Source organism: Phyllobates terribilis, unplaced genomic scaffold, assembly GCF_046119375.1.
Source record: "Phyllobates terribilis strain yellow unplaced genomic scaffold, ASM4611937v1 Scaffold_11__3_contigs__length_659146591, whole genome shotgun sequence".
In the NCBI taxonomy this organism is placed as follows: Eukaryota; Metazoa; Chordata; class Amphibia; order Anura; family Dendrobatidae; genus Phyllobates; species Phyllobates terribilis.
In genome coordinates this window covers 541,977,291-542,121,469 of record NW_027362771.1, presented here as the reverse complement: position 1 = coordinate 542,121,469, position 144,179 = coordinate 541,977,291, and the positions used below count along the sequence as shown (strand labels likewise).

The 144,179-nt window shown below is 46.7% G+C and overlaps 1 protein-coding gene across 3 annotated transcripts; it reads left to right on the top strand.

Moving 5' to 3' along the window:
• The first annotated feature begins 42,770 nt into the window (after nt 1-42,770).
• On the top strand, nt 42,771-115,217 carry BRD4 (bromodomain containing 4). Of its 3 annotated transcripts, none has more exons than XM_073653910.1 (21): nt 42,771-42,989; nt 67,463-67,781; nt 85,400-85,537; nt 90,748-90,883; nt 91,066-91,146; nt 91,625-91,857; nt 92,013-92,411; nt 93,169-93,297; nt 93,473-93,685; nt 93,934-94,127; nt 96,637-96,959; nt 97,073-97,183; nt 97,266-97,318; nt 101,898-102,192; nt 102,289-102,954; nt 104,215-104,324; nt 104,410-104,569; nt 105,387-105,514; nt 107,412-107,611; nt 108,769-108,979; nt 111,704-115,217. In XM_073653910.1, exons 2-21 carry the CDS (start codon nt 67,497-67,499, stop codon nt 111,773-111,775), a joined length of 4,137 nt encoding a protein of 1,378 aa, XP_073510011.1. In that variant the 5' UTR covers nt 42,771-42,989; nt 67,463-67,496; the 3' UTR covers nt 111,776-115,217. The 3 variants fall into 3 exon arrangements, with proteins under 3 accessions (XP_073510011.1, XP_073510010.1, XP_073510009.1); XM_073653909.1 differs by lacking the exon at nt 42,771-42,989 and adding an exon at nt 55,142-55,391 and having other exon boundaries at nt 91,625-91,845; XM_073653908.1 differs by lacking the exon at nt 42,771-42,989 and adding an exon at nt 55,142-55,391.
• The last annotated feature ends 28,962 nt before the right edge of the window (nt 115,218-144,179 follow it).

The window sequence follows — 144,179 nt, the reverse complement described above, 5'->3', positions numbered from 1 at the left end:
TCTTCTGAGGCCATTGAAGCTTTTGTGTATCTCAAGGAGAGCTTCACCTCTGCTCCCATCCTTATGCAGCCTGATGTGACTAAGCCGTTTTTGGTTGAGGTTGATGCTTCCTCTGTGGGGGTTGGCGCAGTAATGTCTCAGGATAACGGGGATGGATTACATCCCTGTGCCTTTTTTTCAAAAAATTTTTCGGAGACTGAACTGAATTACGATATTGGTAATCGGGAATTATTGGCTATTAAACTCGCATTTGAACACTGGCGCCACTTCTTGGAAGGTGCGGAATTTCCCGTTCAGGTTCTTACGGATCATAAAAATCTGATATATCTTGATGCTGCCAAGCGCCTGAATGCCCGTCAGGCTAGGTGGGCACTGTTTTTCTCGCGGTTTAATTTCTCCGTTACTTACATCCCTGGTACTAAGAATGTTAAGGCGGATGCCTTGTCTCGCAGTTTTTCTCCCATAGTCGGTGCTGAGAAAGAGGAGAACATTTTACAAGAAGGTGTTGTGATAGCTGCTTTGGACTCCGTTTTGGAAGATGAGATTCTTAAAGCACAGGAGAATGCCCCATCTAACACTCCTCATGGGAGGTTGTTTGTGCCTGGGACCTTTAGGAGAGATTTGTTTGTTGAGTGTCACGAGTCTCGGTTGGCAGGTCATCCCGGAATCTCTGAGACCAAGAGACTGGTGGGTCGCAGTTTTTGGTGGCCTGGATGGCAGAAGGAGGTCATTAAGTGGGTGCGTCAATGTACTATATGTGCTAGATCTAAGTCCTCACATACTCCTGCTGCGGGGTTGCTTTGTCCTTTGGAGGTTCCCAGTGCTCCTTGGACACATTTGGCTATGGACTTTATAACTGACCTTCCCCCCTCTGAGGGTTTTACTGTTATCTGGGTGGTCGTGGACCGTTTTAGCAAGATGTGTCACTTGGTTCCCTTTGTCAAACTGCCCTGCGCTAAAACTCTCGCTAAGGCCTTTGTCAAGGAAATTGTCAGACTTCATGGCGTTCCTACTGACATTGTTTCTGATGGGGTCCTCAGTTCGTGGCTCGTTTTTGGCGTGCCTTTTGTGACAGGTTGGGAGTTCATTTGTCGTTCTCGTCCGGATATCATCCTGAATCTAATGGCCAGACAGAAAGGAAAAACCAGGATGTTGAGCAGTTCTTGCGTTGTTTTGTGGCAGACAATCAAGAGGGGTGGTCTGAGTTTCTGCCACTTGCTGAATTTGCTCTGAACAATCATACATCTTCTTCTGCTGGTTGTTCGCCTTTTTTTTGTTGTTCTGGGAGACATCCGTCGTTTGGGTCGTTCTCCAAGTTGGGATCTGCCGTGCCTGAGGAGGAGAATTTTTCCGGTGATTTGGAGAGAGTTTGGACGGATGTGCGTGGTAATCTTCAGGAGGCCAACAGAAAATCTAAAGACTACTTTGATAGGAAACGACAGGAGGTTTTGTTCGCTGTTGGTGACATGGTTTGGTTGTCCTCTAGGAATCTGCGGTTGAGGATTCCTTCTAAGAAATTGGGTCCCAAGTTTGTAGGGCCCTTTAAGGTGCTTCAGGTTGTCAACCAATCTGCTGTTAGGTTGGAGGTTCCTACCTCCTGGAGAATTAATCCGGTATTTCATGTCTCTCTGTTAAAAAAAGCTGTTGTGTCGGATGGTGACGCCTCTGCCTCTGTTCCTCCGGTGGTGGAGGACGGGGAATATGAAATTTCTCGCATCCTTAACTCTAGACGGTATAGAGGTAGTTTGCAGTATCTTGTGGCCTGGAAAGGTTTCGGACCCGAGGATAACTCTTGGGTGAGGTCAGATGATGTTTCCGCGTCCAGACTTATCAGAGCGTTTCACAGGAGATTTCCTGATAAGCCTGGTCCTAGGGGATCCGGAGGATCCTCTTAAAAGGGGGGGGGTACTGTTAGAACCTTGCTCTTAGGTTTTTTCCTTTGCTGGTCACATGACCTTGTTGGCCTATTTAATCCTGCTCCGCCCTTCTGGCTTTGCGGGACTTCATTGTATAACTACTTTCTAGCTAGCCTGTGCTCTGTATCTAACTCTGTTAGTTTGCTTGGTCTACGGACCTCTATGTTCTATATATTTTGTTTGTTCGACTGTCTGCTACTATTTCTGTTAGGAGGTGTCCCATTTTCCTCCCAGTCCTTAGTACTTGTAGGGATTCCTTCCCCACATCTATAGGTCTCCGTACAGACTAGCTTAGGACTTTAGCAGGTCTGATCGCAGGATCAGGTTCCCTGTTACATCGTAGGGATTCAGCTGAGTTCTATCGTAGGGACAGATCTCCTCTCTTTCCTTAGCTCTGGTAGCAGAACATAACAGGTGCCTTCTCCAAACTGCCATTTTGAGATCTCTCCACAGGTGTTCTATGAGATTCAGGTCTGGACTCATTGCTGGCCACCTTAGAAGTCTCCAGTGCTTTCTCTCAAACCATTTTATAGTGCTTTGAATCCCTCTTTTTTTTTCCCCTGTACACTCAATGTTGATGCTTTTTCTCAAAAAGCTCTACTTTTGTCTCATCTGACCAGAGAACATTCTTCCAAAACATTTTAGGCTTTCTCAGGTAAGTTTTGGCAAACTCCAGCCTGGCTTTTTTATGTCTCGGGGTAAGAAGTGGGGTCTTCCTGGGTATCCTACCATACAGTCCCTTTTCATTCAGACGCCGACGGATAGTACGGGTTGACACTGTTGTACCTTCGGACTGCTGGGCAGCTTGAACTTGTTTGGATGTTAGTCGAGGTTCTTTATCCACCATCCGCACAATCTAGCGTTGAAATCTCTCGTCAATTTTTCTTTTCCGTCCACATCTAGGGAGGTTAGCCACAGTGCCATGGGCTTTAAACTTCTTGATGACACTGCGCACGGAAGACACAGGAACATTCAGGTCTTTGGAGATGGACTTGTAGCCTTGAGATTGCTCATGCTTCCTCACAATTTGTTTTCTCAAGTCCTCAGACAGTTCTTTGGTCTTCTTTCTTTTCTCCATGCTCAATGTGGTACACACAAGGACACAGGACAGAGGTTGAGTCAACTTTAATCCATGTTAACTGGCTGCAAGTGTGATTTAGTTATTGCCAACACCTGTTAGGTGTCACAGGTAAGTTACAGGTGCTGTTAATTACACGAATTAGAGAAGCATCACATGATTTTTCAAACAGTGACAATACTTTTGTCCACTCCCTTTTTTAGGGTTGGTGTGGAATTATATCCAATTTGGCTTTTGGACAATTCTTTTTGTGTTTTTTAATTGAAGACAAATTAAAAGAAGATAATAATACCAAAGAATTTGTGATTGCAATCATTTTCAGGAAGAAACTGAGTATTATCTGACAGAATTGCAGGGGTGCCAATACTTTTGGCCACCACTGTATGCATGTTGCCATAAATGTTGTATCGTCTGCGTAGTTAAGATTGTTGATGGTTCGTCCAACGATTTTGATTCCTTCTTACTTTTCGGCAAGTCCAGCTTTCCTTAAAATAGCTTCTGCATATAAATTGAAGAGAAATGGTGACAGTATGCAGCCTTGTCTGACACCTCACTCTACTTTAAACCATGCCATGTTACCATATTCCATTTGGACTGTTGTTTATTGGTCGATGTAAGGGTTCCTTATAAGGCTGATCAGATGGTTAGGCACACCCATATCCTTCATGGTATTCCAAAGTTTCTGGTGTTCAACACAATTGAAGGCTTTGCTGTAGTCGATGAAGCAAAAATAGATCTCCTCTCTTCTTGGCTTTTCCATTATCCATCTAATGTTAGCAATCACATCTCTTGTTCCTCCACCTTTTCTGAATCCTGCTTGTTTCTCTGGCAGTCATTTGTCAAAGTAAGGCTGTAACCATCTTTGTAGGATATTCAGTAGTATTTTGTTTGCATGAGGTATGAGCACAATAGTCCGATAGTTTCCACAGTCGGTAGCATCTTCCTTCTTCAGAATAAGAATAAACACCGATCTTGTCTAGTCCTTGGGCCATTTACCAGTTGTCCATATCTGTTGATACAGGCATGTGATGACATCAACTGCTGCTTCAGAAGACTTTATTAGCTCTGTTGGAATATTGTCACATCCAGGCGCTTTGTTGTTTGAGAGAAGCTTTATCGCAGCAACGATTCGTCTTTCAGAATGCTTGGCTCTCTATCATTTCCAGTCTCAGTTTCTTCCTGTAATTACTGAGTCGTTCTTGTAAAGGTGCTCCATATACTCTTTCCATCTTTCCTTGAACTGTCCTGGCTCAGTTAGTTTGTTCCTTTTGGCGTCTTTCAACATCCCCACTCTTGGTTGAAACATTCGTCATATCTCTTTGATCTTTATTTATGTCTATCTGGTCTTGCCCCTCAGATGTTCGCTTTCTACCTCTGTACATATCTTTTGGTAACAAAGTTCTTTGTCTGCTCGAATTGCTCTCTTTAGTCTTTTACTGATGTTGTCTGCATCTTGATTGTTACATTTTGCCATTCGTCTTTCTTCGATGATCTTTAGGGTTTCTTCTGTTAACCATGGCTGCAGGGGTCTCTTCTGCCTCTTATTTATTGTCTTACTGGCTTCTTCAGTTATTGTAGTCTTTATATGTGTCCATAATTCCGCAGGCTTTCTTTCATCCATGTCCAGTGATGTAAATCGGTCGTGCAGAGCGTTCCAAAAAACGTCAAGTATGTTGGTCAAATCAATGTTGGAAATGGCCTGTTGTCTTTTGCTCAGCTTGACTCTAATCTTTGCTGTTAAAAGTTAATGATGAGTTCCACAGTCAGCTCCTGTCCTTGTTTTCACGTTAATAATTAACGACTTCTATCTTTGGCAAACACATATGTAGTCTGCCTGATTCTTATTGGCCCCATTCGGTGATGTCCATGTGTATAGTCTCCTTTTTGTAATTTTGAAAGAAGGTGTTCATGATGGACAGTTGATTTGTCGTAAAAAGTCAATGAATCTTCATTCAGGCGCGTTTTGCTCACCAAGTCCAAAGTTTCCAACAAAGGTTCCATGTTGGCCCGTGGCCCACTTTGTCATTCAAGTCTCCCATGATAATGAGTAAGTCTTATTTTGGTTTCTTGTTGATTTCATCTTGAACTTGATAGTAGAATAGTTCAATGTCCTCCTTCTTAGCATCTGTTGTTGGTGAGTAGACTTGTATAACTGTGACATGGATTGGCGCTCCATGTAATCATATCGAGATGATTCTATCATTAACTGCATTGTACTTCAGGACCATGCCGGCCAAGCTTCGATTGAAAATAAAAGCGACACCATTTCTTCTTGAAGTATCGTTGCCAGAATAGTAGACTCAATGTTCGGTTGACTGGAAATGTCCAGATTGATGCAATCTTAATTCACTAATTCCGAATAAGTCGAGGCCTGTTCTGTCCATTTTGGCTTTGACAATGATGAGCTTGCCTTGCTTCATGGCTTGTACATTCCAAGTTCTGAACTTTATAATATCTCTGGAGCTTTTGATCTTTCCTTTCGAACAAACTATATCAGCACCAAGACATCCTTGCAGCTTTGATTCTGGCTCGTCATGAGCATTGATCATACTCAGGTCGACCATTGGCTCCTCCCAGTAGCCTGTTGAGTGCCTTCCGACCTAGAGGTGCATCTTTAGCACTAAATCGAATTCCATTAGTTGTACTCTCCATCAAGTTTTCTTGGCATAATACAGAAGTAGATTGCCAGGCCTTTCTTCTGCACAATAAGGCACCCGTGAAGGAGCAATACTGAATTAAGCGTTGTATGTTATCAATATAATCCGCCTCATCGCGCAAAGTCCTGCTGCCGACGCTAGGCAGTATGCTTAGTCTTACACCTCAGTTGAAATCTGTCCACTTGGGATGTCCGTGATAACAAAATACATTGCTCATGGCACATCACTGATGCACACAAATACTCAGTACATAGAACAAATACAATACAAAAGACATTAAATGCACAATGCACCCAGCAAATGTACAATACAGACATCAAAAACACAATGACACATCCAATGTACGGTGCAGCAAAAAACAAAACACTACACAGAGCTAAAATAATTCTAACATACAGAGCCATATAGTGCTCAAATAATGCAAAACAAATAATACCAATATACAGTGAAACAATTACCAACACAGTGCCCAAATATGTACCCAAAAAATCTCATCCAATTAATACCAATATACAGTGCTCAAAAAATACCAATATGCAGTGCCAAAATGATACAGACCAAAACTACAATACAAGGCTAATATTCCGTATTTTTCGGACTATAAGATGCACCAGACCATAAGACGCACCTAGGTTTTAGAGGAGAAAAATGAAAAAAAAATTTAAGCAAAAGATGTGGTCGTGATGCACTGTTAAGGGGCATGGGGTCTGCTGCTGACACTGTTATAGGGGTAATGTCCCCCAATTCTGTTAATATCCCCCATCCTGGTATATATGACCCCCATCCCCATCCTGATATTCATGGTACCTCTCATCCCAATCCTGATATTCATGGCACCCCTCATCCCCATCCTGGTATGCATGGAACTCCTCATCCTAGTATGCATGGCACTCCTCATCCAAGTATGCATGCCCCCCCTCATCCTGGTATGCATGGCACTCCGCATCCTGGTATGCATTGCCCCCCTCATCTTGGTATGCATGGCACCCCTCATCCTTCTTCCTGGTATGCATGGTACCCCTCATCCCTCTTCTTGGTATGCATGGCACCCCTCATCCCTCTTCCTGGTATGCATGGCACCCCTGATCCCCATCCTGGTATGCATGGCATCCCCTGATCCCCATCCTGGTATGCATGGCACACCCTGATCCCCATCCTGGTATGCTTGGCACCCCCTGATCCCCATTACGTTGCACACACAAAAATAAACAATTATACTCACCCCCTCTCTCTTCCATCCCGCTCTGCTGCCGACACTCTCAATGTGTGAGCTATGCATGGCGTTACTGTGAGATGATGTGCCGGAATAGTCACTGCTCCCCGCGCCAGAACTGTGTGCGTGGGGAGCAGTGACCATTGACTCACCTTAATAGCGCGCACACTGTAACCGCAGCGCGGCTCCTGATGCGGCCGGCGATCTGTGTGCCCACTATTAAAAACCATGAATATTCACTACAAACCATGGGAGTGGATTGTAGTGAATATTCATGGTCTTTAATAGTGGGCACACGGGTACAGTGTGCACGTAAGGAAAATTAATATTCATTGCTCTCCACGCCCATGGGCGTGGGGAGCAGTGAATATTCATTTTCTTTAGCAGCAGGCACAGAATAGGCTGCAGCAGGCGGCTTCTGCCTCCTGTGCCCTGCTCCTCTGCCGCTACCGCTCCCCCCACACCCACCACCCACAGCCATAGGTATATAGTACGGGGCACAGTTCGGACTATAAGATGCACCCCCCACTTTCCTCCAAAATTTTTGGGGAAAAAAGTGCGTCTTATAGTCCGAAAAATACGGTAATATTAAAATACAGGGCACACGTAATAGCAACATATAGTGCTCAAATAATATGTACCAAAAAAAATCCCAGCCAACTAATGCCAACATACAGTGCCCAAATAATATGGGTATTCAGTGCCCAAAAATCACCAACCAAATAATATCAATAAACAGTGGCCAAATAATACCAAATACCAAAACACAAAGCCTAAAAAATACCAAATACAAATATACAGTGCCCAAATAATGCCAACCAAATAAAACTGACATAGTGTTCATATAATACAAATAAAATACTGAAATACAGTGCTCAAATGCCAACTACATACCAACATACACTACCCAAATAATACCAAATACCAATGTACAGTACCTAAATATTACAAAGCAAATAATACTAATGTACAGTGTCCATATAATACCAACAAAACAAATACTAACATAGAGTACACAAATAATACCAATTTACAGTGCGAGAATATTACCAACAAAATATTACCAACATACAATGGCCAAATAATATCAAATACCAACACACAGAGCCTAAATAATACCAAATACCATTACCTATACAGTGATCAAATAATACCAAAATATACCAATATACAGTGCCTAAATAATACCAATGAACAATGGCCAAATATTACAAACCAAATAATACTGATGTACAGTTCCATATAATACCAACAAAACAAATAGACTTCGGCATTCTTTACATTTTAAGTTTAGCACAGCTTTTCTTCCTGCTGCTGTTGGCACGCACAATGTGGGAAAGACTAAGTTCAACACGAAGGGATGAGGGGAGGGTAACCCAAACGCTAGGGAAAGGGGGAGTGGAAACACTTAGGCAGATCTAATATCACCCTACCTGTCCTAAAGTCCCTATATAGGTTCTGCACCTATCGCCGAACAGCAAACCTATTCCCTGTATATCACTAGAGCTAGGCCCTAGATAGGGAAGAGTGGGGTGAGCACTGGTCAGTCTCCACTATAAACTAAAGATAACAAGGGAGACAAACAAAGGGAGGAAAACTTAGCTTGAGCAGACAGCAGAGAGATAACACCAAACATCCTCTAAGGGCACCAGAGATGAAGATAGCTGACTGCTATTGCTCTAAGCCTTCACAAGGGAAAATGTGAATATCACTGGCGACCCCCTGAAGCAGACTGAGAGTTTTTAAACACCCTGACCAGAGTGTGTCAATCAGAGCAGGAGGGAGGTTGCCGCTGGGTCAAAAAGTTAGAAGGATTAAGAAGGCGTCTGCAATGACAAATGCAGTGACCTTCTGCAGCCAGATCCAGAGCGACTGTCTGTTACATCTGACACACCCGTGACAGTACCCCCCTTGTATGAGTGGCCTCTGGACACCCAGGACCAGGTTTCTCAAGATAATCGGCGTGGAATGAACAAACTAACCTGGGGGCATTCATCTCTAATGCTGAAACCTACATCCTTTCCTTTGGACCATAACCCTTCCAGTGCACCAAGTATTGTAGGGAAAAAGTTAGAGACGACAATCTACAATCCTCGAAATCTGGAACTCCAAATTACCATCAACCATTATTGGGGGCGGCAGTAGGGGTGAGGACTCAAGAGGTTCCACATATTTCTTGAGCACAGATCTGTGAAAGACATTGTGGATCTTAAGGGCCTGAGGTAGCTCAAGACGAAACGCTGCTGGGTTTATGACAGCGGTTATTTTATAGGAACCAATAAACCTAGGTCCCAGCTTCCAAGAAGGAACTTTCAACTTGATATTCCTGGTAGACAACCACACAAAGTCATTCACATTCAGGTCCAGACCTGGCAAGCGTTTCCTGTCAGCCATACGTTTGTACCTGTCTCCCATGATCTTCAAATTACTCAGAGCCCCCCACCACACCGAGGAGAGCGATGAAGCAAAACTTTCCTCATCAGGAACTCCCGAAGTCCCTCCCCCACTAAAAGTATCAAACTGTGGATGGTAACCGTATGCACCAAAGAACGGTGACCTGTAGATTCTTGATGATGATTATTAATAGCAAATTCTGCCAGCGGTAAGTAGGATGCCCAATCCTCCTTGTTTTCGGAGACAAAACACCTGAGGTAAGTCTCCAAATTCTGATTAATGCTCTGTCTGTCCATTCGACTGAGGATGGAAGGTAGAGGAAAAGGACAGCTGCACCCCCAGTCGAGAACAGAATGCTTTCCAGAACTTGGAAACAAACTGGGTCCCTCGATCTGACACCACATCGGAGGGAACCCCGTGAAGCTTCACAATCTCATTTATAAACACCTGAGCAAGAGTCTTGGAATTGCCGGTAATGCAACAAAGTGAACCATTTTACTGAACCTATCTACAACCACCAACACCACAGTTTTGCCTGCAGATACCAGTAGGTCAGTAATAAAATCTATGGGCAGGTGTGTCCATGGCCTGCTAGGAATAGGTAGCGGAAGAAGAGTACCAGTTGGAAGGGTATGCGATACTTTAGAACGCGTGCAAATACTACAAGCAGATACGTGTTCAACCACAATCCAATGCAACCCCGACCACCAAAACGACGAGAAAGGAGGTCTGCAGTTGCCTTACCACCTGGATGACCAGCAAGGACAGAGTTGGAATGCGCCTTAATTACTTTGTGGCACAGATTAGATGGTATAAATAACCTTCCTGAAGGGCAGGAGGCAGGGGCGTCCCCCTGAGTCTCCAACACCTCACCCTCCAATTCAGGGTACAATGCCGAAATGACTATGCCCTTCTGCAAAATCGGGGCAGGATTCTCATGGTCACCTTCACCAGAGAAGCTCCAGGACAAAGCATCAGCCTTGACATTTTTGACCCCTGGAGGAAAAGTGACAACAAAATTGAAAATAGTAAAAAACAGGGACCATCTAGCTTGCCTAAGGTTGAGACGTTTAGCCGATTGAAAATATGACAGGTTCCTATGATCAGTGATAACAGTAATAGGATGGACAGCCCCCTCCAACCAATGTCGCCATTCTTCGAACGCCAAATTTAATTGCCAAAAGCTCCCTATTACCCACGTCATAATTTCTCTCAGCTGAAGATAATTTTTTAGAAAATAAAGCGCATAGACGCCATTCACCAGGGGACGGACCCTGAGACAACACAGCCCCAACCCCCACCTCCGACGCATCAACTTTCACAATGAAGGATTGGGAAACATCGAGTTGACTGAGTATGGTAGGTGCAATGGCAAAACGGCTCTTTAAGGAGGAAAAAGCCTGCAGGGTGACATACGATCATTTGGAAAAATCAGATCCCTTCCTTGTCATGTCAGTAAGGGGTTTCACAATTACTGAATAATTTTGGATGAATTTCCGGTAAAAATTAGTAAAGCCCAGAAAACATTGCAGAGCCTTCAGGTTCTCAGGACGGTCCCAATCAAGGACAACACGGATCTTCTCCGGATCCATCCGAAAACCCAAAGATGACAACAGGTACCCCAAAAACTGCACCTTCTGGATGGCGATAACACACTTCTCTAGTTTAGCATATAGTTTGTTATCCTTTAATATCTGAAGCACTTGTTTAACATGCCCCCGATGTGTCTCAAAATCAGGTGAGTAAACCAAAATATCATCCAGATAGACCAAACTTTCCGCAATGAAATCCTTCATGGCTTGTCTCTCAGGGCCAGAAAGATTATACAGTCTGGACTTTGGTAGTTTAGCTGCGGGGGTCAGGTTAATAGGACAGTCATATGCACGATAGGGAGGCAAATCCTGACACCCCCTCTCAGAAAAAAACATCCTCAAAACCAGACAAAAATGCAGGTAAGGTCTCTGCAGAGACTGTAGAAAGGGAAATATTTAAACAGTTCTCATGGCAGTAATCTCCCCACTCATTGATCTCCCAGGATTGCCAATGCACCAACAGATTATGTTTCACCAACCAGGATAGACCCAAAATAATTGGGGTGGGAAGACCGTCCAGGACATAGCAAGGAAGAATCTCACAATGAATTGACCCCACCCTCAGTTTTACACCATGTACAATCTGAGTCAGAACTTTCTGTGCAAGTGGTGCTGAGTCCATGGCGAAGATGGGAATGGGCTTAGCTAAAGAACAGCAAGCAAGACCATGAGTTCTCACAAACTCAGCATCAACCATACTGACTCCAGCTCCACTGTCAACAAACATAGAAATTTTCTCGGTTTTGCTCTCTAGCACCACCTCTGCTGCCAGGACAAACTGGGAACTGCAGGTTGACGATAAATGCACCCCTTGCTTATCCAACTACAGACTACCAAGGGTTAATTGAGTTTCCTTTTGCTTAGGAATCAAAGGACAGGCCCCAATAAAATGTCAGTTTTTTACGCAAAAAAACACACCCCCTTCTTTTTGCAGATCCCCGGGGAAATGTATGATGCAGAAGCACCCCCTAACTGCATGAGTTCTTCCACCTCCCCCCGTACTGGTTCACCGCCAGACCACCCCCCCCAGCAAAGGAGCATTACCCCCAAAAGAAGGCTCCGGAGAAGGTGTCTATCAACACGTATAGCCAATGACATGGCAGACTCCAAGGACTCTGGGGTTTCATACACTGCCAAAGCAACTTTCAACTTTTCACTAAGGCCTTGACAAAATTGGCTTCTAAGAGCTGGGTCATTCCATTTTGTATCAGTTGCCCATCTGCGAAATTCTGAGCTGTACGTCTCCACTGACTGATTTCCCTGATGAAGGTGACGCAACCTGGACTCAACCAAGGAGATTTGGTCAGGGTCATCATAAATGAGGGCTAGAGCCCCAAAAAGCCCCTCCACATGGGAGACAATCCAAACCCTGCAACAAGGAGAAAGCCCAGGATTGAGGATCTCCTTGCAACAGTGAAATTACAATTCCCACTCGTTGCTCCTCATCTCCGGAGGAGTAAGGACGAAGTTTAAAATACAGTTTGCAAGCTTCCTTGAAGACAAAAAACTTGTCCCTTCCTCCTGAAAACCTGTCCAGGAGGGCAACCTTGGGTTCAAGCTGGACTGGCCTACCTACAGAGACCCCATCATTAGAGACCTGCAGCCGCTGTTGCTGCTGCTGAACCTCATAGCAGAGGTCAGTCACCTCCAGAGAGAGCTCCACTGACAGCTCAGCAATGGAATCCATGAACCAAGAGAAAAAAAAACCATGGCCGAAAAAAACACAAAAACAAACAAACCATATGTCAGTTTTTTTTCTATATGCAGGTCCAGTGATAATATCACGCACAATGTGGGAAAGATTAAGTGCAAGACAAAGGGATGAGGGGAGGGTATCCCAAACACTGGGGAAAGGGGGAGTGGAGACCCCTAGGCAGATCTAATATCACCCTACCTGTCCTACTGTCCCTATATAGGTCCCGCACCTATTGCCAAACAGGAAACCTAATCCCTGTATATCACTAGATCTAGGCCCTAGATAGGGAGGGGGGGTGAGCACTGGTCTTTCCCCACTATAAACTAAAGACAACAAGGGAGACAAACAAATGGGGGAAAACGTAGATTGAGCAGACACCAGAGAGACATCTTCCAAGTGCACCAGAGAGGAAGATAGCTGACTGCTATTGCTCCAAGCCTTCGCAAGGGAAAATGTGAATATCACTGGCGACTCCCTGAAGCAGACTGAGAGTTTATAAACACCATGACCAGGGTGTGTCAATCAGAGCAGGAGGGAGGTTGCCGCTGGGTCCAAAATTCAGAAGGATTAAGAAGGCGTCTGCAATACCAAACGCAGTGACCTTTTGCAGCCAGATCCAGAGCGACTGTCCGTTACATCTGACACACCAGTGACAGCTGCTTTTAGTTTAAAAAGGGTTGACTTGCAAAAAATGCCAGCTCCTCCAGCGGAAGACTCTTCCGATAATTCTCTTTCTATGGTGCTTTGTAAACCTCAGGGTTTCTCTTGAATTTTTTTTTGTCTGATTCCTGTTTTAGTGATGTTTTTGCCCTCCGGTAGCTTTTCTTGAGCGTTTTTCAACTTGTTTTGGGGCATATTTCATACTGCCGTTTTCCAGATGTGTTTTTTAACTCCATTCAACAATGAGGAAAACATTAGAGGTTTTTGAAGCAAGAACGCTGGCAAAATGCTTAAAAACACACCCGGACGTCATACAGGTTTTTATTTTTATGGCCTAATGTTATACAATTCTGTGAAGTACCTTGGGTTCAAGATACTCACTGCATCCCTAGATGAATTCGTTGAGGGGTACAGTTTCCAAACTGGCTTCTCTTGTGGAAGGTTTCTACTGTTTTGGCACCTGGCAAATGCAACATGGCGTTCCGTGATCTATTACAACCAAATTTGCGCTTCAAAAATCAAATAGCGCTCCTTCCCTTCTGAGCACTGCCATGCACCCAAACAGTAGTCTCCGACCAAGTATGGAGTACTATCGTACTCAGGAGAAATTTCAGCAAAAAATTGTGAGTTCTATTTTCTCCTTTTACCTTATAAAATTAAACAATTGTGGCTAAAACAACATTTTTAGTAGAAAAAAAAGAGTATTTTTTTATTTTTTCTATCCACTTTATGATAATTACAGATACAATAAAGCAAATGAAGAGTTAACAAACTCCCTGACAGCAGTTTATAGGGGTGCGTTTTTTTAACTGGTATCATTTTGGGAAAGAGGGGGGGGGGTTTCAGCATATAGCCCCCTCAAAGTTGATTCAAAACTGAATAGGTCTTGTAGGGATTGTACTCACTCAGGTGCGGTGTGAGGCAAACAGGAGGCATGCTCCTTTAAATGTTCATAGCGGTTTATTAGCTTCATAAACCGGTCAGAAAGTAAAATGCAAACAAACAGCCTTTAGGGCAAGCAAAAACAAAGAAAACAGTCCTTTAAGCAAAGTCTTTGATAAACCGAACCTGTGGTCACACAGGTAGGTGAGTATCCAGCACACAGCTCAGTCTGGAGACAACACACACAGGAGGCCTTCTCCCTCCAAACACAGACCATGTGCCAAACAACAGCCTCCATTACATAGGCCGTTAACCACACCCAGAGGTGAGGTATGTGGGTAGCTGGACCCTCCCTTTCTCTCCTAGTTACATGTAACCCGGCTCCCAGGTGCACCAAACAATCCTGTTAGTGCTTATGTGGACTAGAGAAACACTGCGGGCTACATCACAGAGACCAGCCATCTCTGTGACACATACCTCCCATCGACTATGCGACCATTAGCCACCTTACATACCTCCCCCCTCTGCCTAAAGCCATGGGGCTTGGCACCTTCTACCAGTAGACAGGAGATTCTCGAGAGGGCAGCAGCATTACCATGTAGCTTCCCTGCTCTATGTTCTACATGGAAGTTGAAATCCCGTAAGCCTTTTTCCTCTTTGTTTCCCTCATCTATCGGAGTGGGGCATGGTCGGATACCAATTTAAATTTTCGACCTAATAAATAGTACTGTAACGTGTCCACCGCCCACTTTATGGCCAAGCACTCCTTCTCTATGACGGAATAATTCTTCTCGCATGAGGGCAGCTTCCTACTCAGGTAGAGGATGGGGTGCTCCTCCCCGTGTATCTCCTGGGAAAGGACTACTCCTAAACCGACATCTGGGGCATCTGTCTGGAGTACAAATTCTTTCTTGAAGTTGGGGGAAACCAGAACCGATTGCCTACACAGAGTCACTTACATCTCCTGAAAAGTCGTCTCCGCCTCTGCAGTCCACTTGGCGATGGCTGATTTTGTCCCCTTAAGAAGGTCAGTCAGGGGTAAGGCCACCATGGCGAAGTTTGGGATGAACCTCCTGTAGTATCCCACGATTCACAGGAAGGCTCTAACTTGCTTTTGGATTGCTTCCACTTTACTGATTTGGGGTTTGATCTCGCCTCTCCCTACTACATATCCCAGGTACTTGACTTCTTCTTTTCCCATGGCACATTTCTTCAGGGTTTATTAAAAACCCCGCCTTCCTCAAAGCATTAAACACTGCCTGGACCTTTCCAGGTGACACTCGCAGTCTGGGCTGAAGATAACACTATCGTCCAGGTATGATGCAGTGTATTTCTTATGGGATGCAAGAATGCGGTCCATGGCTCTCTGGAAGGTTTCAGGGGCCCCCCGTAGTCCAAACGGCATCCGGACATACTAGAAGCATCCGTCCGTTGTAGAAAACACAGTCTTCTCCTTGGCTTCCTGTGCCATGGGGATCTGCCAATATCCCTTTGTCAAATCCAAGGTGGTTATGTACCTTGCTGGCCCAAGTCTCTCGATCAGCTCATCAACAGGCGGCATTGGATACGCGTCGGATTTGAAGACTTCATTCAATTTCCGATAGTCATTGCAGAATCTCCTTTCGCCATTGGGTTTTGGGACCAAGACAATCGGGCTTAACCAACCGCTCTTGAACTCTTCAATGACACCGAGTTTCAGCATACGAGCCACCTCTTTGGAGATCAACTCTCATCAGGCCTCAGGTATCTGATAGGGCTTCAAGTTCACCCGGACATGTGACTCCTTCAGAACCTCGTGTTCTATGACGCTTGTGAAGCCCGGCAATTCTGAGAACAGGCCCCTGTTCTTCTGCAACAGGTCCCGACACTACTGTTTTTGCTCCTTCATTAGCGTCTCCACTATTGCGACCGCTTCAACCTCACCTTCTGGTTTGACCAGCAAGCATGGTGCTTCCACCGCATCTCTGTCTTGCCACGGCTTGATGAGGTTGACGTTATATATCTGGTATGGCTTACGTCGTCCCGGTTGGTGAACCTTATAATTCACTTCGCCAACCTTTTCCACCACCTCATACGATCCTTGCCACTTGGCCAAGAACTTGCTTTCCACGGTAGGTATCAGAATGAGGACTCTGTCACCAGGATTGAATCGCTGCACTCTGTCTGGCTGAGCGGTTGTAGACTCTGGTCTGCACCTTTTGTGCCTGAAGGAGATGTTCTTTGACAATGGGCATCACCTTCGCAATCCTTTCCTCGATGGGCATCACCTTTGCAATTCGTTCCTACATCAGAGCGATGTGCTTGATGACGCTCCTATGGGACGTGACTTTGGCTTCCCAGGTTTCCTTTGCTACATCCAGAAGACCCTGCAAATGTCGGCCATACAGGAGTTTGAATGGCGATAACCCTGTAGAGGCCTGTGGAACCTCTCGGATAGAGAACAACAGATATGGCAGGAGACAGTCCCAGAGTTTTGTTGAACCTCTCTACAAGGCCACCTGTCTGAGGATGGTACAGTTATGTTTGTCAGTTGGGAGATTTGCAGGACCTTGCACAATTCCCTCATTCCCTTACTCATAAAGGGTGTTCCCTCGTTGGTCAGGATCTCCCTTGGCAACCCTGTCCGGGAGACAACATGGACTAACTAATGAGCTATACTCTTGGCGGGGGAGTTTCTCAGTGGGATCGCTTCAGGATGGCATTGTCCAAGACGAGCAAAATATATTGATGCCCACGAGAAGATTTAACCAGGGAACCGACCAAGTCCATGGCAATTCTCTCAAAAGGCACTTCAATAATGGGCAATGGCACGAGGGGACTTCGAAAGTGAGAGGTGGGGGCGGTTAACTGACACGTAGGGCAGGACCTGCAATGCTTTAATATTTACTGGTGACACCCGGGCCAAAAGAACCTCTGCATGATCCGTTCCATTTTTTTTTCCGCCCCTAGATGTCCCCCCAAGAAATATGAATGGTCCATGTCCAATACCTTCCATCTATAGGGCCCCGGCACCAATAACTGTTCCACCAGCTCCTCCCTCACTTTCGTTACACGGTACAACAACTCCCCACTCAACATAAAATAGAGAAACCGTGTGTCAGCCCCAGGCTCCTGTGCAACCCCATTTATGACCGTGAGACTATTGAAGGCTTCCTTCAGAGTTAGGTCCCTATGCTGAGCAGACTCAGGAATGTCAGACTCAAGGGACACTACCTCCTCATCCCCCACAAGAACACAAAAGGGAAACCCGTCTGACTCTGGGTTATACCTTTTCAGGGTTACCTGGTTTCTTAACAGCGCCAGGGAACTCGGAACCCTTCCACCACAGATCCCAACATAAACAAAAGTCCCTGCCTATAATGATGGGGTGCAACAAGTCCTGAAAGACGCAGACCTCGTGGGACTCAGTACCGTGGGCCATTTCAATGTCCACTCTGACTCTGGGATAGTCCTTAGCATCACCATGAACGCACCTTATGCCGACTGTTACGCTCACGCTTGGACTAACTGGCGTGAGCGTGGTTAGTGATCCCACTGGACCATGAACCAAGGAGTGCATGGAGGGGAGTGACTAAGTATCAACTCTGTCCGACCAAGGTCGCACGGCGGCTCAGTCGACTCCATGAACCAGGGAAGAACCGAGCAGAGGGACCAGGTGCTACTCCAGGTCAGACCCCGGTCACAGCTGTGCACCGGGGAATGCAGGAATGCAGGAATGGGCAGGCACAGATGCTATGCAGACAGGTGGGTACTGTCAGGCACGGCTGGTATGCAGACAGGCGAGTGCTGGCAGGCATGGCTGGTATGCAGACTGACAGATACTGGCAGGTATGAACGCAGGCTGGATAGGGACTAGTAGAGACTGGGATACAGGAACAGAGCCGCGGGTGCGGTGGACTAGCAGAGCAGAACTGCAGATGCGGTGAACAAGCAGAGCAGAGCAAAACTGCAGGTGCGATGGACAAGCAGAGCGGAGCGAAACTGCAGGTGCGGTGAACAAGCAGAGCAGAGCGAAATTGCAGGTGCGGTGAACAAGCAGAGCAGAGCGAAACCGCAGGTGTGGTGGACAAGCAGAGCAGAGCAAAACCGCAGATGCGGTGGACTAGCAGAGCAGAGTGAAACCGCAGATGCGGTGAACAAGCAGAGCAGAGTGAAACCGCAGGTGCGGTGAACAAGCAGAGCAGAGCGAAACCACAGATGCGGTGAACAAGCAGAGCAGAGCGAAACCGCAGGTGCGGTGAACAAGCAGAGCAGAGCGAAACCGCAGGTGCGGTGAACAAGCAAAGCAGAACAGAGCAGAAGGTGCAGGCAGACAGGACAGGGCTCTGTTCACATGGAACAGACTGGAAAATACAGGAAGATAGTTAGAACACAGGAAGTAGATACGGAGGCAGGGATATGGGACAAGCAGAACCAGATACACACAAGGTACTTACAATGAAGTAGCGAGTGGACACAAAACTCACAAACAGAAGTACAGAGACAACGAGTTGGAGTTAGGTGCAGGTTCAGACACTGCAGGAAAAGGGAAGGTTCGGACATAGAGACAAACAGGTAACAGGCTAGGACACAGTTCAGACAGGAACTGAACCAGGAACAAGATACAGGAACGAGCCTGGGAACTCAGCCCCCAGGGTGGCAGAACAGACTAGAAGTCACAGATACAGGCAACAGGCCTGGGTATACAGCCCCCAGGGTGGCGGAAACAGATAAGATACAGGACAAGACCTGGCAACTCAAGTTGCAAGGAACACACTGAAAGAAAGTGTTGCTTGGCATCCCCTACTGGTTGGAGGGGGTTTAAGAATCCAGTGACTCTCAACAATAGGCTGGGGAGGCATTAGGAGTGCACACACAGTAACTATAAGAATCATGCAGTATCCCCGCCGCCGCCCTAAGCAATCAGACAAGAGAAACAGCAAGTACTGGAGCAAAGTGTTCAGCCTGGACTGATAGGTAAGATGGTGGTCTTGCATGGTGGGAGGTGGTAAGCCATGCCAGCACGCCGCCAGGGATGTTACAGTACCCCCCCCCTTTACGCCCCCTCTTCTTCAAGCCCGCAAGGATTTTCTGCAGAGAATTTAGATGCCGATCCTTCTCTTCAAGAAGATTACCTCTTCTGTCCACTAGAGGGAACGAAACTGGTCTCACCATCTTGGTGACTAGGATGCTTCCTCCCATCGAGCCATCCTCAGCAACAGATGAAGTGAGTGAAGTACCAGAAACAGGACACAGGAAAGTCTCTCTCCATTTGTTAATATCGGGTAGCACCCCAAAGGATTCACGGGACAACTGGAGATCCTTCACCGGGTTGGAGAGGTGCAGAGACTCGGGGGTAACCACTGACTTGACGTACACTTTGCCAAGCTTACTGGATGAAGTAGGCGAAGTACCAGGTACAGGGTGCAGAAAAGTCTCTCTCCATTTGTTATCAGGTAGCATCCCGGAGGATTCAGGAGACAACTGGAAGTCCTCCGCCTGGTTGGAGGGGTGCAGAGACTTGGAGGTAGCCACAGCCTTGATGGACTTATTGCCAGATTTATTAGAGATGGAGGATCCTTGCTTAGGCACCAACTTCAGTCTGGTTTCTGAGATGACATGTCTGCGAGGCGGGGTGGTACCTGAAGCCAGATCATTGGTACAATCGTCGAGACTGAGTAGGGACAATGCCTCCGCTTCCCTTCCTTCGGTGACTTCAGTGCACAGCGAGTCAGCGACTAGCAGATCTGGTGAAGAAGAAGAAGAAGACACTGCTGACTGTCCTGAAGATATGGGGACTGGACACCCCTTGTACCTCAGCAGTCCCCCAGGAAACACCATGCAGAATCTCCAGACCTGAGCGGGCACTAGATCTCTAAGCTCTGGACGACCTGTGGGTAAACCAGACAGCACCTGGAATGTGAACTTCTTCATGTGTAATGCTCCAATCTGGAGCTTAATTTATACAGACATATTTTGACTGTTTCTGAGTAGGGCTCGTCCTTCCTCTGACAATGCCCAAACTGGATTCTGGAGTTGTAGGACGGGAATCAGACACCAACTCTTCAAGGCTTTATGCCCGAAACTTCCGGTTAATCCGAGGCCTTCACTTGCCACGGAGACAGTCACGGTCATCTGTGGAGAGGAAACACCAACGCCAAGGGCAGCCTCTCCTACAGGCCTAATGTCTTGGGATTCTCCAACCTTCGCTAGACAAAGACCGTCAGGGTGTCCCAAACAACCGCAGCGGAACCGCAATCCGATTTTGTGACTGAGTTCCGGCCTCTCCTTTGCCTGACGAACATGTTCATCCTTCGTGGATTCTGTGCGGATAGCTGCCTCTACAGGCTGGGGAACAGGAGGTCTTTGGGAGGACAGAACCTGGCGTGACGGTTTACCTCTACGCGTTGCACGTCTGGACTGCCTCTTGAGGTTGGGAAGAGAAGTAGTCTGTGGAGCATTGTCATCCTGTGTGGATTTTGTGTGGGCAGCAGCCTCTTCTGGCTGGGGAACTGGTGGGCTACCTACACGCATCACCCATCGGGACTGCTCCAGGATATTGGGAAGGGAAGCTTTAGCAGAAGCTTCAGGGTTAGGGTCATCGAAGACCATTAGAAAGGCCACCAGGAAGGCCGGCAGGTCAGAGACGATAGGATCCCATGCTTCCCATAGGGGGGTATTCCAATTCCAGGCATCACCCGCTAGGTAGGACATCAGAAATGCTACTTTAACCCGATCAGTGGGAAAATAGTGAGCATAGAATTTGTAATGCAGCATGCATTGCTCCACAAATGCACGGCTTTGTTTTGGTTCCCCATAGTACCGTGGTGGATCCGCAGGAACGAGTGCGGATAGTTCCATTTGGGCCGGTGCCTAAATCGCCTGGACTTCAGCTTGAGAAAATTTTTTTCCTTGGTGCATGTATTTGCCAGACAAGGATTGAAATGTCTCCGACAGTGAAGGGCCGTGTGGCTCAACGGGGACCATGGCCTGAGCAAACTGTTATGCTCACGCCCGGACTAACTGGCGTGAGTGTGGTTAGTGATCCCACTGGACCATGAACCGAGGAGTGCCTGGAGGGGCGTGACTAAGTATCAACTTGGTCCGACCAAGGTCGCATGGCGGCTCAGTCGACTCAATGAACCAGGGAGGAACCGAGCAGAGGGACCAGGTGCTACTCCAGGTCAGACCCCAGTCACAGTTGTTGACCCACACCGGGGAATGCAGGAATGGGCAGGCACAGCTGGTATGCAGACAGGTGGGTACTGGCAGGCACAGCTGGTATGCAGACAGATGGGTACTGGCAGGCACGGCTGGTATGCAGACAGGCGGGTACTGGCAGGCACGGCTGGTATGCAGACTGGCAGATACTCGCAGGTATGTAGTCAGGCGGGATAGGGACCAGCACAGACTGGGATACAGGAACAGAGCAGCGGGTGCGGTGGACTAGCAGAGCAGAACCGCAGATGCGGTGAACAAGCAGAGCAGAGCGAAACAGCAAGTGCGATGAACAAGCAGAGTGGAGCGAAACCGCAGGTGCGGTGAACAAGCAGAGCAGAGCGAAACCGCAGGTGCGGTGGACAAGCAGAGCAGAGCGAAACCGCAGATGCGGTGGACTAGCAGAGCAGAGCGAAACCGCAGATGCAGTGAACAAGCAGAGCACAGCGAAACCGCAGGTGCGGTGAACAAGCAGAGCAGAGCGAAACCGCAGGTGTGGTGGACAAACAGAGCAGAGCGAAACAGCAGGTGCGGTGGACAAGCAGAGCAGAGCAAAATCGCAGGTGCCGTGGACAAGCAGAGCACAGCGAAACCGCAGGTGCGGTGAACAAGCAGAGCGGAGCGAAACCGCAGGTGTGGTGAACAAGCAGAGCAGAGCGAAACCGCAGGTGCGGTGAACAAGCAGAGCGAAACCGCAGGTGCGGTGGACAAGCAGAGCAGAGCGAAACTGCAGGTGCGGTGGATTAGCAGAGCTGAGCGAAACCGCAGGTGCGGTGAACAAGCAGAGCAGAACAGAACAGAAGGTGCAGGCAGACAGGACAGGGCTCTGTTCACATGGAATAGACTGGAAAATACAGGAAGATAGTTAGAACACAGGAGGTAGATAAGGAGGCAAGGAAACGGGACAAGAAGAACCAGATACACACAAGGTACTTACAATGAAGTAGCGAGTGGACACAAAACTCACAAACAGAAGTGCAGAGACAACGAGTTGGAGTTAGGTGCAGGTTCAGACACTGCAGGAAAAGGGAAGGTTCGGACATAGAGACAAACAGGTAACAGGCTAGGACACAGTTCAGACAGGAACTGAACGAGGAACAAGATACAGGAACGAGCCTGGGAACTCAGCCCCCAGGGTGGCGGAAACAGACTAGAAGTCACAGATACAGGCAACAGGCCTGGGTATACAGTCCCCAGGGTGGCGGAACAGACTAGAAGTCACAGATACAGGCAACAGGCCTGGGTATACAGCCACCAGGGTGGCGGAAACAGACAAGATACAGGACATGACCTGGCAACTCAGTTGCAAGGAACACACTGAAAGTGTTGCTCAGGCATCCCCTACTGGTTGGAGGGGGTTTAAGTATCTAATGACTCACAGCAATAGGCTGGGGAGGCATTAGGAGTGCGCACACAGTAACTATAAGAATCAGGCAGTAACCACGCCGCAGTCCTAAGCAATCAGACAAGAGACACAGCAGGTACTGGAGCAAAGTGTGCTGCCTGGACTGATAGGTAAGATGGTGGTCTTGCATGGTGGGAGGTGGTAAGCCATGCCAGCATGCCGTCAGGGATGTTACACTGACTTTTTTTTCCCTGGGATCAGTTGGAAAGGAAGTTTGGCCCTCACCAGGGTAAGCAGACTCCCGGAGCCTAATAGTGCTGTTACTTGCCAACCATTCACTTTTACTGGACAGGCTTGTGGCCCCTCACTGGGCGGACAGTTCACACTGCAGGCCGGATATGTATAATACGAACAGCAGAGTCCTATGCTGCAGTCCATCTGCTCGGGGGTCAGGGGACAACGGGCGGCAATATGGCCTGGGTCGTGGCACCTCCAGCAAATAACATCACCCATTGGGACCTGTGGCACCACCTCCCCCGACCCTTTGGAACTTGGACTCCCCACCCCCTTTTGGGCCTCCGCAAGGTGATTTGTCCCTCCGCAAGGTGATTTGTCCCGGTAATACGCCCAGCAGTGGACCTGCTGTGCCCTGAGACTCGTCACTCCCAAGCGCGCCAGAATTTTGTTTTTTAATTTACTATACTCCTTGGCATTCTGCAGAGTCAAGTCATCATAAGCCTTCTGGGGCTCCCCCGTTAAGTATGGCACCACCACCTCGGCTCACTGCTCTGGCGGAAGTTTCTCCCTCTCGGCAACCCTTTCAAATACAGCCAGGAAGGCCTCTACGTCATCCCCCTGGGTCATTTTCTGTAATGCTCGTCTTACCGTCTTTCTGACGTGTGAATCATCACCTGGACTTGGGGGTGGGGCGGTTGCCCTGCCATAGATCACCTCGGCCAGGAGCTCCATCTGCTGTTTGTGCTGCATCTGCTGCTGCTGTTGCCACTGCTGCTACTGTTGCCACTGCTGCTGCTGTTGGAGATTAGCCTGCACTAGTTGCTTTATTAGCTCCTCCATGCTGCCGGGCGTCCCGTGCTGGCTGGCAGCCTTCACCCAGGACATACAGTACTGCTTATAGCAATCACACGTATCTGCTGGGAATGCTGCCTGCACGTCTAACACCATTTGTAGGGATTGTACTAAGTCAGGTGCGGTGTGAGGCAAACAGGAGGCTTATTCCTTTAAATGTCCAGAACGGTTTATTGGCTTCATAAACCAGTCAGAAAGTAAAATGCAAACAAACAGCCTTCAGTGCAGGCAAAAACAAAGAAAACAGTCCTTTAAGCAAAGTCACTGGTAAACCGGACCTGTGGTCACACAGGATGGTGCGTATCCAGCACACAGCTCAGTCTGGAGACAACACACACAGGAGACCTTCTCCCTCCAAACACAGACCATGTGGCAAACAACAGCCTCCATTATATAGGCTGTTAACCACACCCAGAGGTGAGGCATGTGGGTAGCTGAACCCGCCCATTCTCTCCTACCTACCCGTAACCCGGCTCCCAGGTGCACCAAACGATCCTCTTAGTGCTTATGGGCACTAGAGAAACACTCCGGGTTACATCACGGAGGACAGCCATTTCTGTGACACATACCTCCCATCGACTACGGGACCATTAGCTACCTCACAGTCTGTATAAAATTGTTTTTTTGAAATTTCCTTGAAAAAATTAAAAATTATTGCTAAACTTTTAAACCTTCTAACATCCTAACAAAAATATCCACAAAGAAATATATCCCGGGCACCAGAGCAATCCAGTCATAAATCCTAGGGCTAAAAAAAAATAAAAATGGGTCGTTACTGCCACAATATACAAATAAGTGATATACAGGGCTATTTACATAGGGGAACCACCAGACCGCTCCTTCTTCCTCCTACTGCTGGTCCCTCCTCTACAGTCATTAAATCATTAGATAAAATAATATATAATGAAACCACACAAATTAAAACCACATGTTCAGATGATCAATTCATATACAGAGAGGCAGTAAGATAATACAGTGTGAAACGTACAAAATACTGTATATAGGCATCCAAATACACATGTTTAAAGGGGTGGTCCAAAATGTAACACTGATTTAATCCTAAATCTCTATTTAATGTAACAATTTAATCTTTTTGTTATAATATACTATAATTAAAAGGTCCCTACTTGTCCTCTTACTTCACTAACTGCTTTAGTTTTATTCTTTTACCATCTTCCTGTTTGATGACGCTTTGTTTGAGAATCCCCAGTGCATGTTGGGATACTCAAACAAGAAGTCAGGGGCCAGAGGCTGCGGTCACTGCTACAGCTTCTGTCCCAATCCTGAAACTAAGCGTTATCAGTGACATCCGTTTCAGGGGTTGGGCTAGTCCCAGATCTACTGAGCGTCAGTTGTCAATTCTGATGTATGTTCAGTAGGATTTTGTCACTGTGAACTATCTTCTAGGTGCACAGTGACAGTGCGCTCAACAGCTCTGATCAGAAGTGGCGAGTCAGCAAGAGAGCATACTAAGGAGATTAGGCAGAGACCAGTCAGGCCCCCAAAACCGACATCACTTGCAGGGGGTGGGGCTGGTCTCTGCATTTCCGACTTGCCATGTAATCTCCTTACAATGCAAACTGACTGTGCTTTCTTGCAAACTCATCACTTCTGATCATAGCCGATGAGGGAGCGCACTGTCACTATGCATTAAAAAGAATATTGCACAGTGACAAGATTCTATTGAGCATACGTCAGAATTGACAACCAACACATGCTCAATAGAGCAGAGACTAGCCTAGCCCCTGAAATGGACATCACTGATGACGCTTTCTTTCAGGGTGGGGAAAGAGGCTGCGGTAGTGAATGCATGTAGTTTGCCCATCGTAACAATAAAATTGTCAAAGCCAAATACCAGGAAGTATCAAAAGCAAAGCAGCTTTGTTTAAAACATAACATACCAATAAGAGAGAAATCTGCAGTGTCAAAAATGCGCTAAAAACACATGTTAAAGACGCACACTAAAACGCAATGAAAAAACACAAGTAACATAATTGACATATTAGGTGCAGAAATTTTGTAACATGAAAAACTCACCAAAAGCTCATTGTGGGAACATAGCCTTTGAAATATTTTTCTTCTACATTTATGCTATGTCAATAAATGAATGTGACGCGCCCCCTGGGCCGTGGGGGAATACCCGGAGCCGGGCCTTGTAGATGCTGGGGGCTGTAGTCACCGTGGCGGCGACCCGGTCCGTGACCCAGCGCGGTCAAACCAAGGGGGTAGTCTATGTGTGAAGATGTCAATGTCCGACTATGCCACCTGTGGATTGCGGTTATTGGTAACCGCCGCTGCGGGGCAGCCCGCTGAAGCTGGTGGTATGTGCAGCTAGGTGATGTGACTCCCCACAGGTGGAGTGTAGCTTCAGGGCAGCGTGAGTGGATGATGGTGGTGATAGTGCAGGGAATCAGTAGTGACAATGCGGAGTCTTTACAATGCAGTCTCGGGGTCTTTACTCACAGTTCTTTCACTCCAAGTTATTACTGCAGGTTTATAACTTCCTGCGTCGTCCTGTGTTCACCGAGTGAGGGGCTCAGTCAACTCCCAGGTAGCTCTGGAGCATTTAGCAGGACCCCCTTCTGTGTGTCCTCTCTGGCCTCTCTCCTTGTATCTCACACCTAGCGGCACCTTTGTCCAGTGTCCTCGGGTCTTGGCGGGCGACGTGGGTTCCGTCCCCTGGCCATATGTGGCTACCTTCCTAGTGGCTGGTGTGGACGGCCTGCTGTACTTGAAGTGCTGCAGTCTCCGGTTCCCAGTTGAGCCCTGTAGTCTCTGCTGGTTGGGGGACCCGGTTCCCCTTCTCTGGCCTGACCCTCCTACCACCTGACAGCGGCGGGCGTACGGGTGGCTTGCTGCACAGCCCGTACCCCTAGGGTCCCTTCGGTTCCTGGAGCCTTCCTGCTCCCTCTCCTCTCTTCTCCTTCCAGGCTCAGGCCTCCTGTCTAGGCCCGCCTGTGGAGCAGAGCTCATGCAGAGCCTCTGCTCCCTGACTCCTCCTTAGTCTGTCTGACTGGAACTGAACTGCTGAACCAAGATGGTTGCTACCTTTTATACCTCTTACCACTGTGCTCCCAAGATCTACGTCATCCACCCATCCACTACATAGTTCCCCCTCTCTAAGTGGTTCCTCCCCACTCCAGCCAGGGATCAGGGACACTTGTGCTCTACTGTAGGAGCATTATAGCCCTGTCCCCCGGAAATGTGGTGCAGTGCATGTAGTGTTAGGGTCCTGAGCCATACCCCTTCCTTACCTGAGAGTGAAATACCACACCTCTGGGTGAGATGCAACACCTCTGTGGCGACCGAACCCTCAGGGGCGCCACACACCCCCCTGGTAAAACACAGCACGTCTGTGGGCTTCAACAGAGTAAAAGACTATTTTAAAAGACATACAAAATTTTTAGGACATGTCCGCATATAATATTGTAAACAACTCCTCTTCCCTTTATGGGAGGCATACTTCTTTTAACGTTACTGGTTACGTTTCATTTACCAAAACATTATAAACACTTTCTTCACATGTTATAAAACATTTCTTCACATACTGTATATAAGACATATAAACATTTCCTTTGCTTATAAAACATTTCCGTCACAAACATTCTTCATAATTTGGCATTTGTCATATCAAAAACAATTTTCACATAAACTTTTCAAGTAAACTTTTGGTTAACTGGCCACCAGGTGTCCATTTTTCAATAAAGTGCAAACTTGCAAACACGAACATGAGGGACCCGTCCCAAACCCTCAACGGAGGCCCTGGGGTGGCTGCAGGGCTTAGATGATCCAGATGCTGGACCTCGTCTTCGGCCACCTCCAACGGGTTTTTGTTCTGAGGTACTCGTTGTAGTTCTTATAAAACCAATAAGGGGCACCTTAAGAGGTGCAACTATTTACAAGAATGGCTGCTCCCAGTCCTCAGCCGGTTAGTCTTTGGACCCGTTCCGGGTAACTTAAGTGCACACAAGGGAAACTTGTTTTCAACTTTTGATTGTACCCTTCCGGGCAACTGGGTAAACATGAACTCGCAGTGTCTCTGCATACCCTAACGGGTAACTTATTTACATTTTTTAAAGTTTTGCTCCACCTACTGTACTCAGTAAGGGAGCTCCCTGCGGGGAGGCTCTGGTCTATCACAGGCTGACCCAGCCGGGTCTTCAGCATGGTGGGACTCTGTCTCCACCCGGTGGACGTGTAGGGCATACCAGCCCCTGACTCCTCGGTGCCTGGTGTAGGACACGGTGTCCCCGGGATACAGGTCCCGATCTGGATGTCCCTCTGGCAGGCGAGATTCCACGTCTCTCCTATTTACAAAGAGATCCGTGTCTGTCAGCGGGTCCCAGATGAACCCCCATCCCACGTCCAGGTTGAATTTCACCACGGTCCCGGTAATTCTGGGACCACGAGCAGCTCGCTTGTCATAGCAGGTCCGGGCCTTCTCCTCCCTATTCCTGGCCTCGAGTTGCTCCCACCACACACGCCGTAAGCTGCGCTCCCTCTCATACTGGATCAGCTGCTGGTGGCAGAACTTTTTGCGGCGTGCTGCGGCTGCCCTGGTTTCCTGGGAGAACCCCGTCAGATCCTCCCCCGAGTGCTCCCACTCGAATTGGGCCTCATCCTCCGGGACCTGGGAGACAGCGGCGGCAGGCTGTGGTGCGGGCAGGAGTGAAGGCCGCTGGTCTTCCACCTCCGCGGACCAGTCCCAGGGGAAGCGCCCATACACCCATTCGGGTGTCGGAGGGGGCGGCTCCTGCAGAGGGCCTAGGAGCGGGCCGGCGTCACTGATGACTGGAGCTGGTTCCGGGGTCTGGAGGGCACTTGGAACTTGCGCGCCCTGGTGCATGCATGGTGGGCACGCGGCGGTCTCACCCTGGATTAAAGGGCCTGGCTCTGGCGACGAGAATGGGTCAGCTTCGGTGATGCCTGGGATCTGCGGCTCCACCAGGGGGCCCAGGGGCAGGTCAACGCTTACAGCGTCCAGCACAGAACTTCTCCTACCTGCTCCTGCGGCCGCTCCTGCGTCAGACGCGGTCTCCTGACCTCGATCCTGGTCCTCGGAGGCTGGGGCGCTGCCGGTGCTGGGCAGCATCGCTGGCTGCCGGGCCGCCATCTTCTGTTCCATCTCCCTCTTCCAGTCCGCGATGGCGTCTCGCTGTGCCCTGGCCATCCTCCGGCCCAGATCTTCCATGCCGGCGCGGAGGAACTCGCTATCCTCCCGGGGGAGCTTGGCCACCAGCTCCTCCAGGGTATAAGGTGCTTCGGTTGGCAGCATGGCGCTGGCAGGGTCTCCGGACCTGCCACGATCCATTTCCTTTCCCAGGTGTGGCCTGCCTCGACTGGTCCAGACCACACCCTGTCTCTCAGTTTTCTTGCCTCCCCTCCCCTTTCGGGGGCGGTTCCAGGGCAGTCTGCTGTCAGTCACCTCCAAGGGCAGCCCCCCCACGTCGATGGACACATCCACATACATGATCACTGCTGGTTGGGGCGGGCCCCGCTTTTGGCGCCATTCTGGGACCTGGCCCACGATGGGAGGTGACCTTTGGTTGTTGTTTGGCTGGCACATAATGGCGCCCGTTCTTCAGGGGTGGACGCCACATTCAGTAGAAAACACAGTTTTTTTAGGCACACAATACCCGATGGTAATGGGTGGGTTACGGATCCTGCCGACTACGCCAAAGTTCACGCGCCCCCTGGGCCGTGGGGGTACCCAGAGCCGGGCCTTGTAGATGCTGGGGGTTGTAGTGACTGTGGCGGCGACCCGGTCCGTGACCCAGGGCAGTCAAACCAGAGTAGTCTATGTGTGTCCGTTATATAGTCCTACTACGCCACCTGAGGAATGCGGTTATTGAGAACCGCCGCTGCGGAGCAGTCCGCTGAAGCTGGTGATATGCGCAGCAAGGTAGTGTAACTCCCCACAGGAAGAGTGTAGCTTCAGGGCAGCATGTAGGGATGATGGGGGTGATGGTGCAAGGTGTCGCGGTGCAAGAAGAATCACAGGGTCCAGATGATGCAGTCCCAGAGTCTTTACTCACAGTTCTTTCACTCCAAGTTATTACTGCAGGTTTATAACTTCCCGCGTCGTCCTGTGTTCACCGAGTGAGGGGCTCAGTCGACTCCCAGGTAGCTCTGGAGCACTTAGCAGGACCCCCTTCTGTGTGTCCTCTCTGGCCTCTCTCCTTGTATCTCACACCTAGCGGCACCTCTGTCCAGTGTCCTCGGGCCTTGGCGGGCGACGTGGGTTCCGTCCCCTGGCCCTATGTGGTTACCTTCCTAATGGCTGGTGTGGACGGCCTGCTGTACTTGAAGTGCTGCAGCCTCCGGTTCCCAGTTGAGCCCTGTAGTCTCTGCTGGTTGGGGGACCCGGTTCCCCTTCTCTGGCCTGACCTCCCTACCTCCTGGCAGCGGCGGGCGTACGGGTGGCTTGCTGCACGGCCCATACCCCTAGGGTCCCTTCGGTTCCTGGAGCCTTCCTGCTCCCTCTCCTCTCTTCTCCTTCCAGGCTCAGGCCTCCTGTCTAGGCCCGCCTGTGGAGCAGAGTTCATGCAGAGCCTCTGCTCCCTGACTTCTTCTTAGTCTGTCTGACTGGAACTGAACTGCTGAACCAAGATGGTTCCTACCTTTTACACCTCTTACCACTGTGCTCCCAGGATCTACGTCCTCCACCCATCCACTACATAGTTCCCCCTCTCTAAGTGGTTCCTCCCCACTCCAGCCAGGGATCAGGGACACTTGTGCTCTACTGTAGGAGCATTATCGCCCTGTCCCCCGGAAATGTGGTGTAGTGGATGTAGTGTTAGAGTCCTGAGCCATACTCCTTCCTTACTGAGAGTGAGATACCACACCTCTGGGTGAGATGCAATACCTCTGTGGCGACCGAACCCTCAGGGGCGCCACAAATGTCAAGTTATATTCAATTTTCAAAAATATAATTTCCCTCTTAAGGGGTTATCTGGGTGAAGAACTTACCAGCAGGAAGTTGTTAACTACGGCCCGGTGCTGCCTTGGGATGACCTCTCCAGGCTCAGTGATCACTGACGGCTCCTGACGGCCATGCTCCTGTGATGTCACGTTGACAGAGCAGCTTCTTCTCGTCCTCTCTGCTCTGTTCACACCCTGTCAACAGAGCAGAGCGGAAGAGAAGAAGCGGCTCTGTCAACGTGAAGTCACAGGAGATCCGCTGGCAGGAGCCATCAGTGATCACTCAGAGTCGGGAGAGATCATCACAGAGACCATCGCAGTCCAGCACAGAGAGGTAGTTAACAACCCTTTTAAGAGGGAAATTATATTTATGAAAATTGAATATGGCCTGCACACTTTTTACATTAGTACACACCCGACAGTACACAGTTAGGGGTATAGTTATATAATTTTCCATTTAGGCCTTTAGATTTTTATTTTGCTGAAATTTTACAGAAAATATTAAAGAACTATATATACAGTACATCACAAGTGAGTACACCCCTCACATTTTTGAAAATATTTTCTTATATCTTTTCATGGGACAACCATGAAGATATGACACTTTGATACAATGTAAAGTAGTCAGTGTACAGCTTGTATAACAGTGTACATTTGTTGTGCCTTCTAAATAACTCAACACACAGCCAATAATGTCTAAACCGCTGGCAACAAAAGTGAGTACACCCCTAAGGGATAGTGATGCAAAGCTTAGAGAGGGAAATTGGGTACAGGAGATGTAACTCCTCAATGTGATGTTGTCTCCACCCTGCATAAACCAAGGAGGAGAGGGCTGAGAAGGCACTTGAGGAGGAGAAAGGGTAATTTCGTAGTAACCATTAACAGTGGTGTGCCGTATAGATGGGAAAGAAAAAAAAAAGACTATCTGTGTGTCCCACATCCGGGAGCCTGGTCATAGAATGGAAAACTGCAATAGTGACCAGGTGAGGTACCATGAAATACCTGTGACTCCTGGGTGGCTTGACGGGCCAGATATCATCCCATAGCAAGTGCTTCATATACACACAAAAGGGCATTTTGCACAGTGTGTAAAATCAGGAACAAAAATCATAATGATGTCACCATGCTAGTATAATGAAGACATGATGTTGTATTTACCCCCATCTTCTTGATTATCCCTGACTGCTTCCTCATTTGTGTAGGCATTTAAAGGGAACTGTACAGGTGAATCATGCTGTCAGGACAAGGGGCGGCATGATTCAGAGACAGGGTCGGGCTGGGTATCGTGATGCAAGTATGATTTGTGTGAAACCAGTCTTAAAGTAACTCCTTCACATATCCTGATAGTACCGATACTGGAAAAAACAGTACCGGTGCTATCCGTGTCCTTGAGCAACATACGTGTGGCATCCGTGTGCTGCATCAGTTTTACATGTACTGGCGCCTGGGAAAAAGCAGTACAGTCAGTGCTGTTCCCAGGTGCTGAATCCTACGGTCATCATTGTCGCCTGGTTTCCCTGCGATCAGCCAGACCAGGCGAGTCTGATAAACGTTATAGTGATCAGCTGCTGCCTGTGTATAGCGCTAAATACAACTGTCATCATTGTTGCCTGGTCTCCCTGCGATCAGCGAGACCAGGCGAGTCTGATGAATGTTATAGTCATCAGCCGCCGTCTGTGTATAGCGCTAACTACAATTGTCATCATTGTCGCCTGGTCTCCCTGTGATTAGCGAGGCCAGGCGAGTCTGATGATAGTTGCAGTCAGCGACCGTCTTTGTGTAGCGCGTATTCAATAAATTTAAAAAAAATGGCTTGCGGTCCCCGTTCATTTTCCGAACCAGCTGAGGGAAAGCCAACAGCGACAGCTGATGTTAATATTCTGGGAAAGGGGCCAATAGCCATAAAGATTCCCAGGCTATTAATAACAGCTCACAGATATTTGCTTAGCCTTTACTAGTTAATAAAAGGTGGACCCAAAAAGAAAACATGACGTGGGGTCCCTAATATTACTAACCAGCAAATGCTAAACAGACAGCTGTGGGCTGATAGTAATAGCCTGGGAAGGGGCCATGGCTATTGGCCCCCTCCCAGACTAAGAACATCAGCTCTCAGTCGCCCCCAGAAATGGCGCATCCATAAGATGCGCCAAATCTGGCGCTTAGCCTCGCTGTTCCCGCTTGCCCTGGTGCGGTGGCAAGTGGGGTAATACTTATGGGGTTGATGTTAGCTTTGTAATGTCAGCTAACATCAAGCCCAGGGGTAATGGAGAGGCATCTATAAGACGCCCCTATTACTAGCCCTCTAAGTTTAAGATAAAAACACACACAGAGTAAAGTCCTTTATTTGAAAGAAAAACTCCCCAACCCTCTGTAACGGGTCTGGGAGGCGGAACCTCTGAGCTACTATACAAGGGGGCGGTCCTTGTAAGGGAGCAGGTGGCGACCAGGGAAGACGGGCAGGAAGTCACAGCAGGTGACCGGGACAGTCTCTGAGTGAACGGGCTGGAGGTCACGGCAAGTGACCGGGGCAGTCTCTGGATGAACGGGCAGATGGTCACGGCAAGTGACCGGGGCAGTCTCTGAATGAACGGGCAGATGGTCACGGCAAGTGACCGGGGCAGTCTCTGGATGAACGGGCAGATGGTCACGGCAAGTGACCGGGGCAGTCTCTGGATGAACGGGCAGATGGTCACGGCAAGTGACCGGGGCAGTCTCTGGGTAAAGGGTTGGTACGACCTGTGGCGGCTGATGATAGACGTGAGCTCCCAGGTGAGCAGGCGAGAGTCTTTGGATGAATGGGTGGTCACAGCATGTGACGGCGGAGCCTCCAGGAAGACCAACAGACAGGCGGCAGATGAGCGCTCCCAGGTGAGCGGGCAGAAGTCTCTGGACAGGCGGGTGGTCACAGCACGTGACGGCAGAGCCTCCAGGTAGGCTAGCAGACAGGCAGCAGATGAGCGCTCCCAGGTGAGCGGGCAGGAGTCACTGGACAGGCAGGTGGTCACAGCACGTGACGGCGGAGCCTCCAGGTAGGCTAGCAGGCAGGTAGCAGATGTGTGCTCCCAGGTGAGCAGGCAAGCTGGTCCATAGACAGACTGACAGGAGTTGGAAGGCAGACCGTCGGACCTCAGGCAAGCAGGCAGGTGGCTGAAGTGCGCTCCCAGGTGAGCGGACAGGCTGGTCCTTAGACAGACTGACAGGAGTAGTAAGGCAGACCGTCGGACCTCAGACTAGCAGGCAGGTAGCAGATAATCAGGCAGGAATAAGACAGCAAGCTGGCAGGAATCTGACAGGTATCTGGCAGGTAACTGGCAACGGGACCTGAGGGCTGAAGCAGAGTAGTGAACAGTGCAACAACATTGCTCGGGCACCTCCATTTTGGAGGAGGTGCCTTATATATGGTGAAGTCCTCCGGCCATTGGCCGGGGACTCATTAGGACGGCGCGCGCGGCCCCTTTAAGAGGGAGGGAGAGCGCGCGCGCGCGCCCTAAGCACAGTGGCCGGGAAGGAGCGCGCGCTGCCAGCAGAGCGGGAGGAGGACGCCGGGCACGGAGCAGAGAGGTGAGGGGAACAGCGTCCCTGCCTAGCAGAGGGCAGGGACGCCGGCGCTACAGTACCCCCCCCTTTAGGCCCCCCCTTTTTTAGGCCAGACAGAAATTTGGCTAGGATAAGAGGGGCATGGATGTTCTCCCGGGGCTCCCACGTTCTCTCCTCAGGACCAAACCCCTTCCAATCTACTAGAAAAAAGGTCTTTCCTCTTACCCTTTTGGTGGCAAGAATGTTCTCTACCTCAAACTCGTCCTCAGCAGAAACCGGAGCAGGAGGCGTACCTGTAGACTTGGAAAAAGAGTTAAGTACCACAGGTTTGAGGAGAGATACATGGAAGGAGTTAAGGATCCGTAAGTTGGCTGGGAGTTTCAATTTATAGGCCACCGGGTTGATCTGACTGATGACCTCCAGAGGACCGATGAACCGAGGCCCTAACTTGTAAGAAGGTATCTTGAGTCGGACATATTTAGATGAGAGCCAGACTTTATCTCCAGGACGAAATTGTGGAGGATCCAGGCGTTTTTTGTCAGCGTGTCTTTTCATCCGTTCGGACGACTGAAGGAGTGCGGATCGGGTACTCTCCCAAATGGAGGAAAATTTGCTAACGAGAGATTCCGCAGCCGGGTTGTCCACAGAGGTGGAGACAGGAAAAGGAATCCGAGGATGCTGACCGAAGACTACAAAAAACGGGGATTTGGAGGAGGATTCGCTCTCGTGATTGTTATAAGAGAACTCGGCCCATGGTAGGAGATCCACCCAGTCTGAATGATGGGCATTAACGAAGTGCCGGAGGTAACTGGTCAGGTTCTGATTGATCCGCTCCACTTGACCATTGGACTGTGGGTGGTAAGCGGAAGAGAAGTCCAGGGTGACGTCTAGCAGTTTACAAGTGGCTCTCCAGAAACGTGAGGTGAACTGTACCCCACGATCCGACACGATGTGGAGGGGCAGGCCATGAAGACGGAAGATGTGGCGGATAAAGTCTTTAGCCAGCTCGGGTGCAGACGGGAGGGCTGGCAGGGGAATAAAGTGAGCCATCTTGGAAAAGCGATCAGCGACCACCCAAATGACCGTACAACCGGCGGAGACGGGGAGATCAGTTATGAAGTCCATAGCAATATGCTGCCAGGGGGCAGCAGGCACAGGAAGCGGAAGGAGGCGACCGGCTGGCAGGTGTCTCGGGACTTTGTTGCGGGCGCAGGACACACAGGCAGAAACAAAGTCTATTACGTCCTTGTGCAGGGTAGGCCACCAGTAGTGCCGGGCAATAAGCTGGAGGGTCTTTTTCTGACCGGCGTGGCCAGCTAGTTTAGACGAATGGCCCCAGTGTAGGATCTTCTTCCGATCAGGTACTGAAACAAACGTCTTACCGGGAGGGATACGATTTAGACTCACGGGAGCCACCTGCATTACTCTGGCGGGATCGATGATATGTTTAGGTTCTTCCTCGAGATCGGACACCAGAAAGGATCGGGACAAGGCGTCTGCTTTGACGTTTTTGTCAGCCGGGCGAAAATGAAGAACAAAATCAAAGCGAGCAAAAAACAAGGACCACCGGGCTTGGCGCGGGTTAAGTCTCTGGGCATGCTGGAGGTAAGCCAAGTTCTTGTGGTCAGTGTAAATTATTACCGGGTGAAGAGCCCCCTCGAGTAGGTAACGCCACTCCTCCAACGCCAGCTTGATGGCCAATAACTCTCGGTCTCCTATGGAATAGTTGCGCTCAGAAGAGGAGAAGAGTTTGGAGAAGAAGCCACAAGTTACCATTCTCCCGGAAGATGATTTTTGAGTAAGTACCGCTCCGGCTCCAGAGGAGGAGGCGTCAACTTCCAGGAAGAACTGCTTGTTGCCGTCCGGGCGATGCAGCACCGGGGCGGAAGAGAAGGCCTGTTTTAGGGAAAGAAAGGCCTCCTCTGCTTCGGGCGGCCACTCTTTGGGATTAGTACCCTTACGGGTGAGCGCGGAAATTGGGGCAGTCCGGGAAGAGAAGTGTGGTATGAAGAGGCGGTAGTAGTTAGCGAAGCCCAGGAATCGCTGAATGGCCTTCAACCCCTCCGGTCGAGGCCATTTCTCGATGGCAGACAGTTTCTCTGGATCCATTCGTAGGCCGGTCTGAGAAATAATGTAGCCCAAAAACGGAAGCGAGATCTGCTCAAAGAGGCACTTCTCGTATTTAGCGAAGAGGTGATTCTGCCTGAGCCTGAGCAGGACCTGACGAACGTCCCTCCAGTGAGTCTGGAGATCTGGAGAGAAGACCAAGATGTCGTCCAGGTACACCACTACGCAGGAGTAGAGAAGGTCCCGGAAGATGTCATTGACCAATTCTTGAAAGACGGCAGGAGCGTTACAGAGACCAAAGGGCATTACCAGATATTCATAGTGGCCGTCCCGGGTGTTGAATGCCGTCTTCCATTCATCCCCCTGACGGATACGAACCAGGTTGTACGCCCCACGGAGGTCCAGTTTGGTGAAGATTCTAGCCCCCCTCAGACGATCAAATAACTCCGGAATGAGCGGAAGGGGGTACTTATTCTTCACCGTGATCTGGTTAAGGCCTCTATAGTCTATACAGGGACGGAGAGAGCCGTCCTTCTTTTTGACGAAAAAGAAGCCTGCTCCCGCCGGGGAGGTAGATTTCCGGATGAATCCCCTGGCCAGATTCTCCTCAATATATTCGGACATCGACCGGGTCTCAGCAGCGGATAATGGATAAATACGCCCACGGGGAGGAGTAGTACCAGGTAACAGGTCGATAGGGCAGTCGTATGGTCTATGAGGGGGTAGTGTCTCTGCTTCCTTTTTATTAAAGACATCAGCATAAGACCAATAAGGAATCGGAAGTCCAGGTAGATTAGCTGGGGTAGGAGAAGGACGGACGGGATGGACGGGAACCAGACAAGTCTTATGGCAGTCCTGTCCCCAGCGAAGGACTTCTCCGGTCTGCCAGTCAAGCACGGGTGCATGTCTCTGGAGCCAAGGTAGGCCTAGCAAGAGGGCGTGGGAGAGTCATTAGGTCATCGAGAGTGGTAGGGATGTCCCGACCGGCAAGTTCATCTTTAATACGGCCGGACAGACCCTCCCAGAAGACGGATACCAGAGCGTCGTTATCCCAGGCCAGCTCCGAGGCAAGGGTACGGAACCGTATGGCATATTGGCCCACGGTGAGACTTCCCTGACGGAGGCGTAGCAGTGATGATGCGGATGAGGTCTTCCGTCCGGGTTCATCGAAGACTTTCCGGAAAGCCGTGAGAAAAGCAGGCAAGTTGGACACCAGGGGGTCTCCTCTCTCCCATAGAGGATTTAGCCAGGCCAGGGCCTCCCCGGTGAGATGGGACATGATGAATGCAATTTTGGCTCGGTCGGAGTTAAACTGGTGGGACAATAGTTCAAAGTGCAGGGTGCACTGATTTATGAAGCCCCGAGCCTGGGCGGAGTCGCCTCCGAAGCGAGGAGGTGCAGAAAGCCGGGGTCCGGGGTAGGATACCATGGCATTAGTGGGCAGCGGAGCTGCCGGATTGCGAGACATGGCACTGGCGGAGGTTGCTGGTGGAGCAGTCAGAGTGTCCAGGCGAGTATTGACATTCCGCAGGTGACCCAGGATGGACTCCTGTTGGGACCTTTGACGGGACAGTTCATGACACAGGTCCGAGAGCGAGGGAGCTTGGGTGCCACCGGGTTCCAAGGCCCGAGCAAACTGTAACGGGTCTGGGAGGCGGAACCTCTGAGCTACTATACAAGGGGGCGGTCCTTGTAAGGGAGCGGGTGGCGACCAGGGAAGACGGGCAGGAAGTCACAGCAGGTGACCGGGACAGTCTCTGAGTGAACGGGCTGGAGGTCACGGCAAGTGACCGGGGCAGTCTCTGGATGAACGGGCAGATGGTCACGGCAAGTGACCGGGGCAGTCTCTGAATGAACGGGCAGATGGTCACGGCAAGTGACCGGGGCAGTCTCTGGATGAATGGGCAGATGGTCACGGCAAGTGACCGGGGCAGTCTCTGGATGAACGGGCAGATGGTCACGGCAAGTGACCGGGGCAGTCTCTGGGTAAAGGGTTGGTACGACCTGTGGCGGCTGATGATAGACGTGAGCTCCCAGGTGAGCAGGCGAGAGTCTTTGGATGAACGGGTGGTCACAGCATGTGACGGCGGAGCCTCCAGGAAGACCAACAGACAGGCGGCAGATGAGCGCTCCCAGGTGAGCGGGCAGAAGTCTCTGGACAGGCGGGTGGTCACAGCACGTGACGGCAGAGCCTCCAGGTAGGCTAGCAGACAGGCAGCAGATGAGCGCTCCCAGGTGAGCGGGCAGGAGTCACTGGACAGGCAGGTGGTCACAGCACGTGACGGCGGAGCCTCCAGGTAGGCTAGCAGGCAGGTAGCAGATGTGTGCTCCCAGGTGAGCAGGCAAGCTGGTCCATAGACAGACTGACAGGAGTTGGAAGGCAGACCGTCGGACCTCAGGCAAGCAGGCAGGTGGCTGAAGTGCGCTCCCAGGTGAGCGGACAGGCTGGTCCTTAGACAGACTGACAGGAGTAGTAAGGCAGACCGTCGGACCTCAGACTAGGCAGGTAGCAGATAATCAGGCAGGAATAAGACAGCAAGCTGGCAGGAATCTGGCAGGTAACTGGCAACGGGACCTGAGGGCTGAAGCAGAGTAGTGAACAGTGCAACAACATTGCTCGGGCACCTCCATTTTGGAGGAGGTGCCTTATATATGGTGAAACAAAGAAAATGACGGCACTTCCACTATAAAAACTAGGTGTGAACAGGTGCTTACTAAGAGCAGCTACCTCCATATATAATGAACAAATAAAGTAGCACACTGTAACACTGAGTATATAGATATGAAATATGAAATATGAATAGCTTAACTGCTGTAGAAAATAGAAATAAATGAAAAAAATTTTTTTTTTTTTTTTTTGAAAAATTTTTTTGCGCATGTAAATATGAAGTATGGAAAATGAATAGCATTACTCCACCCCCACCCCCATGCCGCAGGTGGTTTTAAATGCATCAGGATCTGTCTTTCCCATACATAAGCAGACGGAGGTCTCTTAGAGAGGTATTCACATTATAGGTCCTGACATCGAGAAACGCCTTACCGCGGCTGTCAGGTACACATGAATTGGCCAATTTATGCGCTAAGATTTCTCATTTATTTACAGCAGTAATGCTATTCATTTTCCATACTTCATATTTACATGCGCAAAAAAATTTTTCAAAAAATTATATATGGTGAAGTCCTCCGGCCATTGGCCGGGGACTCCTTAGGACGGCGCGCGCGGCCCCTTTAAGAGGGAGGGAGAGCGCGCGCGCCCTAAGCACAGTGGCCGGGAAGGAGCGCGCGCTGCCAGCAGAGCGGGAGGAGGACGCCGGGCACGGAGCAGAGAGGTGAGGGGAACAGCGTCCCTGCCTAGCAGAGGGCAGGGACGCCGGCGCTACACCCTCCGCTCTTCCCACTTGCCCTGGTGCATCTTATAGATGCCTCCCCATTACTAACCCCTGGGCTTGATGTCAGCTGCCAATACAAAACTGACATCAACCCCAATACTATTACCCCACTTGCCCCCGCACCAGGGCAAGTGCAGAGGCTAAGCGCCACAATTGGTGCATCTTATGGTTGCGCCATTTCTAGGGCGGCTGAGAGCTGATGTACTTAGTCTGGGAGTGGGCCAATATCCATGGCCTCTTCCTAGCCTATTAATATCAACCCACAGCTGTCTGCCTAGTCTTTGCTGATTATTAATTATTGGGGGACCCCACGTGATTTTTTTGGGAGTCCTCCATTTTAATAACCAGTAAAGTCTAAGTATACAGCTGTGAGCTGATATTAATAGCCTGGGAAGCTCCATGTGTATTACCCCATTCCCAGGCTATAAAATCAGCCCCCAGCTTTCCCTCAGCTGGTTAAAAAAATTGTGGGGGATCCTACGCCATTTTGTTTCTTTAATTTATTGAATTATTAGCTAAATACATGAACACTAAACGACACAAGCACTGCACTAATTATATATGACACTGACATCTTTCTATTCTATGTACATATCTATTCTGATGGGTCATGCTGTGACTCATCGGTTGATGAAATGTTGGGTTTTCTGGGGACGTAAAAATTGGACGGCACACGCATTTTTTTTCTCGCACCCATTGACTTGCAGTGGAGAGTCTTGTCCAATAAACGCGGCCACTCACAGCATGCTGCGATTTTTTTCTCAGTTTGATCGGAGCTGAGAAAAAAAAAATGTCGCAGACGAACACAGAATCATTGACTAACATTAGTCAGCATACAATCTAATTTTTTATCGGATTGCAAGAGTCCGTTTTTAACGCAGAGGAGTATTAGCCCTTCTTCTGTTCTCAGCGCCGATTCCGGTTGTCTTCTGCCATTTGTGACCTGCCGCATCCAGTGTTTGCTGGGCGAGCTGGAAGTTACAACTCACTGTAAGTCTATGAGAGCCAGGATCTCAGACGTACATTGAGGGCTCGTGGCGGTTATCTCTGACTTCCGGTTAGTCAGGAGCTGCGCTCACAAGATGGCGGTGCGGGGAAGAGCTGAACAGAGTGGTGGGTAAGTATAATACTAGGGACAAGGAACTTAAATTACTACTGACACTCCAGATCGGAAATAAAAACAACGCTGGAGTGGTGCTTTAAGCACTTTTTCAGGTAGATTTTTGGAGTGGACAGTCTTGAAAAAAATATGAGTATTTGAGACGATCAAAAACTATAATTTTTGTAGTGGAAAACACTGCAGGAAACTCTTCTTGTTGGGGTGTTTTTTTTTTTATTTAGGGTATGTTCACACAGCGTTTTTGCTGTATTTTTTTTTTTTTGCAGCCAAACCTGATTTCTGGGCAGTAAAAAAGCAGGTTTTAGCTGTTTTTCAGGATCCAGTCGTTCAGCATTGCTTCCACCATGCAAGCACAAACAATACAAGATGTTAGGCCACCTATGCAAAACGTATGTGAAACCACAAAACAGTTTTACCAAAAAGAGAAACTTTATCCAATTATTTAGGGGATAAAGTTTTTTTTTATGTTTACTAGGGCATTGTTTAGTTTTAACACATGTGCTATGTTATGTTAAACTATGCTTAGTGAGGACAAACAAAAGGATTGCTCTAAAAAAAAAAAAAAAAAATGATGTGCAAATTACATTACAAAGAAAAAACAAAACCTGGAACATCCATGATGATGCAAGGATACTAAGACATTATGGTTTATACTTTGGGGATTTTTTTAATTAAAAATTATCACAAAAATAATTTGGTCTCACACCCTGCTGTCCCTACATTTTTTTTTTTTACCAAAAAAGCAGCAAAAACTGATATTTGCATTTTTGCACTTACTCATCGCTCTCTGGGGGTAAAAAAAAAAAGCTGCATAAACGCTGAAAGAATTGACAATCTGCAGAATTAACAAACTCGGCAGTTTTCCATATCAGTCAGGAAAAAAAAAGCGTTTGTATGAGACTTCTGAAATCTCATGGCTTTTGCTGGTACTGTAAAAAGCAGCTTTTAATTAATAAAAAAAAAAAAAACTCGTGTGAAGTTTTTAATATCTTAAAGCGCTTTTATTTCTGCAGCCTTTTGATTGGACGGAGCCTAGTTTGGAGCAGATTCCATCAGGAGACGAGCTCTCTTTCTTCCCAATCGGACATTTTTCAAGACCGGAAATGGGGAAAAAAAAGTTGTTAATATATTGAACATATGAACAGCTAAATGGTTTTTTAATAGAGATGAATAGGAAAAAAATATAAAAAAAATAAAAAAGTTGCAAAAATAATTAGAAAAGTCTGTACCATCTCTTGTTTTTCCAATATGAAAATGTAGAAAAAAACAAAACAAAAAAAACCAACAACACATCATCACATCTGTAAAAGTCTATACTATGAAATGCAGTTTTGGGGTCATGGAAAATTCTATAAAAAGTGATAAAAAAATATTAATAATACTAAATAAAAAAAAATAAAAAATAAAATAAAAAATAATTTTGACTGTATCCATATATAAAATAATTAAATGGTTTTTTTTTAGTTTTTATAAAATTGTGATTTTTTTAGGAATTAAAAAAAAAAAACCCACCTAAAACATTTGGTATCACCATAATGGTACCGACCTGGACAATCACATTACCAGATCATTTTTACTGCACAGTGAACACTGAAAAAACAACCCCCCCCACCCAAAAAAATCCATATTTTTCAACATTTCTTCCCCCTTGGAATTTTCCTTCCCACGGTAAAGTGAATGAGGTCATTAAAAACCACAGCTCGTCCTGCAGAAAACCCTCAGACGGCCATGTCGATGCAGAAATATAATATTTGTGGCTCTGAAAGGGATTTGAGGAAAAAAAATTAAATACGCAAAAAACAAAGTCAGAATTGAGGAAACTGTGAAAAGCGTCTTTGTGTTTCCCATAGTGACCAAGCAGCGTCTGCCGCTGGTAGAAGGGAGCTGAGGTCGGTTGCCATGGGTAACGGTCCCAGGTTTTGATCCTGCAGGCTGATACTAGGAAGAAAGAGGCGGAAACAGGAAGAGGAACCAGCCGCGCATGCGCAGTGGGGGACGAGTTAGATGAGGCGGGTTTCGGACGACGTGGGTGTCTGCGTATGACGTCACAGAGCGTAGCGGCGGCGGCGCTGTGTGAGGAAGGAGCCGTGGGAGCCGTGGGAGTGCGCTCTCGGTGCGTCTCCATTAATTCCTGTCGGTGATCGCTCGGTTGTCCCGTTTTTGTGGCTGAACTGGTTAGCGACCCGTTCCTTGGCATTGTCGCTACGTCGCCCCGCCTCCCGGAGAGGCCTTGAAGGTGAGCACAGGGCCGAGAAGCCTGAGCTATTCACTGTTGCGGGATACGCCGGGCCCGCATTGCATAACCGAGGCAGTTTGGTGGCTGGGCGGAGTTGGCGTAACGTTCTGTACATGTTCTTACTCTGTTTGCGCACATTTTCCTGCGTTGTTCTTGCTGTGGGGCTGGAGCCGAGTGTGCGGTGAGTGTGTTATTGGGAAAATCCCGTACGTACGCAGTTTACGTAGCGCTTCGCTGTGTGCGGTGTGGCCAGGTCTTCTGCCCGTTCTCGGTGTGACTCAGCCCGTGGTCACGCAGACATCCCCGCCATCCGCCTTGGTTACGTGTTGGCGGGAGCTGTGCTGTTTACCAGTGTGCAGGCTGGACTCCCTATATACGTTCTTTGCGTACAGCAGTGGGCCGGCTTTGGAGAATGGGCGGGTTACGACAGATTCGTAGGACTATGCAGGAAAAGAGCTGGGGGGGATAGATTACGCTATTAGCGTAAAATATCCCGGATGTGCTCTAATGTTTACGAAACTTGCGTAAATATGTTCTATTGATAAACACAGGACACAATGTTTCTTATTTTGTAATCGCAGCTTGTTCACACATAGCATCTATAAGGGTATGTGCACACAATGCAGAAATGAAGCAGAAAATTTCTGCAGCATTTCTGCATCTCCCTGGCAGAAAAAAACGCATGCAGATTGTGCATGCGTTTTTCCTGCAGAATACATGCGGATCCACATGCGGGTTCACATGCGTTTCCGCATGCAGATTGACAAGCACTTTCCAGGCGATAGCATCACTTGGAAAGTGCTTGACAACTAGGTCACACTGTATAAATCCATGCAAACAGCATGGATTTATACAGTGTGAGCCGTAAAAATTAAAACAAATAAAGCTATACTCACCCCCGAGGCCCCGGCGTGGCTGCAGCGCTGCTTCCTGTCTGGTTCCCGGCTGCCGGCATATCGCGAGACAGAGCGGTGAAGGGCCTGCGGTCACATGACTGTGACGTCACCGCAGGTCCTCAAGCGATGCCGGCATTCAGAGAGAAGCCGCCGGACAGGTGAGTATAAACTTTATTTGTTATTTTATACTTTTTTTACAGGTACAATGGTACCCAGGTCTGGAGGAGAGTCTCCTCTCCTCCAGAACTGGGTACCATCCGCACATAGAGACGCATAGAAGCCGCTTGTACAAATGTACAGTCGCGGTTTCTGTGCGTCTCAATGCAAGTCAATGGCGGGAGTTCCGCTGCACTTCCGCAAAATTAAATGACATGCTGCGGATTTTTGTACGTAGCATAAACGCTGCGGAAAAATCCGCAGCATGTGCATAGAACATGCGGAATCCCCTTGGGGACCATGGGGTGCGGATTACCTAGCGTTTTTCAAGCGTTTCCGCTGCGGAAATTCCGCAGCATAAACGCTTGAAAAACGCTACGTGGGCACACAGCCTAAAGCAAACACACATCAGACTTTTTTTTTTATCATTTACCTTTTTTTTTTCTTTTTGGTTAATCTGTAATTATGCAGTTTTATTGTTTGTGTTTTGTTTTGTTTTTTTTTATCATTTGGATCAGTTTTTCTTAACCTGATGTTTTTTCCGTTAGCCCCATTCCCGCCGATTGTGTTTTTTTTTTTTTTATATATTTTCATTTTCCAAAAAAATGTTTTGGCTCATCATGGCCGGCCAGTCTTTTGTGACATGAGCTGCATTTCCTAATGTTACTATATTGGAGCATGTGTAATTATGGAGATTGAACCTTTTTCTAATTTATTGATTACATTTTCTAAACCCTTTTTATATGGAGGTGGCAAAAAAAAAAATTGGGGGATTTTTTTTTTTTGATTTCTAGACTTTGACATGTTAACTTCCAAATTTCAGAATATTCTTTTATCCCACTATCCGCTTTGTGATCACTGCGGGTTTGAGCGCCTTGGCCCCCCAGCGATAATGAGAGCCTTGGCTGGATGGAGCGGAGGTCTATCATGCGCATCGGCGCTACATTCATTCTAGTGGGACTGATTTTCGGCACTGCTATGCGTATGATCAACATCCACTCCATTCACCCAGGGCTTTAAAGAGCCCTTGTTCTTGTTATCTAGGGGCCCCGTTAATCGGACACACAATGATTGGATAGGGGATAACTTTCAAACTTGAGAATACCCCTTTAAATATACTCTGCTTAATTCTATTAGAGGGTCTAATAGGCGCAAAAAATATTCCATAGTTCTAGAATTTTATATATCCCCCCCCCCCCCCCCCCCCCTTCGTTTTGTTCAGTGCTTTGCTTGATGGTCCAGGTCTTCTTCCTCTGGGGCGGCAGCATCTGTTTTGTGGTCTGGATCAATATTCCCCCCCCCCCACCCCCATTCCTTGAGGAGTTGTGTGATGTCTCACGCTGACTCTCTTGTGTCTGCTTTGCTGTATATATGTAATCATCGGTCTGGTCTGGCCAGCAATATGGCCACACGTGCGTTCTCTAGACGTCTCGTTTTTGGGGCAGTTATTTAGTAAGAGTTGCGAATTCCACATATTAATGTGAATTTAACTTTTCCAGGGATTTTATTAGAATTAAAACTTAACGAATAAGTCTTTATCACTTTGAGGCTTGGTGGGTTTCTGAACAATTTGATCCCCATCCACCTCGAGAACAGGGCTCTGAAATGTAAGTAAGTGCACCCCTGCTCCATTCATTCTCTATGGTCCTGCCACAGATAGGTGAGCTCCATTATCTCACTCGGTCCTATAAACAATTGATTTTCCTAGGTAGGGGAGATGACTTAAAATTTTAGGAATAACTTTTTATAACCATGTTTTGCTTTATTGGCTTATGAAGTCTTTGATGGAATTACCGCGTCTCTAAATGCAAAACATAGTGGGACGTCGTGTCTAGAAAATATGGCTGGAGATCTGTTGTTGTGCAAGACCCCCGGTGTCTGCCATTTACTGTCATACACTCACAGATCCCAGGGGGCTTCTGTTTGGAATGGATAATGAGATCCCCCACCAGTGATTTAGTTCACTATCATCTGTCACTGAGTTCTCCACAGCAGTTTGGTTTTATCTGGAGGTTTTGCTTCCCCTTAAAAGGGTCTTCCACATTTAGGAAATATTCTCTTTAAACTTAAATGCATGTATTTGGGGATAAAAATAGTTTAATTTTCATTAGCTCTTTGTTTTCCTTCACATTCAACTTTGCTGCTGTCATAAATCAGCTGAGAAAGAAGACAGCAAAGAGTTACAAAACCTCAGAATGAGCTCACTGACTAGTATAAAGTTAACTCATTTTGTAGTCAGTAATAGTGTTACAGTCCATAGGAGACAAACGGTGCAAAATGTGTAAATGCTAACATTTTCAAACCCAAATACATGAATTTAAGTAAGTCTTGGTTTTATACATGTGGCTGACGTACCTGCCTCCGTTTTTAAGGACTTTTCCATGGCTGCTGTTGTGAGTAGCTAGGTGTCAGCAGAATCAGGAGGCTCCTGTGTCTGCTCCATCATTTACTTTCACTTTTGCTTCATTCTCTCTGTAAACTGTAATTAGGACTGAGCGCAGCATCACTGTCAGGCTTGTCATAGGGACATTGTGGGTCTGGCTTGCTGCATGCCTTTATATCCATATTCCATTCACTCAGGGACACATTGTCTCTGATCATTTTAACCAGAGCAGGAAGTGTTGTCATGTGGACATAGGACGGGCAGACTTCAGATCTGTCACTCCAACAGCCAATATTTTCTGAAAAGAAATGATAGACTAAGGCTTATATGACGACCAGTCCTGGTGGGCTTATATGACGACCAGTCCTGGTGGGCTTATATGACGACCAGTCCTGGTGGTTTTGCTTTCACTTCTATAAGGCCATCTGGTGACGCCTCCTCGCCTCTTGTAAGTGCAGTCTTTCTTTTATCTCTCCGTATAATGCTGAGTGAAGTCTCTGGTGTCCGTTGCAGAATAAGGCTATGTTCACATGTTGCGTTTTTGCTGCTTTTTTTTTTTTTTTTTTTTTTTTTTTTTTTTTAACACAGGCAAAACCTGCTCTGTTGGCAGCAAAGAAGCAGCGTCAAAAAGGCAGGTTTTGGGTGTGCATGAGATTTCTGAAATCTCATAGACTTTGCTGGTACTGTAAAACACAGCTGAAAATTTGCATAAAAATGCAGCGTGTGAACATTTGTGATTTCTGTCCACACTTCTTCTGGTAACATTGGTCAAATTCTAAATCAGGGGGGAAATCTTCCCCGGACTTTATCCCATTTGCTGGAATTATTGCCCAATCTTCTCCGGGCAGTGACCGCACCGAACCTCTGACTCCCGACTGCTTATTAATAATTGGTAATGGCAAAGTTACTGTAATTGCCTTAGATTGCCAGAAAACTTTTGTAAACTTTTCCTATTGAAGCTAATAATTATACAATATTAATATATAGTCGGTACATTTCTAGCTATTCTGATTCTTCAGACCGGCTTTTTATTATGCTAATTGCACATTATGTCTGTGGATCATAAGGTATGTGCAGGAAAATAGCCACGTCTGGATGGGATGCCTTCAGTCCCCTATAAGGACCCTTGCAAGAATATATAACGTATATACTCGAGTACAAGGCGACCCGAATATAAGCCGAGGCACCTAATTTTACCGCAAAAAAGTGGGAAAACTTATTGACTCGAGTATAAGCCTAGGGTGGGAAATGCAGCAGCTACTGGTAAATTTCCCCATCCTAGTATGCATGGCCTTACCCTCTCATACCCTATCCTGGTATGCATGGCCCCCCTTATGCCCAATCCTGTTATGCATGGCCCCCATCACTGCACACATGGAAAAAATAAACACTCCTACTCACCTTCCTCCCCTCTGCTCCAGCGTGGCGTTCTGTCTGCCTGCAGCAGCTCACATCAGCATCTGAGCAGCGCATGATGTCACTGCCATGCGCCCTCAGACGCTGAGGTGAGCTGCAGGGATATTCACTCCTCTCCACACCGGGACTATGGGAGTGGAGAAGAGTGAATAGTCATTCTCCTTAATAGCGCACACTGTAGCCTCAGCTGCCTTCTTCCAGTAGCATGTTCAGCGATCCTCTGTGCCCATTACTGAAGAGAATGACTATTCACTCTTCTTCACTCCCATGGGCGTGGAGAAGAGTGAATATTCATTTTCTTTAGCAGCGGGCACACATGCGTGGTAGCTGCATCAGCTGGCAACTGCCTGTGCCCACTCCTGTCGCCGAAACTGCCCCTCCCCCCACCACAGCCAGTATACACTATATACAATACAGACCAAAAGTTTGGACACACCTTATTTAAAGATTTTTCTGTATTTTCAGGACTATGAAAATTGTACATTCACACTGAAGGCATCAAAACTATGAATTAACACGTGGAATTATATACTTAACAAAAAAGTGTGAAACAACTGAAAATATGTCTTATATTCTAGGTTCTTCAAAGTAGCCACCTTTTGCTTTGATGACTGCTTTGCACACTCTTGGCATTCTCTTGATGAGCTTCAAGAGGTAGTCACCGGAAATGGTCTTCCAACAATCTTGAAGAAGTTCCCAGAGATGCTTAGCACTTGTTGGCCCTTTTGCCTTCAATCTGCGGTCCAGCTCACCCCAAACCATCTCGATTGGGTTCAGGTCTGGTGACTGTGGAGGCCAGGTCATCTGGCGTAGCACCCCATCACTCTCATTCTTGGTAAATTATCCCTTACACAGCCTGGAGGAGTGTTTGGGGTCATTGTCCTGTTGAAAAATAAATGATGGTCCAACTAAACGCAAACCGGATGGAATAGCATGCCGCTGCAAGATGCTGTGGTAGCCATGCTGGTTCAGTATGCCTTCAGTTTTGAATAAATCCCCAACAGTGTCACCAGCAAAGCACCCCCACACCATCACACCTCCTCCTCCATGCTTCACGGTGGGAACCAGGCATGTAGAGTCCATCCGTTCACCTTTTCTGCGTCGCACAAAGACACGGTGGTTGGAACCAAAGATCTCAAATTTAGACTCATCAGACCAAAGCACAGATTTCCACTGGTCTAATGTCCATTCCTTGTGTTCTTTAGCCCAAACAAGTCTCTTCTGCTTGTTGCCTGTCCTTAGCAGTGGTTTCCTAGCAGCTATTTTACCATGAAGGCCTGCTGCACAAAGTCTCCTCTTAACAGTTGTTGTAGAGATGTGTCTGCTGCTAGAACTCTGTGTGGCATTGACCTGGTCTCTAATCTGAGCTGCTGTTAATCTGCGATTTCTGAGGCTGGTGACTGGGATAAACTTATCCTCAGAAGCAGAGGTGACTCTTGGTCTTCCTTTCCTGGGGCGGTCCTCATGTGAGCCAGCTTCTTTGTAGCGCTTGATAGTTTTTGCAACTGCACTTGGGGACACTTTCAAAGTTTTCCCAATTTTTTGGACTTACTGACCTTCATTTCTTAAAGTAATGATGGCCTCTCGTTTTTCTTTACTTAGCTGCTTATTAAACCTGACAGGGCACACCTGTGAAGTGAAGACCATTTCCGGTGACTACCTCTTGAAGCTCATCTAGAGAATGCCAAGAGTGTGCAAAGCAGTCATCAAAGCAAAAGGTGGCTACTTTGAAGAACCTAGAATATAAGACATATTTCCAGTTGTTTCACACTTTTTTGTTAAGTATATAATTCCACATGTGTTAATTCATAGTTTTGATGCCTTCAGTGTGAATGTACAATTTTCCTAGTCATGAAAATACAGAAATCTCTTTAAATGAGAAGGTGTGTCCAAACTTTTGGTCTGTACTGTATGTGGGCAAAAAATGTTTAAAAATGGATTGGTTTTTATTTTTACTTACTAAAATACTGCAAAAAGAAAACAAGTTTTAAAAAAGCCCATATGTGGGTGACCTGAAGACGAACCCTTTGTGCTTAGGTGACTTTCACATCTCCTAGATTCCTGCCATGAACTTTCTGATGTTTCAGACCTTTTTATCTCCACATAGGAGGCTGAAAATGGCAATTCCTAAATATTGGCGTAAGATCACAGCTCCCTCCAATGCCCTCCAACTCTGTCTGTAGCGCGTCTTCTATTGATGGCGTCCTGTATTCTGGCTATAGCGGATCAGTCAGAATAGATTGTCAGCTCTTCTAGATCAAGGGGTTTTGTGTTTCTGGAGGGGATATGATTGAGCTGCTCGTGTGAGGTGCCGTCGTCTGACCTCCATTCTAAAGGCTTGTGCAGACGACCGTACCGGTCTGAGTGCGATCCAACAAAACATCGGATCACACTCAGACCAATGTTATTCTATGGGGCCATGCACGTGTATGATTTATTTTTTTCGTTGGACAGAGCCGGTTGAGGGGGGGGGGGGGGGGGGGATCGCAGCATACCCGAGTTTGATCTGATATTAAGATCACACTCGGCCATGCAAGTCAACGAGTTTCGTGGAAACCATCGGACTGCACTCGGATGACATCTGAGTGCAGTCCATTTTCCACGGACTGACAGAATGGAAGAGTTGGAGAATTTTTTTTCTCCCATCTTCTCAGCCTGATAATCTCAGGTGAGAGACTACGTTCCGACAGGAGCCATTTCTTTATTGATGGCTCTTACCCCTGTCAATATTGGGAAGGCCTCTGAAACTTCTGGTATATCATGTAACACATGGCTGTGCCCAGTCTTCCCACTGCTGCCACACCTTCATACCTTGCTTTTATGTAACACGAAATGTAACCAATAAATTATGTATTTTATGTCAAAGTGCCCTGATTGGTGCCTGGTGGTTCCCAGATGCACAGTCTGTCCTCCTCTTAATCAGTGTCGGACATCCCTCAGTGCAGGGCGTACAGGGGAAGGTCTGTGATCCTTATGTAATATAGAGATTAGTATAAAATTCTCCGTACAACAAATCATAGTAGTAATAGTTATACCTTTTGCTGCAAGTATTTGAGCACGAGTTACATTTCCTCCTGCCACTTCAAGGCGAAACTGTCCTGTACAAAACCTGTAGAAAAGCATTGCCCTGCTACCCTCATCCTCAACTACATGATTAGACTCTTGTTAATTTGTCCAATACCTATCCTGATTCACATACTTTAACTTTCCCTTCAGTCTATACTTGTTCCTCCTTTATAGCATTCTGCAAGCACTATAGGTGCTGGAACTTTCTTTCCTCTTCCCAGCACACATTGCTTTTTGTCAAGTTTCCAGTGTCTTTCCTGTTTTGAATTGAAAGCCTGCTTTTTTTATGCCTGTGTATCCCCAAAGGCCATGTTCACGCGTTCAGTATTTGGTCAGTATTTTACCTCAGTATTTGTAAGCCAAAACCAGGAGTGGAACAATCAGAGGAAAAGTATAATAGAAACAGGTCACCACTTCTGGATTTATCACCCACTCCTGATTTTGGTTTACAAATGCTGATGTAAAATACTGACCAAATACTGAACGTGTGAACACGGCTGTAGGGGTGGGTTCACAAGACTGGTTTCTCCACATAGAGAAAAATGGGACTGTTTATTCTGATCAGTTTGATCATTGTGCCATCAGTTTTTCTCATATGTGAAGAATAAAAAGAAAATTCTCCATTCTGTCAATCCGCACTCGGAAGTCATCCGAGTTCTGTCTAATTATTTTTTTTTCACAGACCCATATACTTGTATTGCCAATTTTGATTTGACCCCTTGGATCAAAATCGGACATGTAAACAACCCCATAGAATTATCATGAGTACAAGTGCTATCCAAGAAAATCAGGCAGGCGGGCGGGCGCAAAGAGACAAATCCCAGCCCCTCACTTTCTAGGATCCTTCTCTGCATCTAGAGACAGATTATATAACTGGATGGACCACAAGCTGCACAGAAGGGAGACGCTTGGTCGCCAGCACTTTCGGAGCCTTTTTCGGTGGGGGGTGAGGTGTAAGGGAACATAAAGTGGTTTTGCACATTGTCAGGTTCTGACATTGGATGCCATCCTGTGCAGCGGTGGATGGTGCTGGCTGTGGTGAGCGGCTTTGTGTCTGTCCCCGGTCTGTAGACTTGAATGTCAGACTCTCAGTTTCTTGCGGAACTCACAGACCACAGACAATCACTGACAGTTGTCGCTTCCTGTGTGTCCTGGGTTCTGCGGCAGTGATGTTGGGCTGAGCCGTCGCATAGCCCAATATTGTGGCTTTCTACATGTCCTGAATGTTGCTAGTTTTCCTTCAGAAATGCAGCTTAGAGATGTTTTTTATTGGATCCTGTAGATCACGCTATAGTCTGCACGGCGGCAGGATTACTTCGGGGATGCATTACAGACGTGTGCAGTATTTGGTGACATGTAAGGTGGTAACATTGTACACCATAAGCATCTGGATACATTGTAAAATTGCTGCAGTTTTCTCCATTCATATCAAAAGTGTCAGATCCTGGGGAGCAGTAGTCAGAAAAAGCAGATTTATCAACATCTCAATATAAACTGCATACATTATTACATTGATCTCTTAGACCTGATGAGACTGATGGACTTACACCAATCCATGTTAGAATGGCTGTAAACTCCTCAAATTTAAAATGGTTTTGACAGTAATCCGGTGCATATAAACACTTTTATGCCCAAAAATGACAAACGTAATCTACATAGCCTTTATTGGCTAACCAGAAGAATGATGCTTGCAGCTTCCTGGGCACAGACGCTCCTCCTTCAGGCTGGTTTACAAATGAATGAGACAAGAGATATTACAATAGGATATGTGTGGACAGGGTGATGCCTCCTAAAGATAAGACAAGGTAATCAAATTAAGGGTTTTGTTACAAATTAAGCAAAAACTACAGATGAGGATGAACCTACACAGACAGACAATTAATAATGGACTGGACTCGAGGTGGGAAACCATTTCTCTGGACACTATGATGGATTTAAGTCTCAATACACGCTGATGAGGATGTAAAACTCTAACAATGGGATTCAATTTAACTCACTTATGCCTCACTACATGGACACTGTTCACACCTCCACCAGACGGACTCCAGCTCACTCCCATCACCTCTCCAAACCTTAATTTGATTTCCTTGTCTTTATCTTGAGGAGGCCTCACCCCCCATCCACCCTGTTATATCTCTTAAATGTTGGGCTCTTGTCTCATTCATTCATTTGTAAACCTGCCTGATGAGAAGGAGCGTCTGTGCCCTGAAAGCTGCACACACACCTTTATTGGCTAACCAGAAGAACTAACACTCCTAGAATACTTTTGTCATTTTTTTGTGCATAAGCGTTTACATCAATTTTTTTTTTCTGGCTAACACTGTACCACAATATAATTTTTTTTATTGGACATTGGAAAACTTTCTCAAAATGATTCTACAGTAAGTACATCAGCCTTGTCAGGTCAGTGTAATAACATGCAGCTTGCGTCCTGGAATCTGGTGGCAGATCCACTCTAAACCCTGAGGCAACGCTATCCTGTGGATTTTACCATGTTTGTGTGTAGGTTACAGAAGTGACACCTTTTATAGCTGTTGTAATGTGACGCATCCTCTAGCTACTGTCTCTCTGCAAGGTTGGAGTTTGTTCTCTGTGGTGTCATGTGGGGTTTCCCCGATCCTTGGAAAATATAAGTTATTGGTATGCCGTACTCCTTTGCATCTGGGATTGTTGAGCCCTTGCTGGGGGGTACTTAATATTTAAAGGGGTTGTCCAGAGCAGACTTAATGTTTTTTATTTATTTTTTTTATGACTTTCTACATCAACAAACAAAGCAGTTGTAATAGCCTTGTTATATCCCTCGGCTTGGTGGGATTTGTAGTCCTCAGAACCAGAAATGCGAGTCTGGAATCTGATTTTACAGCAGAGAGACTGTGAAGGACTTAGCCCAAAAAAGAAAAAAATATATTTTTATTATTTTTTAATTAATAAATACAAATAATAAATGTTGGAATTGGAAAGCCCGTTAAATTAGTTGTGTGTTCCTGGTCGGTCCTTGCTGGGAAGCAGCACAGTCTGCTCGCTTTCCCTGGGGTTTCCATGGCAACGCTTTCCTGGTTGTCCACCTCTGCCGAGCTTTTGTGATTGGCTGCACAGGTCATGTGTTTACACAACATGTCACCGCCAGGGAAGAGTTACCATGGAAATAGTGTTTTTTTTTTTTGTTTTTTTTTTATTGTTATTATCTGCACCAATTACCAACTTAAATTCATATGTTTGAGACTTAATCAGTTTCCTGGGGGATGACTTATTGTCCATTCTCATGCACTTTGCTGCCACGGAAATACACAGCAGATTTTCCGACAGTAAATCCCCAGCATTTCCGTCCTGTATGGACGCACATCTGCAGACTGACTATTTTACCATCTGCTCATGGCTTTGGCCTAGACAAGTGTAAGAGGGTTGAAGCCCTTCCAAGACAACATGGCTTCCAGCTGTGCACTTATTAGCTCACCTCTTCCCATCCCCACAGATCATGTACTTGACCACCTGTGCGCTTAAAGGGGTTGTCTCCTGTACTTCCCTTCAGGAGAGCATGGCTCTCTACCTTCCTGCTTGGATGGGGGCAGGGCGCTCCTGATTGACAGTTCGCTCCATGGCATGGCCGAGCTGGATGGATGCTTCTTCCCAGGCTTCCTCTGGAGAAGCGTAAGGGCACCGAGACTGGTGGGATCCAGCCATCTTTAAAGCTTGCTGTATAGCAAACAGCTTGCGGGCGGCCCGCTGCGTCTTGGGGCGGCCCGCTGCGTCTTGGGGCGGCCCGCTGCGTCTTGGGGCGGCCCGCTGCGTCTTGGGGCGGCCCGCTGCGTCTTGGGGCGGCCCGCTGCGTCTTGGGGCGGCCCGCTGCGTCTTGGGGCGGCCCGCTGCGTCTTGGGGCGGCCCGCTGCGTCTTGGCAATGAGCTGTAGACTACTACAGAATTTTGATTCCTCTACGTTGTTACGAACACTGAGAACAAACACTGGGTAATAAGAGATTATAGTATGTGCTCCCAGCGTTAGTAATAAAACTAAAAATGCTTTGTAAACCTGGTATAAAGAGTACAGGTCAATGATGGGGAGGATGTTTGCGCTATTTGCGTAGCTGGCCGCCTTTAGAATTTACGCAATTTGCGTAAACTGTTCTAATTGCGTATATGCGGCGCCTAGACTTGCATTCGATTGCACCACCACGTTCCTGCTGCGCATGACGTCACTTCCGCAAATAAGGCGAACGCGTTCCTGAATCGGCAACTTTACGCCGCTAGCGTGACGCAGCTTCCAGCCTTCCTCGCTGCGGTGACGGCCCAGTTCTTTGATCAGGCACATAGCCGTTGTAGCTGATCTCAGCAGAGGAAGTCTTACGCCTCCTGGTTGTGAATAGAGGACTTACGTTTGCAGCTGTGTAGCTGGCCAGCGCCCCTGCGCAGTTTCCGTAAGGCCGGTTCTCCTTTGCGGGCCCTGTGTCGGACGGGTAGGAAAGGGGCCGCCGGTGGCGCGCCCCTGATGTGAGTATGGCGGCCTCTCTTCGCCGCGGAGCTCCCTGCAGTTTACATGTGTGCCGGTCACTTTATCGGGATTGTGTAAGGAGAGAATTACCGGGGAGGAGCCCGTGGCCTGGAGAGCAGCCCCGAGCCGGCGCCATTTTCTGGGAGAGGAGGCCCGGGGGGGTGGGCCTGTGTGTGGGTGAGATTATATGGAGAGCTGGTGCAGTGTGTGCACGGCGGGGTATACAATGTGCGGACACTGCAGGGAGGGGGCGGTGTACACCGGCCATTATCTGTACAGTATAGGGGAGGGGTGTATATATGTGTATACATAGTGTGTGTATATACCCTGTGTAATAAATCAAGCAATGTGAACTGAGGTCTAAGATGGCAGACATGCAAGAAATAGGGGCATGTTCACACTAGCAAAAAGAAGCAAAACCTACAAAAGACAAAAATATATCTCATACCCTACCATCATTATATATAAATGTAAAGCAAAGTTGCATAATAAATATAGGGTACTTAGTGAACTATTTTTGATCAAAAAAAGTATACAAGCCATCCCACCAGCGGCAAGGTGACCCTAAATTGGGACGGTACCTATACTGCCTATATTAAAAACCTTACTGTATATCAAAGTTGAAGTAATGCATATAAAAGGGTAGACAAATAGGACCGGGTCCCAACTCCAGACCACCTAGGCAATTTAGGGTCACCTTGCCGCTGGTGGGACGGCTTGTATACTTTTTTTTGATCAAAAATAGTTCACTAAGTACCCTATATTTATTATGCAACTTTGCTTTACATTTATATATAATGATGGTAGGGTATGAGATATATTTTTGTCTTTTGTAGGTTTTGCTTCTTTTTGCTAGTATACCCTGTGTAATGTGCGGACACTGCAGGGAGGGGGCGGTGTATACCTTCCATTATCTGTACAGTATAGGGGAGGGGTGTATATATGTATACATAGTGTGTGTATATACTATATACCCTGTGTAATGTGCGGACACTGCAGGGAGGGGGCTGTGTATACCGGCCATTATCTGTACAGTATAGGGGAGGGGTGTATATATGTATACATAGTGTGTGTGTATATACTATATACCCTGTGTAATGTGCGGACACTGCAGGGAGGGGACGGTATATACCTTCCATTATCTGTACAGTATAGGGGAGGGGTGTATATATGTATACATAGCGTGTGTATATACTATATACCCTGTGTAATATGCAGACACTGCAGGGAGGGGGCGGTGTATACCGGCCATTATCTGTACAGTATAGGGGAGGGGTGTATATATGTATACATAGTGTGTGTGTATATACTATATACCCTGTGTAATGTGCGGACACTGCAGGGAGGGGACGGTGCATACCTTCCATTATCTATACAGTATAGGGGAGGGGTGTATATATGTATACATAGTGTGTGTGTATATACTATATACCCTGTGTAATGTGCGGACACTGCAGGGAGGGGGCGGTGTATACCGGCCATTATCTGTACAGTATAGGGGAGGGGTGTATATATGTATACATAGTGTGTGTGTATATACTATATACCCTGTGTAATGTGCGGACACTGCAGGGAGGGGGCGGTGTATACCGGCCATTATCTGTACAGTATAGGGAAGGGGTGTATATATGTGTATACATAGTGTGTGTATATACTATATACCCTGTGTAATGTGCGGACACTGCAGGGAGGGGGCGGTGTATACCTTCCATTATCTGTACAGTATAGGGGAGGGGTGTATATATGTATACATAGTGTGTGTGTATATACTATATACCCTGTGTAATGTGCGGACACTGCAGGGAGGGGGCGGTGTATACCTTCCATTATCTGTACAGTATAGGGGAGGGGTGTATATATGTATACATAGTGTGTGTATATACTATATACCCTGTGTAATGTGCAGACACTGCAGGGAGGGGGCGGTGTATACCTTCCATTATCTGTACAGTATAGGGAAGGGGTGTATATATGTATACATAGTGTGTGTATATACTATATACCCTGTGTAATGTGCGGACACTGCAGGGAGGGGGCGGTGTATACCGGCCATTATCTGTACAGTATAGGGGAGAGGTGGATATATATGTATACATAGTGTGTGTATATACTATATACCCTGTGTAATGTGCGGACACTGCAGGGAGGGGGCGGTGTATACCGGCCATTATCTGTACAGTATAGGGGAGGGGTGGATATATGTATACATAGTGTGTGTATATACTATATACCCTGTGTAATGTGCGGACACTGCAGGGAGGGGGCGGTGTACACCGGCCATTATCTGTACAGTATAGGGGAGGGGTGTATATATGTGTATACATAGTGTGTGTATATACCCTGTGTAATAAACCAAGCAATGTGAACTGAGGTCTAAGATGGCAGACATGCAAGAAATAGGGGCATGTTCACACTAGCAAAAAGAAGCAAAACCTACAAAAGACAAAAATATATCTCATACCCTACCATCATTATATATAAATGTAAAGCAAAGTTGCATAATAAATATAGGGTACTTAGTGAACTATTTTTGATCAAAAAAAGTATACAAGCCGTCCCACCAGCGGCAAGGTGACCCTAAATTGGGACGGTACCTATACTGCCTATATTAAAAACCTTACTGTATATCAAAGTTGAAGTAATGCATATAAAAGGGTAGACAAATAGGACCGGGTCCCAACTCCAGACCACCTAGGCAATTTAGGGTCACCTTGCCGCTGGTGGGACGGCTTGTATACTTTTTTTGATCAAAAATAGTTCACTAAGTACCCTATATTTATTATGCAACTTTGCTTTACATTTATATATAATGATGGTAGGGTATGAGATATATTTTTGTCTTTTGTAGGTTTTGCTTCTTTTTGCTAGTATACCCTGTGTAATGTGCGGACACTGCAGGGAGGGGGCGGTGTATACCGGCCATTATCTGTACAGTATAGGGGAGGGGTGGATATATGTATACATAGTGTGTGTATATACTATATACCCTGTGTAATGTGCAGACACTGCAGGGAGGGGGCGGTGTACACCGGCCATTATCTGTACAGTATAGGGGAGGGGTGGATATATGTATACATAGTGTGTGTATATACTATATACCCTGTGTAATGTGCGGACACTGCAGGGAGGGGGTGGTGTATACCGGCCATTATCTGTACAGTATAGGGGAGGGGTGTATATATGTATACATAGTGTGTGTGTGTATATACCCTGTGTAATGTGCGGACACTGCAGGGAGGGGGCGGTGTACACCGGCCATTATCTGTACAGTATAGGGGAGGGGTGTATATATGTATACATAGTGTGTGTATATACTATATACCCTGTGTAATGTGCGGACACTGCAGGGAGGGGGCGGTGTATACCTTCCATTATCTGTACAGTATAGGGGAGGGGTGTATATATGTATACATAGTGTGTGTATATACTATATACCCTGTGTAATGTGCAGACACTGCAGGGAGGGGGCGGTGTACACCGGCCATTATCTGTACAGTATAGGGGGAGGGGTGGATATATGTATACATAGCGTGTGTATATACTATATACCCTGTGTAATGTGCGGACACTGCAGGGAGGGGGCGGTGTACACCGGCCATTATCTGTTTAGTATAGGGGGAGGGGTGTATATATGTATACATAGTGTGTGTATATACTATAGACCCTGTGTAATGTGCAGACACTGCAGGGAGGGGGCGGTGTACACCGGCCATTATATGTACAGTATAGGGGGAGGGGTGTATATATGTATACATAGTGTGTGTATATACTATATACCCTGTGTAATGTGCGGACACTGCAGGGAGGGGGCGGTGTATACCGGCCATTATCTGTACAGTATAGGGGAGGGGTGTATATATGTATACATAGTGTGTGTATATACTATATACCCTGTGTAATGTGCGGACACTGCAGGGAGGGGGCGGTGTATACCGGCCATTATCTGTACAGTATAGGGGAGGGGTGTATATATATGTATACATAGTGTGTGTATATACTATATACCCTGTGTAATGTGCAGACACTGCAGGGAGGGGGCGGTGTACACCGGCCATTATCTGTACAGTATAGGGGAGGGGTGTATATATGTATACATAGTGTGTGTATATACTATATACCCTGTGTAATGTGCGGACACTGCAGGGAGGGGGCGGTGTACACCGGCCATTATCTGTACAGTATAGGGGAGGGGTGTATATATGTATACATAGTGTGTGTATATACTATATACCCTGTGTAATGTGCGGAAACTGCAGGGAGGGGGCGGTGTATACCGGCCATTATCTGTACAGTATAGGGGGAGGGGTGGATATATGTATACATAGTGTGTGTATATACCCTGTGTAATGTGCGGACACTGCAGGGAGGGGGCGGTGTATACCTTCCATTATCTGTACAGTATAGGGGAGGGGTGTATATATGTATACATAGTGTGTGTATATACTATATACCCTGTATAATGTGCGGACACTGCAGGGAGGGGGCGGTGTATACCGGCCATTATCTGTACAGTATAGGGGAGGGGTGTATATATGTATACATAGCGTGTGTATATACTATATACCCTGTGTAATGTGCGGACACTGCAGGGAGGGGGCGGTGTATACCTTCCATTATCTGTACAGTATAGGGGAGGGGTGTATATATGTATACATAGTGTGTGTATATACTATATACCCTGTGTAATGTGCGGACACTGCAGGGAGGGGGCGGTGTACACCGGCCATTATCTGTACAGTATAGGGGAGGGGTGTATATATGTATACATAGTGTGTGTATATACTATATACCCTGTGTAATGTGCAGACACTGCAGGGAGGGGGCGGTGTATACCGGCCATTATCTGTACAGAATAGGGGAGGGGTGTATATATGTATACATAGCGTGTGTATATACTATATACCCTGTGTAATGTGCGGACACTGCAGGGAGGGGGGGTGTATACCGGCCATTATCTGTACAGTATAGGGGAGGGGTGGATATATGTATACATAGTGTGTGTATATACTATATCCCCTGTGTAATATGCAGACACTGCAGGGAGGGGGCGGTGTATACCGGCCATTATCTGTACAGTATAGGGGGAGGGGTGTATATATGTATACATAGTGTGTGTATATACTATATACCCTGTGTAATATGCAGACACTGCAGGGAGGGGGCGGTGTACACCGGCCATTGTCTGTACAGAATAGGGGAGGGGTGTATATATGTATACATAGTGTGTGTGTATATACTATATACCCTGTGTAATGTGCGGACACTGCAGGGAGGGGGCGGTGTATACCGGCCATTATCTGTACAGTATAGGGGGAGGGGTGTATATATGTATACATAGTGTGTGTATATACTATATACCCTGTGTAATATGCAGACACTGCAGGGAGGGGGCGGTGTATACCGGCCATTATCTGTACAGTATAGGGGAGGGGTGGATATATGTATACATAGTGTGTGTATATACTATATACCCTGTGTAATGTGCGGACACTGCAGGGAGGGGGTGGTGTATACCGGCCATTATCTGTACAGTATAGGGGAGGGGTGTATATATGTATACATAGTGTGTGTATATACTATATACCCTGTGTAATATGCAGACACTGCAGGGAGGGGGCGGTGTATACCGGCCATTATCTGTACAGTATAGGGGGAGGGGTGTATATATGTATACATAGCGTGTGTATATACTATATACCCTGTGTAATGTGCAGACACTGCAGGGAGGGGGCGGTGTACACCGGCCATTATCTGTACAGTATAGGGGAGGGGTGGATATATGTATACATAGTGTGTGTGTATATACTATATACCTTGTGTAATGTGCGGACACTGCAGGGAGGGGGCGGTGTATACCGGCCATTATCTGTACAGTATAGGGGAGGGGTGGATATATTTATACATAGTGTGTGTATATACTATATACCCTGTGTAATGTGCGGACACTGCAGGGAGGAGGCGGTGTATACCTTCCATTATCTGTACAGTATAGGGGAGGGGTGTATATATGTATACATAGTGTGTGTATATACTATATACCCTGTGTAATGTGCAGACACTGCAGGGAGGGGGCGGTGTACACCGGCCATTATCTGTACAGTATAGGGGAGGGGTGGATATATTTATACATAGTGTGTGTATATACTATATACCCTGTGTAATGTGCGGACACTGCAGGGAGGAGGCGGTGTATACCTTCCATTATCTGTACAGTATAGGGGAGGGGTGTATATATGTATACATAGTGTGTGTATATAATATATACCCTGTGTAATGTGCGGACACTGCAGGGAGGGGGCGGTGTATACCTTCCATTATCTGTACAGTATAGGGGAGGGGTGTATATATGTATACATAGTGTGTGTATATACTATATACCCTGTGTAATATGCAGACACTGCAGGGAGGGGGCGGTGTATACCGGCCATTATCTGTACAGTATAGGGGAGGGGTGTATATATGTATACATAGTGTGTGTATATAATATATACCCTGTGTAATGTGCGGACACTGCAGGGAGGGGGTGGTGTATACCGGCCATTATCTGTACAGTATAGGGGAGGGGTGGATATATATGTATACATAGTGTGTGTATATAATATATACCCTGTGTAATGTGCGGACACTGCAGGGAGGGGGCGGTGTACACCGGCCATTATCTGTACAGTATAGGGGAGGGGTGTATATATGTATACATAGTGTGTGTGTATATACTATATACCCTGTGTAATGTGCGGACACTGCAGGGAGGGGGCGGTGTATACCGGCCATTATCTGTACAGTATAGGGGAGGGGTGTATATATGTATACATAGTGTGTGTGTATATACTATATACCCTGTGTAATGTGCGGACACTGCAGGGAGGGGGCGGTGTACACCGGCCATTATCTGTACAGTATAGGGGAGGGGTGGATATATGTATACATAGTGTGTGTATATACTATATACCCTGTGTAATGTGCGGACACTGCAGGGAGGGGGCGGTGTACACCGGCCATTATCTGTACAGTATAGGGGAGGGGTGGATATATTTATACATAGTGTGTGTATATACTATATACCCTGTGTAATGTGCGGACACTGCAGGGAGGAGGCGGTGTATACCTTCCATTATCTGTACAGTATAGGGGAGGGGTGTATATATGTATACATAGTGTGTGTATATACTATATACCCTGTGTAATATGCAGACACTGCAGGGAGGGGGCGGTGTATACCGGCCATTATCTGTACAGTATAGGGGAGGGGTGGATATATGTATACATAGTGTGTGTATATACCCTGTGTAATGTGCGGACACTGCAGGGAGGGGGCAGTGTATACCTTCCATTATCTGTACAGTATAGGGGAGGGGTGGATATATATGTATACATAGTGTGTGTATATAATATATACCCTGTGTAATGTGCGGACACTGCAGGGCGGGGGTGGTGTATACCGGCCATTATCTGTACAGTATAGGGGAGGGGTGTATATATGTATACATAGTGTGTGTGTATATACTATATACCCTGTGTAATGTGCGGACACTGCAGGGAGGGGGCGGTGTACACCGGCCATTATCTGTACAGTATAGGGGAGGGGTGGATATATGTATACATAGTGTGTGTATATACTATATACCCTGTGTAATGTGCGGACACTGCAGGGAGGGGGCGGTGTATACCTTCCATTATCTGTACAGTATAGGGGAGGGGTGGATATATATGTATACATAGTGTGTGTATATACTATATACCCTGTGTAATGTGCGGACACTGCAGGGAGGGGGCGGTGTATACCTTCCATTATCTGTACAGTATAGGGGAGGGGTGTATATATATGTATACATAGTGTGTGTGTATATACTATATACCATGTGTAATGTGCGGACATTGCAGGGAGGGGGCGGTGTACACCGGCCATTATCTGTACAGTATAGGGGAGGGGTGTATATATGTATACATAGTGTGTGTGTATATACTATATACCCTGTGTAATATGCAGACACTGCAGGGAGGGGGCGGTGTATACCGGCCATTATCTGTACAGTATAGGGGAGGGGTGTATATATGTATACATAGTGTGTGTATATACTATATACCCTGTGTAATGTGCAGACACTGCAGGGAGGGGGCAGTGTATACCGGCCATTATCTGTACAGTATAGGGGAGGGGTGTATATATGTATACATAGTGTGTGTATATACTATATACCCTGTGTAATGTGCAGACACTGCAGGGAGGGGGCGGTGTATACCGGCCATTATCTGTACAGTATAGGGGGAGGGGTGTATATATGTATACATAGCGTGTGTATATACTATATACCCTGTGTAATGTGCGGACACTGCAGGGAGTGGGCGGTGTACACCGGCCATTATCTGTACAGTATAGGGGGAGGGGTGGATATATGTATACATAGTGTGTGTGTATATACTATATACCCTGTGTAATGTGCGGACACTGCAGGGAGGGGGCGGTGTACACCGGCCATTATCTGTACAGTATAGGGGAGGGGTGTATATATGTATACATAGTGTGTGTATATACTATATACCCTGTGTAATGTGCGGACACTGCAGGGAGGGGGCGGTGTATACCTTCCATTATCTGTACAGTAGGGGAGGGGTGGATATATGTATACGTAGTGTGTGTATATACTATATACCCTGTGTAATGTGCGGACACTGCAGGGAGGGGGCGGTGTATACCTTCCATTATCTGTACAGTATAGGGGAGGGGTGTATATATGTATACATAGTGTGTGTATATACTATATACCCTGTGTAATATGCAGACACTGCAGGGAGGGGGCGGTGTATACCGGCCATTATCTGTACAGTATAGGGTAGGGGTGGATATATGTATACATAGTGTGTGTATATAACATATACCCTGTGTAATGTGCGGACACTGCAGGGAGGGGGTGGTGTATACCGGCCATTATCTGTACAGTATAGGGGAGGGGTGTATATATATGTATACATAGTGTGTGTGTATATACTATATACCCTGTGTAATGTGCGGACACTGCAGGGAGGGGGCGGTGTACACCGGCCATTATCTGTACAGTATAAGGGAGGGGTGTATATATGTATACATAGTGTGTGTGTATATACTATATACCCTGTGTAATGTGCGGACACTGCACGGAGGGGGCGGTGTATACCGGCCATTATCTGTACAGTATAGGGGAGAGGTGGATATATATGTATACATAGTGTGTGTATATACTATATACCCTGTGTAATGTGCGGACACTGCAGGGAGGGGGCGGTGTACACCGGCCATTATCTGTACAGTATAAGGGAGGGGTGTATATATGTATACATAGTGTGTGTGTATATACTATATACCCTGTGTAATGTGCGGACACTGCAGGGAGGGGGCGGTGTATACCGGCCATTATCTGTACAGTATAGGGGAGGGGTGTATATATGTATACATAGTGTGTGTGTGTGTATAGACTATATACCCTGTGTAATGTGCGGACACTGCAGGGAGGGGGCGGTGTATACCGGCCATTATCTGTACAGTATAGGGGAGGGGTGTATATATGTATACATAGTGTGTGTGTATATACTATATACCCTGTGTAATGTGCGGACACTGCAGGGAGGGGGCGGTGTATACCGGCCATTATCTGTACAGTATAGGGGAGGGGTGTATATATGTATACATAGTGTGTGTATATACTATATACCCTGTGTAATGTGCGGACACTGCAGGGAGGTGGCGGTGTACACTGGCCATTATCTGTACAGTATAGGGGAGGGGTGGATATATGTGTATACATAGTGTGTGTGTATATACTATATACCCTGTGTAATGTGCGGACACTGCAGGGAGGGGGTGGTGTACACCGGCCATTATCTGTACAGTATAGGGGAGGGGTGTATATATGTATACATAGTGTGTGTGTATATACTATATACCCTGTGTAATGTGCGGACACTGCCGGGAGGGGGCTGTGTATACCGGCCATTTTCTGTGCAGTATAGGGAGAGGGATGTATATATGTATACATAGCGTGTGTGTATATATACAGTACAGACCAAAAGTTTGGACACACCTTTTCATTTAAAGATTTTTCTGTATTTTCATGACTATGAACATTGTACATTCACACTGAAGGCATCAAAACTATGAATTAACACATGTGGAATTATATACTTAACAAAAAAGTGTGAAACAACTGAAAATATGTCTTATATTCTAGGTTCTTCAAAGTAGCCACCTTTTGCTTTGATGACTGCTTTGCACACTCTTGGCATTCTCTTGATGAGCTTCAAGAGGTAGTCACCGGAAATGGTCTTCCAACAATCTTGAAGGAGTTCCCAGAGATGCTTAGCACTTGTTAGCCCTTTTGCCTTCACTCTGCGGTCCAGCTCACCCCAAACCATCTCGATTGGGTTCAGGTCTGGTGACTGTGGAGGCCAGGTCATCTGGCGTAGCACCCCATCACTCTCCTTCTTGGTCAAATAGCCCTTACACAGCCTGGAGGTGTGTTTGGGGTCAATGTCCTGTTGAAAAATAAATGATGGTCCAACTAAACGCAAACCGGATGGAATAGCATGCCGCTGCAAGATGCTGTGGTAGCCATGCTGGTTCAGTATGCCTTCAATTTTGAATAAATCCCCAACAGTGTTACCAGCAAAGCCCCCCCACACCATCACACCTCCTCCTCCATGCTTCACGGTGGGAACCAGGCATGTAGAGTCCATCCGTTCACCTTTTCTGCGTCGCACAAAGACACGGTGGTTGGAACCAAAGATCTCAAATTTGGACTCATCAGACCAAAGCACAGATTTCCACTGGTCTAATGTCCATTCCTTGTGTTCTTTAGTCCAAACAAGTCTCTTCTGCTTGTTGCCTGTCCTTAGCAGTGGTTTCCTAGCAGCTATTTTACCATGAAGGCCTGCTGCACAAAGTCTCCTCTTAACAGTTGTTGTAGAGATGTGTCTGCTGCTAGAACTCTGTGTGGCATTGACCTGGTCTCTAATCTGAGCTGCTGTTAACCTGCAATTTCTGAGGCTGGTGACTCAGATAAACTTATCCTCAGAAGCAGAGGTGACTCTTGGTCTCCCTTTCCTGGGGTGGTCCTCATGTGAGCCAGTTTCTTTGTAGCGCTTGATGGTTTTTGCAACTGCACTTGGGGACACTTTCAAAGTTTGCCCAATTTTTTGCACTGACTGACCTTCATTCCTTAAAGTAATGATGGCCACTCGTTTTTCTTTACTTAGCTGCTTTTTTCTTGCCATAATACAAATTCTAACAGTCTATTCAGTAGGACTATCAGCTGTGTATCCACCAGACTTCTGCACAACACAACTGATGGTCCCAACCCCATTTATAAGGCAAGAAATCCTACTTATTAAACCTGACAGGGCACACCTGTGAAGTGAAGACCATTTCCGGTGACTACCTCTTGAAGCTCATCAAGAGAATGCCAAGAGTGTGCAAAGCAGTCATCAAAGCAAAAGGTGGCTACTTTGAAGAACCTAGAATATAAGACATATTTTCAGTTGTTTCACACTTTTTTGTTAAGTATATAATTCCACATGTGTTAATTCATAGTTTTGATGCCTTCAGTGTGAATGTTTTCATAGTCATGAAAATACAGAAAAATCTTTAAATGAGAAGGTGTGTCCAAACTTTTGGTCTGTAATGTATGTGTGTGGTGTATACTGGCCATTATCTGTACAGTATAAGGGGGGTGTACATATGTATACATAGTGTGCATATGTATAATGTGTTCGGTGTATCCGAGCCATTATCTGTACAGTATAGGGGTGTATATATGTATACCTAGTGTGTATTTATAATGTGTGCGGTGTATCCCGGCCCTTATAGCTGAGGTTCGGCGTTCTCCTGGCACACAGCAGATGATATGGGAGATTGATTACGGCAGCCCCACGGTTGTAGTGTAGCCAGTTGTGTTTGGCACAATGGCCGCCGAGCCCTATGTGTCACATTATGAAACCTAAAGAATAGTAGAAATCTACAGAACTGTTCATTATTAGCTGATTTTGGAGCACCCCCTTTCCCTGATATATTTCTCTCATATATTTGCTCTTTTTTCTCCAGGTCGCCTGGCCCTGTATGCGATGGGAGCTTTATCATGTCAACCGAGACTGGGCTAGGTACACGTCTGAGGGCCACATCTGGAATGGGCGACGGAGTGGAAGGGGTCCCAATGTCAGGGGCCCCACAGTCTGCACCTCCTCAACCACAAGTCCCCTTGTCAGCCAACCCTCCGCCTCCTGAAACTACCCGGCCAAACCAACCAAAGCGCCAGACCAACCAGTTACAGTACTTATTAAAGACCGTGCTGAAGACACTATGGAAGCACCAATTTGCTTGGCCTTTTCAGCAGCCTGTGGACGCTATCAAACTAAACCTGCCTGTGAGTGCAATCCTGTCTGTCCATAGATGTCATCTATCTGGTGTGACGATCTAGTCTTCACAGTACAACTTATGACCTAGCGCATTGTATATCCGTATTCTGGATGTTAGGCCGGCGTATAAAAATTGTTTTTCTCAAAACCTTAATTATTGAGATTTCTGAACCTTCAGGTACCAAAATATCCAGTTCCAATCATGGCCAACTTTCATTAGCTTTTTTTTTGTCTTTCTTCCAAGAGTTATAACTTTTTTTTTTTTTTCTTTTTTCTATTTTTTCCATCAACACGAGACAAAGTTGTAGTTTTGGATGACACTATTCACCTTACTTTATAATGTTCTGAAAAATGGGGGGGGGAATCCAAATGGGGTGAAATGCTTGAAAATATCGCAATTCCACCTTTGTTTTTTTGGTTTTTGTTTTTACAGTTTCATTGTGCGGTAAAAATGACCTGGCAGCATGATTCTCCAGGTCAGTACGATTACGGCAATGCCAAACTTGTGTAGGTTTTTTGTTTTTTTTTTATAAATTTAAGTGGGTTAAAAAAATAGCTTTTTGCCTCCATTTTCTGAGACCAGTAATTTTTATTTTATTTTTAAATATACATATATGCATACTCACTCTAGCATAAGCCGACTTTTTCAGAACATTTTTTATGCTGAAGAATCCCCCCCTCAGCTTATACTCGGGTGCATATATATGCTGGGGGGGAGGGGGACTTGGCGGCAGAGGAGCGGGCGCATGCAGTAGCCGGCTGCTGCAGCTGCCATGTGTGCCCGCTGCTAAAGAAAATTAATTTTCACTCTTCTCCACGCCCATGGGAGTGGAGAAGAGTGAATATTCATTTTCTTTAATAGCGCACACAGCAGCGGCCGCAGCTGCGGCTCAGCGATCCTCTGTGCCCACTATTAGTATGAATATTCACTCTTCTCCACTCCGATGGCGTGGAGAAGAGTGAATATTCATTCTCTTTAGTAACGGGCACAGAGGATAGCGCTGCTGACTGTGTGCGCTATTAGAAATAAGAAAATGAATATTCACTCCTCCACACCCATAGTCCCGGTGTGGGGAGGAGTGAATATTCCTGCAGCTCACCTCAGCATCTGAGGGCGCATGGCAGTGACCTCATGCACTGCTCAGATGCTTAGGTGAGCTGCTGTAGGCAGAACAGGATGCAGTGCTGGAGCAGAGGGAAGGAAGGAGTAGGAGTGTTTATTTTTTTTCATGTGTGCAGTGATGGGGGGCCATCCTTACCAGGATAGGTGGGCCATGCATACCAGGATTGGGGATGAAGGGGCCATGCATAACAGGAGGGGGAAATTTACCAGTAGCTTTTGCATTTCCCCCCCTAGGCTTATACACAACTTTACTTGTGGTAAAATTAGGTGCCTCGGCTTGTACTCTAGTATATACAGGTGCATCTCACTAAATTAGAATATCATCAAAAAGTTAATTTATTTCAGTTCTTCAATGCAAAAAGTGAAACTCGTATATAGTCATTACAGAGTGATCTATTTCAAGTGTTTATTTCTGTTAATGTTGATGATTATGGCTTACTGCCAATGAAAACACAATTCATTATCTCAGTAAATTAAAATAATTAACAAAAACATCTGCAAAGGCTTCCTAAGCGTCTAAAAAGTCTTAGTCTGTTTCAGTAGGCTCCACAATCATTGGGAGGACTGCTGACTTGACGGATGTCCAGAAGGCAGTCATTGACACAATGCACAAGGTCCTAGAGTTTCAATTCTCATTTGTAAATCAAGGTCCCAGAGTCTGGAGGAAGAGTGGAGAGGCCACAATCCAAGCTGCTGGAGGTCTAGTGTGAAGTTTCCACAATCAGTGATGGTTTGGGGAGCCATGTCATCTGCTGGTGTAGCTCCACTGTGTTTTATCAAAACCAAAGTCAGCGCAGCCGTCTACCAGGACATTTTAGAGCACTTCATGCTTCCCTCTACCGACAAGCTTTTTGGGGAAGGAAATGTCATTCTTTCTGCAGGACTTGGCCCCTGTTCACACTGCCAAAAGTACCAACACCTGGTTTACACACAACAGTATCACTGTGCTTGATTGGCAGCAAACTCGCCTGACCTTAACCCCATAGAGAATCTATTATAGAGAATCTATGAGGCATTGTCAAGAGGAAGATGAGAGACACCAGACCCAACAATGCAGACGAGCTGAAGGCGGCTATCAAAGCAACCTGGGCTTCCATAACACCTCAGCAGGGCCACAGGCTGATCACCTCCATGCCGCATTGATGCAGTAATTGATGCAAAAGGAGCCCGACCAAGTATTGAGTGCATTTACTGAACATACATTTTAGTAGGCCAGCATTTCGGATTTTAAAAACATTTTTCAAGCTGTTATAACGTATTCTAATTTACTGAGATAATGACTTTTGTGTTTTCATTGGCTGTAAGCCATAATCATCAACATTAAGTTCATGTGCCCACGATGCAGAAATGAAGCAGAAAATTTCTGCAGCATTTCTGCATCTCCCTGGCAGAAAAAACGCATGCGGATTGTTCATGCGTTTTTCCTGCAGAATACATGCGGATTCACATGCGTATCCACATGCTTTAACGCATGTGTTTCCGCATGCGGACTGACAAGTACTTTCCAGGCGATAGCATCACTTGGAAAGTGCTTGACAACTAGGTCACACTATATAAATCCATGCAAACGGCATAGATTTATATAGTGTGACCGTAAAAATAAAAGCTATACTTACCTCCGATGCCGCCGCGTGTGCTGTCGCGTTCCTTCCTGGCTTGCCGGCATCTCGTGAGACAGCCTGCGGTCATCTCAGGTCCTGGAAGGAGAAGCGCTGCAGGGGCCGCCGGACAGGTGAATATAAATTTTATTTATTTTATTCTTTTTTTTACAGGTACAATGGTACCCAGGTCTGGATGAGAGTCTCCTCTCCTCCATTCTTGGGTACCATACGCACATTGAACCGCATATAATCCGCTTGTACCAATGTACAGACACGGATTCTATGCGTCTCAATGCAAGTCAATGGCGGCGCTTCCGCGAAATTATTGAACATGCTGCGGATTTATGAGCACTGCAGAAACGGTGCGGAAAAATCCGCAGCATGTGCATTGACATTGCGGAATGCCATTGGGGACCATGGGGTGCGGATTACCAAGCGTTTTTGATGCGTTTCCGCTGCGGAAATTCCGCAGCATAAACGCATGAAAAACGCATCGTGTGCACGCAGCCTAACAGAAATAAACACTTGAAATAGATCACTCCGTTTGTAATCTGACTATCTTTCAAAACTGTATTTATCTGTCTCCCGGTACGTCATCTGACACCACCTGCACACTCCATGCTGCATATCTGACTGTCTTTCAAAACTGTATTTATCTGTCTCCCGGTATGTTTCCTGCTTCTGTTATCTGCTGTGTATCCACTCTATCTGTCCTTGGTCTGTTTGTCCCAATCTGCATGTTCATCACCTCAAACCTTTGATCCCAATACACACTGGTCCCTAGCTGTCTGTTTCCTGAATTCATTTAGTCTGTGTGTCCTAATTAGTCCCCCTCCACCCATGCTTTTGTGAGCAGTGTCCGTGCGGCTCCTCCCCTCCTGCACACACCTGACCCACCTAATGTGCTGGCCAGAGCTCCATAAATCGAGGGAGCCAGGTCTGGCATAGACAGATGGTTTGGCTTTTAAAGTTCGCTTTTTAAGGGGCTAGAAATGAAATATGCCAGAAATATAACCAGAAGTGACCAGAAGGTACAAAGAACTATTTACTACTTGTACTTAGATTCTCTTTCTCATTCTCCCTTACACTTTCAACATGCTTACACATGCTTTTACTGTTTTTGTCCCTCTAATCCTCACTCTCCTTCGCTATCCCCACACCCCAGCACCCTCTAACCAAATCATCATCTCCTCCTTCCCTCCTTCCTCCCCACCTAACTTCATCTACAGACCTGCTCCTCAACCTCAGATCAATCCTCCCAAAACATAAAAGAAGCCGGACACTCTTTCTCCCACCTGCTCTCCCTCTCTCTGCTTCTCCTCACTGCTGGCGACATATCTCCCAATCCTGGACCCCCACAGCTTGCACCTTCCACCAATTCTCCCACCTGTCACATCAAACCAACTGCAAACTACCACAACCCCTCTTACGCAAAACCTGTCCCGCTGACTCCCACCCCGCTGCTCCCTCTCTCTGGAGCACTGTGGAATGCACGCTCTGTCTGCAACAAGTTCCATTTTGTCCATGACCTCTTTACCTCTCGTCATCTCTCCTTCCTGGCCATCACAGAGACATGGCTAACACCCTCTGACACTGCCTCCCCTGCTGCGCTGTGTTATGGCGGCCTCCACTTCACCCACACTCCCTCGCCCTGGAAACAGACATGGTGGAGGAGTGGGTCTTCTCCTCTCTAACAACTGCATCTTTAGCCCTACTCCTCCTCTTCCCTCCCTTATTCTCCCTTCTTTTGAAGTCCACTCTGTCCTCATTTACTCTCCCTCCAACCTCTAAGTGGCTGTCATATACCGACCCCCGGGCCCGATCACTGCCTTTATCGACAAATTCTCCACCTGGCTTCTTCACTTTCTCTCGGCTGACATTCCCACAATCATCGGCGATTTCAACATCCCCACTGACACTCGCCAGTCAGCAGCATCAAACTTGTCGCTTACTTCATCCTTTGGACTTAGTGGTCCTCCTCAGCCACCCTCACAGACGGACACACACTAGACCTCATCTTCACCCGACTCTGCTCCCTATCTAACCTCACAACCTCCCCCCTACCCCTATCTGACCACCACCTACTCACATTCTCATCCCTGTCCTCCTCACCTGTCACCCATGTCCAGCAACTAGCACACCCCCGCAGAAACCTTGCACATCTAGACACTCACACACTCTCTGACTCTGTTCTTCCACTGACATCCATATCCTCACTCCATGACTCAGACAGCGCCACTGCTTTCTACAATGCCACTCTCGCATCAGCTATTGACTCTGTCGCCCCTCTTATGCATGGCAGAGCGCGACGAGTCAACAGGCAACCCTGGCACAACAACCTCACTAAACAGCTTCGACCAGCGTCCAGGGTTGCGGAGCGGCGTTGGAAGAAAACACATACTCAAGAAGACTTCACTGCATTCAAACAAGCAACGCTCGCATTCAAATCCGCACTCACCTCTGCTAAACAGGCCTACTTCACAACCCTCATATCCTCCCTATCCTACAACCCCAAATAGCTATTCAACACTTATAACTCTCTCCTCCGCCCTCCACTGCCACCTCCGACCTCCATCATCTCTGCTGAGGAGTTTGCCACACACTTCAAAAACAAGATTGACCAAACACGGCAAGTCTTTACTGTCTGACCACCACAACCCCTCTGTTTTCCACACCACTTCCCTACCCCTATAACCTCCCTTCCCAACATCACGGAAGAAGACCTTACTCATCTCCTCTCCAAATCACACCTCACCACATGTGCACTCGATCCCACCTCCTCCCCAACCTCACCCCCACACTCGTCCCATCCCTAACCCATCTCTTCAACCTATCACTATCCTCTGGTACTTTCCCTGCTGCCTTCAAACATGCCACAATCACGCCCATCCTCAAAAAGCCATCCCTCGACCCATCCGCCCTGTCCAGCTATCGCCCCATATCGCTCCCATTTGCCTCCAAACTCCTTGAGCAACACATTCACACTGAACTTTCCTCCCACTTTTCATCTAACTCTCTCTTCGATAACCGACAATCCGGCTTCCGCCCCCACCATTCCACCGAAGCTGTCCTTACCAAAATCACCAATGACCTACTTACAGCCAAAGCTAACAGACAATTCTCTGTACTCCTTCTACTTGACCTGTCTTCTGCTTTCGATACAGTTGACCACTGCCTCCTACTGCAGATCCTCTCTTCCTTTGGCGTCAAAGACCTTGCCCTATCCTGGATCTCTTCATACCATTCTAACCGCACATTTAGCATCTCCCATTCCCACGCTACCTCCTCACCCCGCCCCCTCTCTGTTGGAGTCCCTCAAGGCTCTGTCCTAGGACTCGTACTCTTCTCAATCTATACCCTTGGCCTGGGACAGCTCATAAAATCCTATGGCTTCCAGTACCATCTGTACGCTGATGACACCCAGATCTATCTCTCTGGCCCAGACGTCACCTCTTTGCTGTCCAGAATCCCAGCATGTCTAGCAGCCATATCCTCCTTCTTCTCCTCCCGCTACCTCAAGCTCAATGTGGACAAAACTGAACTCATTATCTTTCCCCCATCTTGCATATCTTCCCCACCTGATCTATCTTTCACAATAAACGACATCACTCTTTCTGCTGTACCGACAATCCGCTGCCTCGGAGTAACCCTTGACTCTGCCCTGTCCTTCAAACCCCACATCCAAGCTCTCGCCACCTCCTGTCGCCTCCAGCTCAAAAATATTTCCAGAATCCGTCCTTTCCTCAACCCTCAATCTACTAAACTGCTTGTGCATGCCCTCATCATCTCCCGCCTCAACTATTGCAACATCCTCCTCTGTGGCCTACCTGCTAACACTCTCGCACCCCTCCAGTCCATCCTCAACTCTGCTGCACGACTTGTTCATCTCTCGCCTCGCTGCTCCTCTACTAAGCCCCTTTGCAAATCGCTTCACTGGCTCCCAATTGCCCAGCGCATCCAGTTCAAACTACGAACACTGACCTACAAAGCCATCCATAACCTCTCTCCTCTGTACATCTCTGAACTAATCTCCTGATATCTTCCCTAACGTAACCTCCGGTCCTCCCACGACCTCCTTCTCTTCTCCACACTTATCCGTTCCTCACGCAATCGCCTCCAAGATTTCTCCTGAATATCCCCCATCCTCTGGAATTCTGTGCCTCAACACGTCCGATTATCCACCACATCTGGATCCTTCAGACGGAACCTGAAAACCCATCTCTTCAAGAAAGCTTACAGCCTGCAATGACCACACTGCCTCCTCAACAACGCCGAAGCTACTACTACTGCAACCCCCCCAACCTACTGTCTCCTCCCCATTCCCATAGAATGTAAGCCCGCAAGGGCAGGGTCCTCTTCCCTCCGTACCAGTCTATCATTGTTAGTTTGTTTACTGTAGTGATATTCTTATTTTGTATGTAACCCCTTATGTACAGCGCCATGGAATCAATGGCGCTATATAAATTAATAATAATAATAATTTATATAATATAGGAGTTTCACTTTTTGTATTGAAGAACTGAAATAAATTAACTTTTTGATGATTTTCTAATTAAGCGAGATGCACCTGTAGATATATAATATTTTATTATAGAAAAAAACATTTTGGAATACATATTTTTGATCACTATTATATTTTTTCAGGGCTATGCGGCAATTGCAAAATGGCAACTGTAGAGTTTAGATATTTTTCTCCTTACTGTTTCGGGTTAATTCCTTTTCTGTTTTGATTGGACTTTTATGGATGATCTTTTAGTCACCTTGGGGGACTTGAACCTGCGGATTACTCTATATACTGCAATCAGAGTATTGCTTTATATAGAAGAATTTATAATCTCCCAAGAAGCAGGACTAATATGGCAGCCGCCTTCAGCAAGCTCCTTATTGGCATGGCAACCCATCAGCACCTCACAATTTTGTTAAAGGGGGCTGATAGGAGCTTGTGCTTTATGTAATTGCAATGCCACTATCAGAGATTGACAGTGGCATGTAAATGGTTAAACTGCAGCGATTGACTAGCTCTGGTCACTGCAGTTACAGGCAGATGCTGGCTGTGTGACACCACCGGCCTCTGTTAGTTATGGTGTGGGCTCAGCTCCTGAGCCTGCTATCTTTATACATGGGGACCTGACGTAAAACTTACTTTCCAGGATGTTCCCCTGACAGCACCATGGAGGACATCCTTCTTATCCTTACAGGAACAGGAAACACAGAGGTTAAAATCCCTCCCCTCCCTTCATCCCTCAGTGTTTTTCCAGTCCCTGTGAGGATAGGAACAGAGAGGTGTGGTGCACAGAAGAGCGTACCTGCATGCAGGCTCAGGGGATCGGGCGGCTCAGAAACTTCTCCTTCCTCCTGGGCAGCAGCCTGCGGCTGACACCCCCTGAGAGGGGGTTCCTCAGCCTGGTCAGTGCAGCGCTGCTCCTGACCCAGGAGCCGCTTCCCTCTGGCGAGGGCTCTCGGCTCCGGTTCCTGCTTCCGCACCTAGCTCTGGCCTCGTGTGCGCGCACTTCCGGTGACGTCACGGGAATGCGCGTGAGGCAGAGTGCGAAATTTGAAAGCGCCAGTCGGCGTGCGGTCCAGGATGGAAAGCAAAAGGCAGGAAAGACTTCAGACAGGTAAGTATAAAATCGCTTGCCTGTGTCTCACTTCCCTGCTGTGCTGGAGACTGCATAATGGAGGATTTTGGAAAGGCAGAGACCCCATCTGAACCACCAATGGTACATGTGAGTGGGGCTAGAACTATCTGGGGGGGGGGTGGGGAGGGTAACCCACCAGTATTAGTCAAAAGGTCGCCTCCTAATTTCCACAGTGCTGTTCCCCTATCTTAGGATAAAGGCTCCACTAACCCACCAACAACAGTAAAGAAGGATAAAAAGTCGGGGGGGGGGGGGGGGGGGTGATGAAGAGGTGCCCCATATGTAATTGCAGGTTGCCTGAAGCATGGCTTAAACAGTTATGCGAAGGCTGCACTGCTAAAATCGTGAAGGATGAACAACCAACCATCCTTTCGGATATGAGGTCAATCATCAGAGAAGAGGTTCGGGCCTCCGTTTCGGGTCTAGTTTCCCCCCAGATGTCTCAGCCGGGTCCCTGGGCAAAAAGACCGAGGTGGGAGATGGAGCTATCCTTAGAGGAAGAGTTACAGCCCTTTGGTTCTGAGGAGGAGGAAGATATAGCTTCAGATCCACCGGAGGAGGGAAAGAAATATCTTTTCTCAGCGGCGGACACAGACGAACTGCTAAAAGCGGTCAGAGACACTATGCAGGTGGAAGACACCCAGCCATTGCGTACAGTGCAGGATGAAATGTTCGGGGGGGGTGTTAAGATCCCAGAGACACAGGGTTTTCCCCATAAATAACCACATCCGTTCCATGATCTTGGAAGAATGGGAGAACGCAGAGAAAAGACTTGTAATTCCACGAGACTTTAGATTACGCCTTCCCTTTGAGCCAGAGGACATTAAGCCCTGGGAGGAGATTCCCAGGATTGACGTTCCCATTGCAAAGGTGGTCAAGAAAACCTCAATCCCCTTTGAGGCCTCATCCAGTCTGAAGGATCCCATGGACAGAAAGGCGGATGGCCTTCTGAAAAGGACCTGGGAGACATCGGCGGCTATCATAAAAACTAATATTGCTGCCGCCTCTGTAGCCAGATCAATGTGTTTGTGGGTAGAAGATCTGGAGGCGCAGTTAACCTCAAAAGCTCCTACAGAAGCTATTCTCAGATCCCTTCCCCTCCTTAAGATGTCTACTGGTTTCATGGCCGACGCTTCGGCAGAGCCTGTTAGATTTGCAGCCAGAAACAGCACCTTATCTAATGTAACTAGACGGGCTATCTGGTTGATAACCAGTCAAAGAATAAATTATGCTCCATTCCTTTTTCGGGAGATGGGGTATTTGGGCCAGTATTAGACCACATCTTAGAAAAAGCGTCTGATAAAAACAAGGGGTTTCCCGAGGATAAGCCTCATGGGTACACCAGCCCTTTCGGAGAGCCAGCCCCTCGCATAAGCCAGATTATAAGGGTAAAGGAAAGTCCGGCAGATGGAGTTACCCCAAGGGGAACAGGGGCAGAGGGCCCCCCATCCGGCTCGAGGAAGCAATGATGCCATACGCGTTGGGGGTCGTCTGATGTCGTTCCTCAGAGGCTGGCAAAAATTATCACAGAATCCTTGGATTCTGAAGACCGTATCCTCAGGATACAATCCCCAGCCAGTGTCCAGTACTTCACCCATGTGGTTAGAAGTACAGAAACTCTTAAAAATAGGGGCCATAATTCCGGTTCCCCGGGTAGAGAGGTCCCAGGGACACTACTCAAGACTCTTTTCCATCAGGAAACCCTCAGGGGAAAAGCGTATAATAATAAACCTAAAACCGTTAAACCACTGGGTGAGATACAAATGATTCAAGATGGAATCAGTTCGGTCTACCATTCCCCTGATAGACAGAGGGGCCGTGATGTGTGCCTTAGACCTCCAGAAAGCGTACTACCATGTCCCCATCCATCCCATCGATCAAAAATTTTTGAGATTTGCTATAAAAGTGGGAAATCAGATCCACCATTTTCAATTCAGATGTCTCCCCTTTAGTCTGGCCTCCGCCCCTCGGGTGTTTACAAAGCTGATAACAGAAGTAGTAGCCCATTTAAGACGTTTGGGAATCATCCTAGTCCCTTACCTCAATGATTTATTTTTTGTGGGGGGGTCTCGTCAGGAGCTTCTAGACCATGTAGGATATCCATTTCCACCTTCCAGGAGTTGGGTTGACTGATAAATTGGGACAAATCAGACCTAGATCCCGGGGAAAGGAAAAACTTTCTGGGGGTTACTCTGGATTCTTGCCTAAGAACCTCATTCCTATCTGTAGAAAAGCAGAGTTCACTGAGAAGAAAGATTGTTCAGTTTCCAAGGAATCCTTGCTCCATCAGAAGTGCAATGAGGATCCTGGGACTGATGACGGCCTGCATTCCTTGTGTCAGATGGAGCCAGTTTCATGCTCGTCATCTACAAAGAGCCGTTCTGTCGGCCTGGGACAGGCGTCAGATATCCTTGGACAAAGTAATGCCCCTTTCCAGAGTGGTAAGAAGGGCCCTAGTATGGTGGACGCTTCCAAAAAACCTCCAGGTGGGGAGTAGCTTGGATCCCCTCTCCAGCCATAGTAATTACCACCGACGCCAGTCAGTCAGGATGGTGTGCCCACGTAGAGGGGACGCTCTTTCAGGGAACCTGGTCCCCAGAAATTCGTACAAAGTCCTCAAATTATCGGGAATTACAAGCCGTGTGGAAAGTTCTCCAGAACAGAGCATTATTTCTGGGAAGACATATAAAAGTCTTGTCAGACAACACAACAGCGGTGGCTTTTCTGAGGCATTAGGCAGGCCCAAGACACCCCTTACTGCAGAGCCTTTCTACAAAGATGTTTCTTTGGATAGAAAGAATAGCCCTATCTATAACAGCTGTACACTTAGCAGGGGCTCAGAATCAGATAGCAGACTTCCTGAGCAGACGAAGGATATGTCCCACAGAGTGGGAACTGAATATGCAGGTCTTCCTCGACCTTGCGCATCGTTGGGGTTCTCCAGAAATAGACCTCTTTGCAAGCAGAGAAAATACCAAGGTCAGGAGATTCTATTCCCTAAGTCCGCTAGACAATCTGGAAGGAATAGAAGCCCTATCCCAGCATTGGAACAGGGTCCTGTTGTATGCATTCCATCCGTTAGCTCTGATACCGAGGGTACTAAGGAAAGTGCAGGAAGACCAGGCAAGGATAATACTGGTAGTACCCTTTTGGCTGAAGAGGAGCTGGTTTACTCTATTGGCCAAGATGGCACTAAAAGACCCTGTCCAGCTTCCCTTGAAGAAGGACCTTCTCCATCAGGGTCCTGTGCTCTACCAGGAAGTAGACAGATTGCATCTTCCGGCATGGATGCTGAAAGGCAGATCTTTAAGTCCAAAGGACTTTCTGATCAGGTGATAACAACCCTACAGGCCAGTCGAAAACCGGTGAGCTCGGCCATATATAGTAAAATTTGGAGACAATTCTGCTCAGAATGTGGAGATTCAGCTATTGATGTTTCTAACCCAAATATCCCTAAGATTTTTGGATTTTTTTGCAGGCCGGTTTTAACAGAGGTTTAAAACCAAGTACCCTAAGAGTCCAGGTCTCTACCCTGAGCGTATTCTTTGATACTCAATTGGCAGCGAACCCTTGGATAGCTAGGTTTTCCGAGGCGGTTCAGAGATTGAGACCTTGGATTAAGAGATCTGTTGCCCCCTGGGACCTCAATCTTGTACTTAATGCTCTTTGTAAACATCCATACGAGCCGTCCAAGGACTTGACTATAGGCAGACTCACCTTTTAAGACAGCTTTCCTGGTAGTAATTACAACTGCTAAAAGGGTGGGGAGATACAGGCCTTATCCACAAAGGACCCGTACTTACAGATTTCTGAGAATAAAATAGTTCTTAGATTCGATCGATCCTTTTTACCCAAGGTTGCTTCTACCCATAATATAAATCAGGAAGTGGTACTTCCGTCCTTCTGACAAAATCCTAAAAATCAAAAGGAAGTCTTCTTCCATTCCCTGGATGTTAGACAAGTCATCTCTTATCTAGAGGCCACCCAGGGTTGGAGAAAGGATCACAACTTGTTTGTCCAGTTTGGGGGTAGAAATAGAGGTAAAAAGCGTCAAAAAAGACAATTGCCAGGTGAATTAAGTCTACTATAGGTCTAGCCTATATGGCAGAAGGAAAGTCTCCTCCTGTTGAATTGAGGGCTCATTCGACTCGATCAGTGGCCACTTCTTGGGGAGAGAGAGCGGGGGCCTCGGTGGAGCAGATTTGTTCAACCGCAACTTGGTCTAACCTAAGTACATTTTATAGACATTACAAGCTAGACGTTGTAGCCAGTCAGAGAATGGCGTTTGGTAGGAAAGTTCTCCATGCGGTGGTCCCACCCTAAAATCAATACTTTGGTATTCTCCATGGTGCTGTCAGGGGTACGTCCTGGAAAACGGTAATTCGTCTTACCGGTAATTGTATTACCAGGAGTCCATCCTGACAGCACAGTTAGTTCCCTCCCTTTCATGTTATATACAGTGTGAAGTAACGTTGTATAGAATTGTAATAAAACATTTTTTTTGTTTGTTGCAACCATCCTGGTGTGGTACTTAGAAATAACACTGAGGGGTGGCGGAAGGGGAGGGCTTTTAACCTCTGTTTCTTGTCCCTGTAAGGATAAGAAGGATGTCCTCCATGGTGCTGTCAGGATAGACTCCTAGAAATACAATTACCGGTAAGACTAATTACCGTTTTTCTGTAGACGAGGGGTAGATGCAATGTTACTATATATGATGTGGTGATCATAAATAGAGGAATATTATACAAGTAGCTTTCTGTATGTGAGCTCACAATTGGGATGTGTGAAGTAGGATTTTGGGACCATGAGTGCAGACCTGTCCTGTGTATATGTACTCGCAGTTCCAGGTGGCTAAGGCCGGGTTCACTTCTGTGTTGAAGACTGTCGCAGCCTTCATCGGGTTTTCAGATTAAATTAATATCACTCTGAAAATTGAGACCCCCCCCCCCTTGCAGGTCAAGTGAGGGTCAGTCCATAACAACTAATCCAACACAAAGCTGCAATGCATATGTGAACACGTCCTATAATTTTGGATAGTGCCCAATTCTTAATGATCACCATCGTTTATTTTTTGCTCTTTCTCGGTTTCCACTTTTCTTCAGTTTTTCCCTTTCTCTCGCCCGGCCATTAAATGAACAACAAGCGATTGTCACTTGATTGTCAGATGACAAAGTAATGGTATTGTGATATTTCTGCAGCTTGTTTTTATTTTACTTTAAACTTTAACGCATTTAAGATCTAAAGACGTTGTCTACTACTAGGATAACTCCTTGTCATACCCCACACTTGGCCCCGATAAAATAAAAAAAGCTTATACTCCCCTCCTGTGCCGCGCAGTTCCCGTGGGGTTGTACTCTCTCCCTGGGGCTCTCGTGCGGTTGTTGTGACACGTGACCTCGGTGCCCAAGCAGCGCTGGTGTCACTGGCCCCATCCCCTGTCGAATTGAACAAGAAGAGGAAGTCAGAGATCAGCTGCAACCCGGACTTCCTCTACATGTTCGTTTTGTCCGATGGTGCGGACAGTGACCCAGTGCTGAAGGGCAGCGCCGGGGTCACTTGTCACAATAACTGCATGGGAGCCTTGAGACTGCGAATGGTGACACTGCTGGAACGGCGCTGGCACGGGAGGGGAGTATAGGCTTTTTTCAGGACCAAACATTTAGATCAAGAAGGGGTTGTCCAAGTAGTGGATAACCCCTTAAGTGAGCTGTTTTTTTTTTTATTTACTTATTTTACGTATTACATTTTTAAAGGGAATGTTTTCACATAGGAGTGTAGTGCTATGGCTTTAGGTACTTGTCCCCTAATAAAAATGCTACAGTTTTTAGTACAGATCCGAAGTGCCAGAAATGACAAATCTAGAGTAGAAGTCATATGCAAATAGGGCTGGAAGTCCAGTAGGGGTGTATCATCAGGCCTGATTAGCATATGGGAGCTACTGTAGATTTCCCTAAATTGTCGCAGTGGATCTTTCTATAAATAAAAAATATACATGCGGTACAAAAAAAGCTGTAGTTTTCATTTTTCTTATGATACTCTGGGCTTAATTTTTGTTGTTTTCATACTTTTTAGTTGCTATATTGGCCATCTCAGTGGGAAAATTGACGGTGTTGTCTGGGACCTTAAGGCAATGTTCAGACTTTGTGTTTTTGTCAACTTTTTTTATGCAAAATTTCACCTGCCTTTTACAGTCCAGCAAAGTCAATGAGAAATGAGATTTCAGAAGTCTCATGCACACAGCTTTTTTTTGTCCTCAGTATTTTGTGCAAAATCTTGGGTTTTGCAGAATGCAGCATGTCACTTCTTTCAGCGGTTTTCATCCATTGAAAGCAGTGGGTGGTGCAAAAAACGCTGAAAAAAATCAGATATCAGGTTTTTCTGCGGTTTTAGTGAAAAAAAGCAAGTACAGCAGTATGTGAAACCCATTTATTTTTGTGATTCCCCCCCCCCCCCCCCCCCAACCCTCCAAGTTTACCATCTTGCCTTGGTCACCAAAGATGGCAGTTTGGATTAGTACAGTTTAATTTAATTAGTGTTGTGTGGAAAGTAAACATTGCCCCCCCCCCCGCCCAAGGTGTGAGATTGAATAATGCCTGAGCAACTCAATGGCGGACCAAAGTGTAAAAATGTAAAGTGTCCTACAAACAGTGCTCTGCCATCTGCCTGAAAAACGCACCAAAACCTGCGTTTTTGACGCTGCTTCTTTTCTGCCAAGAGAGCAGACTTTCATGCAGAAAAAAATGGAACACAGAATAGTCCCAGCAAATACCCAAGATGGTACAACATTACACAGTCTCACCCTTCCTTCTCCACCTGCCTGGGATAGAACAGCTCCGATTTTGAAGACTTCTGGTGGGCCCCCACAGAGAGCAGGTAGCGGCAAGCTTAGGAAGTTAGCAGTCCATCGAGGTACAAGGCCAGGAGACCAGAGGGTCCCAACCTGGCCTCTCCGAGAGTTTCCATGGGGCCTGACGACCGGTGGGTCCCTCCCGTCAACTTCAGAACAACATATCCATGGGGCCATGTGACTTCTTCGTCCTCTCCTGGACTCCCCAAAATGTATCCTTGTCTCTCTGATGCTTAATGGAGCTGATCCGAATCTTTCCAGTCAGGGACAGTACCCTTAGGCTAGAATCATATAGAATTCAAATCTTTGTCTTTCTATGCCATGCAATCCATCTGCTATCCTGTCTCATTCTCCTTGTAAAGTCTTTCTAAATCTCTGTCCCAACACTCTCTGCTACAGAAACACATGTCCCTTTTTAAATACACATCCACAGGTTAAGAATAAGGGATGATAGTATTCCACAGGGCTTGAGTATCCACAGCTCATCCCCCAAGATTGACTGGCCAACACACTACAATGGTATTTAACATATCTAGCAATCATTCATTGTTCTAGCTGATCTATTTACATAGTTTGTATCACAAGGGCTCTTGTAAATACGCATCATTGTTTCAGAATCAAAGAGCAGATAACATTCAGGGTTATACAAATAATAGTCTGTGTTAATCAACTAAAGATGAACACAGATTAAAGAGTCAACATCAGAAAGTATGTCTGACATAATTAAGATTTTACGCTGTATCGTCTGTCATCAATGTATGATAAGCAAGGGTGCGACACTCTGCACCTCCGCCAATCAGCTATTCCTGATGGCGGCGGCCAGAACTGCTCAGTTATGGAGCTGCACTGCTCTATCAACAGTATCGTGGCCACGACTGGGTACTGCGCATCCGCTCCTTATTCAAATCAATAGGGGGTGAATGTGCAGCACCCGGTAGCTGCCACAATTCTATTTTTTTTTTTTTTTTTTTAAGGACCACAAATACATTATAAAAATTTGTTCCCCTTTCTGTAACAATTATTTTTATACGGAAGTGTTTTTTTTTTGCCAGGGGTGGCAGCAATTATTTTTTTTTTTTCACACATATAATAAATAAATAAATAAATAAATAATGTGTGTATATATATATATATATATATATATATATATATATATATATATATATATATATATATATATATATATATATATATATATATATATATATATATATATATATAATATGTGTGTGTGTGTGTGTGCAGGTGCCGTCTATATAAAGAAGGTGCCGTTCGCACTTGTTCAGTGCTGTGTATAGAGCGATTGAGAGGATGGAGACAGTAGTGAACAGTCTGTGCCTTGTCTTTGAGGAGTCCGGCTGTGTCTGACAGCCAGCATCCCGCTCCCACAGCTGCACAATCACGTGGTGAAGAAAAACATTTAGAAATTCATAACACAAGTACATTTTTATTTAATTTTTTTACCATCTCCTAACCCCTCCCGTGACATGGAGTCACCAGGTAATTTTTACCGCACAATGAGCGCCTTAAAAAACAAAGCATTAAAAACAATTTTGGTATTGCATTTCTTGATCAGTTTTACCGCACTTGGAATTTTTCCCCCATTTTCCAGTACATTGAATGGTGTCACTCAAGAGTACAACTCGTCCCACAGAAAAAGCATACTCTCCTACTTCTATCTATGTTGATGGAAAAATAAAAGAACATTTTGACTCTTGGAAGAAAAGGGAGGAAAAAACAAAAATTATTTTTTTTTTTTTTTTTATTTTTTTTAAGAACATTTTTATATCAGGAAAGGGTTAACCAAAATTAGGATTTTAACTTCCAGGCCATAACTCCTACGGCCCAGAGCCAATTTATGCCAAATGTGTGAATGAGGGGTATAATATCCCATCCATGTTCATGACCCCAGAATAGTTGTGGGTTATGTCAGGAGCATGAAACCAATGTCTGACCCAATCTTCAGCGTGTGAACGCGGTCTTACGGGAGCAGCAGAGACCGGCACGGATTGGAAAGTAGAGTAATGACTATTGCAAAAATGGTTCAGAAATGATAAGTTGTGACTAAATGATTCTTGGCGGCTTCGTATCGCGGCTGTAATGACTTGGATAAGGGGTCAGGAGCAGGAATACCTGACCGCACACGGCACAATGGTCAGACAGGAGTCCAGAGATGTCCTTGACTTTGCTCCTGCACATTTCCAATGTATTTTATATGTCCGGATTCCTGGGAAATTTGGCACCAAATGAAAAATTGATCAATCTTTGACCTTCACCCAGGACGTTTTCACGTCCAGCAAAAATTACCTAAAATCCTTGGCCATTTCGTCCGTTCTGTAAATTCAGTCCATAAAGATATTTTTTTTATATGAGCCTTCATTCTCATTTATCTTACACATTTTATTTTTGTCCATAGGATTATTATAAAATTATCAAGATACCAATGGACATGGGCACCATTAAGAAACGTTTGGAGAACTATTATTACGTCAATGCCCAGGAATGTATCCAGGATTTTAATGCAATGTTTACAAACTGCTACATCTATAACAAGGTAGGTTCTACGGGACGCCCATGTTGTTGACAGTAACTGATCATTGGGGAGATTGGATCGTTTTGTGGGCCTCAAACTCGCCCATTGACTCCCATCTGAGGTGACAAATAAATGTTTAGTAATCGGGATTCCTCGGTTGGTGCATGGTCTGATGTGAAATGAGAAGCAGACGTTATAGTTAAGGGTGATACGGTGTGTGCAGCCATTACTACCAGCCACTTGTGGTTTATTGGTAGTTGGCTTTTTTCTGTCTTACGCCTTATCTATGTAAGACATGAGAGGACGTTGCAGACAAGCATGGAGCAAGGATCTGGGTATTGGTCACACAGAAAACCACAGCAGCATCTAAAGGGATAATGGTCCAAGAAAAGGAGCATCTAGGGCAAGGATGGCAAAGTCAAACACACAGAGGGCCAAAATAAAAAATTTGGACAAAGTCTTGGGCCAACCAGCATACAGTATAATGGGCCCCACACAGTCCTCCATACAGATAATGGGCCCCACACAGTCCTCCATACAGAATAATGGGCCCCACACAGTCCTCCATACAGAATAATGGGCCCCACACAGTCCTCCATACAGATAATGGGCCCCACACAGTCCTCCATACAGAATAATGGGCCCCACACAGTCCTCCATACAGAATAATGGGCCCCACACAGTCCTCCATACAGAATAATGGGCCCCACACAGTCCTCCGTACAGAATAATGGGCCCCACACAGTCCTCCGTACAGAATGATGGGCCCCACACAGTCCTCCGTACAGAATGATGGGCCCCACACAGTCCTCCGTACAGAATGATGGGCCCCACACAGTCCTCATGGCCCCACATAGGGTTGGTGGTTCTGGTGTTGCAGGCTAAATATAACAACTCTGCAGGCCAGATTTGGCCCACGGGCCAGAGTTTGACATGTATGATGTAGGGGAATAAACATTAGTGACTGAGCACAGAGACCTTTAGTGATCTCGTGGATCAGGCTCTGCAGTCCGTCTTATATGGCACAGAGGTGCACGTGCTCCACCTTTGGTCTGTTTGTCTATGGGACAGTCGTATACAAGCTCTTAGACGATGAACAGAGCTGAGGCCGAGCTTCCTCCCCTCTGCTCCATTCAAGACTGCTCTGCAGAGGCCTACAAGTTATCCCCTACCCCAGAAATGTCAAACTCAAATACACAGAGGGCCAAAATTAAAAGCTTGGACAAAGTCGCGGGCCAACCTTGATATTTATTAAAAATGTCTACAGTTGAGGAAGATTTTGGTTATCAAATAGTGATGAACATTTTCATATGGAGACAAACTTAAAGGGGTTGTCCCACGAGCAAAGTACATTTTAACTAATCTTATAATAAAATAGTGGAATAATATAATATGTTATGTAAGAGCAGTAAAAAACAACATATGGCCCAATGGCCTAATTTAAATATGTAATAACGGATAAAAAACCTTGAATAATGCAGATAATACAGCATGATGCAAACAGAAGTGCCCCCCAAACACAGCATTATACCCCCACAGTGAATCCTCCACAGTACCCTCCACATGCACGATATGATGACCCTATTGTACCCCCCTCCTTCAATCTCCCCGACAAAGAATGGTGACCCCCAACACAATATGGTTCTCCAGCTGTAATCCCCACTCAGCCCTCCATAAAGTATAATGGGGCCCACATAGAGCTAAATACAGTATAATGGCCACAAAAAAGTGCTCCATACAGTATAATGGGCTACACATAGTCCTCCATACAGTATAACAAGGCACCACATTGCTTTCCATACAGTATAATGGGGCCCCGCATAGTCCTCCATACAGTATAATGGGCCCCACATAGTCCTCCATACAGAATAATGGGCCCCACATAGTCCTCTATACAGTATAATGGGCCCCACATAGTCCTCCATACAGTATAATGGGCCCCACATAGTCCTCCATACAGTATGATGGCCCCACATAGTCCTCCATACAGTATGATGGCCCCACATAGTCCTCCATACAGTATGATGGCCCCACATAGTCATCCATACAGAATGGGCCCCACATAGTCCTCCATACAGAATAATGGCCCCACATAGTCCTCCGTACAGTATAATGGGCCCCACATAGTCCTCCGTACAGTATAATGGGCCCCACATAGTCCTCCATACAGAATAATGGGCCCCACATAGTCCTCTATACAGAATAATGGCCCCACATAGTCCTCCATACAGTATAATGGGCCCCACATAGTCTTCCATACAGTATAATGGGCCCCACATAGTCTTCCATACAGTATGATGGCCCCACATAGTCCTCCATACAGAATAATGGGCCCCACATAGTCCTCCATACAGTGTAATAGCCCCACATAGTCCTCCATACAGAATAATGGGCCCCACATAGTCCTCTATACAGAATAATGGCCCCACATAGTGCTCCATACAGTATGATGGCCCCACATAGTGCTTTCCATACAGTATGATGGCCCCACATAGTCCTCCATACAGTATAATGGGCCCCACATAGTCCTCCATACAGTATAATGGGCCCCACATAGTCCTCCATACAGTATAATGGGCCCCACATAGTCCTCCATACAGTATAATGGGCCCCACATAGTCCTCCATACAGTATAATGGGCCCCACATAGTCCTCCATACAGTATAATGGGCCCCACATAGTCCTCCATACAGTATAATGGGCCCCACATAGTCCTCCATACAGTATAATGGGCCCCACATAGTACTTCATACAGTATAATGGGCCCCACATAGTGCTTTCCATACAGTATGATGGCCCCACATAGTGCTTTCCATACAGTATAATCGTGGGCCAGATTTGACCTGCGGGCCAGAGTTTGACTTATGTGCCCTATCCTGTGGATAAGGGTAACTTGTTATTTTGGGAATAGCCCTTTTAATGTGTGAGATATGATAGCGCTCTGACACTAATGAAGAAAGCTTACATATAGTTTTAGTGCCCCGGCCCTAGAAACTGTTACCTGGACATACACACCTTGTATATGTCACCGTTCTTGTTTTGACATGTAAAAATGTTTTATATTCTATCTTTTACTTAAAGTGAGCCTTACAGCTGATACATGCTGCTGAATCCACGGGCAGCAGCAGGTATCAGACACTGGCTGCATGTTTCTAGCTATACGTTTAACTTTGAAACATTGTGGAAAACTTTTTAAAAGCCGCCGGGGACCGAGCCGCACTGTGACTGGTCAGACAGGTTGGTCCTGGAGGTTTCTTCCCAACAGGTCTCTGCCTACAGACACAAGCTGGGAGAGACCTGTCACTCTCGGGCAGCGGGTGGAGAGAAGGGACTTTTAAACAGTTTTTTCTCAGCATTTCCGAGTTAAACACATATGGCTGAAATCGTGCAGCCCACTGCCTGATACGTGCTGCCCACATGTATCAGCTGTCAGGTTCCGTTTAACCTCTTCACGATCTTTGACTTAAGTTTTCGTCATGGCTGGATAGGGGTTTACAACCTACGTCATGACAATAGTGCGGTTACAGGAGCAGTGCCTGCAAGATCGCCGCCGGGGAACTCTGTAAGTAATTACCGAGACCTGGCTGTTACCGCCAGGAGCGGTGCCTGCACTGCCCCCGGGCAATTTCACGCCCCTAAATATGGCCAGGTCAGGAAGGTGAAAACTGGCTTAGGGGATGAAGGGGCTAAAGAGTAGTTGTTTTAGTTTTAATTCCATCAATTAAATAGTGCTTGTGAAAATAAGAAACTTTGTAATACATCAGAGAAATCTGCTTCTATTTCCTCCCTGGACAGAAATTTCATTCTCAAAAATTCCTATTTAAGGGGGAAATCTGTATTCAGTGATGACAGATTGTTACATTACTGAGAGAGACTCCTCAGTAGCAGCTGTTATCTTCTATGGAGGAGCTGGATGCAGAGCTCCTCCCTCATCCTCCACCTCTAATCTGCATGGAATCTTATCAGCACCAACTGTCTTTTTATCTCAGTAATGCAACAGTCTCATCACTGAATACAGATTTTACCTGTGAATGGAGACTTTTGAGAATGACAAGTCAGTCCAGGAGTAGAAAGGAATAGATTTTTATGATAAGATATATATTACAATGTTTCTTATTTTCATGTGTACTGTTGATTTGTAGAATAAAAATTTAAAGGGAACCTGTCACCAGGTTTTCCCCATATAAAGTAGGCCAGCATCTTTCAGCCCTCTGTTACAGCATTCTGCAAGGCAAAAAAAAGGACCTTTTATTATACCCACATACAATGTGGTCCGGTCTGACTAGTGTCTCTGGTCTTGGCGCCTCCTCTCTTCTTGGGACCGCCGTCCTCCTTCCCCTGCTACATGTGGATGATGCGTCCTATGTCATCCCCATGGTGTCCCCCATCGTGCTCCTGCGCAGGGTCACTTTTCTGCACCTGCTGAGAGCAGAGCAAAGTATTGTAATGTACATGCACAGTGAAAGGCCAGTGACCCATAGGTAAAGCCGTCACATGCACACTACAGTACTTTACTCTGTCCTCGGCAGGGTAGAGAGAAGTACGCCTGTGCAGGAGGACACTGAAACCTCAAGTCAGTCTCTCTGAGGAGATGGGTTGCAGGAGTACTGTGTCTCAGCCCATTGTCCTCTATGGAGAGGGAAGGGAACAGACAGACAATCATGGTGCAGAGCTCTGTAACAAGTGTTTTTACATCACATTCAGATCAAGACAGCTCAGCTCTGCTGTAAAACACTTGTTGCAGAGCTCTGCACCATGATTGATCTTCATTCACTTTTTAGCTCACAGAGACGAGCTGCAGCAACATAGAGGGCATTATACAGCAGAGCTGAGCTGAATCCGTGAGATAAAAAGTGAATGAAGCAGGCATTCCCCTCTCCATGCTGTACTGTCCATGGGAGAAATCATCTCCTCCCAGAGCTGCTCGTGGATTCCAAATTACAGATAGGGCATGCAGAGGGGCAAACTGATGAGAATGCGGAATAGAAGTCACTAATGGCCAGAAATGGTGTTATTCCTCATGTACTCACTCAGCACGGCTTATTTTGAGTAGTTACTTGAAAGCACAGTTGCCCTTTAACTAATAAGTGCAGCCAGATGAAAGTTCTTGATGTCCTAAACAAGTTTCTAGAAGATCATTTGTTGTGTTTGGATTATGCAGAAGTTTTGGTTTTGTGACTATTCTAAGCTAATGTCTAATTTGTTTTCTTTTTCTTTTTTTTTTTTTTTAGCCTGGGGATGATATAGTTTTGATGGCTGAAGCCTTGGAAAAACTCTTCTTACAGAAGATTTCTGAGATGACCCAAGAAGAGACCGAATTGCCAATTGTTCAGAGCAAAGCACGTGGTCGTGGGAAGAGGGAACCAGGTGACTGGGAAAACAGGGGGTCCTCTCAGGGATAATGGGGGGATTGCGTGGGATTATTCGTTGAAAGACTTTGCTTTGTAAGAATAGGCCAGATGAGGTGTGAGCGTTAGTACAATATGACACTTATTCATAGGGGATGGGTCACAACATACAGGTGGGTAAGTGTTTTCTGTGTTTTCTAGATGCATCAATCACCCCAATGAGAACTCGGCTCCCTTCAATAAGCCAAGGAGACAAGCCCATCGCTAAAACTCCCGTCACACGTAAGTTGACCTGACTTGAAGTATTTATCCGCTTGATGTTGCAACACATTAGGATAAGTCCAGAAGTGCTGGGATTACAAAAAAGCTCCACCTTCAGTTTGTAGCAAAATCTGCAAAATGTATTGCCTCTCACTCTAGCTTCTTTGGTCTCCCTATGGGGGCTAAGTCTGCCCTCATTTGATCGCTTGTACTGTATATATAGCGCCATAATTTTGTATTGTAGTGCATAGCAGAAATGTTGATTTGTGTGACACGTGCCCTGTATGGAGTGGGATCGGCCCCCGAGCACACTCCATACACCCTCTCGCTCTCTAGGACCTACTGTTACATCCATAGGATGGGAAGGAGTCACGATCTCTATATTTGTGTTATGCTGATTTGTACAGATCCACCATTTCTATACTGTAGCAGAAGTGAGAAAAACAAAGTTCTGTTTCAAACATGTTTGCACCTCCTTAACCACTTGTTCTTTCCTCAGCTGTGTCTAAGCCTGCAACCCCTACTACTCCTGTGACCCAGGCACCTACCCCTCCGCAGACCCGTACCCCACCTGCCCGCACCCCTACCATCACGCAAGCGCCCCTCACGTTTTCACCTACCGTCACTCAGGACATGGTGGTGCCCACGACAATACCCGCTGCTCCACCGCCTGTACAGACCCATCCAGCCATCATCCCAGCTGCAACCCAGCCCGTAAAGGTGAGAAGAACGGTGAGTTCAATGAGGTCGATCATGAAGATGGGTTACTATAGTCTGCCATTCATTAGGATACAACGCAGGACCAAAATAAAATTGCAAATCCTGCTAGAGCTAGATTAGTTATGCAATTTCATTCCAGTACTGACTTATTTATTTTTCTACTATAGAAAGGGGTTAAAAGGAAAGCTGACACCACGACTCCAACCACCCATGATCCGCTCCACGAATCTTCTCCGCTTCCTAGTGACTCTAAGCCACCCAAGCCTACGCCGCGACGGGAGAGCGGTCGCCAGGCTCGGCCTACAAAGAAGACTGAGGTGCCTGACTCCCAGCTTCCCGCGCCTCCTGTCCTACAAACTGCTGCAGGTCCAGCATCTATCCCAGCAAATAGCAGCACCAAAATCTCCGAGCAACTGCGCCATTGTGCCGGAATCGTCCGGGAAATGTTTGCAAAGAAACACACTGCCTATGCCTGGCCGTTTTATAAACCGGTGGATGTGCAGGCTCTCGGGTTGCACGACTACTGCGATATCATCAAGCATCCGATGGACCTGACTTCCATCAAGGTATGGGAAAATGCAGAGGACTTAACCCTCACTGTCAAATTATGGAAGATTGACACGTCTGATTAGCCCGCATGGCACTAGCCATAAGATACAACTACAGTAATATCTTGACTTAAGAGTTCAATTCATTCTGTGACTAATTTGTTAGGTGTTTTTTAAATAAGAAAAATTAACTTTAATACAGTAATGTACAGTATGAAAAACTATTAAACATGTAATAAACTATTGTACTGTACTTTACTTTTTTTTGTATATATGTATAGTAAATATTGAACCCTAAAGCCAACACTCCAGAGTCAGAGTGCACATAATAGTGCAGTATACTGTACCTTGCTGCACATGTGAAATAACGTACAGCCACAGAAAAAATATCAGAAGCATAAACAAAAAAATGACCATTATCCTATGTACAGCCCCATGTCAAATGCATGCAGTGCTAAAAATAGTCTACCCCAGGAAAATTATTCACAAGAAAAAGTCAAAAGTGCAACAGCAAAGACAGATGCTTGTAACACAGATCTCCGCTCGCATCATAAAACATACAGAATATATACAGAACGACTGCTCGTATATCGGAAAATTCATAAGAAGATGCACTCGTTAGTCAAGGTATCACTGTATAGCTACACCTGAGAAATGACGGCCGATCTGTAAGACTAGTATCCGCATAACGCTAAATACATTTTAGGTACCAGATATGGCCCACCTCGGCTTTTTGCACTGTTTATGACCAGCTAATGTCTTTTGGTTGCCACAGGGCAAGTTGGAGAATACGGAGTACCGAGATGCCCAGGAGTTTGCCGCTGATGTGCGGCTTATGTTTTCAAACTGTTACAAGTATAACCCGCCAGACCATGAGGTGGTAGCCATGGCCCGAAAACTGCAGGTAAACTGTGGGGTGGTGATCAGCAAGCGGGGGCAATTTGGACATGAATGTGAATCAATTTTTTGTATGAAGAATATAGGCAGCATGAATTGCGAAAATCGATTGGGACAGTAGGCGTTAAAATGTTATATTTGCTTTCTATAATAAGCAGTCTGTGGGTTGTTTTTTTTTAAAGGATGTGTTTGAAATGAAATTTGCCAAGATGCCGGATGAGCCTGAAGAAACCCCTGCGCCAGCACCCTCACCAAGCCCAGGTCCTCCTGCTCCCTCCATCAAAGGTCCTCCTCACATCTCTAGCGATAGTAGCAGCGACAGCTCCTCCGATAGTGAAAGTAGCTCCGATAGCGAAGAGGAGCGAGCGCAGAGGTTAGCGGAGCTTCAGGAGCAGGTGAGCACAGAGAGGTTGTTTTTGTCAGTCGTTACACAGATTATTTCAGGGACACTGTATTAAAACTGGTGTAATGGAAAAGTGGAGCAGTGGCCACCAACCTCTAATCAGATTTTGGGAAAATCCATCTGAATGGTGGCAATGATCTGCTTTATCTGGAATTAAGATTTCTCCATTATTACGTAGACTTGTTGTTATGGGAAGTAGACAGCAATAAGGGATTTAACGCAGCCTGATTCTTCTTGTAGTTGAAAGCTGTACACGAGCAATTAGCGGCCCTCTCTCAGCCACAGCCAAACAAACCAAAGAAAAAAGAACGTGAGAAGAGGAAGGAAAAGCACAAAAGGAAGGAGGAGGTTGAGGAGCCTCGTAAGAACAGAGCTAGAGAACCTCCGGCTAAGAAACCCAAGAAAAGTGCTCAAGCGCCAGTGGGAACACCAAGGTACAATACTAACCCTAGTGAAGCTCGGCCAGGGGTTAAGCGATAATGGTAAACTGGTTTCCATGTAAAATTGTGAATATGAAAATTACGCGGCATTGTCTGAAATCCACTGTAAAATTTAGGGTGTTCCCCACTTCATTATCCTGGAGTTAGTTATGAATTTTGTGTGCAAGTTTTGCAAGAAAAAAGTGAGAAAGATCCAAATAATTTCTAAAACATGTGTTTCTTTTAGTGCTATTTAAAATTTTTAGAAATATATATATATATATTTATTTTGTGTGTGTGTGTGTGTGTGTGTGTGTGTGTGTGTGTGTGTGCATGCATACATACAGCTCTGGCAAAAATTAAGAGACCACTACAGAATTTTCATTTTCTCTGACTTTTCTCTTTATAGATATACAGTTATATGAAAAAGTTTGGGCACCCCTATTAATCTTAAGCTTAATGTTTTATAAAAATTGGTGTTTTTGCAACAGCTATTTCAGTTTGATATATGTAATAACTGTTTGACACAGTAATGTTTCTGCCTTGAAATGAGGTTTATTGTACTAACAGAAAATGTGCAATCTGCATTCAAACAAAATTTGACAGGTGCATAAGTATGGGCACCCTTATCATTTTCTTGTTTTAAATACTCCTACCTACTTTTTACTGACTTACTAAAGCACTTTTTTTGGTTTTGTAACCTCATTGAGCTTTGAACTTCATAGCCAGGTGTATGCAATCATGAGAAAAGCTACTTAAAGTGGCGACTTGCAAGTTGTTCTCCTGTTTGAATTTCCTCTGAAGAGTGGCATCATGGGCTCCTCAAAACAACTGTCAAATGATCTGAAAACAAAGATTATTCAACATAGTTGTTCAGGGGAAGGATACAAAAAGCTGTCTCAGAGATTTAACCTGTCAGTTTCCACTGTGAGGAACATAGTAAGGAAATGGAAGAACACAAGGACAGTTCTTGTTAAGGCCAGAAGTGGCAGGCCAAGAAAAACATCAGAAAGGCAGAGAAGAAGAATGGTGAGATCAGTCAAGGACAATCCTCAGACCACCTCCAGAGAGCTGCAGCATCAACTTGCTGCAGATGGTGTCACTGTGCATCGGTCAACTATACAACGCACTTTGCACAAGGAGAAGCTGTATGGGACAGTGATGCGAAAGAAGCCGTTTCTGCAAGCACGCCACAAACAGAGTCGGCTGAGGTATGCAAAAGCACATTTGGAGAAGCCAATTTATTTTTGGAAGAAGGTCCTGTGGACTGATGAAACCAAGATTGAGTTGATTGGTCATACAAAAAGGCGTTATGCATGGCGGCAAAAAAACACAGCATTCCAAGAAAAACCACTTGCTACCCACAGTAAAATTTGGTGGAGGTTCCATCATGCTTTGGGGCTGTGTGGCCAATGCCGGCACCGGGAATCTTGTTAAAGTTGAGGGATGCATGGATTCCACTCAGTATCAGCAGATTCTTGACAATAATGTTCAAGAATCAGTGATAAAGTTGAAGTTACGCAGGGGATGGATCTTTCAGCAAGACAATGATCCAAAACACCGCTCCAAATCTACTCAGGCATTCATGCAGAGGAACAATTACAATGTTCTGGAATGGCCATCCCAGTCCCCAGACCTGAATATCATTGAACATCTGTGGGATCATTTGAAGAGGGCTGTCCATGCTCGGCGACCATCAAACTTAACTGAACTGGAATTGTAAAGAGGAATGGTCAAAAATACCTTCATCCAGGATCCAGGAACTCATTAAAAGCTACAGGAAGTGACTAGAGGCTGTTATTTTTGCAAAAGGAGGATCTACTAAATATTAATGTCACTTTTCTGGTGAGGTGCCCATACTTATGCACCTGTCAAATTTTGTTTGAATGCAGATTGCACATTTTCTGTTAGTACAATAAACCTCATTTCAAGGCAGAAACATTACTGTGTCCAACAGTTATTACATATATCAAACTGAAATAGCTGTTGCAAAAACACCAATTTTTATAAAACATTAAGCTTAAGATTAATAGGGGTGCCCAAACTTTTTCATATAACTGTATTTTTGAGTAAAATGCACATTGTTGTTTGTCTATAAACTACTGACAACGTCTCTGAAATTCAAAGCTAAAAATTTTGCATTTATTTGCAGCAAATGATAAAGCGTCAAAATACTAAAAAAAAGACACGGTGCTTTCAGACCTCAAATTACTCATGTTTTTACTCAGGAAGAGTTCAGAAATCAATATTTGGTGGACTAACCATGATTTTTAATCACAGCTTTCATGCGTCTTGGCATGCTTTTCACCAGTCTTTCCAATAGTAAATTGTTCAGTGGTCTCTTAATTTTTGCCAGAGATTGATATATATAGATATATATATGTATACATATGTTCGAGAAAATGTTTTTTTTTTGTTTTTTTTTCTTTTAATCTGCATATTTGTATTTTCTTTCAGAATCTTTCATTACTTTCTTTCTGTGATAGTAATTGAATGTTTTGCCTCTTCCTTTTTGTCATGATAGTATAAAGAAAGAAGTGCCCCTACCAGTGTCCCGCCCTCCCCGTCCCGCACCTCCACCCGCTCCCTGTGAGTCTTCAGAAGAGGAAACGCAGAGATGCCGGCCCATGTCTTACGAGGAAAAACGTCAGCTGAGCCTGGACATTAATAAACTTCCAGGGGAGAAGCTGGGTCGTGTAGTTCACATTATCCAGTCCCGGGAACCATCCCTTAAAAACTCAAATCCAGATGAGATTGAAATAGACTTTGAGACTCTGAAACCGTCCACTCTGCGAGAGCTGGAGAGATACGTCACCTCTTGCCTGAGAAAGAAGCGGAAGCCTCAAGGTGAGGTCACCTGTAACGTCTGCGGGAGTGGGCCGGGGGTGCCCTGTTGAAGTGGAGTGGGTCGGGGACGCCTACTCACTGCTTTTTCCTGAAGCTGCTGTTCTCTTCCCCAGATAAAATTGAGGCTCCGACCTCTGGCTCCGGTAAAGGGAAAGGCTTCTCCTCTTCAGAATCGGAAAGCTCCAGTGAGTCCAGCACTTCAGACAGCGAAGAATCTGACCCAGGTTAGATGACATATAAACTGTATGGGTACAGTAAAACCTACCACATCAAACAAATTTATTACAATTTCTTCTAAATTTACAGAAATGGCCCCAAAACTGAAGAAAAAGAGTCACTCAGGGAGAGAGTCCAGAAAGGTAATCCTCACTATAGAGCGCAGTAGACCAACCAGACTGCTCCCCCTGCACATCTTGAGCACATCCATGACCCGGTGTAATGTGTCATATATTGTTCATCCGAGGTTGTATTTACCTAATCTCAAGACTCAGGGTCCAATTCGTCACTTCCGATTTATTGAAGTCCCTTTTTCTTTTTGTCCCCTCAAATTTGCTGATGTTTTTTTCGCCAAATTCATGGACAGCGTCGACTATTTAAGAATTTGGCACAAAATCAAAAATGTTCTTTATTTTTGTCTTCAGCCATTGTTTTCTGTGACTTTTCCACCACAAATATCACAAATCCTTTTAAAAAGTCACAAGCAAATGCAACTAATTGAAAATTCTTTCAGAAACCTTACTTCTGGCAGGGATTAGAGTGAGATGCACCAAAAAAATGCAACATTTGGTAAAAATTGCATTACATGAATCTGTCAAAAAATAAAAAATCTGGAAATGCAATGTTGAGATGTTGAGAAAAAAAAAACTTTAAAAAGGAAGATGACTTGGTGTCTAAAAATGTGTAGTGAATAAGGCACAAATACTAAAGCCACTAAAAACACACAAATTATTTGGTTATTCACACTTACACTCAGTATCATCATTTGTGAATTACTGAACAATTCAGTACCCAATGAATATGAAGCCCCATTACTGTTAATCAGAAGCGGAGGAGGTATTCAAGTAGAGGGAAGTTACGGTGCACTGAGCTCTTGGCCACACCGAGGGTGCCTGAAGCCCCCTAATTACCATACAAATTAATTTTCTCAGGCACTTGCCAGTAACAGGTACAGTGCTAGGATGATTTTTATAAGGGCTAAATCCTCTATATCACTGCATAGCTCATTTACAATGCATTTTAGGGGTGACACGCTCTTTAAATGCTTGAATTTAGCTCTGCAAATAATTTTTGCAGTTGGGTGTCATTAAAAATGTTGCACAGTTTGCCTTTTACTGTCTATGTTGTACTGTCAAATGTTGGCTGCAAAATAAGTTCACTGAGATTGTCAGTGAGCTCATTCAGATTTAAGGGTGGAGAGATAAAACTTTTATCTCCGGGAAGATAAAAAATTATTCAAATGGCCCAACCTTCATAAACAATAAAGATAACACTAACAGTGCTGTTTGTAACCTTCTGAGTACCTGTAATTCTGTGTGACACCAGAGCTGCAACTCACTGCTCCACCTCTTATGGGACATTACGTCACTGAACAGGAGGTGTGGCCTGCTCCCTGCTTGTAGTAGCAGCAGCCAGGCCCCTGATAACGTCTCCTTCACTGCAGTCTGAGGTGTGGGGGCTTGGCCTGCTCCCTGCTTGTAGTAGCAGCAGCCAGGCCCCTGATAACGTCTCCTTCACTGCAGTCTGAGGTGTGGGATCGTGGCCTGCTCCCTAGTAGTAGCAGTCCCCTGATAATGTCTACTTCACTGCAGTCTGAGGTGTGGGGGCTTGGCCTGCTCCCTGCTTGTAGTAGCAGCAGCCAGGCCCCTGATAATGTCTCCTTCACTGCAGTCTGAGGTGTGGGATCGTGGCCTGCTCCCTAGTAGTAGCAGTCCCCTGATAATGTCTACTTCACTGCAGTCTGAGGTGTGGGGGCTTGGCCTGCTCCCTGCTTGTAGTAGCAGCAGCCAGGCCCCTGATAATGTCTCCTTCACTGCAGTCTGAGGTGTGGGGGCTTGGCCTGCTCCCTGCTTGTAGTAGCAGCAGCCAGGCCCCTGATAATGTCTCCTTCACTGCAGTCTGAGGTGTGGGGGCTTGGCCTGCTCCCTGCTTGTAGTAGCAGCAGCCAGGCCCCTGATAATGTCTCCTTCACTGCAGTCTGAGGTGTGGGGGCTTGGCCTGCTCCCTGCTTGTAGTAGCAGCAGCCAGGCCCCTGATAATGTCTCCTTCACTACAGTGTGAGGTGTGGGATCGTGGCCTGCTCTCTAGTAGTAGCAGTAGTAGTAGTCTCCTGATAATGTCTCCTTTACTGCAGTCTGAGGTGTGGGATCGTGGCCTTCTCCCTGCTTGTAGTAGTAGTAGTAGTAGCAGCAGCCAGCCCCCTGATAATGTCTCCTTCACTGCAGTCTGAGGTGTGGGGGCTTGGCCTGCTCCCTGCTTGTAGTAGCAGGATCCATCCCCCTGATAATGTCTCCTTCACTGCAGTCTGAGGTGTGGGATCATGGCCTTCTCCCTGCTTGTAGTAGTAGTAGTAGCAGCAGCCAGCCCCCTGATAATGTCTCCTTCACTGCAGTCTGAGGTGTGGGGGCTTGGCCTGCTCCCTGCTTGTAGTAGCAGCAGCAGCCATCCCCCTAATAATGTCTCCTTCACTGCAGTCTGAGGTGTGGGATCGTGGCCTTCTCCCTGCTTGTAGTAGTAGTAGTAGTAGTAGCAGCAGCCAGCCCCCTGATAATGTCTCCTTCACTGCAGTCTGAGGTGTGGGATCGTGGCCTTCTCCCTGCTTGTAGTAGTAGTAGTAGCAGCAGCCATCCCCCTAATAATGTCTCCTTCACTGCAGTCTGAGGTGTGGGGGCTTGGCCTGCTCCCTGCTTGTAGTAGCAGGATCCAGCCCCCTGATAATGTCTCCTTCACTGCAGTCTGAGGTGTGGGGGCTTGGCCTGCTCCCTGCTTGTAGTAGTAGTAGTAGTAGCAGCAGCCAGCCCCCTGATAATGTCTCCTTCACTGCAGTCTGAGGTGTGGGGGCTTGGCCTGCTCCCTGCTTGTAGTAGCAGGATCCAGCCCCCTGATAATGTCTCCTTCACTGCAGTCTGAGGTGTGGGGGCTTGGCCTGCTCCCTGCTTGTAGTAGTAGCAGCAGCCAGGCCCCTGATAATGTCTCCTTCACTGCAGTCTGAGGTGTGGGGGCTTGGCCTGCTCCCTGCTTGTAGTAGCAGCCGCAGCCAGCCCCCTGATAATGTCTCCTTCACTGCAGTCTGAGGTGTGGGGGCTTGGCCTGCTCCCTGCTTGTAGTAGTAGTAGTAGCAGCAGCCAGCCCCCTGATAATGTCTCCTTCACTGCAGTCTGAGGTGTGGGGGCTTGGCCTGCTCCCTGCTTGTAGTAGCAGGATCCAGCCCCCTGATAATGTCTCCTTCACTGCAGTCTGAGGTGTGGGGGCTTGGCCTGCTCCCTGCTTGTAGTAGTAGGATCCAGCCCCCTGATAATTTCTCCTTCACTGCAGTCTGAGGTGTGGGGGCTTGGCCTGCTCCCTGCTTGTAGTAGTAGTAGTAGTAGTAGTAGCAGCAGCCAGCCCCCTGATAATGTCTCCTTCACTGCAGTCTGAGGTGTGGGGGCTTGGCCTGCTCCCTGCTTGTAGTAGCAGGATCCAGCCCCCTGATAATGTCTCCTTCACTGCAGTCTGAGGTGTGGGGGCTTGGCCTGCTCCCTGCTTGTAGTAGTAGCAGCAGCCAGGCCCCTGATAATGTCTCCTTCACTGCAGTCTGAGGTGTGGGGGCTTGGCCTGCTCCCTGCTTGTAGTAGCAGGATCCAGCCCCCTGATAATGTCTCCTTCACTGCAGTCTGAGGTGTGGGGGCTTGGCCTGCTCCCTGCTTGTAGTAGTAGGATCCAGCCCCCTGATAATTTCTCCTTCACTGCAGTCTGAGGTGTGGGGGGTCGTAGCCTTCTCCCTGCTGGTAGCCCTGCAGACAAGGAGACATTATCAAGGGGCTGGCTGCTAGGAGATACTAGAAGTCGGGAGCAGGCCACGCCTCCTGATCTGTGATGTAATGTCCCATAAGAGGTGGAGCAGTAAGGCAGCTCTGGTGTCGCATGGAATTACAGAGGGTTACAAACAGCACTGTTCATGTTATCTGTATTGTTTATGAAGGCTGGGCCATTACAATAATTTTTTATCTCCCCGGAGTACCCCTTTCAGAGCTTCTCTCAGCTGATTTATGACCACAGACTACATTAAAGTTGTATGTGTAGGAAAACAAAGAGCCTCTAAAAGCCAAAGACTGCAACATTTGCAATTAAACCCAATAGCAAAAATGATTTTTATCCCCAAAGACGTACATTTATATTAAAACAATGGTCTAAAGATGGACAACTTTCATGCAGTAATGGACAGATACATGAAGGCAGTTTTTACACCTGCATGTGGCTTTCATGTTTAAGGCACCATGTTTTGCTGGCTCAATCATCAGACTGATCCTAGCGGCAGCTGTCAGACCCCAGTGACTGATAACTGGGGTCCATAGGGCTTCTCTAGAAGGACGGATGATGGAGGCTCCTGAGTAGCAATGTGACTGTGACAAGCTGCATCCCTGTTCTAATCTTGCTTTGTTTCCATCCCAATAGTGGTGTCACATGATTGCTATATTCTGATCTTTGTCAGATGATGGCGCTGTAATATCTGTGCGCGATTCTAGCAGCATCTTTCTCTTGACCTTCCCATATACACATGGGAGGAGAGCGATAGCCGTCATCTTTTGTGTGGCCACAGCTCGCTAGATATTGCAACTGATCACTAAACTCACAATTGTGTGGAACAGAAATTAACTTTTGCCATGAGGGACTCGATGTGAATTTTCTGTGTGCACATTTGGGTCCAGCTCTCTTAATTATTCATTTTTTTTTTCCCTACAGAATCATCATCAGTCTCACCCTCCTCAGCCGTCTCTTGCACCCCCTTCCAATGCCATGAAACCACCCTCCCCTAACCCTCCGCCCTCATACGTCCCTCCTCCCAGCCTGGACTCATCCCATCCATCCCTTCATCATCCTCTCCATCCTGCTAGTGTTTTCGAAGCCGTTTCTGCTCACTACGGGCAGGCAAGTCTGCACATCCCGACACCTGATCTTCCAGCACATCTAACAGGTGGTCAGCCAGAACGCATTTCGCCGCCTCATCTCAACCAACATGCTCTTGTCAGTCCGCCAGGTAAACTGCCATTCTGTCTTACTTGTACATTGACTGACTGTATCAGGTGTGAGAACATGTTCTGTGACTAATAATATATTTTTGGTTTATTTACAGCTCTGCACAACGCCATGCCCCAGCAACCCTCTCGCCCCTCAAACCGTGCAGCTGCTCTCCCCCCAAAACCTGTTCGACCACCATCCGCTTCACCCCCTCCACCACAAACGCATCACCAACCAGTCTCTCATTCCCACCATCATCATCCACAGCCCCCTCATGTGCTTTTAGAAGATGATGGTCCACCGTCTCCCAACAGCGATCTCCACCCTTCCCCCATTCATCTAGGACCTGCACAGATGGCCCTTTACCTGCAGCAACTACAGAAATCGCAGCAACCTCCCGCTCTGTCCCCCCTGCAGCCGCTCCTCCCTTCTGTCAAAGTGCAAAATCAAGCCCCGCTGACCGTTCCTCCCCAGTCAGTGCGTCACCTGCCGAACCTGCCTTACCCTTCTCCTTCCTCTGTAAGCACTGCCCCCCAACCTCCACCTCCCCATGTGCATCAGTTACAGACTCCTCCTGCGACTTCCCAACAGCAGCCGCCAGGACCGCCACCACCCTCATCACAACACCCAGCTCTGCAAAGCCCCTTGGTTCCTCCGCACCAACAGCTGGTGCAACACCAACAGGCCAAGCAGCAGCAAGTGATCCAACACCATCACCCGTCACCTCGGCAGCAGAAATCCGAACCGTACCCTGGAAGTGAGAAGATCAGGGGCATGCCAGGTATTTACTAAAGCACACGTCAGACTCTGGCCCATGAGTCAAATCTGGCCCTCAAAGTGATTAGGTCTGACCTGCGATGCCGTGGACTATGTGGGGCCCGTTATTCTGTATGGAGGACTATGTGGGGCCCGTTATTCTGTATGGAGGACTATGTGGGGCCCGTTATTCTGTATGGAGGACTATGTGGGGCCCGTTATTCTGTATGGAGGACTATGTGGGGCCCGTTATTCTGTATGGAGGACTATGTGGGGCCCGTTATTCTGTATGGAGGACTATGTGGGGCCCGTTATTCTGTATGGAGGACTATGTGGGGCCCGTTATTCTGTATGGAGGACTATGTGGGGCCCGTTATTCTGTATGGAGGACTATGTGGGGCCCGTTATTCTGTATGGAGGACTGTGTGGGGCCCGTTATTCTGTATGGAGGACTGTGTGGGGCCCGTTATTCTGTATGGAGGACTGTGTGGGGCCCGTTATTCTGTATGGAGGACTGTGTGGGGCCCGTTATTCTGTATGGAGGACTGTGTGGGGCCCGTTATTCTGTATGGAGGACTGTGTGGGGCCCGTTATTCTGTATGGAGGACTGTGTGGGGCCCGTTATTCTGTATGGAGGACTGTGTGGGGCCCGTTATTCTGTATGGAGGACTGTGTGGGGCCCGTTATTCTGTATGGAGGACCATGTGGGACACGTGATACTGTGTGGGGATCACAGTTGGGGCATCATACTGTGATGGGTCACCATACTTTGCTGGGGGGGGGCTCGATACAGTAGGGTCATCATACTGTGCGTGTGGAGGAATTCCCTGTGGGATATCATACTGTGTTTGGGGGCACTTTTGTTGGCATCATACTTTATTATTTATTAATTCAAGGTTTTTTATCCTTTGCTATTATACATTTAAATTAGGCCATTGGGCATATGCTTTTTACTGCTCTTACATAACATATATTATTCCAGTATGCCCCATTTCTGATTATGTGCAAATTTTATTCTAATATCAATTTAAAATGTACTTTGTTCATGGGACAAGTTTTGTTTCCATATGAAAAGGTTCGCTATATTTGATGAGGAAAAACCTCCTCAATTGTAGACTTTTTTTTTTTTTTTTTTTATATCAAGGTTGGCCCGCGACCTTGTCCCAAGTTTTTAATTTTGGCCCTGTGTGTATTTGCATTTGACATCCCTGTACTAAAGGGATGACCATTCATGAAACGGCCACTTTCTGTGCTAGATGTAATTTCCCTGATCTGTTCTGTCCAGGTCACATGCGAGAGGCTCCATCACCGCTTCTCCTCCATTCACCGCAGGTGGCTCCATTTGCAGGCATGCCACATCCACAGTCACCGCAGGCCATGCTGCCTAAGAAGCAGGTAAACTCGATTACCTCTTTGCTTTGTGTGTCTTTCAGCTGTTTTTTTTTTTTACTTTTTTTTTAAATCCACTTTACTCCTCCAGGAAATGAGAGGATCGTCAGTGTTGCAACCTCAGCCGCTCGTGTTAAAAGAACAAAAACGTCATTCACCTTCTCTGAGGCCTGAAGGCTTCTCTCCTGGCATGAGAAGTGAATCCCACAAACTTCCAGAGTCCCTTAAAGGTTCCAGCCATGACCAGCCGCGTGAGTGCAGACATCACTTATTGTGTTGTGCATCCAAGCAAATACAAAGTGTTCAGATATACCCCAGTGATTGCTGAACCTTTTCCATCATTTACTGTATGTTTAGAGACGCTCAGCGCTGAGAGATCAGAGCCCATTCTCTGCTAGGTAGAATGGCTCCTTCTAATCTACAGTAGTGAAGCTTAGAGGGGTTGTGCAGCTCCTCTCTTGTGGATGATTTGACATCTGGCATGGAGAGATACTGCGGCACGACGAGGATTAACGCCCAGCACTGATGTCCTGTCAGGGAGACTTCAACGCCCAGCACTGATGTCCTGTCAGGGAGAATTCAACGCCCAGCACTGATGTCCTGTCAGGGAGACTTCAACGCCCAGCACTGATGTCCTGTCAGGGAGAATTCAACGCCCAGCACTGATGTCCTGTCAGGGAGACTTCAACGCCCAGCACTGATGTCCTGTCAGGGAGAATTCAACGCCCAGCACTGATGTCCTGTCAGGGAGACTTCAACGCCCAGCACTGATGTCCTGTCAGGGAGACTTTGACCCATAAATATTTATATGCCAGGCGTCGGGTGGTTGCACGTCGTGCAGGAGCAATCTCTTCACTCAAGATGACACATTGGGTGGAATAGATTGGCACAGCACAACCCTTTTAATGTTTCACTATCTTTTGCTTCCACTTAAATATTTTGCAATACTCTACATCTGTTGCTAGTCTTAAGGAGATGAGCGAGGATATGATTATGATTCTAGCTCGTCTGGTCTCATTAACCTGATTTTTTTCATCAGCCTTCTTTCTTGACTTCTTTCATATTCAGGGCCAGAGATGAAACTGATTGATGGGAACCGCCCTGTGCGATCCTCAGATCAGAGCATCCCCCCTCAAGGGGTACCTGAAAAAGAGAAGCAAAAGCAGGAGCCAAAGACCCCAGTGGCCCCCAAAAAGGTAATATGAATACAGATTTTACATTTAACGGACCTGGGAAAGTCACATAGAGGATGAAAGATGGTCCAGTGCCACCACCATTATTTGTCCCGTTCTTTCTTCGTACTTGACCATGTTGCGTTATTTTTTGCTTATATTAGTGTCCTTAGATGGGACGATTGAATGCAGTGTGCACAGCGCCTAGGAGTGTTTGTACTACGGTACAGACTAAAAGTTTGGACACACCTCATTTAAAGATTTTTCTGTATTTTCATGACTGTGAAAATTGTACATTCACACTGAAGGCATCAAAACTATGAATGAACACATGTGGAATTATATACTTAACAAAAAAGTGTGAAACCACTGAAAATATGTCTTATATTCTAGGTTCTTCAAAGTAGCCACCTTTTGCTTTGATGACTGCTTTGCACACTCTTGGCATTCTCTTGATGGGCTTCAAGAGGTAGTCACCAGAAATGGTTTTCACTTCACAGGTGTGCCCTGTCAGGTTTAATAAGTGGGATTTCTTGCCTTATAAATGGGATTGGGACCATCAGTTGTGTTGTGCAGAAGTCCGGTGGATACATAGCTGATAGTCCTACTGAATAGACTGTTAATACAAATTCTATGGCAAGAAAAAAGCAGCTAAGTAAAGAAAAACGAGTGGTCATCATTACTTTAAGAAATGAAGGTCAGTCAGTCTGAAAAATTGGGAAATCTTTGAAAGTGTCCCCAAGTGCAGTTGCAAAAACCATCAAGTGCTACAAAGAAACTGGCTCATATGAGGACCGCCCCAGGAAAGGAAGACCAAGAGTCACCTCTGCTTCTGAGGATAAGTTTATCCAAGTCACCAGCCTCAGAAATCGCAGGTTAACAGCAGCTCAGATTAGAGACCAGGTCAATGCCACACAGAGTTCTAGCAGCAGACACATCTCTACAACAACTGTTAAGAGGAGACTTTGTGCAGCAGGCCTTCATGGTAAAATAGCTGCTAGGAAACCACTGCTAAGGACAGGCAACAAGCAGAAGAGACTTGTTTGGGCTAAAGAACACAAGGAATGGACATTAGACCAGTGGAAATCTGTGCTTTGGTCTGAGGAGTCCAAAGTTGAGATCTTTGGTTCCAACCACCGTGTCTTTGTGCGACGCAGAAAAGGTGAATGGATGGACTTTACATGCCTGGTTCCCACCGTGAAGCATGGAGGAGGAGGTGTGATGGTGTGGGGGTGCTTTTCTGGTGACACTGTTGGGGATTTATTCAAAATTGAAGGCATACTGAACCAGCATGGCTACCACAGCATCTTGCAGCGGCATGCTATTCCATCCGGTTTGCGTTTAGTTGGACCATCATTTATTTTTCAACAGATCCATGACCCCAAACACACCTCCAGGCTGTGTAAGGGCTATTTGACCAAGAAGGAGAGTGATGGGGTGCTACGCCAGATGACCTGGCCTCCACAGTCACCAGACCTGAACCCAATCGAGATGGTTTGGGGTGAGCTGGACCGCAGAGTGTAGGCAAAAGGGCCAACAAGTGCTAAGCATCTCTGGGAACTCCTTCAAGATTGTTGGAAGACCATTTCCGGTGACTACCTCTTGAAGCTCATCAAGAGAATGCCAAGAGTGTGCAAAGCAGTCATCAAAGCAAAAGGTGGCTACTTTGAAGAACCTAGAATATAAGACATATTTTCAGTTGTTTCACACTTTTTTGTTAAGTATATAATTCCACATGTGTTCATTCATAGTTTTGATGCCTTCAGTGTGAATGTACAATTTTCACAGTCATGAAAATACAGAAAAATCTTTAAATGAAAAGGTGTCTCCAAACTTTTGGTCTGTACTGTATGTACTATGCATACGTTAAAGTTCACGTCACGTTTTTTTTTACTTTGTGACTTGTCACATTTCTCTGCAGGATATGAAAATTAAAAATATGGGTTCATGGGCAAGTCTAGTGAAGAAGCCTCCAGTCACCCCCACATCAGCTGGGAAGTCATCCAGCGATAGCTTTGAGCAATTTAGACGTGCAGCACGGGAGAAGGAAGAGCGGGAGAAGGCTCTAAAACTGCAGGCCGAGCAAGCCGAGAGGATGCGACGAGAGCAGGAGAGGATGCGGTAAGACTTCTACTGCTGTCTGTACATCAGCGCGAAAAATGAACCTATGCCCTGCAACATACAAACAACTCGCTGTTCATATGTTAAGTCTTTTGAGCTTCTTTTAAATGCTTTAGGTTTCTAAAGGCACAAAGCGGTTAAAAGAAGTGACCCGACCATTGTTCAGGAGACTTCCACTTAAAAGCCTTAAACTAGTTAATTCAATACTATTTAGAGGGGGGGGGGAGCCGCCAGCTAAAGATGTAGTAAAAAAACAACCGAAAAACTGCTAAAAAAAAACCCCCTGCTTTAGGACAAAAGATACCAGTGTCTCTTGAAGAGTATTTCTCCTGAAAAACTTTCCGGGTTCTCACATCTAAAAGTCGTTGTGTGCACATACCCTAACAAACACAGGGAGTAGTGACGGAAACTCAATTCTGGACCAAGGGAGGGAGAGTAATACCCGTTTTTGTTTTTTTTTTTCAACAAATTGCAGTGGATGGGGGGGGCAGGGTTTTAACAAAAGCAGAAAACACCTGTAACAGGAGTGATGTAGGGTAGGGTAGAGCTATGGCTAACAGTTGAATCATTCTTGTACATAGGTTATCCAAGCTTTTTAACATATTTTGTTTGTTTTTGTCGCCATTTTATGAGATGCACACATTGTTTATTTTTACTTCTGATGGATCACTTAAGACATGTCTCAACTGTCAGAGGAGCAGCATTGTGATCAAACGCACTTGATCTGCTCACTCAGCCGTGGAGCCGGGCTGTAACAGGAAGGAAAGAAATAATCTCTGCTGACTTGGCACAACTGGGTTTTTTTTTTCTCAACTTTCATCCTGCTCTGTTTTGCTTACTAATTCTGACAGCTTTACAGCAAGGCACAGGAACTGACTCAAGTTGGAGGAAAAAAAAAACTTCTGCTCAGTACCCGGAAAAGAGGGTTTTATTTTATTCCTGTCACAGCCCTGCTCAACGGCTGAGTGAGCAGTTCCAGGTATGTTTGTTCACGACGCTGATCTTCTGACAGTTGAGACATTTCAAGTGATGTTTCTTCAGGCTGCAACCCATCCAGACAACCCCTTTAAGTGTACTTTTACTTTAGAGCATATCTCCTTTTTCGGGAAGCTGGTTTGTGTGTACCTTGACCCCCTAATATAACTTGGTCCTTCTAGATCTCGGGAAGAAGATGATGCTCAGGAGCAAGCACGTAAAGTGCACGAAGAGGCTCGTAGGAGACAAGAGCAGCAACAGCAGCAGCAACAGCAGCAGCACGTGCAAAATGCTCTTCCTACCGCTCCTCCACCTACACAAAGCTCGCAGCCAATCATGGATCAGAGAGAGATGGAAAGGAGGAGAGAACAGGAGAGAAGACGGCGACAGGCGGTAAGCCCCAAGCATCACGTTGTCAGTGCGTTTGGTGTAGACCGTGCTTACAGCTCTTCATTTTCATGTCCTCATGCCCTCTCCTGCTCCCACCTACTAACTCTTTCTCTGCTACTCCTCACTGCCAGCGACATCTCTCCACATTTTGGCCCTCCTCACCACATCCCTACAATCACTTCCACCTCCTACCCACGATCTATCCCAAACTCTCGTAACCCTTCTAACCTTATACCCATCCGCCCAGCCTCCACTTCCCCAGTCCCTCTAACAGGAGCTCTATGGAACGCTCGCTCTGTCTGCAACAAACTTTCCTACATTCACGATCTCTTAATCACTAACAAGCTTTTCCTTCCTCGGCATCACTGAAACCTGGCTCACCCCCTCCGACACGGCCTCTCCTGCTGCACTTTCGTACGGTGGGTTCCACCTTTCCCATACCCCCCGCCCCACCGGCAAGCATGGTGGAGGAATAGGTTTCCTCCTATCAGATAATTGCTCCTTCACCCATATCCCACTGCCACCCTCCATTACTCTCCCCTCTTTTGAAGTGCACTGCGTGCGCATCTACTCTCCCTCCAACTGGCTGTCATTTACCGCCCCCCAGGATCAACCACCACTTTCTTTGACCACTTCACCACTTGGCTACTTCATTTCCTCTCCGTTGACATCCCAACTATCCTCATGGGCGACTTCAGCATCCCCATTGACACTTCCCTCTCAGCTGCCTCTAAGCTTCAATCCCTCGCTTCCTCCTTCGGCCTTCCTCAGTGGTCTTCCACACCCACCCACAAAGACGGTCACACACTGGACCTCATCTTCACCTGCCTCTGTTCCCTATCTAACCTCTCTAACTCACCTCTCCCTCTCTATGACCACAACCTACTTACATTCTCTACCCTCTCCTCTCCAACAATCCCCACTCCTCAAAACTACTGGAACAACACGTCCATTCTGAGCTGTCCTCCTACCTCTCCTCCTGCTCCCTCTTCGACTGCCTATAATCTGGTTTCCGACCACACCATTCTACTGAAACTGCTCTGACTAAAGTCCCCAACGACCTACTAACTGCCAAAACCAAGCGACACTACTCCGTCCTCCTCCTCCTAGACCTGTCATCTGCCTTCGACACAGTGGACCATTCCCTCTTACTACAAACTCTCATCTCTCGGCATCACAGACTTGGCCCTATCCTGGATCTTCTCATACCTAACAGACAGGACATTCAGTGCCTCCCACTCACACACCACCTCCTCATCTCGCCCCCATGTCTGTCGGTGTCCCCCAAGGTTCAGTTCTAGGACCCCTACTCTTCTCCATCTACACCTTAGGCCTAGGACAGCTCATAGAGTCTCATGGCTTTCATTATCACCTCTATGCTGATGACACACAGATCTACCTCTCTGGACCTGATATCACCTCCTTACTAACCAAAATCCCACAATGTCTGTCTGCTATTTCATCCTTCTTCTCTGACAGATTTCTAAAACTTAACATGGACAAAACAGAATTCATCATCTTTCAGTCATCTCATTCAACCCCCCCAACTGACCTATCTATCAACGTCAATGGCTGCCCACTCTCCCCAGTCCCTCAAGTTCGCTGCCTTGGGGTAACCCTGGACTATGAACTCTCCTTCAAACCACATATCCAAGCCCTTTCCACTTCCTGCCGACTCCAACTCAAAAATATTTCCCGGATCCGCACATTCCTCAACCATGAATCTGTAAAAACACTAGTGCATGCCCTCATCATCTCCCGCCTCGACTACTGCAACCTCCGGCTCTGTGGCCTCCCTTCCAACACTCTCGCACCCCTCCAATCCATCCTAAACTCTGCTGCCCGACTAATCCACCTGTCCCCCCGCTATTCCCCGGCCTCTCCCCTCTGTCAATCTCTTCACTGCCTCCCCATTGCCCAGAAACTCCAGTTCAAAACCCTAACCATGGCATACAAAAACATTCACAACCTGTCTCCTCCATATATCTCCGACCTAGTCTCCCGTTACATACCTGCACGCAACCTCCGATCCTCACAAGATCTCCTTCTCTACTCCCCTCTTATCTCCTCCTCCATACTTCTGTAACCTAGTCTCCCATTACATACCGGCACGCAACCTCCGATCCTCACAAGATCTCCTTCTCTACTCCCCTCTTATCTCCTCCTCCATACATCTGTAACCTAGTCTCCCATTACATACCGGCACGCAACCTCCGATCCTCACAAGATCTTCTTCTATACTCCCCTCTTAACTCCTCCATATATGTCTGACCTAGTCTCCCGTTACATACCCGCACGCAACCTCCGATCCTCACAAGATCTCCTTTTCTACTCCCCTCTTATCTCATCCTCCAACAATCGCATACAAGATTTCTCCCGTGCGTCCCCCCTACTCTGGAACTCTCTGTCCCAACATATCAGCCTCTCGTTGACCGTGGAAACCGTCAAAAGGAGCCTGAAGACCCAACTCTTCTGACAAGCGTACAACCTGCAGTAACCTCCGCTCCACCATACCACTGCACGACCAGCTCCACCCTCACCTACTGTATCCTCACCCATCCCTCGTAGACTGTGGCCCTCGCGGGCAGGGTCCTCGCTCCTCCTGTACCAGTCGCTGTCACATTGTGTTCAAGATTATTGTTTTTGCTATGTATACCCCTTTTTCACATGTAAAGCGCCATGGAATAAATGGCGCTATAATAATAATAATGTCCTCTCTTCCTGCAGATGGCCCCCTCTATAGACATGAATTTTCAGAGTGACCTGATGGAGATATTTGAACAGAACTTGTTCTCCTGAGACTTCAATCTTCGCACCATCACCACCTCCACCACTTTACTCCACTCAGCCCTGTCCTTTGATTTTCACCTTCTTGAGGGGGGTTTATTCTTTTTGAGAGAATTATTTTTTTTTAAATGTCACTGCTGAGGGGCAGAGGGGACACCACCCTTATAAGAGACGTTGACGTTCATGCCCCTCATGTATTTTTATCCCAACCTTCGTAAATGGAAACGTGGAGTCTCCAGAAGTGTTGATAACGAAAGCGAGAGGAGACACGTGGCCTCAGTATGGATTATCGTGCAGTAAAAACCTTCTGTTTTCATACCACCCACCCTCCCTCCTCTTGTGGCAGAGCAATTTGGAAAAGCAGAGACTCTCTGGGGTGGGCGGGGAGGGGGGTAGCAGAGGTTATCCCCCTATAACCCACTTTCTGTGAGAAGTGGGGGGGAATGGAGCGCTCTGCATTGAATGAGGTTCACACGCAAGAGACAGGCGTTTGGGTACAGTGCAAAGTGTGCTTGTTTGTGTCGGGGCAAAGAGGGGCCGCAGAACATTGCTAATTGTGTGCGCAAACAAATCGCTACGGCAAGTAGAGATTACCTGGTGTATATAATCCAAATGCCCTCGCAGCTCTTGGGAGCCCATTTAGCCTTGTTTTATACTCTTACATCTACTCACCTTTTCCGCCATTGCACGTTGAGTCCAGTCATCGGGTACCAGGCAGAGATGCACTTGCGTATGTGTCGTGACATTTTACCGCTCGTCGTGATTAGGCAAGATGGCACATCTACACAACCGCCGTAGCTACATGTGGCATTAGCGGAGACATCCTATGAGCGAAACGCGGGCAGTTAAAGGGGTATTCCCATCTCCAAGATCCTATGCCAATATATAGTAGGTGTAATATATAGTAAATACTTTGTGTAGTTTTTCTGATTCGCTATGTCACTTACCCCATGTGCAGGGCATTGCAGTAGCTTAAGTATCCATGGTTACGACCACTAGCAACTAACTATCACTATATCGGTGGTCATAACCTTGGATACCTAATCTACTGCAATGCCCTGCACATGGGGTAAGTGACATAGCGAATCAGAAAAGACTATACTACATTTGTAACTAAAGGTATTTGCTTAAATTATTATTATTACACCTAATACATATTGGGGTAGGCTCTTGGAAGTGGGAATGCCCCTTTAATGTTCGGAGCGTATATCCACAGACACGTGCATCATGTCCCGTACCCGATGTCGCTCACAATGTACATGTCGGTTGCATTTCACATACAGCAATGACTCATGCCCATGGTTTTTGTACACACATTTCTATGTGCCTGCAATGATTGTACTTATATATTTTTTTGTTTTTATTTTTTTTAATATTGTATACATCTTATTTTCATGCTGTGTACGTGCGCGTGTATGTTTGTCCCTTGTACTCCCAAATTGCTCTCGAAACTCAGGTATTAACCCCCCTCTGTAGAAAACGGCTCAGCGTAAATCCAGTAGAACGTAAGCAAAAGCCTAGCGAAATAGTCGCGTCCCCTGGAAAAGCCAGGTTTCCCCGTTCTGCACATCCATTGCATTGTATATCGCTTTCCACGTATACATGCGGGTGGGCTGTATACAGACACACACATGGAGTTGCATGGTTTATTACATATTCTTATCACTTTGTTATAAACACCATTCTATGTATTTTAATATCGCTCTGCTGGGCCGACCCATTTACATTACATTGCATGGCTGCCTTCACTGACCGCTAAAAATATATATATATATATATATATATATATATATATATATATATATATATATATATATATATATATATTAAAAAAAATAAAAATCACGTAACCCTCCGTAGTGTAAGTTCTCTCGCCCAGCAAGGTCTTCTCCCATCACTTGCTGCGCGATCCTATACGAAGGGCAACGCACTGCGAGTTAGGCTACCCGGCCATTGTGCCGTGTCCTTGTATTCTCACAAGGTTACAGCGCTTTAACGCGCGAGTGTCAAACCCACGAATGGGCTTTCTAGAGCGCGGAGCTAAAAAAATAATAAAAAATGAACGTGCGTCTAAAATTCTTAGACCAGGTCGGCCTGAGAAAGGCATACTAAGGAATTATGTATACACTGTAGCATCAAAAGTTCATACGACCACATAATGCTGTGAAATCTCTCGGAGTCCAGCTCACCGCCGCCGCCGCAGGTAAAACCTGGTGCAATGATCTGCTCGCACACAATACAATAGTCTGCAACAAATCCCTATGCCCTTAGTCTGTAGGCACTGCAGTAATGCAGAGTAGCTGTACCAGCCCTAAGTTTAGTGTGGGCCCTGTGAGTGTGAGTGAATGTGTGTGTACGTGAGTGCGTATTCGTGCGTGCATGGCGGGGAGGGAGGGGGGTGGTGGGGAGGGATCTTTAATTGTTTTTTGATCACCCTGTTAATTTGATACGAACTCGCCTTCCCTGGAACTTTCCGACCCATATCCTGTCTCTGTAATTTTACTCTGTTTTTATTTTTTTTTATTTTATATATAAATATATATAATTTGAACTGTTAAAAAAAAAACTAAAATCCTTTTATGTGCCATAAGCTCTTTCCTTTATTCTCCACCCAATCCCCCTCCCTTATTGTTTTCCCCATTTTTATTTTATTTTTATTTTTTTTAAGATAGTCCCCTCGCCCCTCTCCCCTCCTCCCATTCATTTTCCTGAGCAAACAGGCACAGAAGTCTGTGTTGTAACTGATTTCATGCAATAAAGTCTTTTTTTTTTTATTATATTTTCATTTCATTTTACTTTTGCTGCATATACTAAAAAAAAATATTATTTATGTTGGTTTCAACCCGTTTGCCTCTGTTGCCCACCCACCCCTTATCGTCCCTTTTTTTTTTTTTTGGGTGCTCTCTTCATCTACGGGGCATGGTGGTAAGTGCTCTGCAGAACCGGTGGAGGGTGTGGGGATTGACACATTGGCAATATTGGGGAGCCATGTAAGATTGTGAGGGTGATACTTGTTCAGTATTTGCAAAGTGATGATGGGGTTCGTGATGCTCTGCAGGGGCGGAAAACAATTTTTTTTTTTATTGGGATTGTCAACATTGGAAGCGGGTTATAGGAAGGACACATAACGCGCGTTAGGGAGTTCGGGACATATATTTTCTCTGTCATTAATATATTTCTGGAGAATGTCCACATATTTCTGGTATTACTAAGCGATGGTCATTTGACCGAGATGTTATTCTAGAATTCTAGTCCATTCACCTATTCAACAGTGCTCAGTCTCACATCTCCAAACTTCATCTGGATCCCTTTTTTCCGATTGCCTTATTGCATCTTATCACTATACCAGTCATGTCTCATGTGTTATCTATTTTTTTTTATTATTATTATTCATCCTTTTTCACAAAATTACTGTTGTGATGTACCATAAAGTCAATTAAAATGTATAAATTTTTTTTTGTGTGTTTTTAAAGGAATAATTTTGGTCTTTCACCCATTCAACTTTCATGTAAGCCTTGATCTATGAAGTGTTAAAGCTCCAACTGAATCATGAAAAAAAATAATTTATGCTATCTGCAAAAAAATACATCCACCTATTTCTCTCCCCCCCCCCCCCCCCCAAATAAATGGTTTATTTTCTATTTTTCTGATCAAAAAGTACAAAAGTAAAATCTATAGCAGTATACTGTGTTGTCCTTTGAGGGAAGGAGCGATAAGACCTAAATGTGTTTTGGCCTCCTAATGGCTACACCAATTCGAAAAAAAGTCACGCGACAGAGATACCTGTGCGACTCACTGTTGCGCGAGACTATTTTAGAGCTCTGATTTTGCTGTAAAATAAAACGGACACGTTGCAAGCGACTTGCATTAAAGACCGCGGCAAGTGAGTCGCTTGCGACTTGCAACAAAAAAAAATCCAACTATGTTTGTGACTGTGTTGCAGTCGCAGGATGTCCAAATTCAACATCGTAGGAAATCAGATGCAATGCGACACTACTAGTTTAGTGACACACTATGAAATTTGCTGTAGTGCATCCCTAGCCATATACTACCATCCAGGCCGTGCCTAGAAGTGGCTGCACCCTTGATCTGCACAATATAGTTTAATTGACATTGAGGAAGACACAGTACATCATCCGAAATCCTGAAAGTAATGTCAATGTAGCATGCATGGGATTTCAGAAGTGCTTGGGTGGAAAGAGGCTGCCTTCTGGGATGGCAATCAAGCCACATTGAATAGATCGAGGACTTTTGATCACAGATTCACCAATTCCTTGACTTCTGTTTACCAGACAGCCCCTTTATCACCTAGCCACAGACCGCTTGGACCACCAAAGATCTGTAGAATGGGGCACTTTTATCCCCATTAGATTGGAGTGACAGTGCACACGCTCTACTACCTATCCATCTATTTACTATAGGACTGCTGGAGCACTGCTCTCTGCTTTTTCCAGCAGGCAAGCGCACTTCCATTACATTTTAATGGATAAAAGTGCCCTGCTCCTGTAAATCTTTAGAGGTCCCAGTGATCAGACCCCCTACTCTCTGCTTTATTCAGCAACCTCATAGGTAATGAATGGAGTGGTGATCAAGCAAGCGCACTGTCACTAATTTTAATGTATAAAAGTGTTCTGCTTCTGTCGATCTTTGCAGGTCCCAGTAATCAGATTCCCACTGATCTATTAAGGTATTACCTAAATTTTGATAGATGATAACTTCTTTTCACCCTACACCTTTTTGGACTTCTAATCAGCCCGAAGGAAAATGAGGCCACTACTGTGAATAGGAAACGCTGATAGAGTACTAGAGCAGTAGTGAATGGTAGGGACGGGCGAATTGAGGGTTAAACAAAAAAAAAAAATTCCCCTTTAAAGATGAAGTTCTATACAACCATGGCTAATTCCAGAAATGGCGCCACTGTTGTATATATACTGGGTTTGGTCTTGCAGCTCAGACTCATTTAAGTGGGAAAAATGGAGGGTGCTGTTTCCAGAAGGAAGTAGCAATGGTCTTCTAACCTTTATACACTCCTCTTGAGAGGTGAAACAGAGCATGAGAGAACATTTGTTTTATAGAAAGTTACATTTTTATGAACTATATCATGGCATTCATTGTAATATTTTTATTTAAAAAAAATATATATATTTTTTATTTTTACAGGCTGCAAACTAGATCAAGCGGTTATAAATAAATAACCCATTTTTTTCTTTAAATGCCCCCTCCTTCTTCCGCCTTAAAAAAATGGTTCCTCTAATTTGACAATATTAATCAAAAAGTTTTTTAACTATTTAATCTACATTTATTTATTTTATAGGTTCATTGTAACCTATTAATCCTGCCGAGGAAATAACAACAGCTTCTTGAAGAAAAAAAAAATAATAATGTTGAGGATATTCATTTGAACGCCCTGCCATTCACTATATAGTGGACATTTGGGCTTTTCGATTGTCATTTTTCACCACGACAATCATCATTTCTTCATCCAGTCTCGCAACCAATGTGACTTCTTGACAGGTTTGGACTTGGGTGGATGTTTTTTGTATTTTTATATTTTCATTGTTTTTTTTTTTTGGATTGGAAGAACTGACAGTGTTAAATGCTCCTCATTTGTGTATTCATTGGGATCCATTACATCCACGGTGATCTAATGATTTCTATTAATACAGTTTTTAAGTAAGCCAATCAAGCATTACTTCTGTGAATAGATGAGGTTTCTTTTTTTTTATTATTATTATTTTAATTACATGACGGGCAAAGTGCTTAGAGGCTTCCAGGGGGTGTACACATACACATCGCCTTTATCCATAAGCCTATATAGCACTTTTTTTTGTAGAGACCCTGCAGAGCATCACAAATTCATATAAACACAAAATACCAAATTTATATCAAACTACACATGTATCACGGCTTGTATTACCATGTTCTTATAATTAAAGACTGTCTGTGAATTTAAGAAATAAATAGAATTTTTACTCTACAGTTGTGCAGATGTGATTTTGATAAACTATTGAGATTTTTTTTTTTTTAAGAAACATGCAGTGTAATTTTTGCCCATTAGACTTATGCATTATTTAGTAATGTTTTTGCTATATTTTTTTTTGATTAAAGGGGTTATCCGGGATTATTTTATAATTTTTTTACTATGTGCCTAAGATCTAACAGCAGGTACTTGCTACCTTACCTGCCTGTTGTGCCCGGCACCAATATTTGCCAGCACAGAGCAGTCACTGACCTGCCAGCGATTCTGCGGCTTCTGCTGATGTCACGTCAGCCAGCGGTCAATCAGCATAATGTCAGCAGTCACACCCCATTAATGGAGCTGCCGGAAGAGAAGTACCGTATTTTTGGACTATAAGACGCACTTTTTTCCAGCAAAATTTTGGAGGAAAGTGGGTGTGCGTCTTACAGTCCGAATACTATATTACTGTATGGCCGTGGATGGTGGTGGGTGTGGGGGAGTGTCAGCGGGGGATCAGCGCGGCACAGGACGCAGCAGCCTACGCTGTGCCTGCTACTAAAGAAAATGAATATTCCATGCTCTCCATGCCCTTGGGCGTGGAGAGCAATGAATATTCATTTTCCTTAATAGCCGGCACACTGGAGTCGCAGCGCAGCTCCTGCTGGCGCTTTGCGGTCTGTGTGCCCGCTATTTAAAGCTCATGAATATTCCCTACAACCCCCTCCCATGGGGAGTGTGCTGGCTATTGAAGAGACTGAATGGTCACTGCTCCCCACGCACACAGTCCCGGCGTGGGGAGCAGTGACTATTCCGGCACAGCACTTTACTGTGTGAGGGCGCATGGCAGGGACTCCATGCGCGGCTCACACAGTGAGCGTCTTGGCAGCAGAGCGGGACAGCGCTGGAGGAGAGAGGAGGTGAATATGAATTTTTTTTTGTTTTTTGTAGGCAGCGTGATGGGACCTCAAGGGGTGCCATGCATACCAGGATGGGGGATCAAGGGGTGCCATGCATACCAGGATGGGGGATCAAAGGGGTGCCATGCATACCAGGATGGGGGATCAAAGGGGTGCCATGAATACCAGGATGGGGGGATCAAAGGCGTACCATGCATACCAGGATGGGGGATCAAAGGAGTACCATGCATACCAGGATGGGGGATCAAAGGAGTACCATGCATACCAGGATGGGGGATCAAGGAGTACCATGCATACCAGGATGGGGGATCAAGGAGTACCATGCATACCAGGATGGGGATGAGGGGCCATACATACCAGGATGGAGGATATTAACAGAATTGGGAAATATTACCCCAATACCAGTGTCAGCAGCAGAACCCCTCCCCCATAACAGGGCATCATGAGCACATTTTTTGCTTAAATTTTTTTTCCTATTTTCCCCCTCTAAAACCTAGGTTTGTCTTATGGTTCGGTGCGTCTTATACTCCGAAAAATGCGGTAACTGCTCTGTTGACAAAGAGCCGCTTAAAGGGAACTTGTCAGCAGGATTTTGCTAAGTCCGCTACAAGCATTGTCATATTGGGGCTATTGCACTGATTAAAATGATACCTGCGGTGAAGAAATATGTCTTGTGGTTCTTGCGTAATCGGTGTTTGCAGTTTTGAGTAGATGATCTGCTAGTGCGCCGGGGCCGGACTGTAGGCAGGGATTTTATTTGGTGCTCTAGGCCAGATCAGCAAGATAAGACCTGCCCACAGGCCGCCCTGAAACACAAGCATGTTCTTTATCGTCCAGCCAGAAAGCCTCTCTCTGTCTGAACATACTTGTGCTTCGGGGTGGGCCTGCTGGCAGGTCTTTTCTTGCTGATCTGGCCTAGAGCACTAAGGAAACACCCTGCCTAAAGTCCAGAGCACGAGCATCTCATTAACTCAAAACACTGATTGCACAAGAACCGCAAGACCGCTTTCTTCACCTCCGGTATCATTTTAATCAGTGCAATAGCCCCAATGTGACAATGCTTGTAGTTTACTTGGCAAAAGACTGCTGACAGGTTCCCTTTAATCGCCTGCATGAGCTGTCAGTGACAGCTCTGCGCCTACAACGGATAGAACAGGCAGGTAGTCAGCAACTATCTGCCTGTTCGTTCCATAGTGAAAACAAAATTAAATAGTCCCGGTTAGACCATTTAAGGAATGAATAGACGTATAGATCAGGATATATACGCGTGTGTGTGTATAAAATATATAATTATATACTATAAATTTACCAAAGTATGTGTCCCCTCCACAATACACCTGAATGAGCTTTTATGAAATCTTATTCTAAATCAATTTACCTTAAAAAAGTGGTTTCCCTCCTTTTCAGATATAATAGCTTCCACTCTCCTGGGAAAGCTTTCTACAAGATTTTGGAGGTGTCTGTGGGAATTTTTGCCCATTCATTCAGAAGAACATTTGTGAGGTCAGACCCTGATGTTGGTGGAGAGGCCGGGCTCACAATCTACTTTCTAGTTCACCAAAGGGTATTGGATTATGGGGCTGAGGTCCGGGCTTTGTGCGACTGGTCATGTTCTTCCACACCAAACTAATCCAACTATGTCTTTATGGATGTTGTGCACTGGCCACTGTCATGGGGAACAGAAAAGGACCTTCCCAAAACCAGCTATTCTGTCACATGTTAGTGAAGACACAAGGCATGGCAAGGGGCCGGAGGTTTTACACTTAGGGGAGTGCGAAGGGGCCGGAGGTTATACACCGAGGGGAGAGCGAGGGGCCGGAGGTTATACACCGAGGGGAGAGCGAGGGGCCGGAGGTTATACACCGAGGGGAGAGCGAGGGGCCGGAGGTTATACACCGAGGGGAGAGCGAGGGGCCGGAGGTTATACACCGAGGGGAGAGCGAGGGGCCGGAGGTTATACACCGAGGGGAGAGCGAGGGGCCAGAGGTTATACACCGAGGGGAGAGCGAGGGGCCAGAGGTTATACACCGAGGGGAGAGCGAGGGGCCAGAGGTTATACACCGAGGGGAGTGCGAGGGGCCAGAGGTTATACACCGAGGGGAGTGCGAAGGGGCCGGAGGTTATACACCGAGGGGAGTGCGAAGGGGCCGGAGGTTATACACCGAGGGGAGTGCGAAGGGGCCGGAGGTTATACACCGAGGGGAGTGCGAAGGGGCCGGAGGTTATACACCGAGGGGAGTGCGAAGGGGCTGAATATTATACATCAGAGGTGAGAGCGAGGGGCCGGAGGTTATACACTGAGGGGGGAGCAAGGGGCCGAGGGTTATACACTAAGGGGAGTGCGAAGGGGCCGGAGGTTTTACACCGAGGGGAGTGCGAAGGGGCCGGAGGTTTTACACCGAGGGGAGTGCGAAGGGGCCGGAGGTTATACACCGAGGGGCCGGAGGTTTTACACCGAGGGGAGTGCGAAGGGGCCGGAGGTTTTACACCGAGGGGAGAGCGAGGGGCCGGAGGTTATACACCGAGGGGAGAGCGAGGGGCCGGAGGTTATACACCGAGGGGAGAGCGAGGGGCCGGAGGTTATACACCGAGGGGAGAGCGAGGGGCCAGAGGTTATACACCGAGGGGAGAGCGAGGGGCCAGAGGTTATACACCGAGGGGAGAGCGAGGGGCCAGAGGTTATACACCGAGGGGAGAGCGAGGGGCCAGAGGTTATACACCGAGGGGAGAGCGAAGGGGCCGGAGGTTATACACCGAGGGGAGTGCGAAGGGGCCGGAGGTTATACACCGAGGGGAGAGCGAAGGGGCTGAATATTATACATCAGAGGTGAGAGCGAGGGGCCGGAGGTTATACACCGAGGGGAGTGCGAAGGGGCCGGAGGTTATACACCGAGGGGAGAGCGAGGGGACGGAGGTTATACACCGAGGGGAGAGCGAGGGGCCGGAGGTTTTACACCGAGGGGAGTGCGAAGGGGCCGGAGGTTATACACCGAGGGGAGAGCGAGGGGCCGGAGGTTATACACTGAGTGGGAGCGAAGGGGCCGAATATTATATATCAGAGGTGATGGTACTGAAATAAAAACCTAAATTTAAGCTTAAGATGTGCATCCAATACTTCTGTCCATAGAGTGTACTTATACCCTCTGTCGGCTCTGTACACATGCAATGTTTTGCAGAGAAATTGTGCATCACATTGGCTTTGTGTAACAGTGGTGCTTATTCTGTATTATTTCCAATCTTTCTGACCACATTATTAATTATTATAGCGATATTAATTCCATGGCGCTTTAAATGCTTAAAAGGGGTATACATAGCAAACAACAAGTACAGTAATTTGAACAAAAACGAGTCGGCGACTGGTACAGGAGGAGCGAGGACCCTGCCCGTGAGGGCTCAGTCTACGAGGGATGGGTGAGGATACAGTAGGTGAGGGTAGAGCTGGTCGTGCAGCGGTGTGGTGGAGCGGTGGTTACTGCAGGTTGTAGGCTTGTCAGAAGAGGACGGTCTTCAGGCTCCTTTTGAAGGTTTCCACAGTAGACGAGAGTCTGATGTGTTGGGACAGAGAGTTCCAGAGTAGGGGGCAAGCACGGGTGAAATCTTGTATGCGATTGTTGGAGGAGGAAATAAGAGGGGAGTAGAGCAGGAGATCTTGTGAGGATCGGAGGTTGTGTGCAGGTAAGTACCGGGAGACTAGGTCACAGCTATAGGGAGGAGACAGGTTGTGGATGGCTTTATATGCCATAGTTAGGGTTTTGAACATACTATACAACTTATGGTGGGCGAGGGGGAATAAAGTTTCTAAAAACTTTTAAAGCTTTGCACAAAATAAAACAAAAAACTTTGATTGCTTGAAGAAAAAAAAAAGCCCTAAAAAAAAATTGCCCAGACCTGTCCGCAAGTATGCGCTACCAGCTCAAAAGACTATTCACTGCAATGCAAATGGGCTGCAATACCGAACACAGCCTTTAGGAGAAGAGCCATGTTTGCCTGTTTTTGTTTTTTTTTTTTTTTTTTTGTTCCCCACCAATTCTGAGCCCAAGGCCATGTTCACTTGTTCAGTATTTTCCATCAGTATCTGTAAGCCAAAACCAGGAGTGGGTGATAAATACAGAAGTGGTGATGTGTTTCTATTATACTTTTCCTCTGATTGTTCCACTCCTGGTTTTGGCCGACAAATACTGATGTAAAACACTGATCGTGTGAAAGTGGCCTTTAATGTAAAAATAAATGAGCATTATAAGATTTCGGAGTATTGCCAATCTGACAAGGGTGTCCTCCCCAGAGTTTTTAGTTATCGACTTTACAACCACTTCTAGAGCGCAAATCACATCACGCAGAAATCGTGAGCCTGATTCATTAAGACTGGTATTTAGTATGCCAGTCTAAGTCTGATGTGCCTAATTCATTAATAGACCCACACATCTCCATGAAATAGGCACATATTACAGCGGCTGTGTGCTTCTGCCAGAGATGTTACTCCAGTCAGGGACTGGAATACATTTCTGACATAATTTATGCAACGAAAGTTGCGTAGAAATGCTAAAAGGTTTGCGCAGTTTCAAGGTTCTGACACTTTTTTTGGTGTGCATACAGATGTCTGTATGTACAGTGGGGGGGATAAGTATTTGATACACTACCGATTTTGCAGATTTTCGCACCTACAAAGAATGGAGAGGTTTGTAATTTTTGTTGTAGGTACATTTCACCTGTGAGAGACAGAATTTCTTTAAGAAGCCCTCCTACTCTGCCCTCATTACCTGTATTAATTGCACCTGTTTGAACTTGTTACATGTATAAAAGACACCTGTCCACACACTCAATCACACTCCAACTTCTTCACCATGGGCAAGGCCAAAGAGCTGTCTAAGGACACCAGAGACAAAATTGTAGACCTGCACAAGGCTGGGATGGGCTACAGGACAATAGGCAAGCAGCTTGGTGAGAAGGCAACAACTGTTGACACAATTATTAGAAATTGGAAGAAACACAAGATGACTATCAATCTTCCTCGGTCTGGGGCTCCATCCAAGATCTCACCTTGTGGGGTAAGGATGTTTCTGAGAAAGATCAGGAATCAGTCCAGAACTACATGGGAGGACCTGATCGATGACCTGAAGAGAGCTGGGACAACAGTCTCAAATGTTACCATTGATAACACACTAGACTGTCATGGATTAAAATCCTGCAGGGCATGCAAGGTCCCCCTGGTCACGCCAGCACATGTTCATGCCTGTTTTGAAGTTCGCCAATGACCATCTGGATGATCCAAAGGAGGCATGAGAAAAGGGTCATGTGGTCAGATGAGACCAATGTAGAACTTTTGGTATCATCTCCACTCTGTGTTTGGAGGAAGAAGGGTGAGTACAACCCCAAGAACACCATCCCAACTGTGAAGCATGGTGGGGGAAACATCATACTTTGGGGGTGCTTTTCTGCAAAAGGGACAGGATGATCGCACTGTATTGAAGGGAGGACGGATGGGGTCATGTGTCATGAGATTTCGGCCAACAACCTCCTTCCCTCAGTAAGAGCATTGAAGATGGGTTGTGGCTGGGTCTTCCAGCATAACAGTCATCTGAAACACACAGACAGGGCAACTAAGAAGTGGCTCAGTAAGAAGAATTTTAAGTTCCTGGAGTGGCCTAGCCAGTCTCCAGCCCTGAACCCAATAGAAAATCTTTGGTGGGAGCTGAAACTCAATGTTGCCCAATGACAGACCCAAAACCTGAAAGATCTGGATGCACTGTATGTGACGCGCCCCCTGGGACATATTCCTTTCTTTCAAGGGAATATCCGGAGCCGGATCAGATGGGGGTTGTAGTCTTCCGAGTGGCTGTGACCCGGTCCGTGCCCAGGGTGTCAAACTCAGTTGTATGTGGCAGTCCTACAGATGTTATCAAGTTCTTAATGTCGACTACGCCACCCGTTGTGTTGCGGTCACTGTGGCCGCCGCTGCAGCAGGGTCCGCTGAGGCTGGTGGTGTAGGTGCAGCTTTGGTGATATAACCCCCAACGGGTGGGGTATAGCCTCAGGGGGATCAGGTGCAGAGGATGGGAGTTGTGGTGATGCAGTGTAGACGGCAATCAGAGACAGAGTCGGGTTATGCAGTTTAGGATGTTTACTCACTGCTGATGTTCCGGTCACTCCAGCTTCGAGTGACCTCCCGAGCCGTGCTGCGTCCACCAGGTTCTGGATCCAGCCAACCCCCAAATAAGTCCGGAGCGTGACCCTGAGCTCTCCTTCTGTCCTTTCTCTGGCCGTCCCCACTATTGATCCACCCAGGTCCAGCTCCCTCGGGCCTTCTGTTGGGAGACCCTTGGCCTCGGGTTCCCTGACCCTCCACGTGGTATGCCTTCGTGGTGGATGTGGTGGGTGACCGTGGCAAACGCTGCCCACGGTCTCCGGTCTCTGGCTGGGGTGTGTTTTTGCCCCCACCAGCTTGGGTTCCGGTACCCTGTGCCGACTCTTCACCCGGGGATTTAATTTGGGTTCTTGGAGTCCTTTTCTTCTGTTTCCCCCTCTGGGTCTCTCTTTCTCCTCTCTCACTCTGGGTCTCTCTTCTCCTCCGCTCGCTGACTTTCTCTCTGCAACTGACCCTGTTCTTAGTTGGTGCCCACCTTATATACACCCTCTATGTGTGAGCTCAGGTGACCAGCACCCAATGAGCTCCTATCTTTACCCAGGCTGCTCCCCCTATCTGCCCCTACACTACTTGGGATGTACCACCCCCCTCCCACTCCAGCCAGGAACAGACTCGGTCGTACCTGCACATTTCTAAGTGGGAGTACCGTCGGTCTGCTCCTCGGAAATGGGATGTGTGTAGTGCATGCAGCCTACCGAGCTCAGTTCCACACTCCATCCTTACCCGGGAGTGGAATACCACACCTCTGGGTTGAGGTGCAATACCCCTGTAGCAGCCGAATCCTCAGGGTGCTACATTCCCCCCTGGTAAATCACAGCACGTCCTCGGGCTGTAAGACAAAAACATCACAAAACATACAAAATTTTTCATAAACATATAAAACATATAAAACATTATATAAATTAGCAGCATTAAACATTCTCGTCGTCTCTTGTTCCTCCTCCGGTCACTGGGCAACTGTTGACCGGGCAAAGTGCGACAGTTCTTTTCCTTAAGGTGGTTTTACAGTAAAACCAGTAGGGGGCGCTTTAGGAAGCGCAACTATTTACAAGGGACAGTGTGGCCGCTCTCAGTCCTCGGCCAGTTAAGGAGGGAAAGGGAATGGCTGCTCACAGTCCTCAGCCTGTGGGATTAAGGGTAAACGGGTGAACAGTTCACTCAGCTGGTCCCAACGGGGACTATATTTGCAGTAACAGTTTCTTTATACCCCGATCGGGTAACTATTTACAGCACCTGCTCCGCTGTACTCAACAACGTCTTCCTCCTGCTCCTTCTTTGGGGATCTCAGCTTCAGACCCGTCCGGATCCTCTTGCTCTTCCTCCTCACATCGCAGCTCCTCCTCCGTCAGGCGATGCACATGGAGGGCGTAAGGTCCTTTGGCACACTTGTGCCGGGTAAAGGTGACCTCGTCCCCGATATAAAGGTCACGACCTCTGTGCCCCTCCGGCAGATGGGACTCCACATCTCTGCGCGTGACAAAGACGTCGCCGGGGGTGTTGTGGTCTCTGATGAAGCCCCACCCATGCTGCATGTTGAACTTAATTACAGTCCCGGTGGTGCGGGGACTGTGCGCTGCACGGGGGTCCCTCCTGGTTCGGCTCTTCTGCTCGGCGCTCCTTATTTGGGCCTGTTGTTCCCGGACCCGCCTCTCTCTCCGCTCCCTCGCAAACTCCTCGAGCTGCTGTCGGCAGCACTCAGCACGCTCCGCTGCAGCTGCCCTGGTTTCTTGAGTGAACCCCATTAGGTCTTCTCCGGTGGGGTCCCACTCAAATTGGGTCTCTTCAAGCGGGGGCGAGATCCTTATCACGGGCTTCGGAGCCGGAATCAGGGGTGCACACATGGCCCCAACTCTCCTCTGGTGCTCCAGTTCATAATATTTCTGGGGCCAGATGAAAGGCTGCCCGTCCGGCCACGTGTGCTGGGCAAACAAGTCCTCTCCCAGACGCGGCACCCTTGGTTTTACGGGTGCGGGCGCGGTGGTGGTGGCGCCCGGGTTGCCCAGGCCTTGCGGCCAGGCCTGGGGCACCTGGAAGGTGAAGGGCACCGTTAGGACGGCGGCGCCCTGGGCTACCTGGCCTTGCGGCCAGGCCGGAGGCTCCGCGGAGGTAGGGGGCGCTGTTGGTGATGCGACGCCCGGGAATTCTAGGCCCTGCGACCAGGCTGGTGTTACTTCCTGTTTTGCCACGCTCGGGGTCGGTGCGCATGGCGTCACAGGGGTCGCGGCGGCTTCCGGTTGGGGCCTAGTCTGCGTCGGTGACATGGCGTTTTCGGGCACAGCAGGGGGACTTTCGGGCTCTGCGACGGGGAGCTGGGGCAGGTAAGCGGTGTCCCGGTTTGGGGTATAGACGTCCCCTTTACCTGCCTCCATGCGTTCGGCTCCCTTCTCGGCGCCGTCTCCGGCCTTGGGTCCTCCCGCGCCATCCTCAGAGGCGGTCTGTCTCCTCATCTTGGCTGGCGTGCTCCGGGTCTTGGTTTGCTGGGCCATCTCTCGGCTCCACTCCGCCAATGTCTCTCGCTGTACCCGGGCCATCCTCCGTGCGAGGCCCTCCAGGGCAGTCTGTGCACACTCCCGGTCTCGGGGGAGCTGTGCAAGGACCTCCACTAGGCCTAGTGGGGTCGTGGTTTCTAGCAGGCTCCTGACCAACGGGTCGGTGCTGCTCTGCTCTTCTTCCAGCAGGCTCCTGGCCAGCGGGCCGGTGCTGCTCTGCTCCTGTTCCAGCAGGCTCCTGGCCAGCGGGCCGGTGCTGCTCTGCTCTCTCGCCATCTCCGGGTGAGCTCCTCTGCTACTCTTCCCCAGGCTTCTTGCCTCCGGGTGCGCTCGCTCCAGACTGCTCCAGGCGGCACCCATCTTCGTTCTTTTCTTTCGTCTCCTCCCCCTTCGAGGGCGATCCCAGGGCCACTTGGTGACTGTCAGCTCCAGGGGCGGTTCTTTCACGCTGACAGACACCTCTAGCATCACAGTCTCTGTTGGTGGGGGCGGTTTCCACTTTTGGCGCCATTTTCGGTCCTGGCCCACGATGGGAGGTGGCCTCTCGCCACCCTCTGGCACGCCCATAATGGCGTCCGCTCTTCCAAGGCGGGAAACCTTTGGAAATGGCGGGAATCGCTTCCCAATGGCGGGAAACTCTGCAGATGGCGGGAAAAAGCTATTAATGGCGGACAACCGGCGGGAATCGACTGGTGATGGGGTCCGATGGCGGGGACCCTCCGGAACCGGCAGGAGACTTCTTTTTGAGGTAAACTTGCACTTTTCTTCAGGCACGCAGTACCCGGGTGTTGCGGGCACGTAATCCTGCCGACTACGCCAAAGTTGACGCGCCCCCTGGGACATATTCCTTTCTTTCAAGGGAATATCCGGAGCCGGATCAGATGGGGGTTGTAGTCTTCCGAGTGGCTGTGACCCGGTCCGTGCCCAGGGTGTCAAACTCAGTTGTATGTGGCAGTCCTACAGATGTTATCAAGTTCTTAATGTCGACTACGCCACCCGTTGTGTTGCGGTCACTGTGGCCGCCGCTGCAGCAGGGTCCGCTGAGGCTGGTGGTGTAGGTGCAGCTTTGGTGATATAACCCCCAACGGGTGGGGTATAGCCTCAGGGGGATCAGGTGCAGAGGATGGGAGTTGTGGTGATGCAGTGTAGACGGCAATCAGAGACAGAGTCGGGTTATGCAGTTTAGGATGTTTACTCACTGCTGATGTTCCGGTCACTCCAGCTTCGAGTGACCTCCCGAGCCGTGCTGCGTCCACCAGGTTCTGGATCCAGCCAACCCCCAAATAAGTCCGGAGCGTGACCCTGAGCTCTCCTTCTGTCCTTTCTCTGGCCGTCCCCACTATTGATCCACCCAGGTCCAGCTCCCTCGGGCCTTCTGTTGGGAGACCCTTGGCCTCGGGTTCCCTGACCCTCCACGTGGTATGCCTTCGTGGTGGATGTGGTGGGTGACCGTGGCAAACGCTGCCCACGGTCTCCGGTCTCTGGCTGGGGTGTGTTTTTGCCCCCACCAGCTTGGGTTCCGGTACCCTGTGCCGAATCTTCACCCGGGGATTTAATTTGGGTTCTTGGAGTCCTTTTCTTCTGTTTCCCCCTCTGGGTCTCTCTTTCTCCTCTCTCACTCTGGGTCTCTCTTCTCCTCCGCTCGCTGACTTTCTCTCTGCAACTGACCCTGTTCTTAGTTGGTGCCCACCTTATATACACCCTCTATGTGTGAGCTCAGGTGACCAGCACCCAATGAGCTCCTATCTTTACCCAGGCTGCTCCCCCTATCTGCCTCTACACTACTTGGGATGTACCACCCCCCTCCCACTCCAGCCAGGAACAGACTCGGTGGTACCTGCACATTTCTAAGTGGGAGTACCGTCGGTCTGCTCCTCGGAAATGGGATGTGTGTAGTGCATGCAGCCTACCGAGCTCAGTTCCACACTCCATCCTTACCCGGGAGTGGAATACCACACCTCTGGGTTGAGGTGCAATACCCCTGTAGCAGCCGAATCCTCAGGGTGCTACATATGCAGTGTGTGCAAACTTGGTCAAGAACTACAGTAAACGTTTAACCTCTGTAATTGCGAACAAAGGTTTCTGCAGCAAATATTAAGTCCTGTTTTTCTATTGTATCAAATACTTATTTCATGCAATAAAATGCAAATTAATTATGTAAAAACCATACAATGTAATTTTCTTCATTTTCTTTTTAGATTCTGTCTCTCACAGGTGAATTGTACCTACGATAAAATTACAGACCTCTCCATTCTTTGTAGGTGGGAAAACTTGCAAAATCGGCAGAGTGTCAAGCACTTATTTTAACCACTGTACGTTCAAGACTAACTTCATCATTTTTTACTTGCTTGTAATAAAACTAACTTTTTTTTTTTTAAATGTTTTTTTCTTATAATGACGATAATGATAAATCTTGAAAGAAGTGAAGGGGACCAAAAATACACACAAAAAGTGTGAACAACCCTAAAAATGCACTCGTTAGTATGTTTAACCCCTTCCCACCACGACAAATTTTCATTTTTGCACTTTTATTTTTCCTCTTCTTCTTCCAAGAGTTATAATTCTTTAATTTTCCCATAAAAGCAGTTCTGTGTAATCAGCTGTAATGTCAAGATGCATAAATCAAATAATATACACTTACGGAAGACCAATGTGCAATCCACAGATATCATTTTTGAATAGACATTAATAAAGTATCACTGATAAAGAAACATGGTGGGGGGCATGGCCTGCTGCTGAGGGAGAGAGTCACACTTTATAGAAGCTCCCTAAATTAGGCTGATTTTAGCCCATTTAAAGGCTTTTTTTCTTCCCCATCTTAATTGCCTAGGGCCACAGAAGAGGTCCGCGGACCCCTCGGTTGCAGACCGGTGCACAGAAGAGGCCGCCTCGCTACCCGGTGAACCCGGGCCTACCTGGAGGCCCGAAGCCGCGGCTTCTCCTCCCTGTGGGATCCGTGGCGTGCCCTGCTGTGGCGACGGAGGAGCACTTGTGGCGAACTGCGGGGGTCCCGATCTGGATCACCTGCGTCTGCGGACTGAGACGGCGGCGTAGAGACACACGGTCTGAGTCACCGCCACCTCTTTGCCGAGGAGACCGGCAACAAAGGAGATCCAGGTATTGGTACGGCAGAGTGAACTGCGGTCACACACAAACACAAACAGCTTACCGGCCTGGACGTGATCAGCGTCTGGTGCGCTGCTGTTGGTGGGGCCGCAGTCTTCTCGGAGGGGTGTCGCGGAGGTCCTGAGAGTCGCGGAGGTCCTGAGAGGCGCTGGGCCCGTGTCTTGGAGAGTCCTCGGCCGCCCTGTCCCTGCCACCAGGGGCTTTCCCGCCACTAGAACAGCCGCCATCTTGCTAAACCTGCACTTCTCATATAGAGACACTGAAGCAGGAGCTTCAAAAAGACTGCATTTTTACTAAATCTACTCAAAATAAGAAACACTTCTCCCTTCCTCTGTATTTTTATCTATCACCTATTGAAAGCCACAGATCTCTAACCCCGTAGAAAATCACTTGTTTTTCCGTTGATTCACAGCAAATGACAAAAATCTCTTTTGGCATTTAAAGTCCCCAATGTGAACTTTTCGTCCTCATTAACAAGAAATAAAAGGAGAAACTTATCAGGAAAAAAAAAGGGGGATTTACCTATAATTGAAAAGCAATTCCTAATCATACACTCAAACTCCATTCAGTGGACATTTGTAATAAAACAGCTACTTTTCACTATTCACTTCAAGCGCCATCTTGTGGACCACAAGGACATTACAGCCCCAATTTATTACAATTATTGTTCACTCACTACTCTTGTGATATCATCCAATTCTTCATGGCCATTTAATAATCAGCTTTGGCCCTGCATATACAATCTATTAATGGTCAGTTGATAATCTGCTCTGGTGATTTTTCCATTTCTTACCATGCAGTAGCTACAGTTTACGAACTATAAAAAACACCAATCATGGATGGGTAGTATAGATCACACAATGTGTGTAGATATAGGTATGATGTATACCTCCTGTTAGTTACTACCCTATATGGACTAAATGCGACTCCATCGCCAAATATAGAACAACTACCAAAGAAAAAAGCGAAGACCGAATCAACAATTCTATAGCAAAAAATAGTCAATGTTTATTATGATACAAAGATCAGACATACACAGAGATCAGTACAACAATATAAAAAAGGACAATAAAATCAAATCAACAACAGCCCTCTCCACATGTGACCCCATCAAAGGACCCATAATGTAAGTAATCCAAAGCAAACACAGATCCTATATATTACTTTTATTATATCATATCTGATGTGTAGATTACACGTGTAGCATTGAAGTGGATACTATATATGCTGATTACCCTCACTGATGTATAGTGGATACATGTGGAAATCATCCACCATATCACCCTCCTATTAACTACTGCTATTGTCACGTGCGGTGCACTAGATGAATACAGGGAGCATGGATGTCCCCATTGTATGCTTACCGCAACTCTCCAGTATCCACATGTAATCCACAGGGGGCAATAACACTGTTAGGGGTCCATAACAGGGAGGCACATGTCGAGAGAGGCGCCCCGATGCGCGTTTCGGTTGTTCCCTTCGTCAGGGGGCGTGTTCATTCCACCTCTATTGCTTGTTTATATAGGCACCGAAGGTGCCGTAAAACAGGAAGTGATGCGTGCGTCGTCATGGTGATGAGGACGCCAGCGGGCCTCCGCATCACGTGACATCGGGTAGGCGGAGCTAAACCCCAACACCGATGCCACTGCGAGAGCAGAGGCCGACCGGCACCCCCGCCCACCTGTATGCACGCAACACATATTCTCCATCTATGCAGGTGTATATCGTGGGTATCATCTCATATACATAGCAGAGTAACAAATATAGACAGTAGACAATAGGATAAATATAACGATGCATATAACACAACATATAACAGGACAACAGGGGAGGGAGGGAGAGAAAAGAGAAAAGAGGGGAGGGGGGGAGGGAAGGAAAGAAGGGGGAAGGGGGAGTGTGCCACATGTGAGGATGACAGATTCTGAGTAGAAGACCACGATAGGCAACATGCATAGTAGGAAGGGATTATATACACACATACATCCATTTCTCTTCCCTCTCCCCATTATATCAATATGGAGGGGGGAAAAAAAGAAAGTATATGGATCAGATGCACACGTTCCATATTTCATATTTAATGTATCATGATGTCAGGCATATCATCCTCATGGTACACCTAGGAAAATACAACTACATACAATCATATGAACATATATAGAAAAATATACACACATTATATCCACCCTCCACATGTATATCATGGATAACTCCACAAAAAAGGCTAGTTGATTGGGGCCAATTACCCACATATCATATACCACATATATGTATATATACCACGAAGTATCCACTTCTTGTATGCATGTTTTAGGGTCACAAAAAGGAAACCAATTAATCTGTGCATATTCCATATCCGACACAATGTCTCCCTGATACACATACACATATACATGTAATGTCCACAATCAGAGTCACCCTTAGTATCCCCCCCAGGGAGAGAACTACAGTGCACATAGTACACATATAACATATAGTAAAGATATATACACTAAAAATGAATAGATATATACCCATATAATCCACCCACCGGCCCATGCCTGCCGTATATTGCACCAGAATTAATGTATCCCACACAACGTATATCGAGTGCATCTTATGAAAGTCAATATAAGGGCGAAGACAGATACACATTTCAACAAATCTACAACAACATAGTGCAGTCAAACAGAATCCCCGAAACTACACTAGTAGGACCTCAATATGCGCACACAGTCCTTTTAGCTGTAATGTTTTAATGTCTCTCGCATCGACTTGTAATCAGCATTCCCTCGTCGTTGTGTCAGGATCCAATGCGACATCACATCTAAGCCATCCTCACTCACCAATGACAATCACCCCGCTGTCAACGAAAAGAGACGACCACAGATGCATAGAGAAATCCTGATAGATGCAAAAAGAGATATACATCATACCTATATCTACACACATTGTGTGATCTATACTACCCATCCATGATTGGTGTTTTTTATAGTCTTATTACTGTGTTTTGCACAGGTATCTTCCCTTCTGATAACATGGACTACAAGGCTAAGGAAAAGTCCTGGCTATCACAAATTGATCAGACATTCGGAGGTTCAGTGGTTGATGGGCCAGTAGCAGTTGAGCAGGGATGGGATGAGAAATCTACGTTTATACAGAAATTATTAATAAAAAGAACAAAACTTTGGTGGAATAAGGCGTTTTTGGGAAAATATATTACCCGCCAAATGATCCCACGAGGATTGAGAATTCGTATTACCCCTACATTTCCAGTAGAAGACGCAACATTTATGTCCAAATGGGAGGAGTCTTGTACGAACTGCTCATTGATATTGATGCAACTATTGGTAGACTTGAATTCACAATCCATTATGGACCTGGATAATCAAATAGATGTCGCACAGACAGAGTTGAGATCCAATTGTCCAACGGAGAAACTTTCTAATTATAATGTACAAATTGATAAAATTTTGGATTCCACAGTCAAGAGGATCCAGGATGTGCAGTTGTCTAAATTCAATAGAGACATGAGAGACTACCATCAGAAGAGAGTATATATATGGCGTAGACCAGGAGGTCAGGGCCCCAATTTTCCACGCAAACTTTCTAATTCATCAGCTACATCACTTAGTGATCACTCGGAGGCATCCTCTTCATCCATAGTCACAAGATCCGGTACCTTTAATAAAAGAATGAGGGAAAATAACTTCCATCCCTACAAACGACAGGAATATACATCACCGGATCATAAGAGGAATGACTGTAAGGTAATTAATTTGAGTAATTATATTCTTACTGAGTCAGATGTGGCCCTTCTTAGTAAGGGACTATCTTTTGCCCCGAGTGCCCAATTTGATGCATTTACAGCTATTAAAGACTTGCATATCTTTGCACGGGCCCTGATCTTCAAAAGACACTTCTTTGATGGTGGTCTCCATGATCTCTTTCCCATAGAGGAAGAACAGGCTGCGGTGAGGATACTGGAGGATTTGGCCATCGAACATAATACCCCCTTAGGAGGTAAGATTCCTAAATCTATTAGACCAAAATCTAAGAAGTTTCCACCATTAACGGCATGTTCCAATGTGGATTTATTTGTGAAGATTGTCGCTGATGAGCTGATGGCGATTCCGCGTCATATCTCACGTGACAATATGTCTAAGGAGGAATGAGATAGGCTAATCTTCCTTCAGAACTTACCAGGTGTCCTTATTAAACCTGCGGATAAAGGGGGGAATATTGTGGTGTGGCCCAAGCCTATGTATGAGAGGGAGGCATATCGACAGCTAAATAACAAAATCTGTTATAAGAAATTGACCTTCAATCCCCTCACCTCATATATGGCAGAATTGAAGGTGATTATTAACAGAGCTGTTGCAGAGGAAATTATTACGAAAGAATTAGCTTCAGCTCTGGTGGTAGCAGAACCTACGATTCCCACCCTGTATCTTCTCCCCAAGATCCATAAAAATGCCGAGGTTCCCCCTGGACGTCCCATTATTTCGGGTAGGGGGAACTTCTTGGAACATGTCAATAGGTGGATTGACTCCCATCTGCAGCCACTGGTGGAATGCCTACCTTCGTTTCTTAGAGACACTGGCGAGTTACTTAGGAAAATGGATGGACTATATGTTGAGGATGATACCACCCTAGTGACTGCCGATGTGGAGTCACTCTACACCAACATTAGACATGCGGATGGCATTTCCGCGGCTAAATTCTTCTTGAGCACCTCGTCTGTACCCTATGCACTAAGATCCTTGATTGAGTTCTCTTTGCATCATAATTTCTTTACATTTAAGGGGTCCTTTTTCCTGCAGACCCAGGGGACAGCAATGGGTGCGGCCTTTGCGCCGTCCTATGCTAACCTGTTCCTGGGTCTGTGGGAAAGAGACCTCTGCCTGACAGATCGTGAGGAGTCAATGGGTCGTGTCCTTTTGTGGGCACGCTACATTGATGACATCCTCATGATCTGGCAGGGTTCAGCGTTAAAACTAAAAGAATTTATGGATCAATTAAATGGGAATGTATGGAATATACATCTTACATATCAGTCCAATGAACAACAAGTTGAATTTCTGGATGTATCACTGATAAGGGATGACACCAACTGTCTACAGACGACGTTATTTCGGAAACCTACATCTACCAATATGTTGCTACATGCAACATCATCTCACCCTAAACATATGATTAGATCGGTGCCGGTGGGACAGTTCCTCCGAATTCGGAGGATCTGCTCCACCGATACCGAATTCGAACGACAGGCCTCTGAACTCAGAGATAGATTCCTCGAGAGAGGATATAGCCGTCGTATGATTAAGAGGGCATACAATAGAGCGAGATTCTCGTCCAGACATGACCTGATCTATGGAAAGAGAAGTGATGAGGGGGCTAAAGAAAATGAAAAAGTGAGATTCATCACCAATTATCATTCTCAATTTTCTAAGATGAGACAGATACTGTCTAGATCTTGGCACATCCTGAGAGCTGACAGTATCATCTCTAAGTTTATTCCAGAGAAGCCATTGATCACAATTAGACGGTCAAGAAATTTGCGGGACCATTTAGTTCACTCACATTATGAGGGGTCGGAAGTGGCTTCATTTTTGGACACTCAGAGGAGGAGGAGTGGATGCACTCCATGTGGTCGGTGCGTCGCGTGCCCGAATGTGGAACGTTGTGATACGTTCTTTGGATCGGATAGATCCAAAATATATAAGATCAAGAAATTTATCACCTGTACCACCAAACATGTCATATACTTTGCCACATGCCCATGTGGGCTTATATACGTGGGTATGACTACCCGTCAGTTTAAAGTGCGGGTTCGTGAGCACATTCTGGGCATCATTGCGGCGGCCGACCACGTGGACGCATCCACTCTTAAAACCCTTCCCCGCCATTTCAAGACCCATCATAATTGTGACTCATCAGTACTCCAGGTTAGGGGTATCGATTGTATAACACCTAATATTCGTGGTGGGAGGATTGGCCAAAAATTGGCTCAAACAGAATCCCGTTGGATCTGGACCCTAGGTACACTACAACCGAAGGGTCTTAATGAGAGCATTAGTTATTCCCCCTTTCTCTAAAACCCATACTATATATTAAAATCTGAATATTAGTATCTCAATGCGAGTGGCCCCTTACAACCTAGGTTCACTTTTAATTGTGTATATGTTTCTTAAGTGTACATATTGATTTTATCTCTTTTTGCATCTATCAGGATTTCTCTATGCATCTGTGGTCGTCTCTTTTCGTTGACAGCGGGGTGATTGTCATTGGTGAGTGAGGATGGCTTAGATGTGATGTCGCATTGGATCCTGACACAACGACGAGGGAATGCTGATTACAAGTCGATGCGAGAGACATTAAAACATTACAGCTAAAAGGACTGTGTGCGCATATTGAGGTCCTACTAGTGTAGTTTCGGGGATTCTGTTTGACTGCACTATGTTGTTGTAGATTTGTTGAAATGTGTATCTGTCTTCGCCCTTATATTGACTTTCATAAGATGCACTCGATATACGTTGTGTGGGATACATTAATTCTGGTGCAATATACGGCAGGCATGGGCCGGTGGGTGGATTATATGGGTATATATCTATTCATTTTTAGTGTATATATCTTTACTATATGTTATATGTGTACTATGTGCACTGTAGTTCTCTCCCTGGGGGGGATACTAAGGGTGACTCTGATTGTGGACATTACATGTATATGTGTATGTGTATCAGGGAGACATTGTGTCGGATATGGAATATGCACAGATTAATTGGTTTCCTTTTTGTGACCCTAAAACATGCATACAAGAAGTGGATACTTCGTGGTATATATACATATATGTGGTATATGATATGTTGGTAATTGGCCCCAATCAACTAGCCTTTTTTGTGGAGTTATCCATGATATACATGTGGAGGGTGGATATAATGTGTGTATATTTTTCTATATATGTTCATATGATTGTATGTAGTTGTATTTTCCTAGGTGTACCATGAGGATGATATGCCTGACATCATGATACATTAAATATGAAATATGGAACGTGTGCATCTGATCCATATACTTTCTTTTTTTCCCCCCTCCATATTGATATAATGGGGAGAGGGAAGAGAAATGGATGTATGTGTGTATATAATCCCTTCCTACTATGCATGTTGCCTATCGTGGTCTTCTACTCAGAATCTGTCATCCTCACATGTGGCACACTCCCCCTTCCCCCTTCTTTCCTTCCCTCCCCCCCTCCCCTCTTTTCTCTCCCTCCCTCCCCTGTTGTCCTGTTATATGTTGTGTTATATGCATCGTTATATTTATCCTATTGTCTACTGTCTATATTTGTTACTCTGCTATGTATATGAGATGATACCCACGATATACACCTGCATAGATGGAGAATATGTGTTGCGTGCATACAGGTGGGCGGGGGTGCCGGTCGGCCTCTGCTCTCGCAGTGGCATCGGTGTTGGGGTTTAGCTCCGCCTACCCGATGTCACGTGATGCGGAGGCCCGCTGGCGTCCTCATCACCATGACGACGCACGCATCACTTCCTGTTTTACGGCACCTTCGGTGCCTATATAAACAAGCAATAGAGGTGGAATGAACACGCCCCCTGACGAAGGGAACAACCGAAACGCGCATCGGGGCGCCTCTCTCGACATGTGCCTCCCTGTTATGGACCCCTAACAGTGTTATTGCCCCCTGTGGATTACATGTGGATACTGGAGAGTTGCGGTAAGCATACAATGGGGACATCCATGCTCCCTGTATTCATCTAGTGCACCGCACGTGACAATAGCAGTAGTTAATAGGAGGGTGATATGGTGGATGATTTCCACATGTATCCACTATACATCAGTGAGGGTAATCAGCATATATAGTATCCACTTCAATGCTACACGTGTAATCTACACATCAGATATGATATAATAAAAGTAATATATAGGATCTGTGTTTGCTTTGGATTACTTACATTATGGGTCCTTTGATGGGGTCACATGTGGAGAGGGCTGTTGTTGATTTGATTTTATTGTCCTTTTTTATATTGTTGTACTGATCTCTGTGTATGTCTGATCTTTGTATCATAATAAACATTGACTATTTTTTGCTATAGAATTGTTGATTCGGTCTTCGCTTTTTTCTTTGGTAGTTTACGAACTATGAATCTGTGAGTCTTCCGGTTCAGGTGGCGACCATGTGAGTTCTGATCAACCGTTCATGTTCACTCCTATGTACATCTACTCCGGTCTTCTGATTCTTGATTCTTGCAGCTCAGCGATCTTCGAAATTTTCACACAGCTGAAGGCCATCTTTAAACAATATCACTGGCCTATATCGACCGCTACCTTCTCCGTAGCGGGCAAAAACAATCTACCTTCTCCAACCACTTTGACATCTCCAATCTTCCTAATATGGCTCCTACTTTTGACCAAGAGGAACATCCCGCCCAATCTGATGGTGGAGAGGATTTACGTCAACCCCCCCAAAATGCCCCGCAATTCTACTTCAAGGAAAGGGGAGACACAAATGGACCCTTCAGAACTAGCAGCTGAGGTCACTGCTAGGCTATTACCCGAAATCAAAACCATAATACAATCCACACTAAACACTGCCCTGCTGGATCTACAAGCCAGACAGGATGAACAAGCCCAACAACTTACCGAATTAGAATCACGAATATCGAACATCAAGGATGATTCAAAAGAAGACCATCCCAAAATATCTGCTATCGTGAAAACATAATTTTGAGAGACCGTATAGATGACCTGGAGAATCGTTCTCGTAGAAGCAATCTGCGTTTGGTGGGTCTACCAGAATCGTATCTTCAAAACACTTTGAAACCTCTATGTGAAAATGAAGTCCCAAGAGCCCTAAAACTACCTGAAGGTAAAAAGGTGGAAAGGGTTCACAGAATCGGTCCTCCACCTTCTACCTCTGGGGCCAGGGTACAATCAGGCCAAGACAGGTTATCATGAAATTTCTGGACTTCAATGATAAAGCGGACATTATTCGAGCATACAAACAATTAGACCACCCATTGATAATTCAAGTCCATAAAATCTAGCTTTTAGAAGAATACTCCATCAAAGTAACCAGAAAAAGGAAGTCCTTCAGCTCCATATGCACCAGACTTCACAAATAAAAAATTTGCTTTCAACTCCGCTACCCGGCTACGCTGCGCTTGAAGGACACAGATGAGTCTTTTCTGGAATTTATTTCACCTGTTAAAGCAGAAACGTTTGTCAGCAGTCTCCTGTGCCTGAGGGCCAGCCCTGAACGGATCCACCAGGATGAAACTCTTTCTTACTCACGGTCCCCTAAAGGATCCACGAGGCGAGGAGACAAAGGAGGCCAGAGCTGTAACAATCGTTGATTCAGTGAGCTTCTCCTTTTATACACCTGGAGACTCCGGAGTAAAGGTATTATGGAGGCAATTGCTTACGACCGTCTCCCCTCTCAGACTTTTACAACTTTGACTAAAGTTATTATTTTCCATGAGTGTGGTGGCAGGGGAGAATGGAATCAATAAGGGATCAAAATGGAAGAAGAATTTTGATGAAAAATAACAAAAAAAGGGGGTTAAATTGTAATTTGTAATGTTACACACATGGTCGGGCAGAAGTGAAGCCCAGGGGAAAGGTTTTCCTAGCGAGCAGATGCAAAGTGTCTACGCTCTTGCTAGGACAGTTTTCTAAAATTTGGTTAATTGTTACTTTAGTTTGTCACACATGTTCGAGCATTGCTCCTTATTATATAATCGAATTACATGTCATCATTGTCTTGTAAGTATTTCACCAGTCATGTTTATTCTTACAGTCCCTGATTATGTTTATCGTGTCATGGAATGTTAAAGGTTTAAGATCTCCCCAAAAACGAATGAAAATCCTTAGACATTTAAAATGTTTAAAGCCTGACATAGCCCTCCTACAGGAGACACATCTACCGGAGGCAGATTTCCATCGGATGAAAAAATTATGGGTGGGGGGTGTTTATGGCTCATCGTCTGTAGATCGAAAAGCTGGGGTCTTAATCCTTATCAATAAACAATTTACACACCAGATCAGGGGCGGAACTACCGCCCGTGCAGCCGGTTCATTGAACGGGGGCCCCGAGGGAGAGGGGGCCCCTCCAGCCTCCAGCAGGGCCGCCATCAGGGCATGACTGCCCTGACTCCAGTATGGGGCCCGGCCGGTAGGGGCCCCCTCGGGGGCCCCCCTCTTGTGCGTCTCTCTCCTCATGGGGCCCCCGGCCCCATGCTATGCGCCGGGTCCGGGACATTTCAGCGCTGAGCTGCGCTGTTGCAGCAGCAGCGCCTTTATGATTCCCCTGACTTCCGGTCATGTGACGGTGCCGTCACATGGCCGGAAGTCAGGAGAACCTGCTGTCAGCGATTTGGACGAGCGCCAGGATTCTGCAGGGATCGCATGGGGGTAAGTATAACAAGTTTTATTTTTTTTAAAATACAATTAACTAGGAGTGGAGAGATGGGAGAAGCACATGTGTGTGTGTGTGTGTGGGGGGGGAGATGGGAGATGCACATGTGTGTGTGTGGGGGGGGAGATGGGAGATGCACATGTGTGTGTGGGGGGGGAGATGGGAGATGCACATGTGTGGGGGGTAGATGGGAGATGCACATGTGTGTGTGGGGGGGGGGAGATGGGAGATGCACGTGTGTGGGGGGGGAGATGGGAGATGCACATGTGTGTGGGGGGGGAGATGGGAGATGCACATGTGTGTGGGGGGGGAGATGGGAGATGCACATGTGTGTGGGGGGGGAGATGGGAGATGCACATGTGTGTAGGGGGGGAGATGGGAGATGCACATGTGTGTAGGGGGGGAGATGGGAGATGCACATGTGTGTGTGGGGGGGATGGGAGATGCACATGTGTGTGGGGGGGGATGGGAGATGCACATGTGGGGGGGGGATGGGAGATGCACATGTGTGTGTGGGGGGGGAGATGGGAGATGCACATGTGTGTGGGGGGGGAGATGGGAGATGCACATGTGTGTGGGGGGGGAGATGGGAGATGCACATGTGTGTGGGGGGGGGGGAGATGGGAGATGCACATGTGTGGGGGAGATGGGAGATGCACATGTGTGGGGGGGAGATGCACATGTGGGGGGAGATGAGAGAGGTGCACATGTGGTGGAGGGGGATGAGAGAGGGGCACATGTGGGGGAGGGGGATGAGAGAGGGGCACATGTGGGGGAGGGGGATGAGAGAGGGGCACATGTGGGGGAGGGGGATGAGAGAGGGGCACATGTGGGGGGGAGGGGGTGAGAGAGGGGCACATGGAGGGGGATGAGAGCTGCACATGGGGGGGTTTGAGAGCTGCACATGGGGGAATTGGGAGTAGGGGGATAATGAGCTGCACATAACGAATGTGGGGTGGGGGAGAGTAAATGATAAATGATGATGGGGTGGGGAGAGCACGGACATGATATAATGAATTGGGGCAGGGGGTGCATGTAAATATTGAATGCGGGGAGCAGGAAGTATAGAGTAGGGGGCGTTGCGGATGCAGGAGTGTGACTGGTAACAAATTGGCGGAAAGAGTAGAGGTTCTAATTAAATTATATATTAAGTGCCTATTTACAGTTAATGGGGGCACAGTGGTGGATTACAATTTATATTTGGAATGGTAGGTTGCCTAATAACTAACCATATATTGATGGTGGATGCACGTCTGTATTCAGCTGCGTAATGTAGAAGTTGGGGAATGTGCTCTAGATAACGGTGTTATTTTATGCAGAGACGAGTCCTGGCTGGAAGACGTGATGGCGGTCTGTGCTGGATGAAGGAGAAAAGCGAAGATGAAGGACTTCACCTAGAGACGTCACCGGTGAGTCAGTCTATTACATGTACACTGTGTATAATGTCACTGGTGATCACTGTATTACCTGTACACTGACACTATATACAGAGCTCCTGTGTATAATGTCACTGGTGATCACTGTATTACCTGTACACTGACACTATATACAGAGCTCCTGTGTATAATGTCACTGGTGATCCCTGTATTACCTGTACACTGACACTATATACAGAGCTCCTGTGTATAATGTCACTGATGATCACTGTATTACCTGTACACTATATACAGAGCTCCTGTGTATAATGTCACTGTATTACCTGTACACTGACACTATATACAGAGCTCCTGTGTATAATTTCACTGGTGATCACTAGATTACCTGGACACTTACGTTATACATACCATGTATAGAGCCCCCGTGTATAATGACACTTATGGTAATATTAGTAATGTGGTGGTAATATTAGTAATGTAGTGGTAATATGTGGTCTGGTCATGGTGTGGCAGTTTTTCTCCCTTCTGTGTGGTATTATTCGGTCACTATGTTGTGGTAATATGTGGTCTGGTCATGGTGTGGCGGTATTCCCTGTATGTGGTATTATTGGTCATTTAAAAAAAAAATGTATATGACACATTCCCTTAAAGAAAACTAAATAAAAATATATCTAAAAAGAGTATTGGATATTTTAAGAAAATTTTAATAGGTTAGAGTAGGGCCCGCCCAGAAGAGTCTACCTTATCGTGGTGGCGGCTTTAAAAATCTTTTGGCCAAAACAAAAGCTGATGGCTATGTATGTGGCGCCGTCACATGGCCGAACGTCAGGAGAACCTGGTGGCAGCGACGTGGACGAGCGCCAGGATTCTGCAGGGATCGCATGGGGGTAAGTATAACAAGTTTTATTTTTTTTAAATACAATTAATTAACTAGGAGTGGGGGGAATCAGAGATGCACATGGGGGGGGGGTGAGAGATGCACATGGGGGGGTGAGAGATGCACATGGGGGGGTGAGAGATGCACATGGGGGGGTGAGAGATGCACATGGGGGGTGAGAGATGCACATGGGGGGGTGAGAGATGCACATGGGGGGGATGAGAGATGCACATGGGGGGGATGAGAGATGCACATGGGGGGGATGAGAGATGCACATGGGGGGGATGAGAGATGCACATGGGGGGGATGAGAGATGCACGGGGGGTGAGCTGCACATGGGGGGGTGAGAGATGCACATGGGGGGTTATGTTTACATAACTTTGTTGCCTTATGAAGGGCAGGGGGGGCCCCCCCAAATTTCTTGCACAGGGGCCCACTACAGTCTGTGTCCGCCCCTGCACCAGATCATAAGCCAACAACAGGATGGAGAGGGAAGGTTGATACAATTAACATTAACCACATCTTGTGGAACCTTCTCTATCTATAATGTATATGCCCCTAATATAGGAAACAAATCCTTTTTCAAACATTTGGAGACTAGACTTTTGCTCGACTCCAATCCTAATAAAATAGTGGGGGGAGATTTTAATTCGGTGGTTTCAGTCCACGAGGATAGGAAAACACTGCTGCTACTCCGCAATGAACAACCTCGCATGACAAAGCGCTAGCACCTCTTATGTCCACCTGCCATTTAATCGACTCGTGGAGGTTCCTGAACCCTAGTAATAGAGAATTCACGCATTTCTCACAGGCCAACGACTCGTGGCCTCGAATCGATTATATTTTTATCTCTCCTTTTCTGTTAGCTAAATTGATAACTGTACACATCGATAATATTGTTATTTCAGACCATGCTCCAGTAAATTTGGAACTATCAAAGAAATTCCCTCGAGGTTCTGATTTCTTATGGAGATTTCCAGATTACTTTTGCAAAGATGATTCATTTATTTCCTCTCTCTCAAATTATGGTGGCAGGAATTCTTGTCGGACAACTCGGCACACCAAGATGATCCCACACTACTATGGGAATCGGCCAAGGCGGTACTTAGGTGG

Bases quoted from the DNA above. Each gene is read 5' to 3' on its own strand.
- BRD4 (XM_073653908.1), top strand. The intron at 92,412-93,168 runs GTATGGGAAAAT...TGGTTGCCACAG, and splicing joins TGGACCTGACTTCCATCAAG to GGCAAGTTGGAGAATACGGA. The intron at 104,325-104,409 runs GTAAACTCGATT...TTACTCCTCCAG, and splicing joins CCATGCTGCCTAAGAAGCAG to GAAATGAGAGGATCGTCAGT.